The following is a 129793-nucleotide window of genomic DNA, read 5'->3' as shown; positions in this document are numbered from 1 at the left end:
TTATTCTTTTTTCACTATATAGTATGGGAAATGTTAACAAGCACTTAAAGTATAAAAAATATTTAAATAAAAAATGTCAAAAAAAAGTCAAAAAGACATCAAACGGTACTTATAAAGTTGAAAAAATTGAAATAAAGCTGTTAAAAAAAAAACTGTCAAAAAAATTTCAAAAAAGCTATTGTTAACAGGCACTTTTCGGTACCAATTAACACAACCCATATAATATGTATACTGCACTTATTTATTTGCATGTTCTGGTACCTTGTTTAACACAAATGCCATATATTAAAAAAAAAAAAAAAAAAGTACATCATAATGCATTTTTTGATAAGCTACCTCATAATGTATTGGTATAGAGAATTTTCATTCTAATAGGCAAATCATACAAATTTATATATACAACTTTTTTCATAATAAATTTCATAATTGTTAGATAATTTCGGTAGTCACAATTATCACTTTTACACCTACTACTTTTTTCCACTACTCACAATCAATTACTTTAACAATGATTAAAAAAATTGGGTATGTATGATTTTTAGATTATTTATTTAAATAAATAAATAAGTGTTTATATATATATATATAGGGCTTGAAACTCAATCGTTTGACACACGGCCCATTACCATGAACCTATCCAGAAGGCCCAAACCTTTTTCTTCACGGCCCAAAAAAAGCCCAAAAAATTAAAGAAAAAGGAAAAGAAAGAAGCAAGCTGCCTCTTTATTCTATTTCTTTGGGAAGAAGTATAGAGAAAGCTGTGAAAGGAAAGTGAAACCCTTAATTCTCCATCTCTCTCTCTCTCTCTCTCTGAGTCTCTGTGAAAAAGATAGAAAAAATAGTTCCAATGGCAACAGCGATGGCTGAAGATTCGAGCTTCGAGGACGATCAGCTCGCCGCCATGTCCACTGACGACGTCGTTCGTGCCTCTCGTCTCCTCGACACCGAGATCCGCATCCTCAAGGTTCTCTCTCTCTCTCTCTCTCTGGCTAGGTTTTCTTCAGCAATACCATGAAAACTAAATTAAGCTTCTAGATCCGTTTGTTTGCTTAATCGTTTATTTATTTTATACTTATGAAAAACGAAGTTCCAGTTTTTATATTTGTTTTGATTTCAATGTAAAGCTCGCTTTTTTAATTAAAAAAATTGTGAATTTTATTTATTTATTATAGTTCTGGACTGTGTTATTAATTGATTAGTATTATTTTTGATTGGAAAGCTATGGGGTTTCTGTGAATTTGTGATTTAAAACTATTTGTGTGTGTGTGTGTGTGGTTGAAGGATGAGTTGCAAAGAACGAATTTGGATTTGGATTCGTACAAGGAGAAGATAAAGGAGAATCAGGAGAAGATAAAGCTTAATAAGCAGTTGCCTTACTTGGTTGGCAACATTGTTGAGGTAAATTTATTTAATTTTCTGACAACTTCGGTATCTTTATGTTAAGTGCTATGTGTGAGTGAGTGTGTGAAGAATTTATTTGATTGATTGATTACATTTGGAAATACTAGTTTTGATACCATAGGGTTGTGTAGTTGGGGTTTTTATTGTGTTGGGGATGTCAAATAGGGGATATATGCTTCAACACCCACATTTGGGATCTGGGTTTTTTTATTTTTTTTGGGGGGTGTTAAATGTTAGACTGAGGTAGAGTCAATGAGTTGTAGCTCAAACGGAGCATTCGATCACGGGTTCAAGACATATGTAGTGTGTGTGTAACTTGTCAATGAAAAAAAAAAAAAAAAATGAAAGACCGTGGTAGATAACTCAATGGTCACAGCCTGGCCCATCTTCCTACCATGATAATACCTAGTGTGGGCAGCATCAATTGTTTTTGGACAATGAAGCTTACCATCCTTCATGGCAGGGGAATCTCCTAATATAAGTGCAATGCACATGAAAATAAATGATAAAAGGCATTGCTTTTTTTTAATCTAACAAGCTCAAGATTGAAAATATTTCTCATTTTTCTTATCCAAATATGCCTCCAAATCTTGTAATTTTTTTTTTTTTTTAAATAAATTGATAGCCAAATGCCCAAATCCTGTAATTGGTGGAGCTTTTCTCTGTGCATGAAAATTTGTCTGTGGTGTCTGTCTTCCGTAGTACTAGCCAAATCAAGGAAACCCAGAAGCAATGTATGATTTCGTTATTCACCTTGCTATAAATGAATTAGTGTGTTTCAATGTCTTTAGGAAGTATTTTAGTAAGTTATCCTTCACTGGAAACCATCTCTTACTTCACTGTAAGTTGGCTTATGCTTTATGGTGTGAAGTTTTTCATGTGTTTGGAGTCCATCGGGTAATGCTGAAGATGGTTAAATCTCTTCTTTTTGCTTGGGAGAATTGGTTTGGGAAGCCGTAGTCAACTATCTGGAATATGATACCAGGTTGTCTACTGTGGTTAGTTTGGCAGGAACGAAATAACCATATCTTTGAAGATAATGAGAGATCTTTAGATCTTTTAAAACATCTTCTTTTTGGTACTTTATTCAGTGGGCTTGTATTTGGGGTCTTACACAATGTATTTCAATTTCTGCTTTTTACAATTTGTTAGCTGGCTCTTGAGCCTTTTGTATTTTCTTCATGTCCAGAGTGTTCATCATCATGAACACGATGTTCATTTTGTCAATAAAAGTTCTATTACCTATCCAAAAAAAGAAGAAGTTATCCTCCTCTTCCTTGCATTCATGTATCTCTTCTGTACCCACAACCACCATTTGGACACCCAAATCCTTTAAGGTAATATGTCAAATGTATGTTGATCTGGTTACGAAGTGTTTCTTTTTTGTGATAGGGTGTACTTACATCTCCTGAAAGTAGAGGTTAATCTAACCATGCCATTTTTTAATTGTCTGGAAGAGAAATTTTTATGTGCTTGTGCTTTGAGCCTGTTTTATGATTTAATGTGGTTATCCCGTGCTTAATCTGCAAGGGACACGGTTGAATTAGGTTTTTTGGGGGTTTTTACTTCGTTATCATAGTTGATTTTCTGGTAAAATTGGACTCTAATTGCAAGTTTGTATACTTGTAGATTTTGGAAATGAACCCAGAAGATGAGGCCGAGGAGGATGGTGCAAACATTGATCTTGACTCACAAAGGAAGGGAAAATGTGTTGTGTTGAAAACATCTACTCGTCAGGTAAGACAGCATACATATTATTGTACACTCATTCTTCTATTTTACTGACAAATTCAATCAAAATTCAGAATGTTGTTTAATTTGAATTGAACTATTAATTCCCTTTTTCCCTCTGTTATACTGTGCTAAATTCCCTTTTTTATGATTTATTGTGGTTATCCCATGCTTAATCTGTGAGGGACACTGTCGAATTAGGTTTCTTTGGGGTTTTTACTTGGTTATCATACAATATGTATGTCCAGTTCATGGAGGTTGCATGAATATCTGGAACAAATAGTTCTCTTAACAAGTGCTAAGACTCTTTTTCGTTGTTCCAAACCTTGGTGCTATTCTACTTGTTGCGCCTATGCCTTATAATCACCTTGGCTGCACCTGTGAAAAGATGATAATTTTTTTACTTTGACTGCAGACTATCTTTCTTCCTGTTGTTGGGCTTGTTGATCCTGATAAGCTAAAGCCCGGTGATCTGGTTGGAGTGAACAAAGATAGTTACTTGATCTTGGATACACTGCCATCTGAGTATGATTCTCGAGTGAAGGCCATGGAGGTTGATGAAAAACCAACTGAAGATTACAATGACATTGGAGGGCTGGAGAAACAGGCAATTTTCTGACTCTCTGTTCTCTTTAGGAGAATTCTTCCTTGGTTACTTTTATTTATCAAATTTTGGTACCTTAAACTCTAATTATTTTTTTTTTCCCACAGATCCAAGAATTAGTTGAGGCCATTGTTTTACCAATGACACATAAGGAGCGATTTCAGAAATTAGGTATTCGTCCACCCAAGGGAGTGCTCTTGTATGGACCTCCTGGGACGGGGAAAACTTTAATGGCACGTGCTTGTGCAGCACAAACAAATGCCACTTTTCTGAAGCTAGCAGGCCCACAACTTGTCCAGGTATGACATACTTTGTTATGGTTGATTCTTAATGGTTAATAATATTGGAAATTTCTTAAAATTACTAACCAATCCAACAAAATAATCTTGAAAATTCCTGTAAATTTTTTCCTTTTACGGCTTTTGACTTGCGTTATAAATCTGATTTACATATGCTGACATCTGACACTTAGACTACAGACTACTTGAGATTATCTCATTTTTAGCCTTAAGGTATTGCATCCTTGACTGTAATTATGGAATTCCTTTGTCTTACCCATTATAGCTTGTTGAACTTTTGTTCCTTATTGGAAAGTACATGACCTATAGAGCTATCTCAGAGAAGCATTATTGACTCTGGTATAACCATTTCTGAGGAATAGGAATCGAGAAAATGAAGGATAGAAACCAAGCATGTACAGGAAAATTAAAATTGCATACTGCAATATTGCACAAGGCCCAAAAAGTATTTGTTTGACTGCAAGCATAAGCTATAGGCATTGCCTCTAATGCTTATATTCCCTCGTAATCAATCTCATCAAGTTATGGATTGTTAAACTTGTGTTCATTGTCAGAAAGTGATACAAGTGATGGTTATATGCTGGATGTGTTCATCCTTGTTAATACTATATCTGATTTTATAAAGCAGTAGGTTAGATGATGTTTGTAATTTGTATGTACTTAATAACTGGGTCCATGTGAAGTAATCGAACTTGGTTTTGTGTAGATGTTCATTGGAGATGGAGCAAAACTTGTTCGTGATGCCTTTCAGCTTGCAAAAGAGAAGTCACCCTGCATCATTTTCATAGATGAGATTGATGCAATTGGCACAAAGCGATTTGATAGGTATGCTATACCTTATTTCAGGATATGTCAGTTTTATAGATGTACATCTACATGGTATTGTTGACAAACCTTTAGTGTTCTTGGTTTGGGGTTGGAAGAAGTTAATTCATTAATAGCTTTTCTGATTTAAATCCTTTCCAATTGACTACAGTGAAGTGAGTGGAGATAGGGAGGTGCAGCGGACTATGTTGGAATTGCTCAATCAGCTTGATGGTTTTAGTAGTGATGACCGGATTAAGGTTAGAGAAGCATTTTAAAGTTGTTGGATTCTGTTTTAGGCTAGTTTTTTCGTTCATTAATTTTCTGGCATGAAGATTGTAGCTTAAACTTAATCCTCTTTGTGGGAGTCAATCTTGGACTGTCATGTTCTTATTTTGGTGCCATAAATGAGAATTAAGAGGAATGTGGCACTGCATGTAATGATAATTGTATCTATTCTGGACCATATAAGTGACCACCTTCAATTCTTTGGAAAATCATAGGTGATAGCAGCAACTAATCGTGCTGACATCCTGGACCCTGCTCTTATGCGTTCTGGTCGATTGGATCGTAAAATTGAGTTTCCACATCCTAGTGAAGAAGCAAGAGCTCGCATCTTGCAGGTTAGTCCTTTGGGGGAGTACTTTCTTTGATGACTGCTTTTATCTTTGTTATGTGCCAGACTCTTATTGAAACCTTTTCCTTGATATATTAGATCCACTCAAGGAAGATGAATGTTCACCCAGATGTAAATTTTGAAGAATTGGCCCGTTCCACTGATGATTTCAATGGGGCACAACTAAAAGCTGTTTGTGTGGAAGCAGGCATGCTAGCCCTTCGCCGCGATGCTACTGAGGTGTGCATTCTCCAGGATTTCTGCAACTTGTCACAAATCTGACAAATATTTTAATTTGGGCTTTGCATGAGAACAAAGTACTGATCAGTGTTGGTTTTGTCAATTTCAGGTGAACCATGAGGACTTTAATGAAGGTATCATTCAGGTACAGGCAAAGAAGAAATCAAGCTTGAATTATTATGCCTAGATTCTGTTCAATTTCACGGTTCAGAGATCATGCAAAGGCTGGACTTCTGAAATGGTATTATGTGCCCTAAATTTCGATGAAGTCAAGCTGAGCTTACGACTTGATCACAGAAGTAAAACCTCTGTATTGTGTAATCTTGCGTACTAAACCATAAATCATTAATTTAGTCAAGCTTAGTTTCTTTTGATCTTTCCTACATACGGATTGCAGATGCGAAGACTGTACATTCTTGTCTCGTGTTTTGGGTCAAAGATTATTCCCCTTTTAAGATTCAACCCCTAAGAATTTATAGCTTATATTATCAAAAGAATTAGGACGGCAATTGGCTCATGCCTTGACATTGACAACCATTGAATCTCTCCTACGCCAAAAAAAAAAAAAAATTCCATTGGCTAGTGTCAGGCACCACAAGAGATGGTATCCATCAAATCGGGCAACGGATATTCATCTTTTGTTCTTTCAGGGGAGAACCTGAACCTCTATGCCTTTCAAAGCCTGTTTGGAACGGGATTGCAAACAACAGATTTTAGTATTTAAACATTAAAAATGTGGTTCTAAAAAGAAACAACCCTTTTGGTAAGGGTGTGTTTTTAGTAGTGTTTAAATTACGTTGTTCATTTTAGGGTATTTAAATATTGAATTTAGAAAACTTCTCTTATCAGTTTTTAGATTTCAAACAATGTTGCTTAATGACATTTTCGTAAATATTTTGAAAAATATGGGGCTCACTTGATCATACAACACATAATAAAGCTTGCTTTTTCAATTCCAACAAAGGGTCCACTTGTCAGCTTTGTAAAAAAAAAAAAAAAACCACACACTAATACCAAACATACAATTATATATTTTCACATATTAAAACATGTTATTTGAAACATGATACCAAATAAATTTTTTATTTTATGAATACTATAAAAACATGTTTTCACAATACTTTTTAAATTATAGTTTTCATATTATAAAAATCTCCAACCTAAATTCTCTCTAGTACACCAGTGGGAATTTCTGTGTTCCATTATAGGCACAACCACTTTAAATTTTAACTGCCAACATATTTCAAGTTCCAAAGTAACACGTTTTTTTCAAGGATGAGCCGGGAAGATCAGATTGAGCCGCCGCCCAGTTAAAAGATTGGGTTATCACCTATCAGACCAGCAGCCAGGGAAAAAGTCAGCTAAATCCTGAAGATTGATTAGCCCGAATGTTATCCTAAACTGAAGGACCAAATGCTTGCTTAGTTTAGGCAGAAAGTGTATTATACATTAGACATATATAGTATGCCTCTTACAGCATTTCAGTCCCAAACAGCCATGGCCCATGACATCTACGTACTGTGAGAGGCAAGTTGCATCAGTGCACCCTCTATATATATCCGATGCATTATACATATCTATTATAATTATTGTAGTTTGTCGGTGAAAGCACTTTATATACGTGGGTTGAAAAAGAAGAAGAGAGAGAGATCTTGGTTATGCTATCTGTTCTTATCGTTGATTCTTTGGGCAAATGTATAATTTCCGAATATCCACAAACGTGTTCACCTTATCAAAGTGCGCACTCAAAAGCTCATGTATAATTCAGATACATAGCATCAGATTCGTTTATTGGGGTTATGACTTATACGTAAGGACACCAAAGTTGATTTGGTCGACAAAGCCAGAGGTTCACAATTTGATGCTGAAGGACCTATTGCAATGTGTGCTTATGCAATATTACCTCTGGACCAAGAATGGCAATGCATGATCCAAACCCATTATTTCGCTCAAACCAGACCACCATAAGTACTACTCTTAACCTACCTCTGGACTAGGAATGGCAATTCATTCACCCCAAAAGTATGCTCCACAAAAAGATGAGACGCCGATGGAGGTATGCGATCTCCAAATCCAAGATGGGGGATTTAGAACATGGATTACGGGGATATTTGCAAATTAACGTTGTGAAGGGACAGAATATAGTAAGTTAATACGAGTTTGAAAGAAAAATGCAAACTAGCATCTTGAGTTTTAGAAACTCGAGTTCCATATCAATCTCGAGCCTCGAAAACTCGCTTTCCACTTGCTGAGTTTGCTGAGTTGGACATGTATATGCCACATAGATCTCGAGTTTTTAACAATCGAGTTCAAAAAAACATATATCTCGAGTTTTTTACACTCGATTTCAAACAAATAAAAAAAAACGTACAAACCCCAGAAAAGAAAGATTTCAAACAGATAACAAAAAACGTACAAACCCAAAAAAAAAAAAAAAAAAAAAAAACCGAGAAGAAAGAAGGAAACCCAGGAGAAAGAAAGAAGAAGAAGATCCATAGCAAAGGGTCTTGTTTTTGTTGTCTTCCGTTGTGGGCATTGCTTGCTTTTTGTTGCCTTGGTTTGTATTGAAAAGGGTCTTGTTGCTTTTTGGGTTTTGAAAGGTTGAACATTTGCTCGAGATTGGTGAGTACTGGGTTGGTTCTTGATTGGAGCTTTTCTTTCTAAAGTCAAGTACCTTTGTGGGGTTGTATTCCGTAGGTACGCATCGGAACTCGTGTCTTAGAGACTCGAGTTCCACATGGATTTTACGTGGAATTTTTATGCACATCAACTGTCTCAGAACTCTAAAACTCGAGTTTTTAAAACTAGATTTGCTATTGATCTCGAGTTTTTAAAATTCGAGATGCTAGTTTCACACATACTTTCAAAATCGGACAACTAACGAAATTGTTAAAAACCCTTTGTTTTTTGGAAAGAGTGTTCATGGATTACCTTAAACCATTGGCATTGGGAAGTGTATATAAGTTGGTGGTTCAATAAATATTTCCACGTATTATTTTTTTAGTTTATTCTTTTTGAATAATAACATGCACCGACTATCTTTTATCTCAATAAACTATTCCATTGATCAGAAGGTTAATGGGCAAATTCAGTGTATCAAGGAGGAAGAGTAGGCCACCTTTTTTTTAAATGATTACCTGATGGACAATATTTCTTGGTGGACAATCCGCTACTATTGCTAACTTACACCCTATGTAACCCTATGTGTTGATTCACGAAAAATGCTAAGATTATTGAAAATGGTACAATTTTGTGTCACAATTTGTCACGTGGTAAGTTGTAATTAGTGAAGATGTGTCCCCACATGACCCACAAATACTCATTCACCAATAACAACTTACCATGTAGTGAGTTGTGGAACAAAATTGTACCATTTTTTATGGTCCTAGCACAACTCGTTGATTTAGGAGTGATGATTGCTTATATTTATTTATTTATTTAAATTTAATAGTTGGAAGAGAGGGGGTTTAAATTTCAGATGTCTCCATTAAAAATATCAGTAGCACTCGGCAAGAGTGAAGATTGCCCTTGATTATTCACAATTCAAGTCACAAATGGGGCAAGTCCCACAATCAGATCCCCTTGGGCCTGCCAACCGCAAGAAGACGTCTTTAATCTTTAGATAGATCACATCCTAATCTAGGTTTCACCCGAGCATGATCAGTGATTGTATAAAATGTATTAGATTTTCTTATTTTTCCAAATATCTCAAAACAGACAATCGCTTGTGAGCCTGCAAGATAGAGGAATCAATCTGGACAAGTTTGTTTCTTGTTTTAATAATGGCAATGCTTGCGCAAATTTATCAGCAACATGAAAAAAGGAAACACATGCATGGACATGGTCACAGTCTGAACTTCATACTCATCTTACTTTTTATGGGAAATCTCTAATAGACAAGTCCGTAGTGTTTTTCTCTACGACAACCTAAGAGAAGAATAGCGGTCTTGTGGTCTGGTCTATATAATCAAGAAGGCAGCTGCCCAATATGGATATGCTTTTATTGGTCTTCCTCCTTCCCCTGACCAAACCACCACAACCATCTAATAGAGAGTGTATACGGGCAATCTATATGATAGTCAGACTCAGATCATGCCCCTCTCAAGCAAACCACAAATGGGAAACATGATTCGTCTGTACGTACGTGCATGCGAGCATGTGTGAAGAGAGAAGGAGAGGGGTAGAATGAACGGCTTAAGGAATAGAATAAATCAGTGGGCACAAAAGGCACCCCACATGCACAAAGGCATCTTGAACAAAACACACATTTTATATTTTTATTCCTCAACTGAGATATGTATATAAATCCTCTAACATCACCACGACCAGAAGAACATGCAGTATTAGAACAAAACTCAAAAACCAATACTCTTAGATCGAACTATACCCTTATCTTCCACAGGTTCCAAAGGAAAGAGGAAAATATAAATACTGATAAATAACTTAGAACTAAAACTAAAGGAAGATCACCATGTAAATGTTTAACACTTGATTTCCTTCAGTCCATATGCAAAGTAGATAAAGGTTGGATCAGTTGCGCCTTCCTTGTAGTGCGCAAACACTAAACCACCATCATCATGCATGCTTTCCCCCACAAAACTGCCACAAGAGAAACTCAACTAATCAATATGGTTTACCAGAAAAACGAAAGAGCCATTAGTACAAATATGAATGCTATCAATGATAGAGAACAAAAGCAAGCACATACAATTGGAGGTCACTGAGCTTTGAGAGGAGGAACTTGGTTGCTCCCTCAATGTGCTTCTTAAACAACTCTTGCTTGTCTGCCTCCAATTTGGGTGTCAGATTCTTGATGTACCTCTTCATGAATGTGACAAACTGCTTCTTGTCAAAAGCAGGTTGTTCCTGAAAATAATATGAAACCACTTGTTTTAAATCCTAAGTGAGAAGATTGGTAAGATAATAGCTTCTAAAAGCAGTGAGTTTTCTCACCTGAAGCCTAAAGGTGTCAACAATGTCGACAACCTTGACAGCTTGGTCATCAACACCTTCATCCTCACCTCCACCTTCTGCAGAAGGGTTAGCCCCAATGTCTACATCGACTGCTCCTTGAACAACCCACTGCCAGATAGCAAATGATATATGAAAGTTAGATCATTTTATTGCAGTGCATATAATTGTTTTCTTTTTCAGAACCACAGGCACAAAACACAAACTAATAGTAGGAGAAGTTCAAGCTCTCAATCTCCTCAGAAGCACAAACACTAATACAATACCAACAATTATGGACAACAACAATCATAGAAGCAACAGATAAGAAAGCTCCAACCTTTCCTTCCACTTCCCACAGCATCCCATTTTCAATTTCCTTGTATGGGAATGAGTCCGAGAGAAGCTCATCACCTGAAATTACATCAACAAAAGTTTATTGGCACAAAATTTTGATAGTTCAAAAATAAATTCCCCCCACAATACAAAGGCCCAAATATTTACAACAATATTATTAAAGTCTAATAGTATTGCCGCAAATATCTTAAGAAACCAAAACCACATTAATATTAATTACATAGGAAAGTTAGCAGCCACATAAAAGAAACTAGAACCATATAATCCACAATCCAAATATAAGCCATATAACTTAGCTCACACTCCTGCAATCTTTATAAAGCAAGAAGCGTAAAGCTTGACTTTGAGAAAAAGCAGCCCATACTCGCTGTAGTTTTCAGGAACTTCTACCTAGTAAAGTAGCTTGAAACAAACAGTGAATAACCATTATAGATACTCAACAAACTCTAGTACACCACCTATTATCCGAGACTCTGAAAAGCCTTATTTAAAGCAAACTCCCAACATCCACATAGGTTACAAAATCCGGTGCTGAGTAAATTCTAAAAGGAAGAACACAAGCCAAATAATTTTGAACCCAATATGTTGTGTCTCAATTTTATAAAATTAGAAGCTCAACCCAGTTAATCTGATACATCACATATGTATAAAGCCCCAACTAACAAGGAAAAGAAATCAAAATTGCAATTTGCTTCTAGAGAAAACCACTTTAGCCCCCAAATTTTTAACACACTATAAAAAAAAATAAAAAAAAATAAAAATCTGATTAAAAAAATCTAAATCTATTAGTAGATCTGATTGGTTGAATTTCCCAAACCTTAAAACAAACCCAAAAAAAAAAATCTATTTCTATTTTCCGTTTTATTTTCACGTAAAATTCGTTAGTTCCGTTAAATTAGCTCAACAAATTTATATATAAACTAATTGAAGAAGATATTTAAAAAAAAAAAAAAAAAAAAAAAAAAAAAACAAAAATCCAGGAAACAAATAAAATAAAATAAAAATATGACAGGAAATTGTTTTACTAAAAATATCCTAGAAACCATAAAATAAAATAAAATAAAAAATAAAAGACTATAATAGAAGAAATAAATTTTTTATTAAAAAAAAAAAACCGCAAATTTCACGTCCAAGCAATCAACAGAGAAAATTTCAATCTTTTTCCGATAAACAACAACACAGAACAGATTATAATCGTAGATATCAAAATTAACACACAAACACAAACGCGCACACACACACAGAATTCCACGTCGAAACAAGCAAAACATAAAATTCGAATATTTCTACAAAATAAAGAAACTTTAGCTGAAACAAATATAGCCAAAACAAACCCTAGGAACCATCAGAAACAGAAAGATTATAAATTTATAATTGAAAAACAAAAACCAAAAAAAAATAAAATCAAATTTTAGAGAGAGAGAGAGAGAGAGAGAGAGATTTACCAGTGAGAAGATCCTGATAAACTAGCATGGTTGTGGTTTTTTGAGCTTAGAGGAATTGAAATTTGAATGAGAATTGAAGAAAAAAGAGAGAGGTTTTTGAATTCACAGAGAATTTGAGATCGTGAGAGCGTGAGAGAGTTTCGGAGCTGAGAGGTGGTGCGAGTACTTGCCTATTTATATAGAGTAACATGGGCGAAATTACCAGATTAGGTCCAACTTTTTCATTTAATTCCAGTGGTATCCTCTATAACTACGGAGATTGAGTAGGAGTAGACCTCAAACACTTCTTGAGACTTCCGTATTTGGAAGAGAAAATATTGTATTTTTAGTTTTTTACTTTCTTTTCAAGAAAAATAAAAATAAAAATCGTATTTTTAGTGTTATTTTTTTTTTTTGAGAATATTTTTTAGTGTTATTTTAGTTTTTAATTTTTTTTAAAAAAAATTTGATGTTATTTCTTCACAATATTTTTTATAACAAATTTTATGTGGCAAGTTGTTACAAAAAAAGTGATTCTAATAATGAATTCAAATTAGAATTAATAACAACTTATCATATAGATTAAATTACCAAATTAAATCCAACTTGAGATGAGTGTTAGAGAAAATAACTACACTTGGATCCTCCAATAGTTTCTTCTAAAAAAAAATGTATTTTTACTTTCAATGTGTTGATTTAGTCTTTACTTTTATTTAAATTAATACTTTTAATTTTATTACAGCCAAGTTTTATTAGCGGTATTGATTATCAGTTATAACACTAAGGCTATTGCATCTTCACAATACACATACTGCCATGTGGACTGAAATCATATTTTGAAAATACAATTTCAATTGAAATTGTGAAATTATGTTTACGGAATGTATAATAAAAAAATATGTAACAAGATTTAGCATCTACATGGCTTGTAAACACAAAGTTATGAGGTACTTAATTCGTAATTAACTCAAAATAAATAAGTCCATATTATGTGTCATGATAAGTTGATTCATTTTGACATAACTCTTTTAATCCATATAATAAATAATAAATATAATTCTTATTTAACATAAATTTAAATGTAATGCATATAATTATTTGTAACTTGAAATCAAACAAAAATTATAAGATCACAAAAAACACAACTTTTGCCATGAGGCTCACAACTTTTCACGTGATTGAATGGTGAAAAAAAAGTGATGAGTTTATGTGAAAGTAATAGTCAATGAGTCATACTCTGCCACATAATGTAGTTGTGATAGTATTTTATATGGTATTAGAATTACACTAAAACTAAAATTTTAAGGGGTATATAAAACACATTTTAATTTAATTTTTTCACCAAAATTTATGGGACCGCAATTCGAGTGGGTGGTAAAATACCAAAATAGTTTTTCCTTTTTTAGTTTTTAGTTCCGTAAAAAATAAATAGATATTGCCGTATTGGTTTTGTTGATTTCTTTTGAAATCCTATTCCTCTGTAATGATTAGAGAGTCCGAGTTAAATTTGACCGAGAGATCTGATCAGTAAAAACCGCCAGTAAATCTATCATCTACGTAAATTTGGGCAATTCAGGAAATCTAGATTATTATAGATACAGTGGACAGTACTGCAGATATTATTACGTGTGGATGGCTATGTTTTCTTTCTATTCCTGGTAAAAGATACAGAGATGGCAAATGGGGTCACCTAGAATGAGAAATAATTGGTTTTTTTTTTTTTTTTAATTGAAATGATAATAATGTTATCCCTTTTGTGAAGGTGGGTGGGTGCATGCAGGTGAAGACTTTTTTGGCACATGCTTATGATTTATGAACTTATTACATGTGAAGAGACGCTTCAAGCTTGAGTTATCCTATTAAGAATTATCTCCAGCATCATCAATGTTTGTGTATGTCACTATATTATATAAGATGTTTTACAATATTAAAATAAATAAATAAATAAATAAAGTCTTAGAATATTTTATGTGGTGTGGATCTCACTAATTATTCAATACATATATTTAAGCATAAGATCCCTTCTTTCTTTTTCTTTTTTTTCTTTTTTTTTTTTCAGTTAGATAATTGTGATTGTATCATTTTCATTTTGCCAAAAGTTTTATTGGCACCTCTTGAGGTTTCAAACAAAAACATCCAACATTCAATTTTTTTCACCCCTATTATCGATGTATCAACAAAATTTATTAAAGTTTCTAAGAATTATTAAGAACAAAAATCATGAATTATAAGATTGAGTTGAGTTGGAATTGGGAATAATGGATTACTATCAAGAGACTCTTTCAATCAGTTCTGACAGACTAATTATTGAATAATGCAAATTTTATAATTGCTCTAGTGATGAATGCATTTTTTAATGCATTTAAAAAAAATCGATAGTTTAAGGTGAAAGAATTTAAATGTTAGCTTAATATATTTTCACCATTTTTTCTTTTTTTTTTTTTTAAACCTAACAATAGTGTTTAAGCTTTTATAATTTCCCACATACTAACTTACCAAGAATGAATAATGTCCAAAGAGGAGATTTTGGTCTTGTGTATAACAGATTAATTCTCTATTTGTATTTTCATATATGCATACTAATTGATGATCCTCCTTTTCATATGCTAGATTTTCACTTTTGTATGATTGCATTTGCAGGAAAACTCTTCAGCAGGGTTGACTGACAGGTCGAGGAGAACCAAATCCACCAAGTGTACCAAGAAAGTAGATACTTGTGGAGATGTGTTGACAGTGCAGAGTGGTGGTGATATGGTGGGAAGGACTAAGAATATATTTTTGTCTTTCGGTTTGTATTCCTACAGTCTGTGTTGAATTCCATTCATGTACTTTTTTTTCTAGATACATCCTCATGTACTTTTACTAGGTAATTAACAAAAAAAAAAAAATTCCCATTTAATCTTTTTTATTTATACACAATTGAGAGAATAATTAGGTGATCAAAGAGTTCTAAACACCCACCCTAACAATATCCGAGTTTTGACATAAAAATTTAATACTATGGGTGTGTTTGAATACTGCTTATTTTGCTAAAAACTGAAAAACTGTAACAAAATAATTTTTAAATGTGTGAATAGTATTGTGGAACCTAGTCTTAAAGTTTTTTTTTTTTTTGAATAAAGTATTTGTGGGTCCTGTAAACAGTGCGCGGGACCCACTGAAAAAGTAAAAAAACGCTCTTCTCTTCCTACACGGGACCCACAGTGCACGTTCTCAAAAAAAAAGAAAACGCCAAAATGCAAACGTTGCCTTTATCATTAGTATCCAAACGGATACTAATTAAATCTAACCGACAGCTTATACATCTTAAAAATAACACAACTCTTGTCACAACTATCTATGTGATAGACTATGGATGATAGAGAAAGAGTGATATGTCTATGTAAAAGTAATTTGCAGTTAATCATAATCTATCACCACAATTTATCACGTAGAATAATTATGTTAAAAATTATGACTTTTTATGTATTATTAGAATTACTCTAAAAATAAGCCTAGCATGTTCTGTACTCTAGAATTACCCCTTGATAACTTCCTAGATTCGAATAATAAGTTGGATTTTGCTAATGTGTGCCTTAAGGGCACACAATAACTAACCGTTTTTGAAAAAAAAAAAATTTCGAAAATTGAAAAAGTATTGACAATTTTTTCAATTTTCGAGAAAATATTTTAAAAAATAAATGGCTTAATATATACCCTAAGAGTACACATTAACCGGACCCTAATAAGTTATATTCCTATTGCAAAAAGATGAGAGACTCGAAGCCGCTGTAGGGCATGCATGCGTGCAATAATTGATAATTCAACCAAAAGTAGATGAGGGTGAAATACAAAATGGAAAATTCATAACAAGTTGTGCTGAGGCTGAGCATAATAAAATGTTAAATTTTAATCGTAGTACTAGTGGCTGGCTGCAAGTGGAATATCCATTTCAAGTGGATATATTCCTTGTTGAAAGCTCAGTGGGGTAAGAATAGAGGTGATACAACTTTGACCTCTGTGTTGTGACTACCATTATTGACCATCCAATTTAGCCTATATATGCCTATTGATACCCAAGCCAAAGAATGTGACCATCTTCTTCTTTCCCTTTCAATAAAATTTATTATTCAAAAAAAAAAAAAAAAAAAAAACTAGAAAGTTTAAAAAAAAACTCAAGACACTAATCAATTTTTGGTGTAGACGGGAAGTAAATCTCAAATATTTTATTCAACTATTAGAGACTTTATTATTATTATTTTTTTTTGTTTGAAAAATGAGACTTTACCAGTTAAGCTAACTGAAACTTATAAAAAAATTTAAAAAGAAAAGAAAAAGGAATGGGTGAGTTCAGTGCAAGGCACAACCAAAATTTGTCATTTGTCACATTTCTTTAATAGGAGTAGTTTTGACATTAAAAAAAAGAAGGTAAAATACACTTACTCTCTTGAATTTTGAGATGGTTGTACTTAGATTCTTAATTTTATTTTAACAATTAAATAACTAAACTTCAACTTTATGCAAATGGCCACTTCCCCCAAACTATCGAAGAATAATAATAATTAAAAGTACCCATGGAAGATAAAATTGTAAGAATAAATTATATATTGCAAACTACTCAAATAAAAATATTTAAACTTAACAAAAATTAAGGAAGATCAATCACAAACTCACAATATGAAATCAATGTATCACTCATAAATTAAAAGTTTTATAACTCAACTAATATTTTTTAGTATTTCCAAAGAAAATATTCAGAGTTCAAATCTTTATTAATTCATTGTAACTATCGAATAATAATAATAATAATAATAATAATAATAATAATAATAATAATAATAATACCCTTGAAAGATAAGGGCCTGGAAATAACACTAAAAAATTTTGGATAGTGGACTGACTTCTTCCTTTCAATTGGGGCAAAGATATATAAATTTAGGCCTTGAATTTTGCACACCCATATAAGCCCATAAACCTCACTTCCCGACCCGACCCATAAATGTTGGCTACACCAAACATGACCCACCCGTGACCCGTTCTAACCAAACATACCAAACCCAACGAGAAAATAAATAAATAAAACAAAATCTTAGCTCAGAGTCTCAGACCAACAAATTCTATAATTTAAAATATATATATATATATATATATATTTAGTCTTAAGGCAAACCACAACGTCAAGTTCGTCAACTAAAATCCAACCGTACAAAACTCCCCAAAACTCAATCCTAGCCGTCCATCTTAGTATCTTACCACGATTTACAGCGGTTATTACAACCTCTCTAACCATAATCCAACCCACTCCTTCCTAATCCAACGGTCCAACTTCTCTCTCTCTCTCTCTCTCTTACACACAGAAAACACAAAAACAAACAGCGAGAGAGAAAAAGCAAAGAAAACATACAGAAAACACAAAGCGAAGAGAGAGAGAGAGAGAGAGATTGAGTTTTTTTTTTTACAAATCAAATCCCGAACCATTCTCAGCTTTCGTCTTATATTTATCGAAGATTTCATACGACGTCGTTTTTTTCTTCTTTCGGACAAAAAAGGTGGTTTGGGTTCTAAAACGGTGGCGTTTTGTTTGTTTTTGATTTTAGGGTTCTGAAACAAAAAGGATTTGCGTGTGGATTTGTTTGCGTTTTTTTTTTTTTTTTTTTTTCCTTAGTTGTTATATATAATTTATGGGACTAGGAAACGACGACGTTTCGGTGGTCGACGACGAAGGTGGTACTGATAGTAGTGTTGGTGGAAATGGAAGCAAAAAAGGTTTCGGTGGCTTCGTCTCGTGCTCGATTTGCCTCGAGGTCGTTGCCGATAATGGCGACAGATCTTGGGCCAAGCTTCAATGTGGGCATCAATTCCATCTCGGTGAGTCACGAATTCTTTATACAGCTTTTTTTTTTCTTTTTTTTTTTTCGATAATTTCGATTTCGATTTCGAATTTTTGTTGATTGTGTTTTTTTTTTTGTGAGATCTGGGTGTGATTTGGGGTTTGGGAAAGAATTGAACTTGAATTTGTGCCTTTTGAGCTGAGATCAGTTGGGGGTGTTTAGCTTTTTTTGGGTGTTTTTTGATTGAGCTAAAGTTGGGGTTATGTAAGTGGGTTTAGTAGGAAGCTATTGGTTGAGTTATATATGTAGTGGTTAGATCTTTAATTTGAGAAGTATGTGGTTAATTTTGAGAATTTTGATCTATTCTAGTTTCATTTGAGGGATTAGAATTTTTTTTTTTTTACTATTTGGCATGAAGAGGGATCATTTTTTATAGTGAAGATTTAGGTGCCAATGAGCTGTAGTTGATTTTTGAAACTTTGATCTATTCTAGTTTTTATTGCGGGATTCGGATTTTCTCTATTTGTTATGGAGAGGGTTCGATTTTGGAGTGAAGATTTAGGTACCAATGACTAAGGTGGAAGGTGAGGTTGTGGATTGAATACTAATCGGCTCATTGGGTATGTGTGTAACCTACCAATGAAAAAACCATTTGCAGCTTTAGATTTATGAGAGCATAAATTTTCAATATGAAATGGACCCTCTCAATGAAAAAAGTTTATTTCTTCAACTCATTACATGGCAATTGATAAAACCATTCTTGCTGTCCATTATTCGCATGATCTATTTAATGAGCTATGTGAATTGTTTAAATAATCCATGTGGATGGTTTTTTGAGTTGCCATGTAATGGGTTGGAAGGGATTCCTTCAAACTGGTTTGGAGGAAAACCGTGTCCTATGTAGTGATTAGATCTCTAATTGGTGAAGTGTGTAGTTGATTTTCAAGAATTTGATCTATTCTAGTTCTATTGAAGGATTAGGATTTTCTCCATTTGTAATGAGGAGGGATCATTTTATAGTGGAGATTTTTCCATGAATTTAAAGGTATATAGAGAGTGTTGTTATTCAAAATCAGGTGGTATTCTTATTCAGTGGAAATGAGATTTTATATGACATCACACCATGTACAAATTTAGATGACAATAGTTGTAGCTCAAATGGTACCTCCTCCCCTTCTAAAGAGTAAGGTGGAAGGTGAGGTTGTGGGTTGAAAAAATGTGTGTCTTACCTATAAAAAAGCATATACACATTTAGATCGTGAAGTGGTGGATGGGTAATCATTTTGTAATGGATTTTGCATTGTTTAAAATTTGAAGTTTTTGTTTAGGTAATGTTATGTATGTAGTGGTTAGATCTTTAATTGGGGAAAAAAATAAAATAAGAAGAAGATGATGGGTGGATTACTGTTCTGGGGAGAAAAGAACCAAGAAATAAAGAAAACAAAAAATAAAAAATAAAAAAGGAAAAAAGAAGTAGAAGAAGAAGAATTAGGGGGTTGTGGGGTTCAGGACATGTTACAGCCACACAATAAAGAGAGAAGAAGTGGGGTGTTGGTTCTTACAAGAGAAGAAAGGGATGGGTGTTATTGGTTTCCAGGTTGCACATTAAAATATTGAGAGAGAGAGAGAGAGAAGAAGATGTAAAATATTTATTAAAAAAAAAAAAAAAAAAAAGAGTTCCAAAGGAAGTAGATAAAGGAGAGGGGAGAGGGGAGAGGAGAGAGAGAAATAGGCCTGGTAAAGGCAAAAAGAAGAGATTTGTCTTTGTTGCTTGGTGAAAACATGAGAGCTGTGTTGGACTGTGGAATGATTGCAGTCCCAAATTGGTCTCATAGAATTTGTAAAGTTGGATGGATTGGGTTTAAGTGTATACTGTATAGCAACATACCATAACACTGAATTCTATATATTCAATGGTTTATAACTTTATATCAATAATGTTAAGATCTTATGGCTACAGTTTAGTTTTTTTTTCCCCGAAAAATATATTTAAAAAAAAAAAGCGCATTTTGAGCTAGCACTTTAGAGGTGAAAAACGCTAGAGCCTTGACACTTCGCACTTTAAATGTTCCTTTACCAACAGTGTAAGAGTGAGGTGGAAGGTGAGGTTTTTTGGGTTCAAGACCCATCTAGGATGCATGGACGCGGCAAAATGCCCGCCGTACCTGCGTCCGATGCGGCGACGCGCAAGGGATGCCTCTGCCTGCGCGTCGGTGCCGCGTCCAGCTTTTTTTCTTTTCTTTTTTTCGTTTCATGACGCGGGCTGACTCGCGCCGACGCAGGCCGATGCGCGCTGAATCGGGCTGATTCGCGCCGACTCGGGCTGTATCAATTTGTATCGGCCGAAGCGGCCGAAATTCCAAAAAAAAAAAAGGTGCAAAATCTTCTTCTCTTTCTCTCCCTGTCTTGTTTTCGTGCCTCTACTCAGTCTAGATGTTGCGTAAACTGGTTTAAGAAAACTAAAGAAAGGTAAAAAGAAAAGAAAAGGTATGAATTGGTAAGTTGGAGTGACGGAAGAAACGAAGGTTAAGAAGAGGAAAGAAGAAAAAATATGTAGAAGTAAAAGGCTGACTTGGTGTAGAGATTTTTTTAAAAGGTGTGGTGTAGATTAAGCTTTGGGAAACGGAAGCCTTGGGGAAATAAAATTTAAAAAAAAAAAAAAAAAAGGTAAAGTTGATATTCTGTTGAGACCAAATGTGATGTGTTGTTGACTTGTTGGCACTGGAGTGCAGGTGAATGGAGAGAATAAAAAGAAAAAGATTTTAAACTTGTGGGTTGTATTTAATTTATGAACATTATATTTTAATTATTATTTACTATTGTTCTTAAATTTGGTATTTGTTTATATGAAAAAGTATATTTAGCAATATATTAAAAATATAAATAAAAATATTTTTAATAATTTTTTAATCGCCGCACCCACACCCACCTTTTTCAAAAATTGCCGAGTCCCGCACCCACACCCGAGTTCCGAAATGCACCCGTGCTTCATAGAGACCCATCAAGCATGTGTGTTTAACTTATCAAAAAAAAAAAAAAAAAACATGTACACCTAGATATATGAGAAAGTAAATTTTCATTGATTTGGACCTTCTCCATCTCAAGGAAAATGGAGTATTCTGATTCCTTGTTTTAGGTGGTAGATGGGTTGTCATTTGGTAGTGGATTTTTCTTTTAAACTTTTTTTCTTCCATTTTTTTTGTGTGGTAACTTTTGGGTTTCTATTAAATTATTGGTTTTTGAGGATCAGGAGAAGAAGATAGATAGAAGATAAGTAATTTTGTGCTTTAAGTTAAGACCATATGAGGGTTCTGATTCCTTGTCTTACATGGTAGATGGGTTGTCATTTCGTAGTGAATTTTTCATTTTAACTTTCTTTTCTTCCATTTTTTTTTTTTTTTTTTTTGTGGTAACTTTTGGGTTTCTATTAAATTATTGGTTTTTGAGGATCAGGAAAAGAAGATAGATAGATAGAAGATAAGTAATTTTGTGGTTTAAGTTAAGACCATATGAGGGTGTTGTTGGATTTGTAATTATTAGTATGATTTGACTTTTTTTTTATAAGTAGTTATGATTTGACATTGGAAATTGACTGTTGTGACATGGTGGGTTTGTTGCAAATGATTTGGTATTGGAGGTTAGAAGAATAAGCTCTCTATGTGTTAGAAGTTTGCAAAAATATTATTCTTATGCTAAGTGCTAAGACAAAAATAACCCCCTCCCCCCCCCCCCCCCCCAAAAAAAAAAGGAGAAAGTATATATATATATATATATATTAATATTATAGGGCGATCCATCAAAGCTCTCCACTTTTGAAGAATTTACATGCACTTGAAAAAAGTTCTTTCTCCAAATTTTAAATAAACTACAAAAATATTGTACAAAGCCAGCTACCTTGTTTTCAAAACAAGGTTATGATTTTCAAATTTTATTTAATCAACAACACTCTGAATATTACTAACTTCTGGAGCAGGGGCATGCTATATCTCTGTTTTCTTCCAGGAAGGGTAGCCTCAGTTACTTATTAAAAAAAAAGAAAAGAAAAAGGAAGGGTAGCCTCAGTTTATCTATATGAGGGAGTATATAAATCTTATATTGTCAATCTTTTTCTTTTTTTATTTTTATTTTTATTTTTACATTGGGATGGTGATAGTGCGGGCTCCTCTTCTTACAATAGTTGTTGCAATGTGTTGTTGCATCTATGCACCATTACGTGCGGAATACTTAGAATCAATTTCAGCACACTTCGTATATTTATTTATTAAAAAGTAAAATTTTATGTGTGGTGCACTGGCACATCTTGTGCAGTGCACCTTGCTTGGTTTAAAACGTATGATGGCTCTTCTTAAACCATGCTAACTGGCCATTTAGAACATGGAGTATTTTCTTTATTGGTGCATTTCCCCATCTAGAAAATGCTTGCAACTTCCAATTTCTCTTCTTTATATTATAAATTAATTGATGCACACTTATTTTGCATTTTCTTTCTTGATGCTCTTCTCAATCTAGCACTTGCTTTCAATTTCCAAATCCCTCCTTTATATTATAAATTAATCAAACACACTTCTTTGAAGGATCTCAATATAGTGATACTTTAATTACATATCGGTATTACTTGTGTTTTGTTTTGTTTGATAATTGCCTTTTGTTGACTGCAAATTTCTAATAAGCGGTAATCACCTGTATGTTTCCCTTGTCTTATGCTAATGACTATTTTGTGATGATTCTTTTTTCAGATTGCATCGGTTCAGCATTTAATATAAAAGGTGCGATGCAGTGCCCTAATTGTCGGAAGATTGAGAAAGGCCAATGGCTTTATGCTAATGGCTGTCGTACTTTTCCGGAATTAAATATGGATGACTGGACCACCCACGATGAAGATCTTTATGATCTTAGCTACTCAGAAATGGTAAAGAGAACAAATTTCCATTACACATCATCCTGCAGCATATAATTCTGATCCTTTTTTTAATACTAATGTTTTTGTTGTCACCATTTCTTATAAATGATTATGCCTCTATCTGCAGTTCACTTATGCATGTCCATTGTGTGTCATTGACTTTTCAATTCTTTTTAGCACCCTTTTTATGTGGAATTTTTTATTTTAAAAATTAACTAACAATATTGGAACTTGGAAGAGGTAAAACTTAGGTACAATTACTTAGATGCAGTATAAGGTACGGTATATTAGGTTCTCCAATTAAATTCGAACACACAAATGTATTGAATTTAATTGTCCTTAAAAAAGAAAACATTGTTTGTGTTTCATTGATCAATACAACCATGTATTTAAATTTAATTGGTGAACATAATGTAGTGCACCTAAGGAATTGTACCTAAGTTTTGCCGTATTAGAAGAGTGCAAAAAAGGGTGTGCCACATTGTTTGTGAAGGTTTTTAGAAGAAAAGGAACTAATATCCTTAGGGCAAGCCTAACTGGAATTTTCTTGTCAAAACTTTAGCATGAGAGGAAGTGAGCCTTTTCACAATGAAGCAGCAGATGTTCAATCTTTTCATTTGTTTCAAACACAATGAGGAAACATGAAAAGAACTAGTGGTGCTAGTCATTGTATTAGCTTTCTATGGGTCACATTTCAAACTAATGGTTTAATGTTAGTTGGGACATTTAACAAGTATATCGAAGATCAAATCACTTGTTAAATATCCATAGCTGACCCCAAAAAATTTGAGACTAAGTATATCTTCGATATACTTGTTAAATCTCTGTTACCACAAAGCCTTAGTCTCAAATTTTTTGGGGTCAGCTATGGATCCTCAATAGATTTGTTGGTGTTGGCCACATGTATTATTTTCCTTTATTGTATCTTATTTGAAGTCATAGTCTCTATTACTTTATTAACTGTCATGTCCTTTTTAACTATTTCTACTAATGTTATTTTGGTCTTCCTCTACCTTTATTAACTGTCATGTCCTTTCTTACCGGTGCATTAATTGCTCTCCTCTAAACGTAACCCCTTGAAGAAATGAAGACAAAAAGAACTTAATTGTTTAAAGATCAGGAATTTTTGAAGAAAGAACAAGATGTTTCTTGGGTGACTATTTTTTTTCTGATTTATATAATCTTATTACTTATAAAAAAAAAACATGAAAATTTAGCATGATAGAATTACCACAATGGAGACAGAGACAATTCTTTCATTGGTCAAGGAGGAAAACACAAAATATAATTATCAAGAAGGTGAACAGATGAAGCAAATGCAGTCTTAAATCCTTAAGGTGCATCGGAAGTTAGGAGGGAAATAAAATAAAATCATTAGCAGAAAGCTGTAGTTTGTAAATTTGGAAATCAGTTGTGCTTAAATTTAATTTAGATTCTACACTTTATATCTCCGCTGAAATGGTAGCAATGAAGATTTGATTTTTTTTTTTTTTCCTTTTTAATATATAATTCTAGCTTGCATTTTTTAGATGTTAATTTTGTATTCCTTTATTTTCTCTTTCCTTGTGGGTGTTCCTATGCAGAGGAGAGTGATTAATGTACCAGTAACGAAAAAGTTTGTTGATTCAAGTCAAGGAAACGAAAAAAGGTAGAGGAAGACCTAAAATAACATTAGTATAAGTGGTTGAAAATTACATGTAAATTAAGGAGGTAACAGAGAGTATGCTTTTAGATAGGATAGATTAGCAAAAAAGAAATACATATAGCCAACCTTGATCTATTTGTTAAGGATTCATAGCTGACCTAAAACTTTTGGGCCTACAGCTTGGTTGTTCTTGTTGTGGTTGTTCCTGTGTCTTCTGCCTGTGTACCATGGCTGCACCCTTTATGCTCTTTTAATTGAATTACAACTATCTATCATTATTTATTATACAAGTGTAATAATTTATTCAAGAGAGGAGATGGTTCAAAATTGACTACAAAATAATTACAAATCTCATGCTCATAATATCTTAAAAATCTAAAAAAGATGAGAGCATGCTGCCCAAAACAGTCATCCATTCGTTGGGACTGCAACATCAACTGGTTAATTACATGATTAGACTGTTAATACCATAAAAAGTTCTAAGATTTCTCTCTACAAGTCATCCACACCACAGATGAGGGAGTAGCCTTCCAAACCTTAATTTTCTATGGAGATGGAATTTTCCTTGCCAGCATTCATACAACTGAATCTGAACACTATTTTTGTTGTGACCCAAAAACCCCAAAGAGAGTAAACACATTTGACCACATCCCTTGCCACTGAACAATGTAGAAGTAGTTGATCTCCAAACTCCTTGTTACTCTTGCATTTGCAATACCAGTATGACTTTATGAGTCAACATTGCAGTCCATAGACTCCTGGAAAATTAGCTTCTATAGATCCTCTGATATAGAATATCATAGTACAAGTGGACTTCAATATTTTCTCCTTTTTATTTTTATTTTTTTATGAGAGAACATTTTCACTCTTAGTGGAAGTATTTTTGGAACATTTCAAGGAGAACTATGATGCAAAAATTTTTTGGCATCCCAATCTTTAAAGTGAGCTTTATGAATGCTGATGATACTAGATGTTGATTTAAGCTTCCAGGAGAGTTGACAAATCCTTCATGTCCCAATTTTTAAAATGCTGATGCATGGTCCTTTACAAGTCTTGATGGAGGATGCAACTGAGCAGTCAAGTAAATGAGCCTTTCTCTTGTCCTTCAAACAGGACTCATGATTCATGAAAGTCAGTTTAGCATCCTTTATACGGTATTCGTAATTCTTAGGCTAATTCATGCATAATTCTTCTTCTGTGAAGTTGGACACTTAGAAAATGTTTTTCCATTAGCAGGTTCAAAAGCTGTTTAGAATCTGCAATGTCCTCCAGGAGGTAGTTATTTATTCCAAAAAAAAAATATATATATATATATATATATATATATTCCTCCAGGAGTTAGTTGAAAGTATTCAAGAGACTGCTAATGATGCAACCATGGCCAGATTGGAAATTAAAATCAACATCTTAGATAATGTTGTTTGATGGATTATATTTTAAAGCACGCTAGCTGTTGATGTCTTTTAGATAACTTTGGATATATTTCAACATGCGACTTTTTCTTGATTTCATTGTTAGCACCATGACATTTTTGACCGGTCATTAATGAAGTAAAGCTCTTCTGTATGGGGAAATTGATGTAGAGATAGATGTACCAGAAGTATTGTTTCATTCTATTATGCTATTCAATTTTGTTTCATTTGGTTTTCTAAATGCTTTTTGCAGTCGTTCGGGATTCACTGGTGTCCATTTGGTAGCTTAACGCGTCTTCCTTCATCATTTGAGTAAGCATGATCCCATAATTAGATCTTCAATATTTCTTCAATATATATGCTGAAATTTTGATTGTCTCCACCTGCTCCCATTAGAATGTCTGCTTGTTTCGCATGAATATGACTGCTTTTACAATTGAAAACTCCTCAGAGAAAGATAAAGGTGCAAAGCATATGAGGAAATAGTTTCACAATCTGGTGGAGTACCAATAAAAATAAAAATAAAAATCTGGTGTAAGGATAAAGGACGAGGAAGAGTTGCAATCACTATCAATACGTTATGATAAAAGGGAGTTTGTCTATCGGCAAATATTCCTCAACTGTCCCTTTTGCCTGTGTTTTGATAGTGTTTTCACCTCTTCCTCTTTGTTTTGAAAATTTTTAAATGTAAAGTTTATTTATTGATTGTTTATCAAGAAAAAAAAGTTTTGAAATTGTTTAAATGTAAAGTCTTGAGCTGAAGAATTGCTACATTTTTTATTTATCAAGAAAAGCTGTTTGTTGTGTGCTTTCTTATAGATTCTGTTGAATTAGTTTTTTTTTTCCCTGACTCGGTTTCTCTTCTTGTATTTGATGGCATTTCTTCTTTTCTTATTGTTAATTCTCCTCTTCTTTTTTTCATTTTTTTTATTTTTACCATTTGTTTCAGGGAAGGGGAATTTTCGTCAAGTGCATGTAAGATTTTGACCCCCTTTACCGCAGTTATGTTTAACGTTTATGTCTAGAAGAGCATTTTGACTGAATGATGATGTCATCATGTAGATCATGATCTACTGGGGCAACATGCTATCTTTGCCGAACAGACAGCTGTATCATCTACTCATCCATGCCCATATATTGCTTACTTTGGACCAATCCATCCCTCATCCTCAAATTCCAATGGTAATGTTCCAGAGGCTGCTAGCTTAAATAATCCCTGGGGCCCATCAGTACCTAGTGAGATGCCCACTTCCTATGCTTTTCCTGCCATGGATCCTCATTATCACAGTTGGGAGCACCATTCCTCTCCCTTCCCTACGTCCAGCAGCCGTATTGCTGCACCTGATCGGCCTTCTGTTCTGCCTGGCACTCAAAGGTCGGCAAGGACCAGCTCTGATATACCAAGATCAGGATCTTTTATGCATCCATCATTCCTTGTTGGTCACAGGTATGCATCAATCAATTTGGCAAATGCTGTTGATAGCATACCTTCTTCAGTAATTACCTGTTACGTGTCATAGTGTCAACTTATCAAATGTCACTTATCCAAAAAAAAAAAAAAAAAAAAAATATTAAATGTGGCATGTTTGTTACAGCTCATTTACTATGGTAAGTGAATTAAATATATATATATATATATATATTTTCTTTCCTTCTGGTCAAAAGTTGTTTAGAAACTTAATGAATGGCATCAATGATGGATTGCCTGAGATTCTTAGGCTTAGCAATCATCAGTCAAATAGCATATTTGGTTGAAAACAGTAAAGAAATTAAAATAATTACTTCATTGACAGTGGAGACACTTCTTTTCTGCAGTTCTGGTGGTAGACCAGGGAGTTCAGTGGGTTCTTCAATGATTCCTCCTTACCCTGGCAGTAATGCTCGAGCCCGTGATAGAGTCCAAGCTCTTCAGGCATACTATCAGCAACAGCAGCCAAGCAATTCAACATCCATGCGCACACCCATCATTTCTGGAAGCCGAAGATCCAGCAATCATAGAGGCATGGCTCAAGTGGGACCAGTGGCCTCATCATCTGACCAAACTGGTGCCTTTTATATTGTCCCACCAGGTTCATCAGGTCGTAACTATCAAGAAGCAGAAAATCCTCTGTCAAGTCAGTTCCATTCGTGGGAAAGAGATCAAAGAGATCACTTGCCGTCATTCTCATTGAACCAGGTTGACAGAGAGTCAGGTTGGGGGTCATATCACCAAGCTGCTAGTGGGTCAGATTCCAGTATCAGATCCAGCAGCTTCCGTCAAAGGCATGGATCCGAGAGGACATCTGCACAAAATCGGTCATAAATTTCATTCCTTGTCCTTTTCCGGTGAAGCAAACTACCACTACTATGCTGAAACCAAAATTTATGTATGCTTGAGAAAAATGATATATCATGCTTGGAGTTTGTCAGATCTTGGCAGATTCAAAAAAAAAAAAAAAAAACTGTGGAGTGGCCCTCCAAAAGGTGCTTTTTGGCCGGCCACATGGTGGTGTGATGGACTTTGGCTTCCTCTAGTTTCTTTGCCTTTTGAGGATATAAAATAAGATCACATGCTAGGTGGAAACAATAGGATTTGGGCAGTAGTCCTGCCATTTTCATATCAACTTGAGTGACCCACAATCTTAGACTCTTGAGAAGCCCCATGGTATATTGGACCAACTGCTTTTCAGGGTTACTGTTTAGTGGGTCTGTCTATTTATGTCCAAAAACATTCCCTTCTCTCCTTTGCAAACACTTGTGGATTTTTATGAGCAAAGGAAACGTGTATAAAAATCAGTTTGTGCTCAAACAATATATGGGATATCCATTAATTGGCCCAACTTTGTATTGGTGTTGGTCTTATAAAATGAGCTTTTACATTAGTATGCTAAAGAGTAGAATGTTATGGGCACATCTACCACCTGCTTATTGTTCCCGGATTTTTAAGACCCCTTATTTGGGCTTGTCTACAAAAAAAGAATTGGAATTTTGTCACAGATTCTGCCCACAAAGTTGTGCGAGGACTGAAATTTTTTTTTTTTTTTTCTTCAACAGAGTAGGGGGAGCCCTCCCTGCCAATTTTTACTGGTTTTTGTTATTGAATTTTATACCCAGAGAATTAGGGGATTTATCATATTGGTCTTTGGGCTTAATGCATGGGATTTGTCAGACTTGTGCTTGTGATTTAAAAACTGGCTTTGACAAATTCATAGAATGGCATGTGTCCCATACTTGATTCATGACAATTGCCTCAATTATTCATGACCAAAACCTAATAGTGTGATATCAATCACATCTTAAAGCAATGGGTCTAAAGAGTTAAGGGTGTGCATTCAAGTCACAAAGACACAAATCTGACCTAGCTCTACCTGACTTGACACTTCGGATTGATTTTTCATGGAGTGATGAGTTTGGTTGACTCTAAAATTTTTTATGAAGGTCTGGGTAGGTAGATTGAGTTTGGATTGGTAAATTTTTAATCCAAATAACCTGAACCCACCTATGTTATTAATAATTTGAATATATATATATATATTTTTTTTTGAGAAACCAAAAAGGGTGGCTCACGTGTGATATCACAGCCGACCACACCCCACAGATACATCGCCTGTGAGTACCACCAGCACATAATGGTGCCCGCGACTTGGACTCCACCCATGCACTTTGTTTTTTTTTAGAAACCAAAGTCCAAACCCCACACCTATGGGGTATGAGGACTCGAACCCGTGCCTGGCACAGCCATCAAGAAGGGGGCAACCACTAAGCCACACTAGCTGGTGGTAATAATTTGAATATATATATTTGCTGGAAATGTATAAATTTGTTTGTTTGATATGTTTTGTTATTTTAAATTTTAGTTTTAATAAAGTTGGAAAATCATTCACAAATGTTTAAATTGTAATCAATTATCGAATAATGAATTTGAAAAGTTGAATGATTAAACCTCATAAAATGGCCACAACTCGATAGTCCGACCCAAATCCATCCTTTGGGTTGAGTTGCTTTTTAGAGCCATCACAGGGTTGGGTAGGATTTGGGTATTGTGGGTTTTCATACTTAATATATTTGTTAATATAGTCAAATATACTCGTTCGGCCTTGCTTATGATAGCCCAACATATTTCTTCACATTTCTTTGTATATGCCTCTTGGTTTAAATTACCTACACATGGGATAATCTTTTTCTCGTTTATTTGATCTTTATAAACTTGTTGCGCATCTTCTTATGACATTGCTCGCCATATCATTATCATAAATTTAATGTTGAGTATATTAACTTGGATATTGGCAAATTTATTTTCATTTAATCTTGATAAATATGTTTGTTTAGCCTTGCTAAAACATATTTCTTTATCTCACTTTCATATACCTTATAGCCTAATACATCTTCTTTCACTTATTTCATAGCTTTATATTATTTATACATGAGAAAATTATTATTTTCATTAGTTCATTATTTTTATCACTCATTATATTATGTTTTTTCTTAGGAGAAAATGAAACGGTAATAACCAACAAATCCATTGGCGTGAGTACTGGACTTTGACTACCAAAAAAAAAGAACTCGAGCCTAACACCTTCTAATTTATCAAAACGCAACGCATGTCACAAACACAAAATAACCCATGTTTTCCTTTAGCTAAATCTACATCAAAATTTTTTTTTTTCTTTGTTATTGTTCTAGATTAACTTAATTAGATACCCACTCCTAAGGCCATGCTTCTAAAAAATTGCTTTCAAGTGTGTCTTGCATGACCCACGCTTTCAGGCATTAGTTAAAGTTTGATTTTTGAATGATATCAGGTGATATGGTACTTAAAAAATAAAATTAAAAAATTTAAGAAGGCATACTCTAAACTAAAGTGAAATCAATATGATAATTTAACAAATTATGCTTTATCAACAACATGACACAAAAATGAATGAAGTAGGTCTAATGTTAAAAAATACATTTCTTTTTGTAATTTCCACGAAGTACTTTATGAGAAGACATAATTAACTCATTACCACTCATGTTGGGCGAAGTGGTACCTCTCCTTACCATGAGGGCTTGGGGTATTCATAGGCTCACTAGTTTGAGACCGCGGGGTAAGTTTGGGATTGAGTTTAGGTATTAGGATTTAAATAATCGTATCAATCACATTCACTGTTTGCATTACCTACTATGTTATCAAATGGGTGCCACAGCAACCCACTATATAAACACCATAGGTCCATATAACTTCTCCTATATAAACCCACATATGCCTTTGAATCCTAAGGTTGATCAGTGCAGCTTCTACAGAAGTTTCAGTAGTTTGTTTATGACTGCTATCCCCTACAAGTTCAACCACTTTTTGACTCGATTCATCAACACATCCCACTAGAGCTTCCCCAGGTTCAACAACTTCAACTTCAGCAATTGCAGCTTCACTTCCAATGTCCTACCAACCTTCTTTTTTTTTTTCTTTTTTTTTCTTTTTTTTAGAGAGAGAGAGAGAGAGAGAGAGAGAGAGAGAGAATGTCATGATTCATTAAAAAAATGGAAAAGCTAACACATTAATTTATAATAGAAAATTAAAGGGAAAAAAATGTAGGATGCAAGATGCAAAGATTGTCAATTGGAAATATAATTGACAGGGAGGTTAAAAGTAAGTGGAAGCCAGAGGAGGTTTTTCCAACTCTATCAGAAACAGTGTGTTGTGTAGCTTGACTGGGGCTTTTCATATTCTGTGCTGAATTCTTCTTGAATTAGTTGTAATGCTGGGTAATTTGCCGTGTTGTAGAGGTTGAGCTGTTTTTTGCTAGCTCCACATAACTCATAACTGTGTTTTGCTATTCATTGTACATGTTTTTTTGTTTGAAATAAAATATGCTCATTCATCTTAAACAATAAATTACTTGTTATAAAGTTAATGTGTAATATTTGCATGATTTTTCTTGGTAGATAAATTCCTATCGGGTCCGGTTAATGGATGCCCTTAGGGTATTTATTAAAGGATTATTTCAAAAAAAATTTAATACCATTTTCATGGGAATATAATAAGCTGTTAAAAACATCAATTTTTTTTTTCTTTTTCATAAAAAGTTTCTAAAAAATGTTTCTTAAAGTAATGCCTTTAGAGCATACGTTAACTTTTCTCATTCATACTTTCTACTATATAGAACTTCTTGGGGATTACAAAAAAGGTAAGATGATTTCACATTTTGTAACAATCTTTTTTATTTATTTATACCTTGATTATTGTTTATCATCAAACCAAAACACCAGTTAGTGTTTAGGCAAAAATGCAAAACTGACCCTCTAACTTTCACCGTTTTTCATTTCAGTCCTCTAACTTTCAGTTTTGTCAATTCAGTCCTCTAACTTTTAATTTTTGTCAATACAGGATTCCGTTACAACTCAATTAGTGGCTGCCGTTAGAACTCCTAAAACGACGCCGTATTGCATTTTTTTTTTTATAAATTCAGAATTAAAAGAAAATAAGAAAAATCTGAAGAAAAAAAAAATTAAGGGGAACGTCATTCCCCTGAATCAAAACAAAACAAAGAAACATTTCCAGGCTCCTCAATCCACCGCACCAACTCCTACAAATCCCTCTGCTCTTCAATCGACAAAGCCGCCAAAAAAATCGAGACCATGAAAACCAAAACCCCAAATTCCTCGTCCTCCTCTTCCGTCGCAAAAGTCAAAATCAGCAACAAGAAATCCAAGAACAAGAAGATCGATCGCATCAAGACGAGTCTCAAGGAATCTAGCCGCGACCTTTCTCTCATCAAGTTCAAGTCCAGTGCGGTGGTTGCACTTGTTCTCTTCATCGTTTTTGGGCTCCTCAACTCCTTGTTTGACGGCAAGGTTATGGCCAAATTATCGTTCAAGCCCTTCGGGATTGTCATGAAGATGAGCGATAGAGGATTACACGGTGACGATGTCACCGATTGTTCGATGCCATTTTTGTTTCAGGGGGAGGGGAACGACGACGTCGTTCCCCCTTAAGATTTTTTTTTTTTTTTTTTTTTTTTCAGATTTTTCTTATTTTCTTTTAATTCCGAATTAAAAAAAATATATACAAAATGGCATCGTTTTAGGAGTTCTAACGGAAGCAACTAACTGAGATGTAACAAAGCCCTGTATTGACAAAAATTGAAAGTTAGAGGACTGAATTGACAAAACTGAAAGTTAGAGGACTGAAATGAAAAACGGTGAAAGTTAGAGGGTCAGTTTTGCATTTTTGCCTAGTTTTTATGTAAGTGGGATTGGAACTTAGGTCCTTCATTCAAAAACAATAAACTTTACTAATCAATATCAATATATATATAAAAGCAAAGACCTCATATTAGAGAGTATGAGATTGTGTCATGTTGCGCATTCTTTGAAGTTTTCTTTATTTAGGGGTTCTAAATCAACAAAGTTTGCATTTATATCAATGTATTAGTTCATTAAATTAGCAAATAGAGTAAATACATATATTAATTATCTATAGTTGTGCATTAATTATTTATATCAAATGAATTTATATGATTATTTTTATAAAACTCTATATAAGAAATAATTTTTAATTGGAATGATAATAATAAATTTAGAATATAACATTCTTACTTATATTTAGTTGCTTTGACAACAATTGACACAAAAACCATAAAAAATTAAATATTTGTGAATTCACTACAATAAATCTTTGTCCTTCAAACTATATATGTATTGGGTCCCAAATAATATTATCAGCAATATTAATACTCCAAAATAACAATCACACACAAGAATTTTGGATTATTTTGGATTATATTATTTTGGATTATTAATAATCCAAAATAACAATAATATTATCAGCAATAATTCACTATTATCAAATCAATTACAATAATTTTTGTGTATATCTCACGGCTAAAGAAAAAAATCTCTCTTACTTTTCTTTACTCTCACACACACAAATTATCTTTCTCAAAGGCGACAACACTTTGGTCTCTCCTCTTTGGCTATCTTCTTGAAGGCGGCAACCCTTTGCTCTCTCCCCCTTGGCTATCTTCTTGAAAGCGGCAATACCTTGTTGGGCTTTGTGGAGCTTAGTTTTGTTTGAACCGATTTGATGACCCGACCCGATTCAAATAATGTTGCGTGGTTTTTGATGGGAGATTTTTTGAGGCTTAATCCATGGAGCAAAAGCTTGGGTCGATAGGCCCAAGCCGAGGTGCTCATGGACAAGCCTTTTGGGGGTCCGGGGCTGTTGCCCCCGGGAAAAAAAATTTTGGCCCGTTTTGTGTATAAAATGCAATTGTGTGATTAGGGTTTGTTGTTGTCGTGTTTCTTGAGTGAAAGAAAAATTGTAACTGCACTTTGTACTTTTCCCTGATAATAGTGAAATCCCTACACCTCCGTGGACGTAGGCAAATTGCCGAACCACGTAAATATTGTCTTGTGCATGTGATTGTTTTCTTTGGCGTGTGTTTTCTCTATTTTTTTTGTTTCTCACAGGTTGGGAATTCGGGTCAATTCCCTACAACTGGTATCAGAACCTAGGGTTAGGTTTGAGTGGGAGCAATGGTAGACTTCGCGTATTGGAAGATGCAGATTGAAGATTATCTCTATGGGAGGAAATTGCATCTGCCTTTTTTGGGGACAAAATCTGAGACTATGAAGGCTAAGGAATGGGTGCTTCTTGACAGACAGGTTCTGGGAGTTATTAGATTAACTCTGTCTAGGTCTGTTGCACACAATGTTGTAAAGGAAAAGACCACAGCAGATCTGACGAAGGCTTTGTCCGGTATGTATGAAAAGCCGTCAGCAAACAACAAGGTGCATCTGATGAAGAAACTGTTTAATTTGAAGATGGCAGAGAATGCATCAGTAGCACAACATCTGAACGAATTTAACACTATCACAAATCAATTGTCGTCTGTAGAAATTGATTTTGATGATGAGATCCGTGCATTGATCGTTTTGACTTCTTTGCCAAACAGTTGGAAGGCAATGAGGATGGTAGTAAGCAATTCTACAAGAAAGAAAAAGCTCGAGTACAATGATATATGAGATTTAATTCTAGCTGAGGAGATTCGCAAAAGAGATGCAGATGAAACCTCAGGATTTGGTTCTGCCCTAAACCTTGAGACAAGAGGCAGAGGTAATGACAGAAATTCAAATCGAGGCAGATCAAAATTCAGAAATTCTAATTTGAACAAAAGTAAATCTAGATCAGGCCAACAAGTACAATGCTGGAACTGTGGGAAAACAGGTCACTTTAGGAGGCAATGCAAAAGTCCTAAGAAGAAGAATGAAGATGACTCTGCTAATGCTGTAATAAAAGAGGTACAGGATGCATTACTTCTCGTAGTAGACAGTCCACTTGATGATTGGGTTTTGGACTCAGGAGCTTCGTTTCATACCACTCCACACCGAGAAATCATACAGAATTATGTTGCAGGTGATTTTGATAAGGTGTATTTGGCTGATGGTTCAGCCTTGGATATTGTAAGTATGTGAGACGTTCGGATATTGTTACCCAATAGATCTGTTTGGTTACTGGAGAAGGTTTGACATATTCCTGACTTGAGAAGGAATCTGATTTCTGTTGGACAACTTGATGATGAAGGGCATGCAATACTATTTGTTGGTGGTACTTGGAAGGTTACAAAAGGAGCCAGAGTATTGGCTCGTGGAAAGAAGACCAGTACTCTATATATGACCTCAAGTCCAAGAGACAAAATTGCAGTTGCTGATGCTAGTACTAACACAAGCCTATGGCACCGCAAACTTTGTCACATGAGTGAGAAAGGGATGAAGATGCTATTGTCAAAAGGAAAACTACCAGAATTGAAGTCTATTGATTTTGACATGTGTGAAAGTTGCATCTTAGGAAAGCAGAAAAATGTGAGCTTCTTGAAAACTGGCAAGACACCGAAGGCTGAAAAATTGGAATTAGTACACACTGATTTGTGGGGGCCTTCTCCAGTTGCATCCCTTGGAAGTTCAAGGTACTACATCACTTTTATTGATGACTCAAGCAGAAAAGTATGAGTTTATTTTTTAAAAAATAAATCTGATATATTTGAAACTTTTAAGAAGTGAAAGGCCATGATTGAGACAGAAACAGGTTGAAAGTAAAATGTTTGAGATCAGATAATGGAAGAGAGTACACAGATAGAGGGTTCAGTGAGTATTGTGCTACACAGAGAATTAGGATGGAGAAAACCATTCCTAGGACACCACAGCAGAATGGTGTGGCTGAGCGCATAAACAAAATTCTCAATGAGCGTGCTAGGAGTATGAGATTGCATGCTGGACTACCAAAAACTTTCTGGGCTGATGCTGTTAGCACTGCAGCTTACCTAATAAATCGAGGACCATCAGTTCCCATGGAGTTCAGACTTCCTGAGGAGGTTTGGAGCAGTAAAGAGGTAAAGTTTTCACATTAAAAAGTTTTTGGTTGTATTTCTTATGTTCATATTGATTCTGATACTCGTAGTAAACTTGATGCAAAGTCTAAAATATATTTTTTCATTGGCTATGGTGATAAGAAATTTGGCTATAGGTTTTGGGATGAACAAAACAAGAAAATCATTAGAAGTAGAAATGTGATATTTAATGAATAAGTTATGTATAAGGATAGGTCAACTGTAGTGTCAGATATTACAAAGATAGATCAAAAGAAATCTGAATTTGTCAACTTAGATGAATTGACTGAAAGTACTGTCTAGAAAAGGGGTAAAGAAGATAAGAAGAATATAAATTCACAGGTAGATCTGAGTACACCTGTAGCTGAAGTCCGCAGATCTTCTAGGAACATTAGACCTCCACAGCGTTATTCACCCACTCTAAATTATCTCATGTTGACTAATGGTGGTGAGTCAGAGTGTAATGATGAAGCCTTGCAAGATGAGAATTCAAGCAAGTGGGAGTTAACCATGAAGGATGAGATGGATTCCTTGTTGGGGAATCAGACATGAGAACTAACTGAATTGCCAGTAGGAAAGAAAGCTTTGCACAACAAGTGGGTATACAGAATAAAGAATGAGCATGATGATAGCAAACGTTACAAGACCAGATTAGTTGTTAAAGGGATCCAGCAGAAGGAAGGCATTGACTACACAGAGATATTTTCTCCAGTTGTGAAGATGTAAACAATCAGACTGGTACTGGGAATGGTAGTTGCGGAAAACTTACATCTTGAGCAGTTAGATGTGAAGACAGCATTCCTTCATGGTGACTTGGAGGAAGACCTTTACATGATTCAACCAGAAGGGTTTATTATTCAAAGACAAGAGAATCTAGTCTACAAACTGAGAAAGAGCTTGTATGGCCTAAAACAAGCTCCTAGACAGTGGTACAAGAAATTTGACAGTTTTATGCATAGAATTGGGTTCAAGAGATGTGAAGCTGATCACTATTGCTATGTTAAGTCTTTTGACAATTTTTACATCATATTACTATTGTATGTGGATGATATGCTTATTGCATGGTCTAGCATTGAAGAGATTAATACTTTGAAGAAATAATTGTCCAAACAGTTTGCAATGAAGGATTTGGGAGCTACAAAGCAAATCCTTGGTATGAGAATCATTAGAAACAAGGCTAATGGTACATTGAAACTTTCACAGTCAGAGTATGTGAAAAAAGTTCTCAACAGGTTCAACATGAATGAAATTAAACCAGTCAGCACACCCTTGAGTAGTCATTTCAAACTAAGCAAAGAACAGTCACCGAAGACAGAAGAAGAAAGGAACTGATGATTCTCCCTTTATCAGTGGGTTGATAGGACTCGAACGTTGATCTTTAGGCTATTTCCTGTAATACAAAGGACACAGAATCAGAGGGGACCGGTGGGGGACCGGCCAAAAATCCTCCGATGATCAAGTTAGTTACTTTGAACTCTCTGTAACGAAGAAATGTTCTCTCAAAAGTAAAAGTGTCTGACCCCCCTTACCTTTCATCGAAGAAGCCTTATATAGTGTGTGTGTGTGGAACGGTTTATCTGTTTAGGAACCGTTCCCAATGTCGAGGAGTCCGGCGAATTAGGAGTAACTTCCATAACCGCTGTGGAAGTTACCTAGGTCGGACGCTGATGAACTCGTCCATCCATAGTCAGGATGGACGACACCTCAAGGATGATCTCGTCCATCTTCAGTGGAAGATAACGAGATCATCTTGGAAGGCTTGACGTTCATAACTGATAAATAGATCTCACGAGGTATTGCTCGTCCATGTATGGACGAGGTTCGCCAGTACGCTTGTAATTTTCATCGCCTATTGTAGCTTCTTTTGTTGGACGAGACATATGGACGAGTTATGGACTTGGGGATTTATTTATGACACCATCAGTTGCCCCCTCGTCCATGTGAGTCGTCCAAATGGTTGAACGTCTTTGGACTGGTAATTGGTTATTAATTATTCGCACCACGTGTCATTTTTTTATTGGTGGCTAATTTCGTCGATTTATATTTCCGAGGTAGATGCCACGTGTCGCTTTCGTATTGGCTGGGTCGTTTCGATTACCTAGGTCAGCATCCTATAAATAGTGGAATGCCTCCCTTAACCCTTTTCATTCCAGAGATTTTCTTCCTTGACATCCGTCGTCTAGAGCCTCGTCTAGGAGTTTCTCTGCGTCTAGAGTCTTCTTCCGTCTAGAGCCAGGTACTCTTCTTCTCCTCGTCTTTAGGTTTTAAGTTTCTTGTTAGAGATGTCCGCTGCCTCCTCGTCTACTGATAGCCTTAATAAGGCCATAGACGAGTACTGTGAGGATACTAGTGAGAGGTCTAACTCTAGCAGTGCTAGTGATGAGAGTGGAGGAAGCACGGACGAGAACTACTCTTCTGGGGCCCCTGGGCTCCCTATTGAGGTCGTCCAAGAACAGCTTAGGAGAGCTTCTGGCTCTCAAGCTGGTTCTCCGTCCAATCCTACGGACGAGGTAGAAACCGTCTTCAGCTGCGCTGTAGGCGTCCATTCTAAGACGGACGAACAGAGGTTAAATAGCCTTAAATCCTGGTATCAAATCCCAGACGAGTTTAACCCTAGGCTGCCCGTCCGTGGAGAGTGGTGTTGTGAGCCCCGTTTTGGTATAGGCGTCTATGAATCTTACTTTTTAGGTGGCCTTAGGTTTCCTTTAAATGCCTTCGATAGAGAGTTATTAGTTAAGTTAGGTTTAGGTGTTTGTCAATTCAATCCTAACGCATGGAGACTAATTATCTCCATGCAAATTTTGTGGAGGGAAGTTTTTGGTGGGGACCGTCCTCTTACAGTGGACGAGTTCCTTTATTGTTATAAACCTTCTGCCATAAGTCAATCTGAAGGTTTTTATCAGTTTACTGCTAGAGGGAATGATTGTAGGTTGATCAAGTCCCTAGCTTCGTCTGATAGGAAATGGAAGACGGAGTTCATTTTCGTTTCAGGCTTCTGGGCAGGGAACCCTGTGGACGTTGGCAGGGATCCCTTTCCCCCTTACACTGGGGAACTAGGGAACCTTCGTCCAGAAGGTACGTCCCTTCCCCTTGTTTATTTTTATTCTTACTTCTATTTGATATATTTACAATTTCTAACCTTTGTTTGTTCATTGTGTTGTAGCTGCCAAACGTCCGTCCCTGAGTAAATTCCATCGTGACCGCGTCCATAGAGCTCGTCTACATACAGACAGGAGCTTTCGTTCTCTTGTCACGCTAAGACGCTTAGCCAAGTGGGGTTTAGGTCCTGAGCCTTCAGACGAAGCTATCGCCCACGAAGTTACTGTGCGAAAAAGTAAGTTCTTAGCTAAACCTCCTTTTCTTTTTCTTTTTTATGTGTACCTTCCTAACTCGTTCATCTCGTCTTAGGAATGTCAACAATGAAAGAGAATAGAGGGAAGGAGATTGCAGGAGAGGGGAAACGTCCTGAGGGTCAAGCCCAAGATCGTCCTGAGGGTCAGACTCGTCCAACGGTTGGGGACAAAAGGAAGTTCTTGCCAAAAAATATTGACTTGGAAGGGCTCCCCAGTCGTAGGGACAAAAGGGTCAAGTCAGGCTCGTCCAAGGTGGTCAAGTCCAAACCTCCCCAGTCCCAGCCTGCCGTCCAGATAGTTGATGTGGACTCGTCCACTCCAGTGGAGTCCACGCCGTCCAAGACTCCACCCAGAACTCCTTTGGCCAAGTCTACCACGCCTGGCTCGTCCCAGCATTCCACGAACATTATTGAGAACGAAGACCTGGCTTGGAAACGTTTCCAGATGGCTGTCAAGGACGAAGATATAAACGTGCTACAACATGGGTTTAAAGGAATTTGAACATTCAGGCGTCCATGACCTCTTCAAGGTATGTCAGTATCTCTCATCCTTATTTGGGTAGCCACTTTTCCTCATTTAATCACTCTATGTTGCTTTGTCTATTCATAGGCCATGTCCAAGTTTATAGCAGCGTCTAGACAGGCAACAGAGCTGGACAAGACGAGAGTCTTGTTGGAGACGAGGATTCAGCAGGTGAATGCTGAGTGTAAAAAATGGGCTGGGGTTGCTGAAAAAGCTAAGGACGAGGTCAAGGAACGTAACAAGCTGATTGAGGAGCTAAGGACGGATGCAGTGGAGAAGGATACGCGCATTGATCATTTGCAGAAGATGAATGATGAATTGAATGCTCGTCTCTCCAAGGCAAAAGAGGACGCTGTGGCTGAGTTCAAGTCGTCCAAAGAATATACAGACACTTTGGATCGCAATTATGCAGCTGGTTTTGAAGATTTCAGAATGGACGCTATTGAGAACTTCCCTGAAGTTGATTTTAATGCAATCAAGCTTAACCTTGCTGCTGCCACAAGCTCTCTTCTCCAGACTGGCTCTGATGACGTCAACGTGGAAGACGATGCTAGTACCCAGCCTCAGGACGCACCAGTTGTGAATGCTCCCCCTTCTTAGGACGAGACTTTTAACCTTAGTGGTTTTTCTCTTTTTTTTTATTTGGTCCTTTGTTTTTGGACCTTCCTTTATGTAACAAGAATACATTATACTCGTCCATGGTTTTAGGACGGGTTTTTAAGTAGTTTCTGCTTTCCAAACTAATCAGGGTTTTTTGGACGTAGGAAGTCTACCCTTTGAATGAATTTTTATTATCTTTGCATGGACGAGTGATTTCATTTTCATGGACGAATGTTGCCAAGCTATTTTAACTCCAACTTTAGCTCGTCCATATCGAGATTACATATTTTTCATGTAGTCTAACTCGTCTTAGTAGGTAGTATTTTTAATTAGCTTGATTCGTCTTAGGACTTGCAAACTAATTTTACTTACCATCTTACTTATTTTGCCAACTTTTTCTCTCGTCCAGATTTCGGATTGTTTCAGTTGGCTCCGTCTCGTCCATGAGTTGGACGAGTGTGGATGTGGTTTTTTCCTTAGAAAATTTAGACGTTACATCTCTGCGTCCAGAGATTTTGTTCGTCTTGGATCTTTCAACCCTCTTGAGGATTGACTTGGACGATAATATCATGGAGAAATTTCACACAACATTTAGCACATAACATAAATATTGTTTACAGACAAGGCATATGCACACTGATGCCTTTTTATTTAATAAATACATACTTCATGACTTCGTCCATAACCATAACACAACTATAATAAGTAATAAGATCATAGTTTCAAACTCCACACATAAGCAACACCAAATATAATAGTATCAAACACAAACAGCATCATACGTAGTAGTAGGGTAATTAGACTTATAAGACCCAGTCTCGTCCATAGGTTCACTCTTACTGGTAGTACCTCCTCAGGTGCTCCACATTCCAAGGATGTTCCAGCTTTCTCCCGTCCAGGGCCTCCAGGTAGTAGGATCCTTGCCTTTTACAGTTGATAACTTTATAGGGTCCTTCCCAGTTTGGGCCCAATTTCCCATGTGCCGGGTTCTTGGTCGACAAAGAGACCTTTCTCAGGACGAGATCTCCAATGTTGAAACGCCTAGGCTTCACCACCGCGTCGTACTGCATAGCCATGAGATTCTTATACTTTGCTGCCCGGTGTTCTGCATTTGTCCTTACCTCGTCTATTAAATCGAGGTTCAGACGAAGCTGATCTTCATTATCCTTGTCTTGATACATCATCACCCTATGATTAGCCATATGTACTTCTGCAGGTATGACTGCATCACTTCCATAGGCTAGTTTGAAAGGAGTCTCTCCTGTAGGTGTCCTCACTGTGGTCCTATACGCCCATAAAACTCCTGGTAATTCATCTGGCCACACTCCCTTTGTCCCCTCAAGCCGAGTCTTGATGATTTTCAACAAGGATCGGTTTGCAACTTCAGCCTGGCCGTTGGCTTGGGGGTGTGCAGGCGAGGAGTAATGGTTCTGAATTCCAAAATGTGAGCAGAAGTCCTTGAAGAGTGCATTGTCGAATTGTCGTCCGTTATCAGACACCAATACCTTCGGCACTCCAAATCTGCATACGATGTTCTTCCACACGAAGTTTTTCACATTCTGTTGCGTGATATTTGCCAACGGTTCTGCCTCCACCCATTTGGTGAAGTAATCGATGCCCACCACTAGAAACTTCATCTGCCTTACTCCCAAAGGGAAGGGACCCAAAATGTCCAGTCCCCATTGTGCGAAGGGCCACGGTGCCACCATTGGGGTGAGGTATTCCGATGGTTGCCTGGGGACGTTGCTGAATCGCTGGCACTGGTCGCAGACCTTAACGTATGCTTTAGCATCAGCTTGCATGTTCGGCCAGTAGTACCCTGCACGGACGACCTTGTGGACAAGTGATCTTGCTCCCGAATGATTGCCACATGCCCCTTCATGAACTTCTCTCAGCACGTAGTTTGCTTCGTCCGGAGCTAAACATCTAAGGTAAGGTTGAGAGAAACCTCTCTTGTATAGAACTCCATTCATAAGGACGTATCTAGCTGACCTCACCCTCACCTTTCTGGCCTCGTCCTTTTCTTCTGGTAGTTGTCCGTCTTTCAAATAGGATATAATGGGAGTCATCCAATTTTCTTTGTTATCAACCTGCTGTACTTCCTGGGCATCTATACTTGGCACATATTGAACTTCGTCTGACTTCTCTAATGATTCGTCTGCTGAGGCCTCCTTAGCTATAGTATCAGCTTCCACGTTCTCCTCCCTTGGGATTTGAACGAAGTCAGCTTTTTCAAACCTTTTCACAAGGCGCATCACCCTACCAAGATACTTCTTCATTCGTTCTTCCTTCGCCTCATACGTCCCATTCACTTGCCCCATGATCAGTTGGGAATCCCCCATGACACATATGGACTTTGCTTCCACGGACTTTGCCAATTCTAGCCCTTTGAGGAGGGCTTCATATTCGACTTCATTGTTTGTCGCTTGGTACTGTAGACGGACTTTATGTTTCAGTTTATCTCCCTCTGGGGACTGCAGGACCACACCAATTCCTCCTGCATGCCGTGTGGACGAACCATCCACATGAACGATCCATCTCTTACTGTCCTCTGTTTCGTTATGACTTGGGGTAAACTCCGCAATAAAATCTGCTAGGGCTTGAGCTTTAATGGCATGCCTTGGTAGATACCTGATATCGAACTCACTTAGCTCCACAGCCCACTGGATTAATCGTCCTGCAGCTTCCGGCCTATTCATTGCCTTTTTAAGAGGATGATCTGTCATAACATTAATGACATGTGCTTGGAAATAATGCCTCAGCTTCCGTGATGCTGTGATTAGTGCGAAGGCCAACTTCTCCATTTGCGGATACCGTCCTTCCGCTCCTTTCAATGCCTTGCTTGTATAGTACACAGGTCTTTGCACTTTATCCTCCTCTCTTATCAATGCCGAGCTCACGGCGTGCGGGGTTACTGCTAGGTACAAATATAGTTCCTCTCCTTCCACTGATGGACTCAGCAGCGGTGCCATGGTAAGGTATACTTTCAAATCTTCAAAAGCTCTCTGACACTCGTCGGTCCATTCGAATGCTTTTTTGAGAACCTTAAAAAATGGCAAACATTTATCAGTAGCTTTAGAGACAAACCTGTTAAGCGCAGCGACTCGTCCAGTGAGGGATTGGATTTCCTTGGTATTTTGCGGTGGCTTCATGTCCAATATTGCTTGAATTTTATCTGGATTCGCTTCAATTCCCCTGTGGGATACCATAAAGCCAAGGAATTTCCCTGATGATACTCCAAAGACACATTTGCTAGGATTTAGCTTCATGTGATACTGCCTTAATGTCTCGAATGTCTCCTGCAGGTCGTCTAGATGTCTTCCTTCGTCTTGACTTTTCACCAGCATGTCATCTACGTAGACTTCTACATTCCGCCCAATCTGTGGACGAAACATGTGGTTGACCAACCTCTGATATGTTGCCCCTGCATTCTTCAAGCCAAACGGCATCACCTTATAGCAGAATAAGCCTTGACTGGTTACAAAAGATGTCTTCTCTTGGTCAGCCTCGTCCATTCTTATCTGATTGTATCCTGAAAAGGCATCCATGAAGTTAAGCAATTTGTGTCCTGCAGTTGAGTCTACTAACTGGTCAATGCGCGGTAGCGGGTAGCTATCCTTGGGGCAAGCCTTGTTCAGATCAGTGAAGTCCACGCACATTCTCCACTTGCCATTCGCTTTTTTGACCATTACTACATTGGCCAACCAATCCGGGTAATACACTTCCCGAATGAACTTTGCTACCATCAGCTTCTGGACCTCGTCCTTGATTGCACTATCTCTCTCAGGGGCAAACACCCTCTTCTTTTGCCGCACAGGCTTAGAGGAAGGACATACATTCAAACGGTGGGTAATGACACTAGGGTCTATACCCGGCATATCCTCGTGACTCCACGCGAACACATCGATGTTTTTCTTCAAAAATTGGACGAGGTCCTTTTTAATCTTCTCTTCTAAATCTGCTCCAACCCTGGTACACCTCTCAGGGTTAACTTCATCCAAGGAAATATCTTCCAATGCTTCAGTAGGCTCTGCTACAACCTTCTTTTCTTCAATATTCATTGCTTGAACTTGTTCATCCATGGCCAGCATGGCCAAGTAACATTCTCTTGCTGCCAGTTGGTCACCTTGTACCTGTCCTACCCCATATTCCGTTGGAAACTTGACTGATAAATGGTAAGTGGAGGTAACAGCTTTCCAGCTATTCAAAGTTGGTCTTCCAATGATGGCATTGTAGGAGGATGGACAATCTACCACAAGGAAGTTGACGTCCTTGGTAAGTTGTTGTGGATATGCCCCCACTACCACGGATAAGGAAATGGTACCCACTGGTTGCACCTTCATCCCACCAAAACCTACTAGGGGGGAGTTCACTGGACGGAGCTGGTCTCGTCCTAATCTCATTTGCTGAAAAGCTGGATAGTATAAAATGTCTGCTGAGCTTCCATTGTCCACAAGCACTCTTCTGGTTGTGTAGTTTGCAATTAGTAGGGAGATGACGAGGGCATCATCATGAGGGTGATGAATTCTGTCAGCATCCTCGTCCGTGAAAGTGATTGCCTGCTCGTCCATAGACATTGCTCTCGGTGATCGTCCGGTAAGCTGGACGTTCTGTACTACCTTCAAGTATGCTTTCTTGGACTTGGACGACCGGCCAGTTGAACTTCCCCCAATGATGACTCTTATCTCCCCGAGTGGTGGTCGCGATGAATCTTCCATCTTTCCCTTCTGTTTCTCGTCCATCTGGTCTCGTCCAAGGAAACCCCTCAACTTCCCTTGCCTTATGAGATTTTCAATTTGTTGCTTCAAGTCAAAACACTCGTCCGTGTTATGACCATGATCCCTATGAAAGCGACAGTACTTGTTCCTGTTGCGCTTGTTGGGATCACCCTTCAATTTCTCCGGCCACTTCAGTGAGGGATCATCCTTGATTTGCATAAGGACTTGCTCAAGTGGGGCGTTTAAAGGGGTATACTGCTGGTTCCGTACTGGAGGGCCTGGCTTCTTACTTTCTCGATCTCTCCTTTCCTCCGTCCGTCCCTTCTTTGGACGAGTTCCTTGCTCGTGATGACGACTGGGATTTGCATCCATTCTCTCGGACCTCTTCCTCTTCTTAGCGATGATTGCATCTTCTGCATTCATAAAATTCTGAGCCGAATGGACGAGTTCGGCCATGGACTGGGGCTCTTTTTCATAGAGCTTGTGTATAAACAGATCCGAATTCACCCCGTTGTGGAAGGCTGCCAGTAGAAGCTTATCATCTGCTTCGTCCACACTGAGAGCTTCTCTGTTAAAACGGGTGATAAACGACCGAAGGCTCTCGTTCTCTCCCTGCTCTATCGTCAACAAACTGGACGAGGAACGCTTGTGCCTTTGTCCTCCAATGAAATTGTTAACAAATAACTTACTCAACTCTTCAAAAGAACTCACCGAATTTGGAGGTATTTTGCTAAACCAAACTCGTGCTGAACCCTTAAGGGTGGTAGGGAAGGCTCTACACATTATCTCATCAGGCACCCCTTGAAGATGCATGGTGGTCTTGAAAGTGGCTATGTGATCAAACGGGTCACGTGTTCCATCATATGAATCCAGAGAAGGCAACTTGAACTTTGATGGGAGGGGGTGACCGTTGATGGAAGCCGTGAAGGGAGAGTCAGTCCTGTGAACCAAATCTTCTATCGGATTCGCCCTTTTCATATTTTCCTTCATTTCCTCCATAACTCTCTTCATTTGATCCATTTCTTCCTTCAGGTGTGGTACCGTTCGCGAAGTGGTGCCTCTAAACTGACTTCCAACTTCGGTATTCTCTCTTCCGCCATGACTTTGTGTTTGTCCACCTTCACGCTCTTCATGCGTTTGCCTCCTCATATTGATCTCCATTCGTAATTCTTGGTTTTGGCGAGTCAACTCCGCCATAGCGTCTGCCATAGATTGTGCATGTTGGGCAGATGACTGCATGACCGGGGCAGACTGGCGATCACGATGCGGGTTGCTGCTTCCCTGATGGCCTGGGCTAGTAGCCCTTGATCTAGTCCGAACCATCGACCCTTTGTCACGGAGAAGTAAACTGTGAAACAATTTCTTCCCACAGACGGCGCCAACTGATGATTCTCCCTTTATCAGTGGGTTGATAGGACTCGAACGTTGATCTTTAGGCTATTTCCTGTAATACAAAGGACACAGAATCAGAGGGGACCGGTGGGGGACCGGCCAAAAATCCTCCGATGATCAAGTTAGTTACTTTGAACTCTCTGTAACGAAGAAATGTTCTCTCAAAAGTAAAAGTGTCTGACCCCCCTTACCTTTCATCGAAGAAGCCTTATATAGTGTGTGTGTGGAACGGTTTATCTGTTTAGGAACCGTTCCCAATGTCGAGGAGTCCGGCGAATTAGGAGTAACTTCCATAACCGCTGTGGAAGTTACCTAGGTCGGACGCTGATGAACTCGTCCATCCATAGTCAGGATGGACGACACCTCAAGGATGATCTCGTCCATCTTCAGTGGAAGATAACGAGATCATCTTGGAAGGCTTGACGTTCATAACTGATAAATAGATCTCACGAGGTATTGCTCGTCCATGTATGGACGAGGTTCGCCAGTACGCTTGTAATTTTCATCGCCTATTGTAGCTTCTTTTGTTGGACGAGACATATGGACGAGTTATGGACTTGGGGATTTATTTATGACACCATCAGGAACCATATGAGCAAGGTGCCCTATGCCTCAACTATTGGCAGCTTGATGTATGCTATGGTGTGTACCAGGCCAGACATTGCGCATGCAGTGGGAGTTGTGAGCAGATTTATGAGTAGGCCTAGAAAGCAGCATTGGGAGGCAATTATGTAGATGCTGATTTTGCTGGTGATATTGATAGTAGAAAGAGTACTACTGGGTTTGTTTTTACTTTGGGTGGTATAGCTATATCATGGGCTTCAAATTTACAGAAAATTGTTACTTTATCTACTACAGAAGCTGAGTATGTTGCAACAATTGAATCTGAAAAAGAGATGATTTGGTTACATGGTTTCTTAGATGAACTGGGTAAGAAGCAGGAGATGGGCATTCTACACAGTGACAGTTAGAGTGCAATCTTTCTTGCAAAAAATTCGGCTTTTTATTTAAAGTCGAAGCATATACAGACAAAATACCACTTTTATTTATTACTTTGTTGAAGATAAGCTGGTAATACTTGAGAAGATTTGTGGATCTAAGAACCCAGCAAACATGTTGACTAAGGGTGTCACTATTGAGAAGCTGAAGCTACGTGCAGTTTCAGTTGGTCTTCTAGCTTGAGGATAGGAGGATGAGTTACAGGGATGAGGGATTGTTTTTGGAGGATTGCGGTTTGATGTTGGTGATTGAACTAGTCTCCAAGTGGGAGATTTGTTGGGCTTTGTGGAGCCTAATTTTATTTGAATCGGTTTGACGATCTGACCCGACCCAAATAATGTTGCGTGATTTTTAATGGAAGATTTTCTAAGATTTAGTCCATGGAGCAGAGGCTTGGGCTGATAAGCCCAAGCTGGAGCGCTTATGGACAAGCCTCCTGGGGGTCCGGGGGCTTTGCCCTCAAAAAAATTTTTTTGGCCCGTTTTGTGTATTAAATGCAATTGTGTGCTTAGGGTTTGTTGTTGTCGTGTTTCTTGAGTGAAAGAAAAATTGTAGCCGCACTTTGTACTTTTCCCTAATAATAGTGAAATCCCTACAACTCCGTGAACGTAGGCAAATTGCCGAACCACGTAAATATTGTCTTGTGCATGTGATTGTTTTCTTTGGCGTGTGTTTTCTCTATTTTTTTTTTTCTCACAGGTTGGAAATTCGAGTTAATTCCCTACATACCTTACTCTCTCCTTCCTCTTATGTTCCTCCTTTTATTTTCCCTCTCCCCATAGGGAGGACTCTTGGGCCAAAGTCATCAAATTCTTTGTAACATTGTCTATTTATAAGACCATTTTGCTATTTCCTCTTGGACTAGGAATACATTACCTCTTTAACAAAGAGTCTATTTCCTCTTGGAATAAAAATACATTACCTCTTTAACAAGGAATAGACTTCCTTCCACACCAAGGAATATCCTTTCCTTCTATAACAAGGTAACCCAAATTAATATTTTTGTCTTCAACTAGGAAACCTAATTGACTTTCCAAATCACAATTGGAATTTAAGGCAGTTTCCCAACAATATGTGTGTGTGTGTGTGTAATAGAATAAATATATTTATTTTTTTATAACATAGCAAAATTTTAATATAATTTTTCTAAGATTTATACGAGAAACAATTTTTTTTTTAATGTGAGAAACAATTGAAACACTATATCATGCAACAATTGAAGCAATGTCCAACAAAAAGGGGAAAAAATTAATAACACACCACTAAGAATGTAAAAAATAATAATTGAAGGATATATGCATTTTTTTATTAGGCATGAAACATGTTTATCTATATTAACCACTATATCATGCAATTTTCAATTTGTGAACACACACACACACACACACACACACACACACACATATATATATATATATTGTGATTTCTATTTTGTCTACAAAATAACTAAAGGTTACAATTTCTTACCAAAAAATTTAATCAATTTTTTTTTTTTTTAAACATCAATAAGTGGGGGATCTAAATTATAAATGTCTCTATTGGAAATTAAGATACCAACCAATTAAGTTACAAGATTCTTGATAAACTTATTGAAATATTTGAGAAAACTAATAATAAATTGTATCGCACATTGTGCGAGAATTGAGCTAGTTGAGCCAACTAAAGCCATGAATATTGTATCAATTGACCTTTAAATCATGACTTTATTCTTACATATCTCAAAATAAAACAAAAGAGCAAGCACCAACTCAAGCCATGAATATTGTCATCGATTTGATGACTTGTCACACCTCATTGGAGGAAGAAAAAAAAAAAACTGCAGTCACTTTTTCTTTTTTCTTCGTTCTCTATTTTGCTCAATTTATAAAACAATGCAAAATCGTTAAAGCCAATAATTGACTGGTAATTAAATTCTTCCTAAAATGGAGTGGTTCATGATAAGTAATTTGCCTTTTTTTTTTTTTTTTTTTTGGTATCGATACAATAAGATTTGAATCTATAATAATTGCTCTTTATCAATATGTGAAAACATGAGCTAATTTTTAGTATAATGAAAATCTATAGGATGTACTCCATAATAATTGCTCTTTATCACTATTTTTTGTATAGTCTTTTGCTCTTTATCACTAAGTTTTAGTATAGTCTTTTTAGTATAGTCATTATTCGATTCAGGTCTCTTATTCTTACTCAAAATCAGGCTTGCCCTATAAAATAATTTTTTGTAACATCTTATTCAAAAGTAGCCTCTGCACTCTGACTTCAGTGACTAAAGAACTAAGAGCACTCAAGCATGCATCAATATGTTATTATAGATGATTATATAGTTATAGTATTTGCAAGTCTTTTTTGTAAAATTTGCTTTATATGAAGATGATTAACTACAGATTTATCATTACTCTTCAATGAATCGTATTTATGCAAGGGTTACAAACTAATCCTAATTATAAAGCTCATAAACTGAAGTTAAATAATCAAAATATTTATTTAAATGTTAATAACATGATAAAATAGAATCCATTCATTAAGAACTCTATAGTAGAACCACCCAAAAACTTTATCAAGGCATTCTGTGGATCAAGCTTTTTTTGGTGGGTTTAGCAGCCGGGTGATGACTCACTAATAACACCAAATAGACCACTCGTGCATGCAATTCGAATTGCAGCCTAAAATGAGGAGTGCTTAGAGCCTGAGAACCCAACCCGACCCACTCGGCCAACCACATTCAAATGGTGGGTCGTGCAAATCTCAGGTAAAAAATTTTAAAATTACGGATTTCAATTTGGATGTCTCGTGTGACAAAATCTCAGGATGAATGGGTTAACAACCAGTAACATCAAACCACAACGCAACAAAATAAGAAATTGATCCAGCAGTACCATTAGATTTTGGTAGAAAATGTTTGTTCTTAGTTGTGTTGATTATTCACTTAAGAAACATAACATGCACTACAAGACTACAAGACCGTCCAATAATATCCAGATCCAAATGTTATGTAGCTAACTACATATACTTATATAGTTAGGTGTCCTAATGTCCCCGACATGAACATGCTGAATGTAGAACTACTAAAAATTTGCGCTCAATCACGATCCCTGGAGTCAATAGATCGGCTTCGATCAGATCTCACCTGTGAACCAAAGTCATAAAACCAATAAAAACTCTAGTGAAAACAGGGCAGAAAGGGAAAATGAAAGACAAGTAACCAATGCAAGGGCAAGGTCTAAACTTAGGTGCTATTCCCTAGTGGTATTGTTCCTAAGTTTCAATTAAATTCAGACACATGGCTTCAATAAACAATACAGTGCAATGATGTTAACTTTCCTTCTCTTATTTTTCTTTTTTTGGATGACATAGAAGAACTTCACTCAGATTAGTTGCACGTCGCAAAGCATACTGTACAACAATCCTTACTGTTAATCAAACTCCTACAAGCAACTAACCCCACACGCCAGAATCAGTTACCGGGTAATCAAGGGGCTTTTCACCCCTAATGGGCTAAGCAGTTTATACTCATTACCAGGTAATCCAGAGGCTTTTCACCCCTGATGTTAACTTTCCTAAGGACAATAAAATTCAATCATGTGACTTATTAGCCAATGAAAACATGATCAAATTTAATTTGGGGAACTTAATGTACACCTAAGGAATTTGTATCTAAGTTTTACCCTTGGTACAAAATAATATTAGCTACTTTTTTTGTTTTTGAGTAGAAAAAAATATTAGCAAATAGCAAAACTAAGGAGAAAAATCATACAGAAGCCGAACGGGATCGTGATATACTTCTAACGCTCCTGCTGGGACTGCGACTTTCACGACGACGATGCTGCATCGTGGCAAATCAGTGAAAAAAAAAAAAAAACCCAGGAGTGAATAATGGCATCAATTCATGTTTGTTTTCTCTTCTTAAAAACTAAAGATAAAAGCCTTAAGATGTTACTTACAGAAGTAACTGGAGATCTGGATCTTGATCGAGATCTGCACAAAAGTTCACAAACCACCCAATTTAATATCAACAACAATTTTGCAAAACCTTGATCCCAGAGCCTCAATCCCGGTTCCATTTAGGTTTACCATAATCAAAGGATGAAATAGAAGAGATGGAATATACCACAAATCTTTAGCAGCAACTAATATTAAAAGAACTCAACCCAATTTTCTCATGATCAAATCCTCTTAGTAAATCATCTTTATCCAGCAGCACATGAGAACTTAAATGGACCAATAAAAGAAAGAAAAAACAAATACAGCACCATCATGGAAACCCTAGTTGGAAGGAGAACGATATCCACCCCAGAATCCTGACCGCAAGTTATAATAACGTTGAGGAGGTTTTGAATTGTCTACACCACAGAATTGTTGAGTGTACCAATAGCACTCAGTTCACAGGTAATCCAGCTTTTAAAGCGCAACCAATTTGTCAACAATGATCCAGTCTAGCACCCATTGGCAGACCATGCATATAATATATCAGTATTATTATTTTAGCATTGAGGTTTTTCCAGAGGTGCTCATCAACAAAACGGTATTACCTCAGCAACCAAAAGAGTTGCAGGCGTTGAGTACCACATGCCATCAACATCAAGTTCCTAACATGCAGTCCCCAGGTCGCCGCAAAGATCCAGATCTAGCAAACACACAAGGCAACCCTCATAAACAAAGTATGACGACTGACCAATTTTGTAAACCTCTTTTTAAGAAACCACTTCCTCTTTGAAAAATAAAAAAGAATTTGTGTAGAAAAAGTTCATGGAATCTCTGAAGGTTGTTACATTGTCTCGGGAAGAAAGCTTTTACAAAAACGTTGAAAAGAAAGTCAAAAATATCATCAAAATTTGAATGACCCATGAAAGATATTACTGACTCTGATTTTGTGATACCAAAAAAAGATTGCCAGTATGATGCTCATATTCTTGTTCTATGTTCACTAAATGAAAAATAAAAACTTAAGGAGGAAGGACCCTTGCTGCATAAAGAAAAAGTAGCAAGGAGAAAAAAAATTAAAGGGGGGGGGGGGAGTGCAAGGGGAACTAGAAAAGAGCTTGCTAACTGTAGAACCACTCTATGAAGAACACAAATTCCCCAAAGATTGAGCAATTCACCAATGCTTATTGTTATCCATTACCACATAAGCCTTTGCTTTTAGATCAGCTAGATGAACATTCATTGGTAAATAACTATGGATGTCTGAAAAATCATCCAACTCAAATCCCAGAGAGAGTTACGAGTTTTACAGAGGAATTACGACCAAAATTTGAAGGAAAAAGGATGAGCCTGCCTAAGAAATATATCTAGCCAACCCCAATCAGTTTCACTAAAACCTATATGAGTCGAGATTAAGAAGTAACCCCACACGAAAACCAGAAAACATCACATTAATTATTAATTTTTAGAAGCAATAAGGACTTAAATTGAATTCCTGTGCATAAGCCTTAGGCATGTAAATCAAGAATCATTTTATTAGACAAATTGAAATTGGAGTGCAACCGAAAGAAAGCCCTGATGGGGAAGACAGAGAAACAAAACAGACCTTGAACCAGAGACTGATGGAGATCGACGTGAATATTTTCTCTTTGGAGATATGCTGCAAACAACATATAAAATCTCATTTCAAATCTTACTTCACAAAAACTATTTTACTAAAAAACCTATTTTACTTAACAAACCAAAAGTTAAAAGCTAACCTCCCACTCCTGCCACTATAGCTACGGCTGCGACTAGGGCTTCTCGACATGTAAGGACTTCTAGAGTAGCTCCGTCTTGAATCACGGCTGCGACTTCTAGAGTAACTCCGCCTCGAATCATACTCTCTCACCTAGACAAAGCAAGTAGATAAGTAAAAGCAAAATGAATAAAGAAACCCAGAATTCAGCACATCAAGACATTGTGACATACCCGTACGTAAGACCGAGAAAAAGCATTCCGAAATTCAGAATCATCAAGTTTTTTGATCTACAAGGCAAGAGAAGAAGAGAACTCACAAAGGGAATAATGAGGTTTTCCTTTAAAAGGATTCTCAACTCAAATCCAGTTCCAGTTGAAAAAGAAAAGTAGTGTATTTTAATAAAAAAAAGGTTCCTATACAATTAATAATAGTTTAGTAACTTACAGCATACTTCATGTCATCATAGTGTGCATAATCCACAATTCCTGTCATGCCTGCAAAGAGGAGAAAAAATAATTGAAAATGAGAACTTTTCCAATGCAATGGAAGAACTCTTTATCCAAATGAAAACATATGATGAGATGAAGGCAATAAAATCTCTTTTTTCATCAATATGCCAGATAATTTCCAATTTCCAAGTTAGTGCTGTGCTCACGTCTAATCACCCATTATGTATTAATCAGAATGATTATGCTCCAGATGAAATATCAGATCTCTTTATTCAACTAGAACCTCTAATTCTTCGCTATGCTGAGAATAAACCAATCACAAATTGCTAATAGCATAAAATGGTTCTTTGACCACCCAGTTTTTGTATCTTTGTTCATACTCTTGTATAATAAAGAAAAGAAAGGGGCAAAACAGTTAATCAAACTTACCACCACGGTCTCGGAATACTTGAGAGAAAAGGACATCACCAGCTTGCCGCATGTGATCCTAATTATTGAATATACAGAAACATTACACATTTAGCAAACCCGCTTGCTGAATGTTTAGAAATTTACATTGGAAACATACATAATTAAATAGGTGCATGCTTACCTTTAGGTCTTGCCATGAAGCAGAAGGAGGTAATCCAGTGACCAGAACTGCATGATGGAGCCACATAAAATCATTACAACACAACTTTGTATAACTGAAAAGAGATGTATTGAAGGCAACACATACCACGATAGTCAGAATGCTTGGGAGCAGCACGGCTACTGCCACTACCACCATAACTGCCATGATAATCTGCTGATGACGAATTTCCTCGCCCACCATGTGCAAGTTCAACCTTTAAATGCAAATAAAAAAAATTCATGAGAAAATATTGAAAAAACAACAAAGATAAATAGATAAATGCAAATACTCAGAAGTAGAAGTAAAGGTAAACAGGCTCTGTGTCACTAACTCGTAAGCGATAACCATCAAAGTTGTACCCATCCCGGTAATAAATTGCATCTTCAGCATCACGAGAATCTTCATACTGCAAAATGACAGTTTTAATGAACTATATAAGCCAAAATAAAAAAGTCCATTCAAAATAAATTAAAATAGACGTCCATAATTGAACATTGATGCAGCTTTGTAAATACCAGAAGTTTGTACGATTAGAACTGACCTCAATAAAAGCATAGCCTGGGGGTCTTGGTGGGAGCTTCAGATCAATGTCAACAATAGGCCCATACTGCATTTGGACATCAAAGACAAAAATACAGAATCAGCAGCAAAAAACTCAATATAGCTTCAATATTCATAAGCCCTTCCTTTGCTTATCGTTGTAGATTGGATCCCAGTTCTAAACAAATAATCATATAATATAGTTTGAGATAATCTATTGCATTTCTGAGAAGTATCAGATTCCTACCTTCCCCCTCCCCCAAATTCTGGTTAGATTCTTAAGAAGTATCACATATTTATTGGGTTATCCAAGAAATATTGGAATCTGATACAAAGATGACTCTGTTATAAAAGTACACATTCTACCAAGCAAATAACAGCAAATCGTTGCCTATTAACAGTAAATAAAAAATTCATGCTAACAGTAACCCAATGTCAATGTGACTTCCACCACCAAACTCTTCTCCCTCTAATGAATAAATAACTCTACACTTACATACCTCCGCTACTTAATGCAACCAACTCGATCATATTTACAAACATGCACCCACAACCAATATATATATTATGTATTAACACTAAGAATATCCTCAAAATAACTCATTGACTAAGGCAAACTCCTCAAAACTCAGTCTGCTTTTCTTTATATGTAAAAATTCTTAACGAGAAAAGAAAAGTATATAAATAAGAAACTATCAAAACCAAAGATTTTAACACCTACAAAATGCTGAAAACACGGCCAAAAAAAAAAGCACCTTAATGCAATTAACTGAATCATTCAACAAAGGTGCACCCACAACCAGCAGGTATTTGTGTTAACAATATGCTTTTTCTAATTTGTAAGTTTACATGAACAACATGCACACACAATAGGTTTTAACCCAAAGACCTAATCCTCCAGCCTTTTTTATGGAGTGAGGAGAGGCTGTATGAGCTAGAACTCACTGGCTTTGTACCAAGAGGCAAGCATTGTAGTTCAACTGGCACTTCCTGATGTTTCTAATGGAGACATCCAGGATTCAAATCCCCCCACCCCATCAAAACTATTAAATTATCTAAAACAATATGCTCAAAGCAACACATTGACTATGAAAAATTCCACAAAAAAATCAATCATTCTTCCGTTATAAGTAACAGATTTTACTGCAAAAAAGAAAAGGGTATGAAAATAAAAATTCAAATTTTCACCCAAAAAAAAAATCTCTTTGAATGTGCCAAATACTACCAACAAATTTATCTTTCTTCCACTTAATTAAACGAACAAGGTAAACAGAATTTCAAACTTTCACCAAAACGAAAACCTTTTTCAAGTCCTACCAAGCACCAAAAATTGTGGCTGGACACAAAAACAAACTAATGCAATCAACTGAGTCAATCTACAAAGGTACACCCATGCCAATTATATTTCAAATTTGGCGTAGCAATTCTTTAACTACACCAAATTCCACAGAAAAAATTTTCTTTTTTACTTTTCTATTTAACAAATTTTACCCAAAAAAAAAATCAACTTTTCACTAAACACAATCTAATCTATCAAACTAAACCACATCATATTGAACACCAAAAATGTGCTACCCCCACCAAAAAAATAAAATAAAAATTAAAGCACCAACTATATTTGTAAAAGAAAATAGTACCTTACAAAAGAGATCTTCTACTTCTCTCAAACGAGTATCACCTGGGAGATTACCAACATAGATGGTACGGCTCGAACTGCTACTCATTTTTTTCCCTAAAAAAAAAAAAAAACAATTTCAAATTGATTCAAATCATCAAAAAAAAAAAAAAGACTTCACTAATACGAAAATCACTATAAAAAGTTGTAATTCGAAAAAAACAAAAATTACCCATTTAAGAAAAAGATGCAAGATTTAATCTTTTCCAGGAAAAAAAAAAAAAACAATTACCCATTTAAGAAAAAGATGCAAACTTGAATCTTTTCCAGGAAAAAAAACAAAGACCCATTTGAAAGCTTAATTTATATATTTGATCCAAACACATGCATATATTGTGGATCACTGAGTAAATTTTATTTTAAAGAAACTATGAATTATTAAAGAAATTAATCGAAATAATTACCAAACAAATTAAAACATGGGCTTAGAAAATTAAACTTAAAAAAATAATAATAATAGTAACAATAATAAAAAAGGATTATATATAATTTACCTTGAAAGATAGAGAAGTGAGTCTGGTTTTGGAAGATAATGGGAGCTTCTGAAAAAGTGTTTTTTTTTTTTGGCTGAATGCTTCTGGAAGAGTCTTTGGGATAATAAGCTACGAAGGCAGATATGTATATATGGTGATAACCGTAAAAATATTAAAAATTAGTATATAATATATGTTAAGATTTACCGTGCGAATGTACCGAATTGCCCTTACGTTGCGTGTTAAAACCGACACCCTTTTCCCTCTTGCCACATGGTGGCAAGGTATACAGAGAGGAACGCGTAAAGTTTTTAAAAAAAATTTAATTAGTGTCATAGGTTGAAATTATTTCTAAATTTTTTATTTTAAAAAACAAGACACTTTTTATTCAAGCTGGGCTAAAATTGCCAAACAAGTTAGGTGGGTCGATTGGGTTCAAGTCAAAAACAAGTCTTTTAAATGAGATGCAAGGAGTAGTGTAGATTGGGTTATAGGTTGACCCATAATTTTTTCACATATTAAAAAATAACAAATAACAAAATATAAAAAAATAACATAATATTCAAAAATAAAAGTTAAATAATACATTGATTCTTAAGTTTACACAATTCAAATTCTGCTAATGTATTATCACACTAAATGTCGTGAACCAAGTCAAATTATCTATCTTCTCAATTGCTTATATTGTTGTTGCATGTAAAATAATAATAAAATTATATTACCTAGAAGGATAACTAAATTAAAAAAGAGTAATAATAATATATTAAGTAAAGAAGAAGTGTAAATATTTAATATGGAGCGCACCTCAATCTACTCAATGTTAGTAATAGATCTAGCTATGAAAATCTTCATACTTGAAAATTGCTATATGCTGTATAAATTTTCCCACACCATTTACACTTAGCCTTACATAACCCATTATCCTAAGAATATTAATAAATAAAACATGTCAAGTCACGAGTCATACAAGTTAACTTGCCCGACTCGGTAAAATAAATCAAGTCATGGGTCAACTCATTTTTACTCTAGATCAAAAATCTCGGGTTTAGGTTGAATTACCAATTTGAGTCAAATTTTGCCAAGTTTAGTATACATCATGAATGTTCAGTGGAATTGACCCCATCTAGGCTCAGTGGCTAACAATGGATAAGAGATTCTAGCTCTCCTTGCTAAAGCGTGCGTTAAACCATTGCCTTGCTTGTAAATGTATAAGAAAGAGACTTGCTTCAAATGTGGCACCATCAAAATTGACTTTGTAGAAGCCACATGTTAGGGGATCCCTTTGGATTTACTCTTGGTGGGGGCATCTGATTTGAAAAAAACTCAAATGCACTAAAACTCTCTTAGCTTCTCATGAACTACCTTATAGATCATATGTAGTGGCAATACCTCCTCACCAACCCTGACTTTGTTTATGAGATACCACAAGGAAGGGACAATCTCAGTAAATAAATATAGTATTTGATTCTCACGGATTATCACTTCAATGATGTCAATGAACCCTGTAATAAGGAGGGTAACTGGGTGAGGGGTTTTCCTGAGCAATTGGTTAAAGTTTTGAGTGTGGTGGATGGAGCTTGAGGTGTTAGGAATTGCCTCATTTTAATTAGGGAGATTCGGATCCGTAATCTAATTTTGGAATTAGATGCCAAGGAAATCATATTAGCTATTAGATAATGAGTATTGTCCTAATATTCTCTTATCTAGATTATGAATGACTGATGGAGTTTAGTATAAGTTTTTCCATAGGTGTGAAGCAATACACTACAATCTGGAGGCAACAAGTGCACCAATGCCCTAACCAAGAGAGTGTACTCCTTATTTTCAGATTCTATATTATTTGAAGATCCCCCTTTTGATGTACTCCTTTTATTAGAGTTTGATAACTCTGTGGCTCGTTCAAACCGTTTTGTAAGATCTTAATTTACTTATGAATGCTGTATTTACAACCAAAAAAAAAGACCATCCTTAGATATTTTTGAACAAGTCACATAGGGCATGTAAATTTGTTTCATCGTTGCTTCTGCATCGCAGGCATAATGGATTAGAGAGGATCTTCCTTTTCACTAGATTAAGAGATTTTTCTTTCGGTTTGGAATCGTATCATTTTAAACACCAAACAAAATCATAGTTCAAAAATTAATTTATTATGTTATTGTTGTGATAGAAATCACATTAAAATCGTATCATTTTAAACACCAAACAAAATCATAGTTCAAAAATTGATTTATTATGTTATTGTCGTGATAGAAATTACATTAATCGTTACATCACAAAACAAAATCATAGTTCAAAAATTGATTTATTATGTTATTGTCGTTTACATCAACTTATAAACCTCTTGAACTAATATTGAATAGATTTTTAACATATTATATCAGTCAATAACTCCTCACCCTATTGATTTCTATCAGCACTTTGTACACTACACATTTTGACACTACTGATTTCTATCAGCACTTTGTACACTACACATTTTCAATGAGATGCCGGAAGTGCAACACCAAACAACATATTGAGGCTATGTTTTGCATTTGACATGACAATTGCGGCAAAAAAAGTCTTAAAAGTTAAAATACTTCTCCACAAACAAAGGTCTTAAAATAAATCTAACAATATCTATGGAGCTTGTGCTTTCTCCAAGCCTTTAAAAAAATTATATTAGTAATAAAGCGAAAAAATGAAAAGGTACTGGACAAGTTAACAAATTGAAACGGCAAAATACACAATAAGCCAATACTCAAAAGGGTCTTAAATATTGCTAACTAGATCCAACTTCAATTCTGTTAAAATATAAGGATAACCACATCTTTATCCTTCACATAGACATAGTTCAAAAAGGGTTCTCAAACAAAGTTCTTGATATGCCTACTGAGAAGGAGGAGGAGGCCTGGGGATCTGTTGTCCCATGCTAGGAGGTGGCGGCAATGGACGAATTCCTTGGCCCTGCATCTGTTGGTTTGGAAAACCTTGTGGGGGAGGCATTGGAGGCCTAGTACCAGGAGTGAAATTTGCCATTGTGCCACTACCAACCGGGGGTGGGGGAGGGACAGGTGGAGTTCCACCAGGGGGCATAGGCCTAGGGCCATTTGCTGTAGGAGGTGGCGGAGGTGGGAACGATGCAGGTATTGAAGGTGGAGGGGCTCTAGGAGGATTTCCAATAGGTCCACCAGGTGGCACTCCTTGGGTTGGAGGAGGCGGCGGTGGTGGAGCTTGGGGTGGTGGTGGCAAAGGCCTTGATGGGACACCAGGAGCTGTTGTGCCATTGGATGCAGGGGCAGGTTGAGGCTTGCTTGCCTCTGGCGGCTTGGTTTTAAAATATAACTGCAACTGCAAGTTAATACACAACAAATAACCAGGTCAGCTAAAAGTCACCATTGACACAAACAAGAAATTCATTAAAAAAAAACCAGAGTAATTTAACGAAACCAGTGAGACTGGAAGATGGTCCAACCAATTCAGTTGATATATTAGCTTTGGTCTACTTGGTGGCATCAGTTGGTGCCAAAGTAAATTTAGAGAAAGAGAACTATAATTGGAATTATGAACAAGAGCTGATCCACCGGGTGACTTAGATGAGTTCTCTAGGGTGCACAAATTTTACTATTTTAGTCCACTAACTTATAAGCAACCAAGACTAGGTTGAAAGCACACCAGGAATGGACCAGGTAGAATGTTCAAACAGTTGGTCTTTGTGCTAGAGCACATCCGAAAACATATGAAGCAATAGAGAAAAGTATTAAGCAAACTAACCGTGAACATTTTTGAGTCTGGATCCCAATGTGTGAAGAACTTGGGAGGGGTTTTGTCAATCTCTGTGCTAGGAACCTGAAATGAAAATACACAAGCACAACCACTAAGATTTACAGAAACTAACTATTAAGACGCATATCAAAAGCTTTTACAATTATGTGCTTGATTTACCTTGAAAGCAATGATCTCATATGGTTCAGCAGCAAACAGAAGATACTGGTATCTTTTATCAAATGGTTGGACCCTCTGCATCCATTGAGATGTGATAAAAAAATTGTTAGAACATTAGCTCATCTTTGAAAAAACAAAAGTGTAAATTCAGCTACAATCATTTTAAGTGCAGTGACTGTATAGAAAATAAATCAACAGCAGCATGTGAAAATGCTTATGAAAGAAACTAGTTAAGAAAGGTCACCTGCTCATAAGATGACATAAACCTATGCCTAGGTTTTGAGAGGTCTTCAATCTCAGGATATTCAATCTACTTGAAACAACAACATTGCCAGAAAAAGATAGTTAATATAATGTCTCACTGTCACAGCTCAACATATCCATAAACAAAAATCACCATTACCAGCAACAAAGAGATTTGTATTATACAACCAAAATATATTGGAGAAAGAGAGAAAAATAACTAACAATCACCTGGAAGAGAAGAGACCTCTGTTTTGTCTCTGAATCAAACTGCTTTGTTACCCGATACCCAGGTCTTCCAATTTTCACTGCAAGGACACCAAATGGAGAAATAATTATGGATTAAGAAAAATAAGATCGTTAAAATTAACAATGGAATACTTCAATGATTCAAAACATTTAGGATATCATCAGTAAAACCAGTAAAATCTACTTATCACAACAAATAAAAAAGATACCAGTGTTTTTTTGATAGGTAGATAGTGAGGGAGGGGGAGGTATGGTTTGAACAACCGACATTGGACACAAGATGTCATTACCACTAAGCTATTCAAACCACTAAAATCCACAACAGGAAACCCATAGAGACTATCATCTATACTCGTTAACACTTCTCCAACACTCAAATAAATTTTTAGGGCCTGTTTGGTATTCTATCTCAAACTCACATTTTCACATTTTAAACAACATTACACACATTTCCACACACTTTTTCACCCACACGTATTTCAAAAAACTACATACAACATTACTCAAACTACTCTACCAAACACCCCCAGTTTCTGGGAAGGACCCATAAATTTATAAATCAATGTTAACTCTAATCCTAATAAGTCATTCAAATAGTACTTGCTGAAGCTCCTTTCCTACAAATCCTCTTCATTTGAGCTATTTGTAAGACTAAACACTAATATTCTTAACACACCACCTCCTCTTGCCAAAAGTGAAGCCAAGACAAGACATATATCCCTTTCTCCTTATGGCTTTTAGTAAAACCAATTAGTCACATAAAAATCCTTTTTTTTTTTTTTTATAGCTTTTATTTTTCAATTGTAACATTTTTAAGTCCTTCACTTATCAAAATAAATACAACAAGAACTCCAAAATGCTATTCCTAATCAAGCTAAAACCCTCAGGTATGTCATGTCATGTAAATCCTACTCCTTCAGGAATCAAAATGGTACATCATGCATAATGATCAAATTACTTACCATTTAAAATAAAATAAGAAAACCCAAACAAATAAACAATCTTCATTTTCATGAACTGCAAAAAGTTAGCTTATCCCAATACCGCCCACCCAAGATCAAGGACTACGTCCTTTTAAGTTGCCATCTCAATCTAATTACGAAAGGCAGTCAAACGGGGTCTCACAGTCACAGAATAACTTTGACAACTATAAAACTTAGTTAAAGTACCTTAGGTGCACTACATTAGGCTCCCCAATTGAATTCAAACACCTGGTTGTTTTGAATTTAATTTTCCTTGAAAAAGATAACACTATTTGTGTTTTATTGCACCTAAGTTTTACCCTTTAGACAAAATCACCTACAAACACACAAAAGATGTGATCTTATTCACACTATCAACCAATATTAACACAATTCACACTAGCACACTAAGTGTTCGACAAAATGACTCAGAGACAGGAACAAGATTATAGTGAAAAAATATGGGGGAAAAAGGGTTTGCTTGCTTGCCTGTTTTGCGAACGGAGACTTTGCGCTTGTGGGGTTGAGGCTGAGCGGGAGCTTCCTTGGCTTCACGAGCAGCTCTCTTGGCCAAATTAGTTTGATGCCGTTTTCCTTGCGTGTGAGCCAAGTAATTCCCCTCATTGTTGTGGAGTGTCAAGCAAAGTTTACATTCATAACTACAAAAAACGAAAAACCCAGAAATCAAAATCAAAAACCAAAATCAGAAACACAACAAACAAAGAGAGAGTCTGAGAGAGTGTGTGTGCCTGCCAAGATGGTTGCGCATAAAATAAGGGTCTTTTGCGAGATCGATGGTCTCAAGGGCGAGCCTTCGGAGGCGCTCACGGCGGTCGATAGCTTCGTTCTGTGCGGAGGCGGCGCCTCCGCTACCTGGCTTGGATCCCCACTCCCTGTCCATTGTGATGTCCTCGACAAGACTCTTCTTCTTCTTTGCTCACTTGTACCCCAATTTGGAAAAGGAAAATTAGTTATTACAAACCCAAAACCAAAATCATATGCTACAAATACTTACTATACTCTCTCTCTCTCTCTCAAGTCGCAGCACACAGTCTCTGTTTCTCTCTTTTTGCAGATCAGTTTTTCGTTAGGGATTTTAGGATTTTTTTTTTTTTTAATTTGGGATTTTAGATTTTAATGGTTTGGGTTGAAAAAATAAAAAAATAAAAAAACTTTTGGACTCAAATTGTAGGCCCACTTATAGACCCGAAATAGTGTCCGCTTAACATGATTAAGCATACATTTACGCGTAAAATTATTTTGTATTTATGTTTTTGGTGGGCTCTCACGCCACTGTTTATGACCCAGTCAAAAACGTGCATAATCATCCATTTTTAGGTTTTATGGTAATACTTTTATCTTTAAAAATTATTTTACTACAGTGTTTTCAGTAATAAATTTTTAGTTTTTAGCAAATAAGTGATACCTAGATAGACCCTAATTTTGCCAACTTATTTTACTATTTAACTTATTTTTGTTACAATTCATGAGTCCTACTGCACTTTTTGATATTATTTATGAGTCTTACTGTACTATTTCAACTAATTTTTACCTTTATTTATAGCACTTTTAACAAAAAAATTTCAGTTTCAACAAAATAAGCAAAACTCAAACAGACCCTATAGTGTATTCTTTTGGAAAAAATGCTAAGAGACTCTTGAGGTAATGGTTATTACACCCCCTTAACTTTAATTTTAGCCAATACATTTCCTAAACTTCACACATTAGCCAAATTGAGGCATCTATTAGTCTACTGTTAAAAGTGACTAACGCCACTCACATGACTGTCACATGCACATAAATTACCAAGGCTAAACCGTAGATAAAAAAAATTTAAAAATAAATAAATAAAAAATAAAAAGCACAAACAAACAAACTAGCCTTCAAACGGTCAGAAAGTAACTGAGAGAGAGGCCATCGTTTGCTACCGATCTTGCCATCTGTACTGTGGGTTCCATTCCACCGCTATTTGTGGAATTCAAGAAAGTGTACATGTTGAAAGGCTTTGAGCCTTTGACACACATATTCTTTGTTTCTTCGTCAAAATGTGAAGGAAGTTTATGGGTTTCCCCAGATTCAATTTTTGTATTTTGTGTTAACAGAGGATTACTTAATAAATGAAAAAAGAAAAAGAAAAGTAAGCAACAGAGGCCTTGAGGTCATCAAGAAAGCAATTGAAAAGATTGGCTGAGACTTGAAGAGCACATGCTAGTCAGTCAACGTTAGTCTCTTTTAACCGTAGTAGTCTACGGATGCTTCAATTTAGCAAATGTGTGGAGTTTATAGAGCAAATTGGCCAAAAATAAAGTTCCAGTGGTGTAATACCTCAAAGTTTAGGGGGTTTCTTAGTATTTTTTTTCTTTTTCTTTTTTGACAAAATTTAGTTATAGAATTAGTCGTAGCCTAAGATTATCTTACTTAATAAAATAAATATTATTACATATATTGAAAATCTAACTGTTGAATTGCATGTTTTTTACCTTCTTAATATATATGTTAAATTTTGTGTCAATCATATATTATTTACAATATGATCTATAAGCTTATATTTTATGCATAATTTTAAATTACAAAAACTTACAATTTGAACAATTTATTGATGATATAGCTATTGATATTTAATTTCCTAAAAATTTTGCAAATATGGAGGATATAAGAAGAATAAATAATCCAATGATAAATTTGTCAAGATTTACCTTCAATAAAAAGATATTAAGTAAGGTTGTAGCCTAAAACTACAACCAATTTTGTAACTAAACTTTGTCCTTTTTTTTTTTTTTTTTTTTGTGATTTGTCTTTGTGTAAGGTAAAAATAAACCTCAAGTTCTCAGGTTCTTTATTTGACGACAAGGGAGTTTATTAGTTGATTAACTAGAAATATGGAATCCATTAAGATTGCTATTATTCAAAATTAGTAATTCGATTACTCCTAGTAATACAAGAGAATAAAAGGATATCATAGAAAATCAAATAATATCACAAAATGATAAGGTTTTTGACATGAAAGATAGGTGTTTAAGTTGATAGAGCATTTCCACCAATCTAGTTTAAACAACATTTAGTTAGAAAAATAGCTAAATTCACCCAAGACCTCTATAGATCAGCCTTAATATTTTTGTTCTAAAAACTTAACAATGAATAGTGTGCTCAATCAGGAGTGTGCAACCAACTTGCTAATTCGCCAAAATCGGCTTGATCTAACTCTAGCCTTCGGGTTGGGCTGGTTTTTAAGGGATGTTGGGTTGGGTTGGGTTGGATTGTCTTTTTTTAAAATGGTGGGTTGAGGACCTAACCCACCTGCATTTATTATATATTTAAAATATATATTATATAATTTTATTATTTATTCTTTTGTTTATTAACCGAGTAAACATAAAACTATTTGATATCTTACTAACTAAATGAAATGTCATTTTGTTTGATAATTTATATATAGTGGTGCTATTACTTAGAATTTTCATATGATAGACGCATCAAATAAAACTATTTGTGTTGGTTTGGACTTTAAATCACTAATAAAACAATTTGTGTTGGATTGGTGCTATGCTTGGGTTTATTATATTATAAATTTACTCTTATTTTTGTGTTGGTAATGTTCCAATACTCAATTAAAAATAGAAAAAAAATCATATCCATGGTCCAACCCAATCCAAGTGGGTTGGGTTATGTTGGATTAGACCCCTATGATGGTTTAATTTTTTCCAACCCAACCATGATGGGTCATATTGAAAAAACCTCTCGACCCGTGTATACCCCTATGCTCAAAACATCTATTGAGCACTATTCACTCAACACACCAAATTAAAAACTTATTTTATTCACACCTTACGCCTCTCTCTCTCTCTCTCTGAACTCAACTCTCCTTCTCTCTCTAGCCTCAATCTAATTGTGTCTCTCTCACCACTTGTCTTTGCCTCTTTCTCTCAACTAGTCCATATAGATTGGTGTGGTGGTCTAGTGGTGGAGCTTCCATATGGTTTGTAGTTCTCACACTTTCTCTTTATGGTTTGATATGGGTTACTCATGATGGTTTTCAGTTTATTCAAAGTGGAGATATAGGCGGAGCTTGTGATGGCCACAACTTGGAGCTTACATATTGAATTTGATTTGATTTGGATTTGGGTTTATCGGATTTGATATTTTTTGATTTGGTCAAATTTGGTTGGGTTGTTTTTTTATTTTATTATGGTTGTGTTTAGGTGATTATGGATATTCGGTGGTGGTGGTGATTTAAGAGAAAATGTGAGAGGGTCATGCTAACGAGTGCTTTTAAGGTATTGGTTAACAATCAATTTTATGAAAGTTTTGACATTACTTTTATGAGAAATGAAAAAAAGCTGTCAAAACATTAAGGGAGTGTTTGGTAGAGTAGTTTGAGAATTGTTATTTGTAGTTTTTTGAAATACGTATAAGTGAAAAAGTTTATAATGTTGTTTAAAATATGAAAATGTGAGTTTGAACTCACTCACCAAACAGACCCTAATTGTTGTTGTTGTTGTTGTTGTTTTTTTTTTTTTTTTCTTCATAAAACCAAAAGAAGAAGAAGAAGAATGATTAATCAATGCATTAAGGGTATTCCTTAGCATTTTCTATAATGGTTTATGGATTGTAAATTAGTTCAACCAATAAAAGTAAGTTTCTAAAACTAAATTTAGCTAAAACCCACCGAGGTTGACATAAATGCTCTCAGTGTGCGTTTGACTCTAAATTAAAAAGTCAGTTTATTTTACTATTCAGTTTATTTTTATTATTATTCATGGGTCTTATTACATTTATTGGTACTATTCATGAGTTCCATTATTATTTCAGCTAATTTTTACATTTTTTTACAATACGTCCAGTAAAAAAATTTTAATTTTAGCAAAATAAGCAAATTTAAAATAAACCATTAGACTCTTCGTTGTTTACAAGGTTGACCTTGCAAGCTTTTCAAAAAAAGAGAAGGTTGACGTTCAACGAGGACGAGGAGTCGTTCAATTGCGCTAACCCCAACCCCGACCCTAAAAATTGGGCCAGGGCCGAATCTCAACCGGCTATTCAAAAACCCTTTGATACGATTGCGACCTTTCACGTGGACAAACAAAACGCAACACAGCCTGCTGAGTTTGACTTTGGACCCACACACCTAGCCACCATGAAAACTCCAATGCCCACAAAGAGAAAATTTACCAACCATTAATTTTTTAAAAAATTCTATTCCTTTTAAATCAAAAATAAAAATAATTTCGAAAAATAGTATTTTGATGTAATCCTATTTCAATATCACTTTTAAATATTTTTAATTCAATTTTCTTATGTAATAATAAGTCTCAACGTATCCTATTTTATTTTCATTTTAGACAAAAAATAATGTTTTTTATTGAGTAGTAAGATTGGATGTAAAAACAAAAAAGTATCATATTCATTTCATTTTTTATATACTTTTTCATATATACAATAAAATTTTAACCTATCGTAAATTTGTGATAATGAATGTTTTTTATCATCAGGTAAATATATTAATTAGTTTTTGATGTAAATAGATTTTGAATATCAAATATATTATTAAATCAAGAAAGACTAATAAAAAATATTATATTTTCATAAAAAATTATCTAAAAAAGGTTCTTGTAAACATATTTAACAATGCAATTTTCAATATTTCCATTAATTTATATTCTATTAGAAAACCAAATCAACCTAGAGTTTTTTTTTCCTCATATTTTTTTGTTAAGTATCAAATAAGTTGAATCCTAGAGTTCAAAGTCTAGGAACATAACAAAATGTCACAATATTTTCATAACATTCTTATTTTTAGTTGTGGAGGCTTCTAATATAATATTCTGTTATGTTATTTAATATTATTTTGACCTATAATTGATTGACACTTCAATTATTGTAAAAATATTGCTATACAACAACTTCTTTTCAACTTATACATTTTAGGTGTTTCTTCCTTGTACTCCACACAATTTTTTTTTTTTTTTTTTTTGCATTTCCTTAGCTCCTACCTACTTACTTTAAATATGAATCACATGCCAAACATACGAGATTAGCTATTTAGGATGCTACTTCTCCAAAAATTTGAACTTTATGACAAATTTGCCCTATAATTTTTTCTCCAAACAAAAAAAAAAAAAAAAATTGCCCTATAAACTTTATAACATGAATATGAATAAGATTGAAACAAATTGGGAAAACTGCATTTTAAATTTATAATTAATGTGAGGCAACAAACTAAACAAAGTAGTTTAAAAATAATTGATTTAAACCTTATAATTTCAAAAAAAAAAATCTATAAAAATTTTAAAAGTAACAAAACAATTTCTAATAATTTAAAAGCACTAACAAATTAACCTTTGAAATTTTAAATGAGATTTAATAATTCATGACCTATTTTAACTGTCAAGATATAATTTGTTACTTTTAAAATTAAAAAAAATATATTTATTACATAATTTACATTTTAAAATACGAGGTTTATTTTTAAAATGTAGTTTTCTTAAAATAAATTAATGAAAATATTTAAATATTCAGGTTGATGAAGTGGAGGTGTAGTCAAGCTTTCTGTCATTCTAGGTGTCATGAAGTGATTGGTTGATATAAAATAGGCCAGAATCTAGCACATGGTATTTATATTACCACAATTTCAACACCGCTTTGTTAACAATTTCGCTTTTTCCTCTCTCTTTCTCTCACGTATAAATTGGAAATTGCTGGAAAACCAGACCATTGCTTTTCTCTCTCTCTCTGAATTCAAGTTTCAATCTTTCTCTGTGCAATGGCAGAATCCAAGACCAAGCTTGAATCTTTAAGGGAATGGGTTGTGGACCACAAGCTTCGAACTGTTGGTAAATTTTCTTCATGTTTTAACTGCTTTATAAATTTATTTGCATGTTTTCTCATCTGGGTTTTTGTTTAAGATTCATATCTCTTCGATCCTGAAGCATAATTTTTTTTTTTTTTTTTTTTTTTTTGGGGTTCTGGGTTTTATTATTGGATGTGTTTGATACTGGAAAAAAAAAAGGGGTTCTTTGGCTTTAGTTTGTTGAAAATTTTCTGGGTGTTTGATTGCTTTTCTTATATGTCTATATTGGAAAAAAGGTTGTCTATGGCTTAGTGGAATTACGGGTTCGATTGCCTACAATTGGTCTCAACCTACAATGAAAACCAGTGTCAAGATCATTCACGCTAGGTAAGTTTTTGTTGCTCATTTATATATCAGATTCTTTGATTTTTCTGACATAGTTGTTTGTAGTTTTATGTTTGATTATATATATATATATATATATATATTTTGTAACTAGGATATGTCTAGCTTGGTTGAATTTGTGATTTGATTATAGAAAAAAGTAACTTATCAAAAAAAAATTATAGAAAAAAGTTCTTTTTGCTTGGCTGATGAGGAAGTTTGAGGAATAAATTGAAGCTTTTTACTTTTTCTATTGTGTACTCTTTAGGGAAAAGATAAATTACCTTGGAGAAATAATTGTAGAATACTTGGTTGGGTTGAAAACAATTGAAAAGTACTGGGTTTTAAATCTATATATTCTTTTACTTTCCTCTGGATTTCTCAACAGGAATAATGAGAAACTTGTGAAATTTGATTTATAGAGAGACTTGTGAAGTTTAGGTTTACAGTATTGCCTGTGAATTTGTTTCTGGATGTGAGAGACACTTTGTGAAATTTAGGTTGCATTTGTTTATGGATGTTTTCCAATACAGTGATGAGGCTTGAAGGAAAGACCAGGTGAATTTAAGTGTTGTGTGTTTGCAGCTGTTGTTTCAATTGAAAACAGGCCTACTTTAATCATGTGTAGTTGATTCAAGTCCTGTTATGGTATTCAATACAGTTGAGGCCATTTCTTAGAGCCTCTTGCTTTTGTGCCGTATTTGATGCTGTAAACCAATCCCTAATGTGTATTTGGTAAGAGGGATTGAATCAAACTAGCGCAACCTTTTTTCTTCAACAAATAAATCAAATCAAATTAGTTGTTGAGGATCCATAGCCAACCTCAAAATTTTGGGACTAAGGGTTGGTTGTTGTTGTTGTAATTCAAATCAAATTAGTGACAGTTAGGGTAAAACCAATATGGTTTGGATGCAAAATTTTTGGAAAGCTTTTGGTTCAAAATGCGATAATCTGAAATGAAAAGCCTCTTGGATAGTCTAGATTTTAGATTGTAATGATGAAGGGAACCATCTGTCAATGTCCTGTATACTTAAGTGTTCTCTTTCTTTTTCTTCTCTTAATAATATTATTTCTTAAAAAAAAAAAAATCATTTAGCTGGCCACTACTATGTTCTTTAAATTCAACCATTAATGTGATGGAACATTTCAATCATTTGGCTTACCATTCATATTGAGGCCATATGCTGTGAAGCAAATGTTAATTTTTTAATTGGATTTTAAATTGAATGGAAAGAACTATTTTACCATATATTTATTTTGGTAATTACATAGTAAACTCCAGAGTTTGATATTGGTTTCATCTTTAAAAAATTGGCCATGAAGTTTAATTACATCAATGCCTACTCCATAATTTTATATTTTGAATCCTTAGAAATACTATGTTTACTGAAAGTAACAAAAAACCACATAAAGTACACATGAGACCTATCTAGGCACTAGAAATCCCTCCATTTGAATTATAAGTGGTATTTTAACATTATAAGCTTACACGTGTAAAATACCATAATAGATAAATACAATTTAATGAAAATATCATCCTTTTAATGTTTTCTTTCATTAATATATCATCTGGCTTTCACTTGAAACTGTGAAAGAGCTTTGTAATGCCAAGATAGGTCTCAAATGTAGCTCATACAAGTTAGTGTTACTAGTAGTTTTATAAACTTACTAAGTTTTGATTTTGTAATGAAATCTACACTCTTTTGTCTCTCATGTTCCTTATGTTAAAGAATCTCTTGCTGTGATTTTTTAGGTATTGAACCATCGAATGCCCATTGCCAGACCTACTGAATTCAAATGTGCATTTAAAATGCTTTTAAATATTTGTTTTTCTTCCATGTCATATATCTTGGATTTTCTAGAATAATTTGTTTTTTACCTAGTTCTATTCTCCTCTTCATATGTTCCAATGCAGGCCTTTTGGCTGACTTTTCTTCTCTTCTCAATTTAATTTCAGGTTGCATGCTCAGGCGCTTACGCTGGCTGCATTAGCTGGTGCTGCAGTAGTTGAATTCTATGATCGCAAGGCAAAGGCGGGTGCGGGAGGGGAACCGAAGGATGATCGATACTCTAAGTTCCTTCCAATTGATACTTACGCACACAAGGATTAAGCGAAGTTTCCAGCTAACTGGATTGAGTACAATCTGCTAGGAATATACAGATGGAGGATAAATAAAAATATTTGTATGGGAAACACTGTGTTATGTCTCCTTCCCAGGATATTGTTTTTGGCAATTGTATGAGGTGTTTCGTACCAGTGTTCTAATATGCAATTATGGTAGTCTGCAGTAATCTCACAGAGAGGTAAATTTGGCATCAAATTCAAACAATCAAAAAAAAAAATTCAATTCTTTATACACAGTTCATAATGTGTTGTATTTGCTAGAATCTGATGTTCATTTGTACTGGATTCAGAAATGACTGTTAAATCTTTTTTTGTTATGTTACCTTGTCCACCCATTTTATCAAGGATCATTATCAACTGCCAATCTTAATTGGGAATTTTGGAGAGAGTGCTCGGATATGGTCCTACCTAGAATCTAACATATTCTGCTTTAAGTTTTACTTGGATTCTGGGGTTTATTCAATTGGAAGCTAAAAGAAATTTTGAATTTTGGTCAGCTCAATAACACAGACAATAAAGGCCTAGAGGGTGACCAAAATATGTTCACCATATAATTGGTTTCATAAACCATAACTAATGTACATTCTCCCAAAAGAGAGGGGATGAAAAAGAGAATTATCATTCTATGGTGTTTATTTTCTCGGTAAGGAAAATTTTATGACAGGAGAAGATGAGATTCATAAGCATATATTTCAAATAAACCTCAAGAAGAGTACTTTAGTACATGTGGATCAAAATTAGTTGGAATAGAAGCACAATAGTTTCACAATTTAATAAGTCTCAATCTTGATAATGTAGTTTGAACTTTTTATTATTATTTTAATTTTAATTTTAAAAATCCAATTAATATGTTGGATCCATCATTCTGATCAACCAAAAGAAATTAAATGAACATAAATCCATTATTTTGCGACTTACATATTACCAATTTTAATAAATTTTCAATACTATTTTGGGTCTAACATAATATTTGTGCTTCCATAATTCCATTCCAACTAAAAATCATATAAATTTAACAATTATTGGTTCATATTTTAAATGTGATTGTGACATTATAACTTATTGGTACGTATCTCAAATTTATAATATCACAATCACATTTAGCACAGGTTAAGACTAATTTGATTATGTTATGAAAACACCTCCTTTTGTTTTTTTCCTCAAAAAAAAAAAAAAAAAAAAAAAAAAAACCTCCTTGTTTTTTAACACAGAAGTTTAAAGAATTATAGACAAAATTTTGATGTATTTTTCATAGCTTTACTTAAAATATATATATACATATATATATTTTTAACAAACATCAAAGATTCAAAATAGTATCTTGAAAATTTCAACGTTAAAAAAAAAAATTTTTGGTTGAAATACATTTTTCGTTGTTGAAATTCGATCAAGTCCAATTTTTATCCCTAACTTAAAAAAAAAAATTATAATTTCATTTTTGAAAAATTTAAAACAAAAACAGAAGAGAGGGAAGTGTAAGTTGAAAATAGAAGTAGAACCAAAATTTAAAGATAAAAAATATATTTCTATAATTTGTTTAAAAGACAAAAAACCCAATTAAGGGGGCTACATAAAAGTGGATCAATAAACCAAATTTTATGTCACAGTTACACATGCCTACTCCTATATGAGTGTCGATACATGTATAACAATGACAACAAATACTAGCCCAAAGCTAGAAATGACACAGGTCAAATTAGATATTTTTGTTTCATATTGGACCTCAATGGGTACAGGTTAATATGAACATGAATTAGAAATTGGTTAAGCCCATTTATATGTGAGTGTTGTTATATGGATAATAGTGATAGAGAAGCGGAAAATAATTCATCTCCAGCTCGTCCAAATGGCTCGTCCAGAGCCTACAGCGCAGATTGATTCAAGAGTTTATCCAGAAGAAGGAGAAACGTCCATGAATAATAGCACCACTCCATAAGTTAAGTCTCCCATGGACGACATGATCGTCCATTAGGTTCGTCCGTGAGCAATCGTTTGATATCCTTGGACGATTAAACCGTCCCACACCAGACGGACGAAAGCGCAACACTCAGACTTTCGAATAAACCCGCAACTATCTCAACAAACCCTTCGAAAGAGTTAACTTCCATTAGCGGTTACAGTTTTATATCCGTTGAGGTAGTTAACTCCGGAGTTGTTGGTTTCCACAAATCCTGGGGAGGTTATTGGACAAATAACCGTCCCAGGCTCCCTATATAAGGAACCGGTCTGAACCCGACAGAGGTAAGATTTTTCTCTCAGACAATTTTCCAAAATACTTGGAACTTCCTTCTCTATGAGACTAACTTCTCCATCGGAGGGGGTTCGACCGGTCTTCTCCGGTCTCCTCTTTGATCGCGTTTTCTTCCTTGCAGGCCATCAACCGTTTCTATAGCCCGCCGAAGCCAGGCCATTCACCTCACTGATTCGGAGCGATATCAAATAGTAACTCCAAATGTTAGCTCAAAGCTAAATACAAATCCACGTCTAAACCTGACGTGGGTCAAATTAGATGGATTCATTTCATATTGGACGGCATAAATAGTTACAAGTTAATATAGGTACAAATAAAAAATAAGTTAAGTCCATTTATATGTGAATGTCATTACATCGATAACAGTAATTCCAAATGTTAGCTCAAATCTAAACATAACACACAAATGAATCAAATCATATGATATTAGATTCAACCCAATTGGGTACAAGTTAAAACAGGTTTGAAATAGAAAGAGGTTAAGCCCATTCCCACGTGAGTGTCGTTACATGTGTAAAAGTGACACATATAAAGATACCAGCACAAAGCTAGACATGCTTGGATTGGATCTAACTGGATACTACAAATCAGAAACAGGTTTACAAGTTACAACGGCCAAGCCCAGCCCAACTCAAATAGAGAAAACTTGAGCCTATAGACCAAATCCTAAAGTCCACAAAACAAAACCCACATAGCAAACCAATCTTTAAATACCAAAACCCTAGCTTCCGCACCCTCTCTCGTATTCTATTCTCATCTCTCACGCCGCTTAGCTCCAAGCTCTGTAACTCGGTACCTCTCTCTCTCTCTCTCTCTGTTTGTGTCTGTGTTTGGTTGCTAAGAAAACGAGGGGAAGTGAAGGAAAATGAGTTTCTTAATGATATGATTTGGATTGTGGGGAAATGAAGAGGATATCATGAAACAACATGGGGTTTTATCGTTTTTTCTGTTTAGATTTCTGGGTTTCTGAATTTTTTTTTTTTTGATTGTTGTTTTAAAAGCTTCTGTTGTTTTTGGGTATTTTAGAAAGAGGCCCAAGTGGTTGTGACAATCTACGTTTTGTTTGAGATTTTCGGTGATTCATGTCGTAACTATTCGAAATACTAAGATTTTGTAACTGGGTTTGCTTTACTTTCCTAGGTTTTTATGTGTGTGTGACATTCTGTGTGTGTATGTATATATGGTAGTTTTGTATGTCAAATATTAACTCAATAGATTGTTTTGTTTAGATGGGATTTGCTGTATGATGTCTGTGGTTGCTGTATTGACCCGATAGTGTATTTGTTTATGTATGTATATATGGTCTGCTTTTAAATCTAAGGGACTCTTTTACATGGATTTAATAAGCAAAATGTACGTTTATGTATATGTGTGATTTGTGTATGTATTGAGAGTATGTCATTTGCATTCTAGATGCGTGTTTCAAAGGCATTTGGTATTCAATTGTGTGAATAGTCGAGCAGAGGGGAAAAAAATTATAGATGTATGTATGGGTGTAGGGATGGATAGATGTGTGTGCTTTTTTAAGGGGGAGAGTGGTGTTTGCCTTGGTGCATCTATTGATAAATTAATAACCATTATGCTTGCATTTTGAGGTATAATGCAAGTTCAGTTGAGGTAGTGTGTATGTTGTTTTGTTTATCAGTGATTCATATAAAGAAATTTGATAAGTTTGTTTTATTTTGTGTGGATTATAGAGGATAATCGAAGATGAGTCGAGGGAGTGCACCAGTTCCCAAGGGGAAGAAGAAGGGAGTCTCGTTTACTGTTGACTGTACGAAGCCAGTGGAGGACAAGATCATGGACATTGCATCCCTGGAGAAGTTTCTCCAGGAGAGGATCAAGGTTGGTGGCAAGGCTGGTGCTCTTGGTGACACTGTCACTGTAACCCGGGAGAAGAGCAAGATTACTGTTGCTTCTGACAGTAACTTCTCTAAGAGGTAATTTTGATTTGTATCCATATCTGATGTATGTGTAATCATATATGTTCCACTTGTGATTAGCTTTATTGATGTGTATGCAGCTAATGCTATGATGTTGTTTGGTATCTGAATATTGGACACTTGTTTGAGTTGGTATGAAATTCATGGATTGATGATTCTGAGTTACTTAGTGGATTGTTTATGTATAATTTAGATTGGCATTTGCATAAATTTGTTTCAAGGGCAATCTAAATGTGACCTTTTATAATGATGCGTGTTTGGGTGTTTCTTTGGTAAATTTTAGGCTTTTTACATTTTATACAGTTTCATTTTGGATTTAAATTGTGAAGAGTTGTGATTTGTGTGTATCAGACGATAATAGAGGAAGGAAATAAATCAATTTAGCTCGTCCGTAAGTGTACTGGAAGGCTTTCTTCAGTTTAGTTTTATTGTATTTTTGAGCTCAAGTGCAGTGCAAAAGGCCATAGACTGTCGATGGTTCATTGGTAATTCTGGGAATGGAAACAGGCTTATTTGTTTACCTTTACTTTGGTTAGAGGATTGGAATATTTTATCATATATATTTTTTATTTTATTTTTACTTCTTGGAGAATATCAACTTGCTCTGAGGATGATAAAACCACTTGTAATGTGACTACGTTTTCTTGATTCTGCATTTCATACTCTTGACTTGGTGATGTTATGTTGTTGAAATATGTTTGATTATTCATAATCTCGGAGGAAGGTTTGTATGATGGTTCTCATGGACTAGAGGCGTGTACTGTGTGTCCAACAAGCAAACAGGGCTTGGCATGGATATCCTTTTTTTTTTAGGGTTAAACCAAGTTTGACCTCAACTAAATCTCAATTCAATTTTTTCAACAAAGATGGTCCCCTGCATTTTAGATAAAACGTGTAGATAATTAAAATTTCATATGATTGTCAAATTGTTCTTTTGTTGAGGTACACAATAGAGCCTCCATGTGATATAGTGGGGTGTGTATCCAATCCACTGTTCTGGAGAGGACTGCATAAGATCTCTTGATTGTGTTAAGTTTTTTAATTAACTTTATTTTTCTTTTGGTTGAGCAAAAGCAGTAATTTTTTATTCCAAAAATAAAGGAAAAGGTAGGCTTCATGGATTCTGTCAGTAGTTTTTCTAAGAGACACCTGTAACTAAACTTGTCCTCTTTAAAATGAATTAGATTTAGTATTTTTAGCAGCTATAAATGGGCGAATACACGTGTCTAAATGTTTTTTTTAAAACATTCAGAAGCCTGCATGTGTATCATGGTTGGTTTTAGCTTGTGAAATTATCGCATTGGCTGAAGTAAGTGCAAGAAAGGTGTCCCTTTCCGATAAACTGAAGGAAAGGTTTATGTTAATTTTCTCCATCTAATTATTTCATACTTGTCAAGAGTTTTTCAGAGGGTTTAAAGTTTGTCTTAAGGATGCATGCATTGATGCCTCTGATCACGATTATATGTGAAGGGAAGATAGTTTTTGTGGCAGTTTATATGCATCCTTTGTTGACATGGTTTTGGTTCTTTGGGGTATTCTGGTAGTCTTCTGTTCATTTGTACTGTCAGGTTGCAGTTTTTATCAGGGTGTTGTTTTAATAAACAGTTGGACAATTTGATTGGGTACTTTCAAAGTAATTAGAGATTCTTCTATGTTGTCTCATGCATCATTGTATCTATTGGAGAAAAATTGTTTCAGTTGTTGTTAGCAATGCTGTTTAATCTTGGGTTTTTCTACTTCTGAACATCTGTTCTTTTTCCTTGGTTCAGGTATCTGAAGTACTTGACAAAAAAGTACCTGAAGAAACACAATGTGCGTGATTGGCTCCGCGTGATTTCTTCAAACAAAGATAGAAATGTGTATGAACTTAGGTACTTCAACATTGCTGAGAATGAAGGGGAGGAAGAAGATTGAAAATCTGAACTGGCTTAGTCATTTAAGACTTTTGCTTACCTTATATTCAGGGATCTTTCTTTCTGTTTTAGCGTTGCCTTTGGGATGCTGCTTTTTGTTGAAACTGTTTTAACAATTTTGTTGAGTAAATTAGAGATTTTACAATATTCCTATTGTTGGATTGGTAATATAGAAAGTCTGTCATTGTCGAATCCAGCTTTGTTGTTTTGATGCATTGTATTGGAGTTCCAAGCAACTTTTATGAGGTTACAAGTTGTGCTTGATTCATTCTTTTGCATTCTTCACCGTTTAATGCATTACTTTCTAGACCATACTTGTTATATCATAATTAAAAATTTCAAATTTGCTACTTAAGTTAAGGCATGCTTATTTGCTTATCTGCTTATTCAAAAAAAAAAAAAATTGCTTATTTGCTCTATGGTATTATTTGTCTAGTTCATTTGTTTTGAATCCAATGGATAGGATTTCCACAGGCTGCCTCTAATTTAGTTGTGGTAAATGTTGACAATGGGGGCAATTGTAAGCTAGCTCTACCTTCTTAATGGTCATGTTTGGATCGTTAAATGTAAAATATTAACAAGGGATTAGGATCCTGGGCTGGGCAAAAAAACCACTAGGCTTGCGAACCTTAAGCCTCGGTTGGGATATTTATAACTTTTTACAACCTAACTTAACTCGCATGTAAACTTTGTTATGTTGCAAAACTCACATGGGCACCTATTTGCTACATGAGTACTCTAAATCTAATATCAGATTTTGCAAAACTCAGTCACCTATTTGCTACATTAGTACCTACATGTCTAATACCAGATTTTGTGATGATTTTCTTTTTAGTGAAAAAATTTCAATCATTCTAATAAAAAAATAGGGTAAATTAGAAAGTTGGTTTTTATTTTTTACATAATATGTCAATTTGATCCCTAATCTTTTAATTGTGTTAATTTGATCTCTGAAATTTTCAGTGTTTATTGATTTAGAAATTTTTTTTTAGTCATTGATGTTATCCTTTTGGATAGAAAAAACTAATGTGTTAAACTAAACAATAAATAATAAATTTTTCATGCTACATCCGCAACCAATTGTACCGCTAAGTTAGATTACCAAAAAAAAAAAACCCAAAATTACTTGTTCACATGTGAGATTGGTCTCACTAAAATCCCCAACACCCTCACTCCCGTCAAATTCATCTCATTCTCTTCCCCTTCACCCTCACTCTCACTCTCATGTTTTGGCCAGAAATGTACCTGCAATCGTAGAGCTAAAGCCTGGGATCCTCCCTTCTTGAGCAGTAGTTTTAGTTTTATCCATGCTAACTCTGTTGTTGATGTAATTGTCGTAGAGGCTATGCCAGTTGACCATGTTGACCCCAGCTTGGTCCGGAAGGGCCTTACAGAGTTCACGCAGAAGCTAAGAACTAGACAGAATGCATTTTATAATCTATAATGTCTACTGCTGTTTTTTGAAAAAAAAAAAAAAAACTCATCTTATGGGCTTTTATAATGACACTTTCTAGGAATCTTATTAGATTCTCAATTAAACTAAACATAGGAATAATTATATTTCTAGGCATTCAGATTGCAAGACATCACATTCCTAATAATCTGGATACTAGGAGTAACGTGGATTCCCTCATATCAAACGTCACATTAATGTCTTCAGGAATCCAAGCTACTGCAAGAGAACAAACCCTCTCTTCAAAGTTTATGGATGCCCATAAAAACCAATAAAAGTGTCAAATGACACTTTCTTGATTTGCTAAGACATCAGTGTCATTTGGAGAAATTTTCATGGTGGAAGAGGGGGCTATAGAGCAACACCAGAGGTGGAATGAGATGCTAATAGTTTATCTTATGCTTATCCATACCTAGAATATTTTTCAAATTTTCTTCGATAATCTTCTACTTATCCACGTCTCCTAGCAGTTGTTGCATATGACTCAAACATTGGGACTTATCTTCCTTTGCCGTTGCTGTAACTTTTGTATTTGAAACAATTTTTTTAGATGAAGGGTTGGGCTTATTCGAATGAATTTGGATTTTGAATTTGGAGAAGGGATAAGGTTTTCAGATATTTTAGATTTGGGTGGAATAATATCCCACTAAAAAATGGAAACTTGTTAGGGATAAGAGGATTTCTAATTTTCCTGCTCAATATAATTTCTCGTGGGGCCATCTAGTAGATGCCTAACTGCCATCTCATTGGATTTTCCGGCCAATGAAGGAATTGTCAGTTGATGGTAGATTTGAGAGGACTCAGCTTCGCCTTTTTCATCTTTGGAAAACATGTATTTCATCATCGTCTTCCTCTCTTGGTTTGGATTGGCTAAAATTACTCTTCTTCTGACTAAATTTTGGAGCCATAGCACAAAGCCATGGACCAAATTGAAAATCATCATCATCCGATGAGAGAACCTTTTCTAATTTTTGGACATTCATGATCTTGATGAGTGAGTATACCACAACCACAACAAAAGCAAAAGATAGGACAACAATAACAAAAGATAGGTAGCCTTTCATATTTGAGAAAGACACACCCTACTTCTACATCTTCAATATGAATCATTTTTCCTCTTATCAAAGGTTTTGTGATATCAATATCCACCCAAATATGAATAAAGGGTCCTCAAACTAGACCACTTTTAGGGGCATCAACCATAAGATATACGAGTATTGATCTCATTAGGTATACGAGTACCAATAGTTTTGTTCATACTTTTAATAGGAGTGTTAAAAACTCGAATCCAGAAAGGAGAATGTTGGAAAGTGACATTACTAGAGCTGAGATCACCGCTGAAATGCTTCAATAAAATAAGTATTTTATCAAAAGACCAATGGCTTTTGTCTTGAACTTCAATCATGTTCTCCTCCTTGACAAAGATAGCCAGAAATGAATTATTCCCAACTTCTTAAATAGTTACAACATGTGAGCAGCGCCAAAGTTGTTGAAAAATAGATTTGAAAACCTCATTGTTTAAACCCTCATTGGTTTGTAGCTTGAATAAAAGATTAAATTGGGCTTGTTGTTTAGAGAGAGCCACTTCTTGAGAGCTAACAGCCAGAACCTCCTTTTCTTCTTCAAAGAGGTGAAACTTTTTCCATAACTCCTCCATTGAAGCATCCATGTTGGATTAAAAAAGTGGATAATAAGGAAAGGAAAGGAAAAGAAGGAATGAAGGTATGAAAACAAAATTATGAGATAAGAATGGATGATTGTGACAAGAGCTAGACATAAAAAAGAAAATCCTACTACAACCTAATACTCAAATTTGAGAGGTTCGAATTTTACATGAGAAAATGCAAGTTGGTTTCTTTTACTTTCCAAGATGGTAGCATTGTTTTAAAAATGGACCGGATCAGCTAGTTCAATTGGGAACCGGATACCAGTCTAGTCCGATAAAACTGGGTTGGACTGGGAACTGGGGCACAAACTGGTTCTTTGACCGTTTCGATTTTTTAAAACCATGGAATGTAGACAGTGAGAGAGAGAAAAGTTTAGAGTAAGAGCATATGTTAAAGTGTAATTAATGTTCTCTCAAATAATATTTTTATATATTTTTTTTCAAAAACCAAAATCAAACTATGCACAAATATTCAAAAAAAACACGCACTACCATAAAGAATTTATTCTTGCAAACCAATAATGAATTATTGACATGTGTATTTATTTCTTCCAAAAATGTGTTAGCTCATTGGTTTGTTGGTTAAAAGAATAACATGAGTTGTAACCACTTATAATTAAGCAGTTATTAATTACTATTATTATAGCTGATAATTACATATTTATTATTCTTTAACCTGCAAACTATTGAGCTTTATTATACACACTTTTTGAAGAAATAAATACATCTGTCAATAATTTATTCGTTGGAGGAATAAATTCATTTTGGTTATGTGTTTTTTTAATATTTGTGTGTATGTGTTTTTTTTTTTAAATATTTGTGCATAGTAAAGTATAACAATTCAGTTGTATCAAAAAAAAAAAAAGTATAACAATTCAATGTGGTTGTGTAATTTTTTTTTTTGATAAGAAGTGTGGTCGTGTAACTTGAACACACATATTACGCCCAGTGGCCCACAAATTCCAACATGGGGTCCGTTTGGATTGAACTTATTGTTGCTGAAACTGAAAACTGAAAACACTGCAGCAAAAATATTTTTAAATGTGTGAATAGTATCGTGGGACCCATTTTTAATATTTTTTAACCCGTGAGCAGTGCTAAACAGTGTATGAATAGTACTCAACAGTGTGTGAACAGTACTCTTGTCCCCCTAAAGCAGAAACGGTGCAGGAAAAAAAAAAAAAAAGAAGTAAAACGCAAAACGTGAACGCAAGTTTCAGCTGAAACCAAATGGGCACATGGTGTGATCCTGAATGGACAACTAGGCCATAGTTTTCGGAAATCTCTTAGAATATGGTCGCAGCAATGAATGTGAGATAAGTCCAATCTTGTTGTTTTTAAGGGGAAATTTTTTTTATACAAACTTTTGCATAGAAGGAAAGACTAATAATATTCTCAAAAAAAGAAAAAAGAAAAAAGAAGGAAAGATTAATAAAACAATGCTTCATCAAAATGGGGATTGGGGAGTCATTTTTTTTTTTTTTAATTTTTTTTTTATTATGTGTAATAATCATATTTTGTAGGCTTTTGTTAACAATGCCATAAACGCACATATTAAAGTGAAATTAATGCTCTATTAAATAATACTTTTATACTTTTTTGAAAGAAAAAAAAAAGTTAACAAATATTTTAAGGGTATTGATTTAGGTAATATTTTTAGAAATTTTTTATATGAAAAGAAAAAGGAACAAAACAATTGAAATAGCGTCCATTAACCGGATACTTTTTCAAAAACTAAAGTTAAATTGTGCACAAATATTCAAAAATACACACACAACTATACTAAATTTATTCCTGCAAACCAATATCATTGACATATGTATTTTTTTTTTCTAGTGAATTACAACTCATTGGTTTGCAAGTTAAAGAATAAGGGTTTGGTTTACCTCCAGTACTTTTTTAACTGGAAGTGTTCATTTGTTTTAAATACATAATAGAAAATGGTAGTGAATTTTAATCTCCGTCTTTTATTTGATTAGTGGGTGATGTGGCAATTTCTCATTAAAACAAAAGAAAATTCCAGTTAAAAAAGTATTGGAGGTAATCTAAACCCAAAGAATAATATATAAATGTTTAATTACGAGTTATAATAATTTATTATTACATCTCATAATTAGCTATTGTTATTACAACTCATAATTAAGTATTTATTATTCTTTAACCTGTATACTAATGAGCTATAATGCATATATTTTTAAGAAATAAGTACACGTGTCAATAATTCATTGGTTTGTAGAAATAAACTCATCATGATTGTGTGTGTTTTTTTTTATTTTTTTTGAATATTTGCGCATAGTTTCATTTTAGTTCTTGAAAATGGTATAAAAGTATTATTTAATAAAGAATTAATTGCACTTTAACCTATGCCTTTAGGGTATTTATTAACAAAAATATTATCAATTTATCATCATTCAAAAAAATAGCTTTAAAAGCTCTAATTTACAAATTAATATACATGATACATCCCTTAAAATGGAAACAAAATTAAAGCAGGATATGAGAAAGATTCTAGTCGGATATAAAACATGCAAGAGTTGCTTCTTTCTCTTGCAGCAAATTATGGCTACCACCAAATCAGTTTTCTCTTTGCTTCTCATCACAGTCATTGCTTTCTCTCTTCTTTTTGTTCCACATGATTGCATTGATGCTAAGTCCCTTAAGGTTTGCAAGTTTGATGGAATATATAACCTAGGAGACTCTATCTCTGACACAGGCAACTTGATTATTGTGAGCCCAGCTGTGTCTTCTGCTCGTTTTCCCTATGGCGAAACCTTCAAGAAAGCAACTGGAAGGTTCTCCGATGGGTTGCTAATGATTGATTATATTGGTAGGAATCATATTAAACTTGTTGATGTTCATGTTTTTCTTTTTTAGTTGATGTTGGTTTTTAAAAAAGTAACAAAGAAAATGCTTTTGCTTGAGATTTTTTTATAAGGCTGTTCTTGGGCTAAGCGTGATTTGAGAAATGACACTGTTATATGACTTCACTACTTGTTTTAAGAACTACCTTGTGAACCAAATACGATGGTTAAAATTAGATTATACTAATTTTTTTTTTGCTCTATAATTCCACAGCTCAATCAGCAGGAATTCCACTTCTTGATCCTTACTTGAATAAGAATGCATCATTTGTGCGTGGTGTTGGGGTGAATTTTGCAGTGGCTGGTGCCACTGCCTTGTCTGCAAGTGTCCTTAAAGATGAGAATATTACATCACCAGTTACTGACAGTTATTCTCTCAGTGTGCAATTGGATTGGATGTCCACCTTTTTCAGTAATATCTGTCTCAATCATGATGGTTAGCCTCTGATCATTTGAATTAAGCATGTAATACTAAGTTAAATGTAGGAGATAATATTAGATTGGTCCATAAAATTTAGTTCAGGTTCTAGTTTTTGAAATTTGAAAAATTAATTTTTAGTTTTTCAAAAATTTGTAAACATTTCAAGTTAGTCCTTTTGTATACTTGCCATTCCAACAAAGCGTCCTGAGGTTTTAGGAAATTTTGCCACAGAAGGCTATGGATCACAACCTGGACTAAACCTATATTTTTGCCTTAAATATTGTTATGATCCTAGTGTTCTATGTTTTTTAAGTGTAAGTTTAAATATGTGTTTATAAGTTTTTAAGTACCTTGCTCTTGCACCACCGCACAATCTTAGTGCGATGGTCAATCCACAAGTATAAGCGCTTGTGAGGTGTGGGGGGTAAGGGCTGGGGTTCAAGTTTCTAAGAGGAAGTTTCACATATATATATACTTAAATTAGACTAGAGTAGAATTCTATCTTTTATATAAAAAAAAAGGTACCTTGCCCCTTGCAAGCCGATTTTCAAGGGTGAGTTCTACCCATGGGTTTGTATCAAATATATAATATCTACAAATTATCTACATTTTTCTTTTCACTTTTTTAATATATAATTGTTTTTGATTTTTTTGATAGATTGTGTTGAGAAGCTTAAAACAGGCTTATTCATGGTGGGAGAAATTGGAGGCAATGATTATAACTATCCATTTTTTCAAGGCAAATCCTCTAATGTTGTCAGAGATTTGGTTCCAAAAGTTGTCAAAAAAATTAAGGACGCTGTCACTGTATGTTTTATTAGTAAACAAAAAAAATTCTTCTAAGTTTTCCTTGCAAAATTGCTTACCATGATTAATGAGTCCTTATTGTATGACATTGTTTGTAGAGGGTCATTGGTTTTGGAGCTGCAAGAGTGGTTGTCCCTGGAAACTTCCCAATCGGCTGTGTACCAGTTTATCTTACATTATTCCATTCCAACAAGTCAGCTGATTATGATGAATTTCACTGCCTAAAGGGATTGAATTCATTATCAATATATCACAATGATCTACTCAAAAAAGCCATTGGAGAACTGAAAAGAGAAAATCCAAATGTTGTTATCGTATATGGTGATTATTACAATGCTTTCCTGTCGGTTAACCAAAATGCTCCACATCTCGGTGAGTCTCTGTCTAATTCTAATAAATTACTAGAACAATATGTAACTGGATATGACAGAGATTCAGTAATGCAATTTTGACTGTTTCACAATGGACAGGATTTAATGCTGCTTCTTTACAAAAAGCTTGCTGTGGTGTTGGAGGTGCTTATGACTTTTCCTCGGATAAAATGTGTGGAGCTCCTGATGTACCAGTTTGTCCCAATCCAGATGAATTTTTAAGTTGGGATGGAATTCATATGACACAAAACGCATACAAGAATATGGCAAACTGGGTCATCAATGATATCTTACCTAAGCTTAATTGTAAAGCTTAAGTTGTTTTAGTGTGTCTGTTTGGCATTTGATTATAAGGTAGATTTTTGCTTATTTTATGTACTGGTTGCTACTTTTTGTTAAAGCTTTATTTCAAATAATTTAAGTTTCATTGCCATCCTTTGTTGTATTTATAACTGGTTTTTTGGTTCAGAGTCATATGATTTAATAAATAAAGTGGAATGTAATTGTGTTTGGCTTGTGTCTAGCCTTCCTTTGCACTGCACATGACAAGTGACAACAGTGCACAAGAGCACTAGACGGAATGCCTTTTGAAATCTATCATGCGATTCATGGCCACTGCTTTTTTTGTTTGTTGAAAACAATATGTCTTGCGTAAAAGGAAAGACAAATAAAGCAACTTCATCAAAATGGGGAGTCATTTTTTTATGTATAGCAATCATATCTCGTATAAAGGGCATGTGGATTTGCAATGAATAATACACATCTTTATAGAATTTAATCTCATATTGTACATAAAAAATAATATTTATTTTTCAAATAAAAAAAAAAAGCAAAAGAGGTATAGGAAATGAAATAGATGGTTATTATTTCCTTTGTTTGGGTGTTGTATCTCCTGGTTTAATTTCACAATCCTTTAAGGTTTATCGAAATGACACTAGTCACAAACAACCTTTATATAAATGACACTCTCCCTTTAGTTTTGTATTAATATAACTGTTAAAAGTATGTATCCTTGTAAATTGTGATTTCATTGGCTGAATATACCATTTTTTAAAAAGAGGTTCTTGCCTAAATTATGGATGAAATAAAACTCCCCTTCCTTGATGTTTGTGAATAAGTCACACTCCCTCAACTTGATGTAAGTACAATTAAAAATAAAATTTTCTTTTGAAATTGAAATATTATGTTTAATGAAAACTTAACTGTGAGGGGAGAGTGTCGTTTCATAAAACTTTTTGTTTTTGTTTTCTCCTCTGGGATACCCATTTTAGAAAATCTCAAGGGATGTGGGTCTAGTTTACCTTTTATATATTTATTTATTTTTATGCTCTTTATGCATTTTTCACAAATAAATGGGAAATTTTATCCAAGATAAAAATATCTAATATTACCAAAATTTCTTTCAAAAGTATGATTAAGAGGAAATTTCTTTTATGGTGGAGATTCATTTTATTTTTTTCTTGGTTCAATATAACTAGATTTATATTTTTTGGATATTATTTTAGTAAAAAGTGTTAACTTTTTTTCATAGATTTTTCTTTTTGGTATTTAAATTATCAAGATTCTAACGGTAAATCTATCTTTTATATTACTGTATATTATATATAAATATTATAAAAGTTGAATTCTTATATAAAATACTAACCCATGTCTCTTTGACAATACATATTATAATGGAACGTGTCACCTTTTAGGATAAAGTAAGCTTGTAACTCCATATGACAAACAATGATTTGTACAAATCATACATATTTGACACATTTTCCAAATATTGCTCATTTATAGGAGTATTATTTTAATTATAGAATAGTTAGTCTCCTTAAATACCCCTAAATAAATGAGTGTTTGAATGTGTAATTTAATGCATCACAATTAGGAAAGAAGCCCAAAAGTCACATTTCTCCCTTATAACCAATATAATTATATCTAATTATAATCTTTTCATTTTTAAGCATATTTTTACACATTAAATCCCTAAAAATGTGATATATACAAATACTATTAATATATAAATGGAATATAAGATATTTTCTTTTTTTGTTGCCATGTCGGTTTTAAAAAAAAAAAGAGAATACAAAACAAAACAATTAATTTTTCCCATAATTAAGTGTATCACAATATAGAAAGAAGGTAAAAATCAATTTTATTATTATAAATCTCCACTCTTTTTGTCGTCACTTGCTTTTAAAATTGTGTGTATATATACATTGTGGGGACAATTCGATCAATAGGCCCATTAAGGTCAGGATTGTTGGGCCTGTGGCCCATCCGAGGATGCGTATCCGTCCGAGGAGGCCAAGTCCCGTCATAAGGTAATTACTGAAGGGGGTGGTAATCAATATCACGAGGTTGAGGTGCTGTATTCGACCGAGGACGCCATACTCCTCGGCACTGTGCGTCCGAGGACGAACAGGGCGCGGCCTTGTGGCAGCCGGGCCTCAGAATCATGTCACCAATACAGATAGGATCACAGACCAAGGGTAAAAGGGAAAAGATAAACAAAATATCTGTAATCCCAGTTGCCTCCGCATTAATGACTTCTCAACCAATTCTCTGGCCGCATTAATGTGGAGGTGATACCTGAACAGTAAAGAGGCAGCCTTACAGCTGCCCATAGGAAGTTCTAGGAGGTGCTGGATGGGACAGAAAGAAATCTTCCGAACCCAACCTACACGTGTGCGGTGAGGATGGAAGGCAAAGGGTGGTATATAAACTGAAAGAAGAACATGCAAGAAGGAAGATCGGAACAGAAAAAGAAAAGAGAGAAAAACACAGACAAAAAGGAAGAGAGCAAAAGTAGAGAAAAAGAATTGTATTGATCACTAAAGAAAACGATCGTTTTACTAACTTTAGATCTTTAATATACGTGAGAGTGAATCTTTTTAAGAGACCACAGTTAACCGAGTTCTTTACACCCACGCTCTACAAATCATATTGTCTGGGCCTTTTTACGTGCGAACCCAACACTGTTAAGGTTCGTTGCAAATCGCGTCCTTACATACATATATATTGTTTTCTTTTCTTGATTCTCCACATTTCATCTTCCTATTTGATTTATGCTTTTAGAAATTTATTTACTTTGATATTTATTCTAATTAATATACAATGGTTATTCTTCCAAAAAAGAAAGAAAGAAGAAGCTATATTGTTATTGTAATGAGAGATGCTACGTCTACAATATTTTTACAATAAATCACGGGTGGTTAGTTGTTATTGGTTTAAATTTCAAACTAACGCTAAAATTTCAAATGAACCCAACACTGTTAAGGTTCGTTGCAAATCGCGTCCTTACATACATATATATTGTTTTCTTTTCTTGATTCTCCACATTTCATCTTCCTATTTGATTTATGCTTTTAGAAATTTATTTACTTTGATATTTATTCTAATTAATATACAATGGTTATTCTTCCAAAAAAGAAAGAAAGAAGAAGCTATATTGTTATTGTAATGAGAGATGCTACGTCTACAATATTTTTACAATAAATTACGGGTGGTTAGTTGTTATTGGTTTAAATCTCAAACTAACGCTAAGATTACTTTTTTGCCCCAACAATAATAACTAGTAACAAATTGCCACTTAGGATTTGTTGTAAAAATATTGTAGTCTTTATTGTAATCTTCTGAAATTTATAAATTGGAACTCTATAATCTATAGCATTCAAATTTTGGTTAATAACAATCAACTATAATGGAAACTATAGTTTACTATATTCTACACATTTTAGATTGAATTCAAAGTTGTAATTGGGTTGTTAAAATTTTTCCCTTTTCCCTTTAATTTCTATAAAATTTGATTTGATAAATTAAAACATATCATTAAGTTCATATATGCAAAACTGTATGAATAGTTATAATAAACCACCTGACCTGAAGAGGAATATATATATATATATATATATATATATATATATATATTTAATATTTAAATTTCTTGTTTTGACCCACCTAAAATATAAACTTGAACACCCAAACCAAAAAAAGAAAAGAAAAAAAAGAACTAACTTCAAGCAAAGACAAAGAAATGTAATCATGTCAAAAAGTTTCAGAAAAAAAAGGAACTAACTTAAAGAACTATCAAAAGTCAATATATATTACAAATTCTCTATAGTACTTTTTGTATTCCACTTTATACTGTACCAATCTAGCAATCATAATTTATTATGTATTCTTTTTTACTTTCCTTATAAAATAAATTAAGTTTAAAATGGAGGAAAAAATTCATACATATGATGGAATATAAAGCATAACACAAAAAGTGGTAGAGAGAATTTGTATTTATCAATATATATTACGAATTTTATTTCCATGGGATGAATAAATAGTTGCAATGGAGGGTGGGAGATTTGAACCCTAAACATCTTTGTTAGAAACATTAGGAGGTGTCAGTTAAGCTATAATTCTTTTAGCTGCTACTTTCAGTTTTAGAATGAATTTGTATCAAACGAAAATTTTTTAATCTATCTAGGAGAACTGTAATTAATTTGCTGCTAAATCATTTTTCGAAGGCTTCTTAAGATGACTTCTAGGAAATTGTGTGCAGGAGATGGGAAGAATGCTCATTTGAGTAACGCATCCACAAACTTGAGACTATTCAAGGCAGAATTACTGGATTATGACTTCATACGTTCAGCAGTTGAAGGGAGCATTGGAGTATTCCATCTTGCTAGTCCAGTTCCAGTTCCTTCGACCACAGTACCAAATCCTGAGGCAAGAATACCTATCTATGATTTCTTTTTCCCCAATTAATAAATAGTTTTGCATGAATTAGTACAAATCTACTAAGATGCCCTTAGTAATATAATTATATTACCTTCCTAAGCCATCATGTGTCTAAATATCACTATTTCATTAAGTTTGTTATACTAAATTTTATTCTTACTTTTTAGTATTCTCTGTTATATGGTAGTCTTTGGGATAAGTGATTACCATCTCTTATTTAGAGTGAAAAGGAACTCTACATGTTGGGTTCTATCTGTGGTGGTATTAGATGTTAAAGAAATTAACTTAGCAGCTTCTTCTCAAATTCATTTAAAAAACATTGTTGATTTTTTCTCTCTTTGGTCTAATAATTGTCACAAAGTCTCAGTTGGCAACTGCCCACAATCCTCCCAAATGAATTCCTAGTACCAACCCAATGATAGATTCGAACTCTAGCGTCCAAAGCAAGAATCATACGGCAATGGAGGTGAACTCTCTAGCTTTGCAAGATCTACTTCCCTTGGAGCATGCAGTATATACACTAGAAAAGTTTGACGGTTAAACAATTCTACTTCAAAACCAAGTTTCAATTCTGATCTAAACCTGGAAAATAGCCAGAATGCCTACCTCTTGCCCAACTCAGAGCATTGAGGCTCCAATACTTCGGCCCTTGGTCTTAAGTCTTAACTTAGTTCCGTACTTGATGATGACAAAATCCCTTGCCTCGGTCTGTTCAATGCAAAATTCTCTTATTACTAGTTGCAAAATCCAGAATAGAGAATTTAACTCTAAGAAAGCATTGTCAAATTCAATTTAATGAACTTATCTGGGACCAACAACGTGAGCCACTAGCAAAGCCTAAAACCTTTTTATTTTTATTATTTATTTATTTTTTTAATAGAGAAGAAAAGTTATAAACTTATCCAAGAAATTTTTAAATATTTTTTTCTTTAGCAATTTAGGGATTTTTAAAAATCATAGTTGTTTTTTTTTTTTTTTTTTTTGGGAAAACTTTTAAAACTATAGTTAGCTTTACCAGTACCATGGTATACAAATTGAAAAACCAATTCAACTAGTCAAGATTTGTGTTTTCCTAATTAGGCCCTGCTATCAATGGTGATCACTTGTCGATTTGGATTGTTGTGTCTATCAATACATCACCCGAATTGAATAGATGGTTGGAGGAAAAATGATCTCATGTTTAGGAATGGCAACAGGTCGGGTTCGGACCAGTTTTTTTCATACCCGAACCCGACCCGCAGGGCAAGACCCGTGGCCCGGACCCGGCCCGTTTAGGGTAACGGGTTTTTTCCCGGGGCCCGGACTCGCCCTAGCTGGGCCTCGCGGGCCCCACGGGCCCCGTTTAGGGATTGGGCCCAATTTGTGGCCCAACCAAAAAAAAAAAAATTAAGCCCAGATTTATTTTTTCTTACGTTTAAGCCCAGATTTATTTTTGCCGTTGAAGTCACGGACTCTGCTTGACTGACTGAGGGAGTGTCGGTCTTGTCGGAGTGTGGGAGTGAGGGACTGCGCTGAGGGAGACGGAGGGTCGGAGTGACTGAGCTGAGGGAGAGGGAGGGTCGGTCCTTTTTTTGAGGCGTGAGGCGTGAGGGACTGAGGGACTGTCGGAGTGAGGCGTGAGGGACTGTCAAAATTGAAAAACCTATGATGCGCTGAATTTGGGCCGTTGGATACTATAAATTCACCGACGTTTACGATTGTTCTTCGTCACCTTACTTGTCGCCTCCATCCATCCTTTTTATAAAACTCTTTTACATTCCAAACACCCCGTCACCAAAAAAAACTCCTCACTCTCTTCCTTCCCTTTAACTATTATGTACGGATACCCTTCTGGTTTCCGGCCCCCCGCTGCTACCGGCGTCGGCGTCGGCAGCTGGGGTTCTCAGCCGCTGCAGCAACAACCATAACAGCTGCCTCAACAACAACAGCAGCCTCTTCCTCCTTCTGCTGCTCCGGTAGCTCTTTTAAATAATCCCAGTTTCGCCCTCCAAAACCCGAACTATTTCCTCCAAAACCCCCAAGCTGCCTTAGTTTTCCTTCAACAACATCAACAACAACAACAACTTCTACAACAACAACAACTACAGCAACAGCAACAGCAACAACAACAACAACAACAACAACAACAACAACAACAATTCCTTCTCCAAAACCAAAACCCTAACACCTTCCCAATCCAAAACCCTCCTCCTCCGAATAACCCTAACCTCCATATCCCTCCTCCCCAGAATTTGAATTTGACTCAGAATCAGAATCAGCAGTTTTCCAATTCGAAACAAACCCACCCAATCGAAAAGGTCGACCGCCAAAACATCTCCCCTCCCCAGAATCCGAAGTTGCCCAATTCAAAGCAAACCCACTCAATAGACAAGGTCGACCGCGCCGTCACTGAGGGACTGTCGGAGGGAGGCGTGATCGGACTGAGGGACTGTCGGAGGGAGGCGTGATCGGACTGAGCTGATCGGACTGCAATTGCAAAGTGCAGAAATGAGGGAGAGGGACTGCGGATCGGACTGAGGTGAGGGAGGGAGGCAGCTGAAGATTGAAGAGTGAAGATTGAAGAAATGAGGAATTAGTTAGGGTTAGATTATAGGTGTGTATATATATATATATATATATATATATATATTAGGGTATTTTTGTAATTTTGGGTACAGGGTTTTTATACGGGTTGGGTCTCGGGTCGGGTTTGGGTTTTTAAATAAAACCCGGACCCAACCCGGACCTGTTTCGGGTTTTTTTTTTTTTAAACCCATACCCGACCTTATTTCTAATCGGACCGGGTAAAATCCGGCCCATTAAGGTTGGGCCGGACCGAGTATCCGTGGGTTGGGCAAAAATTGCCATCCCTACTCATGTTCTATTATATGTTGCAAGTTTCTCATAAGTCATGTTTTGAAAGGCTCATTGCATAAAATGGTGTGAGTGTCGTAAAAGTTTCGTTATACAATAGAAACAAGAAATATCTTCTTCAGTTGAGGGGTGAAATTTACTACCAACCGATAGATTTGGTGGAGTTGACTACACCACGCTTTCACGTGAAATGTTGGATCTTGATCGAGTCCTTAATTTGGTCTTTCAAGGTTATGAACTTTATTTTTTAACATAGTTGAGTTTGTTTTTGACAAAAATGTCAAAACTTTTGATCCACACAATGACACATTTTTCCACAATTTATATATTTGTCAATGTGTGAAAAGAGGATAATCACAACTTGCTGCATGTTTAAATTGCGTGGACAAGTTCATTTTGTGTTCTTAGACTTTTGACTACATTTTATTGTTTTTTATCAATCTTTTGTAGATAGGATTTTTATTAATTATTGTACACCTAGATAAGCCATTTTTAGGTCCATAAAAACAGTTTGGGCCGCCTCTTTCCCTGGTCAGGGTAGTAACTATGGACTATTCCTCATCTATCTCATCCAACACAGTTGGGTTAGGTTAGGGATGGGGACCTGGGGTGGGTCCTTTCGGCCTTTTTATAGTCCCTCGGTTCTTCCTTTCCGCCAATAAACACTTAAAAAACTAAAAACTTACATTGGGAAGCAAGAAAAGAGAGAGAGAGAGGAACAGTGCTGTTGCGTGTTGACTTGTTGAGGTGGGTGAGTGTTGGAAACTGGTTTTGGAAATGGCAGCTGAGAATGAGAAGGGAAGAGTTTGTGTAACAGGAGGAGGAGGGTTCGTTGCTTCATGGGTCATTAAGCTACTTCTCTCCAAGAACTATTTTGTCCACACAACTGTTAGACAACCCGGTAAATCATTTCCCTTGCCTTCTCTCTTTTTCTTTCTTTTCTTCTTTATGTATTTTTTTGATACTGTTAAAAGTTTGGGAAAGGAAAAGGTATTTTTGGCTCTTACTCAGTTTGCCTGACTTGATAACTGGTGGTATTACTCTTTCATCAATCTTGTCCTCGGATGGGCCACAGGCCCAATTAACTTGACTTTAATAACTTTATTGACTAGCCGGCCCCCACAGTTGTTATTGGTTTAAATTTCAAACTAGCGCTAAAATTACTTTTTTACCCCAACAATAACAACTAGTAACAATTTGCCACTTAGGATTTGTTGTAAAAATGTTGTAGTCTCTATTGTAATATTTTGAAATTTATAAATTGGAACTCTATAATCTATAGCATTCAAATTTTGGTTAATAACAATCAACTGTAATGGAAACTATAGTTTACTAAATTCTACACGTTTTAGATTGAATTCAAAGTTGTAATTGGGTTGTTAAAATTTTTCCCTTTTCCCTTTAATTTCTATAAAATTTGTTTTGATAAATTAAAACATATCATCAAGTTCATATATGCAAAACTGTATGAATAGTTATAATGAACCACCTGACCTGAAGAGGAAAAGAAAAAAAAAAAAAATATATATATATATATATATATATTTAATATTTAAATTTCTAGTTTTGACCCACCTAAAATATAAACTTGAACACCCAAACCAAAAAAAGAAAAGAAAAAAAAAAAGAACTAACTTAAAGCAAAGACAAAGAAATGTAATCATGTCAAAAGGTTTCAGAAAAAAAAAGGAACTAACTTAAAGAACTATCAAAAGTCAATATATATTTCAAATTCTCTATAGTACTTTTTGTATTCCACTTTGTATTGTACCAATCTAGCAATCATAATTTGTCATGTATTCTTTTTTACTTTCCTTATAAAATAAATTAAGTTTAAAATGGAGGAAAAAATTCACACATATGATGGAATATAAAGCAGAACACAAAAAGTGGTAGAGAGAATTTGTATTTGTCAATATATATTACGAATTTTATTTCCATGGGATGAATAAATAGTTACAATGGAGGGTGGGAGATTTGAACCCTAAACATCTTCATTAGAAACACTAGGAGGTGTCAATTAAGCTATAATTCTCTTAGCTGCTACTTTCAGTTTTAGAATGAATTTGTATCAAATGAAAATTTTTTAATCTATCTAGGAGAACTGTAATTAATTTGCTGCTAAATCATTTTTTGAAGGCTTCTTAAGATGACTTCTAGGAAATTGTGTGCAGGAGATGTGAAGAATGCTCATTTGAGTAACGCATCCACAAACTTGAGACTATTCAAGGCAGAATTACTGGATTATGACTTCATACATTCAGCAGTTGAAGGGAGCATTGGAGTATTCCATGTTGCTAGTCCAGTTCCAGTTCCTTCGACCACAGTACCAAACCCTGAGGCAAGAATACCTATCTATGATTTCTTTTTCCCCAATTAATAAATAGTTTTGCATGAATTAGTACAAATCTACTAAGATGCCCTTAGTAATATAATTATATTACCTTCCTAAGCCATCATGTGTCTGTGAGATTTTGAGCTCAGAAGTGTTTAACAATGGCGAAGAATCAATAACAGAAAAATGAACGAGAGAGAGAGAGAGAGGAAAATGTAAAGAGAATTTCTGGAAATGAATGAATTGATTATCTAAGCTCAGTAAGCAATACATAATACAGAGCTCTTATTTATAGAGCCTGAGAATACATACAAGGCTGAACCTTCTAGAACATCTATCCTAACTGTATTGTAACAACCCGAAATAACCATCTCCGATAATCAAGGAAGGCAGTTATGATCCAGTCTGGAGCTTCCCTCTACCTTCAGTTCTAGGAAGAACAAAACGAGTTCTTGAACTTGGAAGCTTGATTCTGTGAGGAAGATAGTGTCAAAACGGTGACGTTTGTGTTTACTTAAAACACACCGTTTTACTAACGCGTGTTTCCTTCTTTACTAGAACGCACCGTTTTACTAACACCATTAACCACACGACACCGTTTTGGGTCTGTTTAAGTTACCGTTGGAGAAGTAGCCATTAGACTTCATCTTCCTCTTTGTTCTCAGATTTGTGCTCTGTCTTCACCATTTGCACCTTATCTCTAACATCCCCCCTCAAAACCATGGGGTCAAGGGACACCATGATTTTGGACCTGAGATAAACAAATTGAGAGGTAGAGAGACTCTTAGTGAAAATGTCAGCGAGTTGATCGCCAGTAGCAATATATTTCACTTGAAGATCCCTGCGCAAAACCTTCTCACGAACAAAATGGTAATCAACCTCCAAATGTTTGGTGCGGGCGTGGAAGACAGGATTAGAAGCAATTGCCAAGGCAGAAACATTATCACACCAAAGCTTTGGAGCAGTAGGGAGAAAAATGCCCAGATCTTTGAACACCTGGCGAAGCCAACATAGTTCAGCAGCTGTAGAAGCCAAGGCACGGTACTCAGATTCAGTAGAAGAGCGGGATACTGTGTCTTGTTTCTTAGCACTCCAGGTAATAGGGTTGTACCCAAGGTAAGCAATGAAGCCAGTGGTAGATCGTCTATCAAAAGGATCACCTGCCCAGTCTGAATCAGAGAAGGCAGAAAGAGAGATAGGACCAGGTTGAAGGAGAATTCCAAAATGGAGAGTGCCAGTGATGTATCGAAGTATGCGTTTGGCAGCAGTCAGATGAACATCTGTAGGGAAGGACATAAACTAACATACTTGATGTACAGCAAAACTCAAATCTGGTCTGGTGAAAGTCAAATAATGGAGAGAACCAACTAGACTTCGATATTCATGTGGATTAGAAAGGAGAGAACCTTCATTGGGCACCAATCTGAGATGAGGAGCACAAGGAGAACGTGCAGGTTTGGAAGACTGCATTTGGAGTTTGAGGAGCAGGTCTTGAGCATATTTGGTTTGAGTCAGAAACAACCCCTTGGATGATCTGGTGATTTGAAGGCCAAGAAAATAATGAAGGGGACCCAAATCTTTAAGCTCAAAGGCTTGACTAAGCTGAGCTACCAGAGTGTCCAAGAACTTGGGATTGTTACCAGTGATGACAATGTCATCTACATAGACTAAGAGATAAACCACAAGAGTGCCATGATGAAGGATGAATAGGGAGGAATCAGCAAGAGAAGCCTGAAACCCCATGTGCAACAGTTGAGTGGAAAACCTCTCAAACCAGGCCCTGGGTGCCTGTTTAAGTCCATAGAGAGACTTCCAAAGTCTGCATACATGATTAGGACAAGAGGGGTCAACATACCTAGGAGGCTGCACCATATACACCTCTTCCCTCAAAAGACCATGCAGGAAAGCATTCCTAACATCCAATTGCCTTAAAGGCCAGTCAAATTGAACAGCAAGGGAAAGAATGATTCTAACTGTTGGAGGTTTAATGACAGGGCTGAAGGTTTCCTCAAAGTCCACACCATATTGTTGATGAAAGCCCTTAGCAACCAATCTAGCCTTATACCTATTGATGCTGCCATCACTGTTGAGTTTAAGCTTGAAGACCCACTTGCACCCAACAACATTCTGAGAAGTAGAAGGAGGGACTAAAGACCAAGTCCCTTGTCTTTGTAAGGCAGCAAACTCCTCATCCATGGCAGCACACCACTGAGGAAATTGGACTGCAACCTTATAAGAGGGAGGTTCAGTCAAGGTATAGTCAGGTTTGAGGGCCTTAGAAGAAGACTTGGAGAGCGTGGCAGACTTGACCACTGACAAAGGTTCATCAGTAATGGCCTGAGCAACAAGTGCCTTTGGCTTAAAAGTACCAACCTTAGACCTTGTAACCATAGAATGTGTGTTGGTAACAGCAGGAACCTGAAACATAGGAGTCACCTGTGGAGCAAGAGGGTAGACAGGAGGAATAGGTGTGGGAATGGATAGTGTCAAAACGGTGACGTTTGTGTTTACTTAAAACACACCGTTTTACTAACGCGTGTTTCCTTCTTTACTAGAACGCACCGTTTTACTAACACCATTAACCACACGACACCGTTTTGGGTCTGTTTAAGTTACCGTTGGAGAAGTAGCCGTTAGACTTCATCTTCCTCTTTGTTCTCAGATTTGTGCTCTGTCTTCACCATTTGCACCTTATCTCTAACATCTACATATCACTATTTCATTAAGTCTGTTATACCAAATTTTATTCTTACCTTTTAGTATTCTCTGTTATATGGTAGTCTTTGGGATAAGTGATTACTATCTCTTATTTAGAGTGAAAAGGAACTCTACATGTTGGGTTCTACCTGTGGTGGTATTAGATGTTAAAGAAATTAACTTAGCAGCTTCTTCTCAATTCATTTAAAAAACATTGTTGATTTTTTCTCTCTTTGGTCTAATAATTGTCACAAAGTCTCAGTTGGCAACTGCCCACAATCCTCCCAAATGAATTCCTAATACCAACCCAGTGATAGATTCGAACTCTTGCATCCAAAGCAAGAATCATACGGCAATGGAGGTGAACTCTCTAGCTTTGCAAGATCTACTTCCCTTGGAGCATGCAGTATATACACTATAGAAAAGTTTGACGGTTAAACAATTCTACTTCAAAACCAAGTTTCAATTCTGATCTAAACCTGGAAAATAGCCAGAATGCCTACCTCTTGCCCAACTCAGAGCATTGAGGCTCCAATACTTCGGCCCTTGGTCTTAAGTCTTAACTTAGTTCCGTACTTGATGATGACAAAATCTCTTGCCTCGGTCTGTTCAATGCAAAATTCTCTTATTACTAGTTGCAAAATCCAGAATAGAGAATTTAACTCTAAGAAAGCATTGTCAAATTCAATTTAATGAACTTATCTGGGACCAACAACGTGAGCCACTAGCACAGCCTAAAGCCTTTTTATTTTTTATTTATTTTTTTAATAGAGAAGAAAAGTTATAAACTTATCCAAGAAATTTTTAAATATTTTTTTCTTTAGCAATTTAGGGATTTTTAAAAATCATAGTTGTTTCTTTTTTTTTTTTGTTTTTTTTTGTTTTTTGGGAAAACTTTTAAAACTATAGTTAGCTTTACCAGTACCATGGTATACAAATTGAAAAACCAATTCAACTAGTCAAGATTTATGTTTTCCTAATTAGGCCCTGCTATCAATGGTGATCACTTGTCGATTTGGATTGATGTGTCTATCAATACATCACCCAAATTGAATAGATGGTTGGAGGAAAAAGGATCTCATGTTTCTATTATATGTTGCAAGTTTCTCATCAATCATGTTTTGAAAGAGTCATTGCATAAAATGGTGTGAGTGTCATAAAAGTTTCGTTATACAATAGAAACAAGAAATATCTTCTTCAGTTGGGGGGTGAAATTTACTACCAACCGAGAGATTTGGTGGAGTTGACTACACCACGCTTTCACGTGAAATGTTGGATCTTGATCGAGTCCTTAATTTGGTCTTTCAAGGTTATGAACTTTATTTTTTAACATAGTTGAGTTTGTTTTTGACAAAAATGTCAAAACTTTTGATCCACACAATGACACATTTTTCCACAATTTATATATTTGTCAATGTGTGAAAAGAGGATAATCACAACTTGCCGCATGTTTAAATTGCGTGGACAAGTTCATTTTGTGTTCTTAGACTTTTGACTACATTTTATTGTTTTTTATCAATCTTTTGTAGATAGGATTTTTATTAATTATTGTACACCTAGATAAGCCATTTTTAGGTCCATAAAAACAGTTTGGGCCGCCTCTTTCCCTGGTCAGGGTAGTAACTATGGACTATTCCTCATCTATCTCATCCAACACAGTTGGGTTAGGTTAGGGATGGGGACATGGGGTGGGTCCTTTCGGCCTTTTTATAGTCCCTCGGTTCTTCCTTTCCGCCAATAAACACTTAAAAAACTAAAAACTTACATTGGGAAGCAAAAAGAGAGAGAGAGAGAGAGAGAGAGAGAGAGAGAGGAACAGTGCTGTTGCGTGTTGACTTGTTGAGGTGGGTGAGTGTTGGAAACTGGTTTTGGAAATGGCAGCTGAGAATGAGAAGGGAAGAGTTTGTGTAACAGGAGGAGGAGGGTTCGTTGCTTCATGGGTCATTAAGCTACTTCTCTCCAAGAACTATTTTGTCCACACAACTGTTAGACAACCCGGTAAATCATTTCCCTTGCCTTCTCTCTTTTTCTTTCTTTTCTTCTTTATGTATTTTTTTGATACTGTTAAAAGTTTGGGAAAGGAAAAGGTATTTTTGGCTCTTACTCAGTTTGCCTGACTTGATAACTGGTGGTATTACTCTTTCATCAATCTTGCAATTGCCTATTATATTGTTTCAACTTTCATCTTATAATTAAGTGCTCGGAAAATAATTTCTACAGCTTGTGACATGATGTAATCTTTGTTTAGTATCCGGTCGGTTCTTAAGGGAAAAGAAAAACAAAATGAAACTGCTAATTCAAAATGAATTATAGATAAAAATAGAAACAGAATATATGCTAATGTACAATTTTATTTTTTATTTTTCCTTTCTAATATAAAATTTTGCTACTACTTTCACAGCAATAAACTTACTGGGCTGTTGATTTTTTTTTTTTTTTTGATTAGTAACAACTTACTGGGCTGTTGACTTAACCCACTTATGTGTGTGAAGGAATTTCATTTTAATCAGAAAAAAGAGAAACGGATATTTCTCATGTCTGTTGCAAATGGAATAGACTCAAGTTTTCTACATGTTCTATTTGTTTGAAATGAAATATAATCATGTTAAATACTTTTAAGAAACAACAGGACTGACTTTAAAGAACTATCAAAAGTCAATATATAGTAAGAATTTTATTTCCATGGGATGACCCATATAAACAATAAATGCCATTTTCCACTTTCAGTTCTAGTTTTAGAACAAATTTGTATCAAACAATTTTATTTTATTTTTTTAAAATCCCCTCTATCTAGGAGAACTATAATTAATTTGCTGCTAAATCATTTTTTGGATGCCCCTTAAGATGAACTTCTAGGAAATTGTGTGCAGGCGATGTGAAGTATGCTCACTTGAGTGAATTTGAGAACGCATCCACAAACTTGAAACTATTCAAGGCAGACCTACTGGATTACAACTCCATATGTTCTGCAGTTGAAGGGTGCATTGGAGTATTCCATGTTGCTAGTCCAGTCCCTTCTACCGCAGTCCCAAACCCTGAGGCAAGAATACCTAACTATGACTTCTTTTTCCCCATTAATAAATCGTTTTGCATCAATTAGTACAAATCTACTAAGACATCCTTAATAATATAATTATATTGCCATCATTATGCATAGAATTTTTTTTGCTTTCCCTTTCACATTCTTTTCATATATCTTTTGTTAAGGTAGAAGTGATTGAGCCTGCTGTAAAGGGCACACTTAATGTACTGAAAGCATGTGTTGAAGCAAAAGTTAAACGGGTTGTTGTTGTGTCCGCTCTTGCTGCTCTGATGATGAATCCAAGCTGGCCCAAGGATCAAGTGATTGATGAAACTTGTTGGTCTGACAAGGAATATTGTAGAACTACAAAGGTAACTGACCACAAAATACAATTGTATGTTGAGCTTGTAGCTCTATTTTGTACATCATGTGATTCCAATACAAATTTAGTAAAATTACTTGCATACCAATTCTGAAATATAGATTCTGATAAATTGTTTCTATATGTATACTGAATGACCTAATTCTAAATTTTTCTAGAACTGGTATTTTCTTTCTAAAACGGAGGCAGAAAGTGAGGCCTTTGAATTTGCAAAAGGAAGTGGGCTTGATGTTGTAACTGTATGTCCCTCCCTTATTTTAGGGCCGATTCTGCAGCCTACAGTGAATACAAGTAGCTTGGTTATCTTTCAACTTCTGAAAGGTACTTGCCTGAAGCATATTATCTCTATTGTAATCTTCCCGTGCTTTTAAATGTATGAATGCTAATAATAATAAATATGTATATAATACATGTCACCTTTTTTTTTTTTTAATTTTTTTTTAATGTTTAATAATTTTATATACTGGTGAAAATGTGTATCTCACCCTCTACATGTATTTATGAAACAGACTATTAACATCTCAAGTTAATGTTTCATGCTTGAATTTTTTTTTTTTTTAGACTCAGGACCATATTTCTAGGATTCCTGCTTCTTCTGATTTCCATCTCTCTAATTGTGCCTTGCTTTGCCACAAGTGGCACTAGTGATTCTGATTAATATATTAGAGAGTTTAGTTTTCCTCCTAAGTCATGGCTTCTCTAAATCTTTTACCACATTATTACCCTGCAGATGGGTGTGAGTCACTGGAAAACAAGCTTCGATATATTGTAGACGTACGTGATGTAGCTGAGGCACTACTCCTGGCCTATGAGAATCCTGAGGCTGAAGGAAGATACATATGCATGGCATACACAATCAAGGCAAAGGATGTGGTTGACTTGCTAAAGAGTATATACCCCAACTATAACTATCCAAAGAAGTAAGTTTCTCTATTGATGCTATTTATTACTAAGGTAATTTTTCAAAGTGGTATGTATTTATTGATCAACATGGTTATGTGGTCATGCAAAAGGGTGAACAACTACCGATCATCCCCTAAATTTTTCCTTTGCCAGTCGTTTATGTAACATATTTGCCTGTCTCAACTCATTGATTCTGGACTTTTTGCTTGTATTGGCAGCTATACCGAAGTGCCAGAAGAACTAAGGTTCAGTTCTGAGAAATTGCAAAAATTGGGTTGGAGTTTCCGGCCATTGAAGGAAACTCTAACTGATTCCGTTGAAAGCTTTCGCAAAGCTGGACACGTTGATTGAAAAGCAAACGACAGTTTGGCTTAATGCAATGATTGCAGATTGACCCCGAGTTTGGATAATAAGTGATTATCAGAATTAATTATGTTATATCAAGTTTTATTCTTAATGTTATTATGCTCTCCTTTGTGGCAACCTTTTGGGATAATAAGTGATTATCAGTTTGAATCCTATTTTCATTCTACCTCTTATTTAGAGTAAAAAGGAACTCTATGCGTTGGGTTCTTTCTCATTGTGGGTGTATTTAGGCTCACATGGAGGATGTGGATTGAGGTTGACACAATGTGGGTGTGGCGTTTTACACTTAAAACTTTTACAGCTTAGTCCGCTTAGTCGAACAGAGAGCGAGTGAATATATTTATACCTTGGTGGTATATATATATATATATATATATTTTTTTTTTTGAGGGATGGTGGTATATTTCTTCACCTCTCTAGCATTGCAACATCTACTTCCCTTGGAGCTTGTAGTGTACGGAAATGATTATTTTAAACAATCCTACTTCAAAACCAGTTTTGATTCTGATCTGAACATGGAAAATAGCCCAAATGCCAACCTCTTGCCCAACACAAAGCTTTTATAAATTATAAGATCACAACTAATTTTATACTTATTTTCATAATTATCCGATGTGACTGTTGTTAATAATGAAAAAAAAGAAAAGAAAGAAAGAAAAGAAGAGTTGTGAGTCCAGTCAAAGTTTGCCATAAAGGATTGTTACAAAAAATGGATGTAGGATTAGTTTTGGTCCTAGAATAACTCTTTAGAATATTTCAGTCCTTGGTTGAGTTCATTTGATCCAAGTGTTTTTTATTTTTATTTTTTTTGAGAGAAATTAAATCTAAGTGTAGAATGGGTTCTTGTGGCTTCTTTTAAAATTAAGCCGACCAATTCCCATGCATCTGAAGTCTACCATTTGTTCGAGTCTTTGTTATCAAGTGAAAAAGGCTTTGTCAATTGGATATATTGTACATTTAAAATTTTATTTCTTAAATCTAAAATTGTACATGATACCAACTAAAAAAAATTATAAAAAGAAAAAAATAATTTTATAATACTCCGTAAAATTTAATCCGATTTAGGAAAGAGACCAATTTTAAATGAAGAGACCTTCGTTTCGTTTTAATGTAGTTTTTTTTTTTAAGAAGAGTTCTGAATTTTAGTTAGGTTCAAACTTAAACGTTAAAATAAATACCAAGGAATCGTGACTTATTCATTGGGTTTTGATTATCTAATTTGATTGATTACTTTAATTTTTTTATTATGGCGTACTCAATTTTGTTTGGTTAAAACAAATATAAATGAATGAACTATGTCACATTTTAACCTTGTTAAGGAATCACAATTTGACTCCCTAAAACCGCTCTAAACACAGACCCACAGGGTGCAATGTCAAATCTCATAAAATATTTGAGTATGTCTCCCTCGTCAACAATTGATTTTGAGGTGGAGAATCTATTTATTTGATTTTAAGTATCTAATTTGGATGGTGACTATTTCATTTTTTTTCATATATATATAAATATATATATATATATATATCTAAAAGCTGAAGCGTGGCAATTATTGTTGTTACGCTCCTGTTGAGTCACCTCATCCGCCATATCATTAGTCTTTTTCATATTTATTTTTTAAATTTAATTTGTTTACAATATTAACTATATAAATATATTGACTTTACAAATTCATTTTAGGCGGTTTTAGCTTTACAAATTCATTTTAGGCGGTTTTAACTTTACATATTCATTTATTTCAATTTTGATGTTATAACTAAATAATAAATAAATGGAAAATCAAAACAAAAGTGTTGTCTACCTGTATTCCTTTTAGGCGGTTTTAAATTTAAATATCATTTTGCCCTTTTATCTTCCTTATTTTGGCTCTTCTTATTCTCATTATCTTATTATAAATTTACCACTCGATCTCTTCCATTATATGCATATATTTCCTATACAAAAAAGTCTCTCTCTCTCTCTCTCTCTCATTTTTTTTTTTTCATTTTTGGTTGAATTTTTTTTTATATTATTTTTCTTGCATTTCTACCTTAGATTGATGAATGTTTGTGTTTTTTAGAATTCTACTTTTGATTGCTTATAACTGAAAAATGAAATCAATGAAGAATAATTTTTTTTTTAAATTGTCTATAAAAAATGTATTCACAGGTCTTGCTTAATCATTGATGGTAGAAAAGATACAGCATGATAGTTGCCCATAGGAGGATCTCAAACTAGAGGTTTGTACTATCATTGTCCTGTTATTGACTAATTCATATGTGTTTCTTGATGCAAATATATATATATATATATATATATATTTTTTTTTTTATCATTTTATTTACAACATTGAATACTTTTAATGAATGATGTTTGTTGTTGATCTAATTTGGAAAAAAAATTCATATTATAATATGTTATTGTGGGGGCCGGTTAATCAATAAATTATTAAAATCGTGTTAATTGGGCCCGTGACCCATCCGAGGACGTAAAACTGTCCGAGGAGGCCCATATCAGGTTATAAGGGTAACCAAACGAAAGGAAGAGTAGATATCACGTGAGGTGAGTTCAATATTCGTCCGAGGACAAAATCCTTCTTGGCAATATTAGTCCGAGGACGACCTGAACGCCACATTATTATAAACGCACTTCGGAACTACGTTACCACTAAAAGTGGGACATGAGACCAAGGATAAGAAAGAAAAGGTAAACAAATATCTTTAACAACAGCTGTCTCTGCATTAATTGCTTCTCAACCAACTTTCTATCCGCATTAATGTGGAGGCGATGCTTGAACAATGATGAGGCAGCTTTACAGCTGCTGGTTGGAGGTTCCAGAAGGTCTTGGATGGGACAAGAAGGGATCCCCGAACCCAACCTACACGTGTGTGGTGAAGATGACACCAAGATGACAGTATATAACATGGAAGAATGCATTGAGAGAAGGGATCGAAACTTCTGAACAGAGAATACTTAGAAGAAAACCTTATGAACTAAAGAACTGAACTTGTTTCAAGGAGAAATTGATCGTTATATCAGTGCTAATCCACCTATAAACGTGAGGTTGAATCGTTTTTCTTTTAGAGTTAACCTAGTTCTTTGATATCCATGCTCTACAAATTTATTGTTTGGGCCTTTAACGTTCAAACCCAATACGAATTTGGGATTGTTACAAATTGAGTCCTTACAGTTATATTTTGTGTTGTTGTCAGGTTTTAGCTTATTTGGAAAACTACAAGATAGTTTGAACAAGCTGATGAAGAACAGTTAATTCAGTTGAAGACAATGGTCTTTGTGCAATTTCCTTTCACCATTTAAAAATATTTTGTTTAACAAAATTAGTAGTAAATTGTTATTTATTTTTCATATCATGTTCTTAAATGCTTGGGTAATTGTTTTAAGTATTTATGAATATTTTATATTATTCTTCATCTTCCTTATCTTATTTAGTGTATTCTTACAGTTATATTTTGTGTTGTTGTCAGGTTTTAGCTTATTTGGAAAACTACAAGATAGTTTGAACAAGCTGATGAAGAACAGTTAATTCAGTTGAAGACAATGGTCTTTGTGCAATTTCCTTTCACCATTTAAAAATATTTTGTTTAACAAAATTAGTAGTTAATTGTTATTTATTTTTCATATCATGTTCTTAAATGCTTGGTTAATTGTTTTAAGTATTTACGAATATTTTATATTATTCTTCATCTTCCTTATCTTATTTAGTGTATTCTTTGAGAATTTTAAGAAAACAAATTCAATTTTGTGTTTAAAATTATTTATTTATCTATTTATTTTTCACATATTGGATTTGAAGTTAGATTAGACCATGATAGATACTTCTTTTTCAAAAAAAATTTCTCCACTTTTTTCCCCTTTGGAATTGTATTCTTTGTTTTTTTTAAAGGAAAAATGGTTACAATCTTTTATTTTTCCCTTTCTTTTTATTTTAAATTGTAGTTTTGATAAGTTTTATTAATTTTTTTAGTTACATTTCTTGGTGTTTTTGATTGTATGGTAGAAAAATTGGGTTTGAGAAAGTTTATTTAAAACTAAAAGAATAATTTCCAAATTTTATATACTTTTTGATGATACACAAAATATTATAAAGAAATTTTATTAAAAAAATTAATATTTTCACTAACTTACTTTTTGAATTCTTGAGAAAAATTGTATTGTTTTGATTTTGGTGCAACAAAAATTATATATATTACATTTGTGATTGTCGAAATAATAAATGAAATTATGATTATGAATTACATTATTATTTAATAAATTAGTTCAAATTAAAAAATATATATATTAATGAGATCACTCTAAAAATATTATCATGCTCAATGCGCGGGGTTCGTGACTAGTTATATATAAAAGCTAAAGCATAGTATTTATTGTTGTTATGCTCTTGTTGAGCCACATCATCCACTCATTTTTAACATTCTCTCTTATTTTTAATTATTTTTCTATTATTAATTTCTAAACTTATTGTAACTTTTTTCATCTCTTTTACCTTTTCATCTCCCCACTACTATTTATCTTAATATCAATTTTTCTCCATCCCTTTATCTTTTTTTATTTTTTACTTTTCTTATTCCCCTCCTCTTACTATAAATTTATAATTCTCTTTTCCATTATATTCATTGTTAGTGGCAGCTCTAAAAATTATTTTTAAGGTGGTTATTAAAAACAATTATATTAAAAAAAATTAATAATAATAAAACTTGAATATATTAACATCACAAAATAAAAACATATGAAAATACATAAAGTTTTAAAATTTCCTTTCACAACTTTTCATATTTTGAAATCATTGTGTGATATGATAGTTTCACTATCAATGTTATCAGCTACATCTTTTTTAATGTACACAACCAAACAATTATTAAACTATTGATCTCACATTCAATTACTAACATATTGCCTAAATAAGTACTAATATAAACAAAATGCATTATCTTTTTGAAAAAATATATCACATAAATCCAATAAATTCGGCTAAAGACTAAAGCAAAAACTAACATATTAGCTATTTAAAAAGAGTGCATTTTTTTATATAAAAAAAATAGCGATTTTAAAATATACTATTTGAAAACACAATTTAAAAAATCACAATTAAACGTTTGATTTGGGTTTTAAGCTAAATTGTTTGTTTGGGAAATTTTTGAGAAGTGCTATGTTTACAATATTTTTTCAACATTTTCATAACAAAGTCTAGGTGATAAGCTTTTACTGGTTCTAATTTGAACTTACCACTTAAATTATTTTTTTGTTTACCAGTAACAACTTAAAATATTGCGAAAATATTGTGAACATTGCATTTCTTGCAATTTTTTTGTTCAACATTCAATGGACCAAAATGTTGGAGAGGTTGAATTTTATTTTTAATGGGCTCAATTTTTATTAAGGGTGTTTAAGTTTTTTTTAGGGTGATCAAGTTTCTTTTAGGGTGGTCCAAACATTTATATTAATTTAAAATTCAAAATTTTTTAAGGTATATTAAAAAAAAAATGATTTTTTTATTCTTTTTTGCAACTCTACTTTATATTAATGAATCATTGTGATTTTTAAAACTCTATTTTGGGTTCATATGTTTTGGTGTTGTATTTTTTAGTTCTCAATCACAAGTAGTCTCTCTCTCTCTCTCTCTCTCTCTCTCTCTCTCTCTCTCCAGTAAAATTTTGAGAATAAATTATAAATATTCAGTATAAGCTTGATATGAGTTTTGATTACCATGATAATCTCTTTTAAGATAATGAATAATTTGAATAATTTATTTAAATAAAAATTATACATACATATGTGTGTGTGTGTATATATTTGCTTAAATGTATAATCAACCTCATGCAATTCATTTAAAAGTAATGACTTTAAAACAAATTAGTCGCAAACTCGTGCGATGCACGGGATAGTTTTAAATCAAATGTTAACACGTTCAGATTTAAACATCTCTCTAATTTCAATTATTGAAAGCTAAATTGACTTTGATATAAGATGAAACATGTAATATTATGAAGTAATATTAAAAATGAGATAAATACAGATATTATGAAATAATATATTACAATGAATGGATGAGAATTCTACTCCGTCAAATGAATGGATGGGAATTCTACTCTGTATGGATGGGAATTCTCAAGTATGGATGGGAATTCTGCTCCGTCAAGAAACTCTTTGACTCTTTTGAAGAAATTGACAAAGCAATTTAGCTTGATAAAATGACAGAAGTACGTATTCTTTAGTTTAGCAAAATTACAAATATGATATTTCAGATGTATATGTTGTAATACATTCCTCAACCTGTTCTATTGCTACATTCAGTTTCCACACAAAAAAATTCAAATTGATTATCACCATTTTAATATCTATTTAAAATATTGAAGATGTAACTCACTTCAAAATATATTATCGTCAAAACACACTACTAAACTCAGTTACAAAGTTCCAAACCTGAGACTTATCTAAGCGTGTGCACAAACTCAATTACAAATACAAAATGAACACAGCTAAAACAACACATATTAAAATAATAAGCCAACAGTAAACTGTTGAAGTTACAGAAACCAACAACTGTCACATAAAAAGCTAAATAAATCCCTCTAGAATTACAAAACAGCTGACTTCACTATCTGCTGCAAATGCAATTCACAGAGTTCCATCTTTGGGGTAGCCTAAGACAACGAAGCACCACATTCTACTATTGGTTATAACGTATCACACCACTTAATTCCAAGATACATCTTTCAATTTATGATACAGAAAAGAAAATAAAGCTCAATACATAAAATTTTATCAACATATACTCAAAAACATTTTGCAAAAAATAGTAAATTGACCCAAAACCACCTACTCAAATCAATAATACATTCACAAAAGAAAATTCCCAAGTATATGTATAATGGTTTTTTTTTTTAAGGATTGAAAAGAAGTGGAGCAACTATTATGACAAAGAATTCCATTAGCGTAATCATATTTATAATGAAAGTGGCAGAACACAAAATGCTTTAGAAAATACCAGGTATTGACACATAGATGGCTAAGAAAGTGAGTCCACTTAGAAGCACTCTGCTTCATGGAATAGGATATTCTCCAATTACTAATTCTCATGGCCCTTCAAACCACCCATGGAGCAATGAATTTTAGACTCGAATTGGAAACATTAGAAGAAGTAAAGGGAAATCCATAAAGCTGGATTGTTGGGGTCATCTATAAATATATATATATATATATATATATATATATATTCCATTGAGAGTGAAAGAAGACCAGCTATTTCAAGCATAACCTAATCTTTAAAACGTGAACTAATTCAAAGTAAATTATTTTGAAGTAAACAAAAGTAGATCAGATCCCAAGTCATAATTCTGACATCAAATTGATTGAAAGCAAGCATAAATGCAGACCAACCATAGACTATCACTAAACAAATTCAAACCCATAGCTCAGTTTCCACACAAAAAAAAATCAAATTGATTATCGTCAAAACGTAGTACTAAACTCAGTTATAGAGTTCCAAACCCAAACTCAATCAATTACAGATACAAAGAGAAACGCAGCTAAAATTACAATTTAATCAACTCTAGAATACAAAACAAAAATCAATGAAGCTGGGGTAAAAAATCTCAGAAAGGCTAAGAATAAAAGCTAAACTAAAAGCTAAGAAATCCAAACTAAACGAATACCATACCTTTAACCCTAATAAAACCAAATCCAAATATCTAAATCTAAGATAACAAAAATTAAAATACCTGCATTGGTAGCGGCTTTGGCGGTATATGACGGTGGTGGGAGGTTGGCACTTTTTGCCACTGAAGGAGTGAGAGAGTGCCCATGGGATATGGTTTAGGGGTTTTGAGAATTGAGAGAGGCAGAGGCTAGAGAGAACGACATAAGAGAGAAACGGTGTAAAACCTAAAATAAAAAGGAAAAATAAAATAGTGGTAGAATTGGGTTCCGGTTTATAAAACCTAAATTAAAAAAGAAAAATAAAATAGTGGTAGAATTGGGTTCCGGTTTTAAAAATAAAATAGTGGTATTATTATTATTATTATTTTAATATTGTGCTGATGTGGAAAATTGTGGGAGCTTCAAAAGTTTCGGTTTTATATATATATATATATAGATTAATAATTGCCCTAAAAATTACATTTGAATATTCATAGCTTTTTTTGTTTAAAAAGACTTTCAATTAAATTTAGTCGTACTAGATTAAACTAAAATGCTATATTGATATGGCTCAACAAAAGCACAACAATAATAAATGATATGCTTGGCTTTTTAAGTATAGCGTTTTACACTTTTGCTTTTATAGCTTGGTCGAACAGAGAGCGAATGATTATATTTATACATTGTTGGGTATATTTCTTCACCTCTCTGGCTTTGCAACATCTACTTCCCTTGGAACTTGTAATGTACAGAAATGATTATGTTATACAATTCCTCGTCAAAACCAGGTTTTGATTATGATATGAACTTGGAAAATGGCCAGAATGCCAACCTATTTTATCCAACACAGCTTTCATGGGGCTCATAATAATAAAAAATTATAAGAGCACAACTAATTTCTCACCATTTTCATAACTATTTGTTGTGGTTGTCTATGGGTGCTTAAAAAAATAATAATAAAAAATGATAAATTTATGTGAAAGTGACGAAAGCATGTCATAGTCTGCCACCATTTGATCTAAAGTGCAAAATGGGTTCTTTTGGCCATTTAAAAAAAAAAAAAAAAATTAAGCCAACCAATTCTTGTGCATATGAAGTCTACTTTATTGGAACCCTCGTTATCAAGTGAAAAAGGCTTCAGAAAAGGCTACTGTAACAAACTTGTAAATTTACATAATTATACACTAACTAATATAGGTCATTTTTAGGTAAAATTGTGCAAATTTGACACATTTTTCTATTATACACCCACTGATATGAATGCTATAGCAAGGTCATTTTTAGGTAAAATTGTGCAAATTTGACACATTTTTCTATTATACACCCACTGATATGAATGCTATAGCACTACGTTTTTTTGCTCTCTCTCTCTCTCTCTCTCTCTCTCTCTCTCTCTCTCTCTCTCTCTCTCTCTCTCTCTCTCTCTCTCTCTCTCTCTGCTTGGGCTACCTCTTTCCCTAGTTAGGGTAGTGACTATGGACCATTCCTATCTCGAACAAAGTTTTTCTCCAAACTAGTTTAGAGAGAAATTCTTCAAACTTCTTATATATTTCTTTTTTGAGTGTGAAGTTTGAAAATCGAACCGTTGAATTTCATTTTTCTTATGCTCTTAACATGCATATCAAATTTTGTTCAAATCGGATGTAAATTTACTATTCGATTGATAAACTTATATTTTATATGCAATTTTAAATCATAAAAACTTGAAATTTTAATATTTGTTTAATAGCATAGCAATTGATATTTGACATTCTTCAAATTTTACAAGCATAAAGCCCAAATGATCCCTGACCACAACCCCTATCCCAACACTGCCAACACTGTTTGTGGATATAGCATTTTCCTTTTTTTTAATGGTACTATGGGTGTTCATGAAAAATTCCAATGTTTTTTGGATTAATTAATTTACCTAGATAATTGTTCTCAAAACTTCTTCTAGGTGTCCAAAATGGTGTTATTTTAGCATTTTATATATCTATGTGTGTTTATATATAATCTCTCTAAATATCAATATAGTGGGTTTTCTCATTAAAATACATTCTTTCTCTTTATCTCTTTTTTCATATCTAACTCTCTCTCTTCTTGATTTTCTTTTGTTCATATCAATTAATTGGCAAATACATCTTAATTATAGAAAAAACTAAGGTTTTGGATTAAACAATATTTTGGAGGATATCACCAAGTCAAGGAATTTTGTAACTAAAATGGTTCAACCATTTGCTCATCATACATATTAGGTTTGAATAATGTGCATATTCAATCAAAAGAAAAAAAAAGTGCATATATGTTTGTTTGTTGATTTATATAGAAATTGCATAAGCATACATTTGCTTATATATTTAAAAGTGTTCACTAACTATTTGGGTAAATAACAATGGAAAAAGAACTTTTAATTGATAGTAGACTCGCTAAAGAAAGAGAACGTTGAGTTAGTCATTATCTAATTTGGTTCAAATGTAAACTTCTATTAAGTAAAGAAATTCAATTCTTTGATAATACCATATGTCAGATTTTAGACCCCTTAAACAATTGATTAAACCTAGATAATTAGCCAAGTTGTTACTTAGTCCAATTAAACAAGTCTAGGTTATCACAATATAAAAGATCAAATCATGTAAAGTAGGGAAAAATAAATAACACAAGATATGATCACCTAGGAAACCAAACCGGTAAAAACTTGGGGAGGATTTGACCTAGCTATCCTCAAGGTAAACTTGAATCCACTATCTTGAAAGAATCGAAGTTCATACAATAAGACTTACAAGCCCCCACGCTCGACTTCTTATTGCTACCAACCAGTAGAACTTACTGACACGATCACGTGCAAGCTCCGAATCCACGGACTCCTTCTTTCTTGGATTCTTACCAGCTACAAGCACACCCGCTTGTGTATTCTTTAAACTTTAATGGCAGCAACTGAAATGATCATCAAGGTGTAGATAAATCTTCTCCTTGAAAACCCTAAGCTTGTGTAAAGGAAAGCTCCTCTAGATCTCACAAGAGATTTACACAAACCGCAAATATGAGCAACACTAAAACGTGGCTAGAGTTTGCCTTTTATATTTAGGACAAATAAGAAACCCTAAAAACGTTTTAAAACAAATAGGGCTGAGTTGGACAAATCTGCAGAAAAGCATTCTGCCCGAGCTTCGATCGGTCGAGCCTGTCGTTCGATCGATCGAACCAGGTCGAAAGGCACAATGCCTCCTGCTTTAACTCGATTCCAACTTTACATTGACACACAACTTTGAGCCAGCTTAAACACTTCTAAACACATTGTTTTGATCATGGTTTGCCAACAATATATATTAGAGTTCTAAATACATAAAATCCTAAACTTTAGAACCTAACACCATATTCTTATGAAATTTATGTAAAGAAAAAAAAATTATAATTTTCTAAAGACTACTATTTACACGTTTACAAATTAAAAAAAAAAAAAAAAATCCTTACAAAGCATGGGTTAACAAGTAGTTACCTTAAAACTTTAAAACTTTTTCTTTTTTGAGGGGGAACTTTAAAACTTTTTAATTTTTGATTAATTGCACATATCAGTTTTAAATATAATTATGGTATTAACTATTAAGCAATTAAGCTCCAAAGAGAACTAACAATAATAATAATTCTAAATTAACATGGTAATAGTCTTATAAAAAAAAAAAATGGTAATAGTAACTATTACCAGCAAAAAGAAAAGTTAAAAAGCCTTACCTTTGCTTTAGTTAGGATACTAGGAATTTGCTGTTAAAAAAAAACTTAGTTCTTTTTTCTTTTTCCCGTAGAACAAGTGGGAAAACGGGATTTAAAATCAAACATAAGAAGAGGCAAAAAGTATCATTAAATCATAAGATTTTTTTTTTTTAAATTTTTAAGTCCAGCCGCCAGTTGCACTGTTTATGGAACATGAACAGTCAATTAGTGAATCAGGTCAATGAACAGTAAATTCATTAATGAACAGTATCCAAAATATATTTTTTTATTGTTTTCAGTTTTCAGCAAAATAAGTGTGCCTTTGGATACAGCTGAAATGATTTTTCAGCTACGTCCAGCGTTTGTTAGTGTGTCCCATACATTGTTTACGGGATCCACAAACCTCTTTTTTCAGCAAAACTTTTATTAAAAATGGGTTTCACAACACTATTCACACTTTTAAAAATTATTTTGCTATAGTATTTTTAGTTTTCAATAATAAGCAGTATCCAAACAGACTCTACTGTTGTAGAAAGTAGAGTTTTAACTAAAAAGCTTTTTTTATTCTTTTTATTGTTTTGAGTGTTTGGAAAATTACACCAGTCATCAAAGTCTTTCCTAGGTTCATGATAAGGCATCAAGTGCTATACATGTACAAGTGTTTGAAATGTGCAAAGTGAGTGGGAGTTGCACTTGTTGTATCTATGCATATATACATTTAGGTCGTAATATGAGTAATCCAACTTTAATGGTTGTATAATGAAAAATGATTAAAACATTAAAAATTAAGTTTTAGCGGCTTGTTTGAGCGAGCTTAAGGTGTGCTCGAGTAAAGTTATTGTGCAATCACAATGCCAATTGAGAAACAAAAATCCTAGAATAACAAACAGATGGCCTAAATGGTATTTCAAATGAGCTCACTTGAGAGAGGCTCAAGTGAGTACATGTGGATTATATAGATGTATATATGTAAGCTTGAGTGAGGGCTTACTCAATGCTTGCTTGAGCGACATGGTTACATAATATGCAAATTCTACAAAAAAATAAAAAAGAAAAAAGAAAAGAAAAGATAAAAAGAGAGACTTTTCTTAGTCTTTAAAGGCGAGAGCTATAAAGAAGCCAAACTTTTTTAGTATTGAATGTTTGAACTTGTCAAATAGTCTAAAAGCTTGAGCTTTACTTTACTAAGCTTAAACTCGAGTTTAATATCATGATCTTGAGCTCAAAATCCAATGCAAGTACATTATCAAACCTATATTAAGCATATTATCAAGTTTATTTTAGTTAGATGGCTAGTCCCAACTCCCAAAAATTAAAACTTTATATGAGTTTATTTTGTAAACTCATATCAAGCCCATAAAAGAACTTAGGTTTGGCTTTTTTTATTTTATTTTATTTTATTTTTTTTATAATAATTATGTATTATTGTTTATAACCCTATTCATGAACATTTCCCCCTCTCCTCTTATTTTTGCTTAGACTTGACTCAGGTATTAAAGAAGCTTAAATTAATTATGGCTCAAGCTTATTTATCATTAAACAAATATGAACAAATTTTTTATCAAATCAAGCCTATGACATTTATGAATGATTTGGTTTCCCTATTAACAATTAGTAACAACCAAAACGTGTTTTAGAGTGTTTTATCAAATCAAGCCTTGTATCAATCAAAGTAACTTTTCAAAGACAAATTCTTCATTTTGTTTAACTAGTCATCCATATTCGTTTTTTGTTAATTTTTTTTAAAGCTTTTAGAAAGCTTTTATAGATTTTGCACACCATTAGAGAGAAATTTACAGGATTTTCCAAGATTGCTAGCGGTAGAATCCCGGGTTTGGTTGTATCCTAGAAGCCTCCACACCCTCTCTCGTATTCCATTCCCATCTCTCACGCCGCTTAGCTCCAAGCTCTGTAACTCGGTACCTCTCTCTCTCTCTCTTTGTGTCTGTGTTTGGTTGCTGAGAAAACAAGGTAAAGTGAAGGAAATTGAGTTTCTGAAGAGGATATGATATGAAACAACATGGGGTTTTGTCGTTTTTTATGTTTAGATTTTTGGGTTTATGAAAAGTTTTGTTTTTGTTTGTTGTTTTAACTTTTAATTGCGTTTGTTGTTTTTGGGTATTTTACACAGAGGCCAAAATGGTTGTAATAATCTACATTTTGTTTGAGACTTTCGTTGATTCATGACGTAACTATTCGAAATACTAAGATTCTGTAACTGGAATTGTCTTACTTTCCTAGGTTTTAATGTGTGTGTGACATTCTCTGTGTGCATGTATATATGGTAGTTTATATATCAAATATTAGCTCAATTGATGGTTATGTGTAGATGGGATTTGCTGGATGATGTTTATGGTTCCTGTATTGACCCAATAGTGTAGTACTTCACATTTATTTGTTTATATATGTATGTATATGTGGTTTGCTTTTAATTTTAAATGACTCTTTTACATGGATTTAATAAGCAAAATGTACATTTATGTATGTGTGATTTGTGTATGTATAGGGAGTATGTAATTTGCATTCTAGATGCGTATTTCAAAGGCATTTGGTATTCAATTGTGTGAATAGAAGAGGGGAAAAAAAATAGTAGATGCATGTGCATTTTTTAGGGGGAGGGGAGTGTTTGCTTTGGTGCCTCTATCAATAAATTGTTCTGAGGTATAATGCAAGTTGAGTTGAGGTAGTAAGTATGTTGTTTTGTTTATCAGTGATTCATACAAATAAATTTGATAAGTATGTTTTATTTTGTGTGGATTATAGAGGATAATCGAAGATGAGTCGAGGGAGTGCACCAGTTCCCAAGGGGAAGAAGAAGGGAGTCTCGTTTACTGTTGACTGTGCAAAGCCAGTGGAGGACAAGATCATGGACGTTGCATCCCTGGAGAAGTTTCTCCAGGAGAGGATCTAGGTTGGAGGCAAGGCTGGTGCTCTTGGCGACACTGTCACTGTAACCCGGGAGAAAGAGCAAGATCACTGTTACTTCTGACAGTAACTTCTCTAAGAGGTAATTTTGATTTGTTTCCATATCTGATGTATGTGTAAATATATATTTTCCACTTATGAATATCTTTATTGATGTGTATGAGGCTAATGCTCTAATGTTATTTGGCATCTGATTATTGGACACCTATTTGAGCTGGTATGAAATTCATGGATTCTGAGTTACTTAGTGGATTTTTTATGTATAATTTAGATTGGCATTTGCATAAATTTGCATCAAGCTCAATCTAAATGTGATCTTTTATAATGATGAGTGTTTGGGTGTTTCTTAGGCAAATTGTAGGCTTTTTACATACAGTTTCATTTGGATTTAAATTGTGATTTGTGTGTATCAGACTATAATAGAAGAAGGAAATAAATCAATTTAGCTCGTCCCTAAGTGTTCTGGGTTAAGGCTTTCTTCAGTTTCCTTTAATTATATTTTTGAGCTCAAGTGCAGTGCAAAAAGCCATAGAACAGGCTTATTTTTTTACCTTTTCTTTGGTTAGAGGATTTGAGTAATTTATCATTATTTTATTTTATTTTATTTTTACTTGAAGAATATCAAGTTGCTCTGAGGATGATAAAACCACTAGTAACTATACTTCTTTTTCTTGATTCTGCCTTTCATACTCTGAACTTAGTGATATTTTGTTGTTCAAATATGTTTGATTATTCATAATCTGAGAGGAAGGTTTGCATGATGGTTCTCATGGACTACTGAGGTGTGTACTGTGTGTCCAACAAGCAAACAGGGTTGTCATGGATATCCTTTAAAAAAAAAAACAAGTTTGACCTCTACTAAATCTCAATTCAACTTTTCCAATGAAGATGGTCCCTTGCATTTTAGATAAAGCGTGTAGTTAATTGAAATTTCATGTAATCTTCAAATTACTCTTTTGTTTAGGTACACAATAGAGCCTCCATGTGATCATAGGGTGTGTATCTAATGATCTAATCAAGTGTTCTGGAGAGGATTTCCTCTTGATCGTGTAGTTTTTTCATTCACTTTATTATTCTTCTGGCTGAGCAAATGCACTAATTTTTGTTTCATAAAATAAAGGAAAAGGTAGGCATTCTTGGATGCTGCCAGTAGTTTTCCAAAAAGACCTGTGTAGCTAAACTTGTTCTCTTTAAAATGAATGAGATTTAGTAATTTTTAGCAGCTGTAAATGGGCGAATACACACCTGTCAAAATGGTTGTTTAATGCATTCAGAAGCCTGCATGTGTATCATGGTTGGTTTTAGCTTGTGGAATGATCACATAGGCTGAAGTCAGAGTGCAAGAAAGGGGACCCTTTCAGTAAAACTGAAAGCAAAGCTTTATGTTAATTGTCTGTCTGTCTAATTATTTCATACTTATCAAGAGTTTAAGTCAACTCATGGACACAGGCATTCATGCCTCTGATCATGATTATATGCAAAGGGAAGATATCTTATGTGGCAGTTCATAAGCATCCTTAATCCTCCGTTGACATAGTTTGGGGTGTTTGGGTAGTCTTCTGTTCATTTGAACTGTCGTGTTGCATTTTTTATCAGGGTGTTGTTTGTATAAACAGTTGGGCAATTTCCTTGAGTACTTTTCAAAGTAATTGGAGATTCTTCTATGTTGTCTCATGTATTGTTGTGTCTATTAGAGAAAAATTGTTTCAGCTGTTGCTGTTGGCAATGCTGTTTAATCTTGGGTTTTTCTACTGCTAAACATCTGTTCTTTTTCCTTGTCTGGTTCAGGTATCTGAAGTATTTGACAAAAAAGTACCTGAAGAAACACAATGTGCGTGATTGGCTCCGTGTGATTTCTTCAAACAAAGATAGAAATGTGTATGAACTTAGGTACTTCAACATTGCTGAGAATGAAGGGGAGGAAGAAGATTGAACTTCTGAATTGGCTTAGTCATTTAAGACTCTCATTTACCTTAAAACTGCCATTCAGGGGTCTTTTGTTTTCTGCTTAGTGTTGCCTTTTGGGATGCTGCTTTTTGATGAAACTGATGTGGTTTAACAATTTTGCTGATTAAATTAGAGATTTTACAATATTCCTATTTTGTTGGATTGGTAATATAGAAAGTCTGTCATTGTTGAATCCAGCTTTGTTGTTTTGATGCATTGAATTGGAGTTCCAAGCAACTTGTTTGAGGTTACAAATTGTGCTTGATTCTTTCTTTTGCATACTTCTCCACCTTTAATGCATTACTTACGAAGCCTTGTTAGTACATAATTATAATTTTAAAATGTTGTACTTAAAAAGACATGCTTACTAGCTCTATGGTATTATTTATCTAGTTCCTTTGTTGTGAAACCAATGGATAGGACGTCAGCAGGCTGCCTTTAATTTAGTTGTGGTAAATGTTGACAATGGGTGCATTTATTAAAAGAGCTCAACCATCATTTTTTTTTTTTTGAGCAAAAGAGCTCAGCCATCTTAATGGTCATGTTTGGATCCTTAAATCTAAAATATATTAAAGAGGGATTAGGGTCCCATGTAGTTTTTTATTATTATATTTTTTGGTTTTAGTTTTAAAATAGACAGGATAGGATTTTGTTTAAAAAAATACTACTAGTTTTGTTTCTTCGCCTACCATTTTTTTACATGGAATTCATTCCCCTTCCAAATAAAGGCAAGGGATACGTATAACATCAAAGTATGAGAATAAAATATGGATCTCCAATTCTCTATCTTCAAATTTTAATTTTTAAGTAGAGATTCTTATTTGGTAGAACTGACACATTTGACTTTGCATGTTAGAAATTGGGTTTCACTTGCGTCTAGCCTTCCTAAGCCTTAGGGATGACACTAGGACACGAGCACCAGACAGAATGCCTTCAAACATCTAGAGAAAATTATATTTTACTATCATAAACTATACTCTAATTTACAATTTGCATCCTAAATTATTCAAATTCAAGTCTACGTTTTGCACCATAACCTATGATCCTTGTTACATTTTGCACCTTGACATTAAATTTACTTTATTCTTTAACCTACAAACTATATAATACACAATTTTAGACGAAATAAATACACATGTCAATGGGAAAAGCCCTTGGGGCCATGACTGAAAGGGTCCCGTTACCTACATCCCTAGCTGTGGTCGAGGCTTTGGCCTGTAGAAAAGCTTTGATTTTTGCAAAAGAATTGAGTATTTTTTAGTGCAGTTTTGAGAGGATGCAGAAATTATCATCACGGCCGTTCTAACTGGAGATTGTGGAAATCCTGAGTATGGTAATGTGATTAGTGATATCCCGTTTCTTTCTAATGGTTTTCGAAGTTGTAATTTCTCCCATATGAAACGCATAGGCAATTTAGTTGCCCATTTTCTGGCCAGGAAAGCTAATTCTGGTAGTGAGCTATAGCCTACAGGTTTGGATTGATTCCTGTCTTGATGATATAGCTCCTCTAGTGACTCTTGATGCTTTGTAATCTTTGTCCTTTTATGAAATAAACTAGACCTTTAGATTTGGATTCTAAAAAAAAATAAATAAATAAAAAATACACAGGTCAATAATTTATTCGTTTGTAGGAATATATATATATATATTTATATATTTTGTGATACAAGATAGAAATTATACTCTAACCTAATTTAAGTGTATATGTTATTGGGTTACACGTGTGAGTGAAGTCCTACAGTGAATAAAGATGAGAAGAATAAGTAGTTAATACTTAATATAACATAATTGAATACATACTCATTGGACTTAGGTCTTTTTGGGTTAAAGTGTGTCTCTATATATTATATTAATTATTCAAAAAAGTTCCCCAAGGTATTTATCTCCCTAACAAGCGCCGGTATCAGAGCCCATGTGATGTGGGCAAAGGTGGCAAGGTTATCGAGGTTCTTTTCATAGTTGGAGCAGGAACGGGGTGTGTTTATTTGAGGCAGAGACTCACACGTGAGGGGAAGATTGTTGAGTTACACGTGTGAGTGAAGTCCCACATTGGGCTTAGGCCTTTTTTATTTAAGTGTGTCTCTATATATTATATTAACTAGCTTGTAACACTATGCATATGTATGAATACACTTAAAGATATACAATAAGATGCATAATATAATTCCTATATATATATATAATTTAAATACTATTGATAGTCATTTTTATATTTTGTTAACTCTTTAAAAATTTTTGTAAGGATATTGTAGGGGTGATAGGCCTAATAGTATGTATCTATGTATATATTGAGCCGGGGGCCCAATCCGAGGACATTAAGTAGTCCGAGGACGGATAAAACACTATTATGGGAGTCCGCGTTAGTGAATGAAGATGTGAGGTTTGGTCATAAGAGTCCAAGAAGGTGGTCCGAGGATGAATGCCTCCTTGGCTAAGTAAAGCCGAGGTCTGACAGTATGGTCTGCCATCCAGGGTAACGTTCCAAGAAATTCTATTAATAAGGATAAGCATCCTAAAAGCATAGGACAAAGGGAAGCCATATAATATCTAAGAGAAAGCTGTTATCATCGTATTGAATGCTCTGTAACTAACTCTTTAGCCACATTAATGAGGAAGTGACATCTGAACAGTAATTTTCAGTCTTACAGCTACTCCCTAAAGACTTCAGGAAGGTGCTGATAGAACAAGGATCAACACCAACAATTTAATCTACACGTGGAGGGTAGAGATGAAAGAAGGAAGATAGTATATAATAGAAAGAAGACCTTAAGAGAAAGGGATCAGAGAATTAAGAGAAAAATACTGTAGCAACAAGAACTGTACTTGTAACCAAATTCAAGAAATATATACAAGAACTGATCTCCTCGGATTGTGCCAATGATGATTTTCTTTAGATAAAACCAGTCTATCTTTACTTTATTGTGATCTGGATTTATTATAAGTGTTACCCAATTCATTAGAGCTTAGTTTTCTAACTCACTCTCTACAAATTCATTGTATTGGGCTCTTTGGACTTAGATCCTTTTATCTTTTGGGCTTAGGAACCAAAACCTACCTTTACAAATATTATTAGGTATAAAATGTAAATTGTCCATTTTCTTTTAAAATTATTGTGATTTTTTTTTTTTACGATTAATTTATTCTAGATTCTTTGGTTTTTGTATTTAATAACTCACTTGAATGAATATTTATGATATGGTCCCACATTTGATTCTAAAATTAAGAAATAAAACTCTTTAAAAATAAATAATTTATGACACATACCGTAAAATTGGAACTTTAATTTAGAATTTTAATTTAAATTTCTCTCATTTTTATCTATTATTATATATATAAATATATAGATTACTCAAGGAAGGAATAAATTCATTATGATTGTGTGTTTTAAATATTTATGCATAATAAAGTATAAAAATATTTATTTTCAAAAAAAATAAAAGAGTATAAAAGTATTATTTAATAGATCATTAAGTGCACTTTAACCTGTGCTCTTAGAACATTTATTAATTAATATATTATTATTATTATTATTATTATTATTCTTGAAAAAAAGAGCTTTAAAAGCTCTAATTTACTAACATACCCTTAAAATGGAAACAAAATGAACACATTACCTGTGTATTTTGTTGTAATATTTATCAGCATTTTTCGAAAAAAATTAAGGCAGGATATGATCAACTAGTTGGAAATATAACACATGCACGACGTGCTTGCTTGCATTCCATAACTTCATATCATAACCAAAACCAAGCGCTTCTTTCTCTTGCAGCAAATCATGGCTACCAGCAAATCAGTTTTCTCTTTGCTTCTCACTCTCAATGCTTTCTCTCTTCTTTTTGTTCCACATGATTGCATTGATGCTAACTCCCTTAAGGTTTGCAAGTTTGATGGAATATATAACCTTGGGGACTCTTTCTCTGACACAGGCAACTTTATTATTGAGAACCCAGCTGTGCCTTCTGCTCATTTTCCCTATGGCAAAACCTTCAAGAAAGCAACTGGAAGGTGCTCCAATGGGTTGCTAATGATTGATTATATTGGTAAGAATCATATTAAACTTGTTGATGTTTTTGTTTTTTGTTTTTTATTTTTTAGTTGATGTTGGTTTATAAAAAAGTTAGAAAGAAACTGCTTTTTTGCTTGAGATTTTTGTAATGCTGTTCTTTTTGAAGGAATAAAGAGGCAACAACGTGACCAACTGGCAACTGACAACACTGTTTGCAAAAATTTTCAGGCTCCACTGATTTTAGATAGCTTTAAAAAAAAAAAAAGAAAACTTTACAGTTTCAGTTTGTTTGTGTGGGTCAGGGGGTAATTGGATGCTGTTTAACTTTTATAATTATGTTGTGCACTACTAGCTAGTAATAACAATAATGATAATGATGGTGTCGGTGGTAATTAATCAATGGTTATGGTTGTAACATAATTACAAGATAATATATTCTTCATACTTCCTCGTTTTTTTGGATTCCTTTCATTTTTATTTTTTATTTATTTTTAAAGCTAATTCGATAGTTGGGCTTAAGAGATTTGAACCGTTGATGTTTTTGTTAGAAACATCAGGAGGTGTTAACCAGTTGAATTATAAGACTTTTAACTTTTGGAATCCTTTGTCTTAATTAAGTTCTTTAGGTTTTGATTTCTCCCCTTTCAATTATTTATGTATCTTTCCTGCAACGCTACATCAAGAAACCAAAGTTGATTACTATAAAGTTCATATTACAAAAAAGTTACGGAATCTGGAAAAGTCACTTGGTTCTGTTTTTAGGCTAAGCATGATTTGTTTTGTTTGAATTTTACTTAGCCGAGGGAGCTATACAAAATTTATTGCTTTGTTTATTTATTATTCTGTGTCATACTAAATTTTTTTTTGGGTTCTATAATTTCACAGCTGAATCAGCCGGAATTCCATTTCTTTCTCCCTACTTGAACAAGGATGCATTATTTGTTCGTGGTCATGGGGTGAATTTTGCAGTGGCTGGTGCCACTGCCTTGCCTTTAAATGTCCCTAGAGAAAAGAATAATTCATCACCATTTGCTGACAGTTCTCTCAGTGTGCAATTGGATTGGATGTCCACCTTTTTCAGTAATATCTGTTTTGATCATGATGGTTAGCCTCTCATTTAAGTATGTAATACTAAGTTAAATGTAGTATATGATATTAGATTGGTCCCTAAAATTTGTCACGTTCTAGTTTTTGAAATTTGAAAAATTCTTCTTTTTAGTCTTCCAAGATTCAACCTGACTCAGATTTTGCCATAGAAGGCTATCGCAAACTGACTCAATTATTTGAGGACTAAACCTATATTTTTTTGCATATATAATTGTTTTGTTTTGTTTTTTGGTAGATTGTGTTGAGAAGCTTAAAACAGGCCTATTCATGGTGGGAGAAATCGGAGGGAATGATTATAACTATCCATTGATTCAAGGCAAAACCTTCGAGGAGGTCAGAAGTTTGGTTCCAAAAGTTGTCAAAGCAATTAAGGATGCTGTCACAGTATGTTTTCTTAGTAAACAAAACAAATTCTTTTAAATATTCCTTGACATGATTATTGAGTCCTTATTCTATGAAATTGTTTGTAGAGGGTCATTGGTTATGGTGCTGTAAGAGTGGTTGTCCCTGGAAACTTCCCAATTGGCTGTTTACCAATTTATCTTACAATATTGCACACCAACAATTCAGCTCATTATGATGAATTTCACTGCCTAAAGGGATTGAATACTTTGTCAACATATCACAATGATCAACTCAAACTAGCCATTGGAGATTTGATAAAAGAAAATCCTAATGCTGTTATAGTATATGGTGATTATTACAATGCTTTCCAATCGGTTTACCATAATGCTGCACATCTTGGTGAGTCTCTGTCTAATTCTAAAAAATTGCTAGAACAATATATAACTGTATATGACAGAGATTCAGTAATGTAATTTTGATTGTTTCACAATGGACAGGATTTGATGCTGCTTCTGTTCAAAAATCTTGCTGTGGTGTTGGAGGTGCTTATGACTTTACCTTGGAAAATATGTGTGGAGGTCCTGATGTAACAGTTTGTCCCAATCCAGATGAACGTATCAGTTGGGATGGAATTCATATGACACAAAAGGCATACCAGAAAATGGCATACTGGATCATCAATGACATCTTATCTAAGCTTAATTGTAAAGATTAAGTTGTTTTAGTGTATCTGTTTGGCATTTGATTATAAACTAATTTTTTGCTTATTTTATGTATTATTTGGGGGTTATACACAACTTTTTGTCTCAGCTTTATTTCAAATAATTTAAGTTTCAGTTTTTTGGAAATAAACTAGCTTTTAACTTTTTGTTTCACGTATGCATATAAGCTACCAAAACCAAAGCGATTTTATGAGGTGAAGTTCATATATTTATTAACAAAGTAAATTAATATTTAATTACTTTAAGAATAGGCCATCCTTGTTGTATTTACAATTGATATATTTGTGCTCTTAAGTTCACTGGTTCTTTGGGTCAGAGACTCAGAGTCATGATTTACTAAATAAATTGGAATGAAATTGACAGTGGTGTTGATTAAAGAGTAACTCTTAACCCCTTAAATTTCGGTGACAGTCAAGGCCTAAGAGCAGAATTCTACAGCTGAACATCTGTTCTTTTTGCCTGTCTGGTTCAGGTATCTGAAGTACTCGACAAAAAAGTATCAGAAAAGAAACACAATGTGTGTGATTGGCTCTGTGTGATTGCACTTCTTGTATATATATATATATATATACATCTAGGTTGTAATACGAGTAATCCAACTTTAATGGCTGTATAATGAAAAATGATTAAAACATTAAAGTGTGCTCGAGTGATCTTAAGGTGTGCTCGAATAAAGTCACTATGCAATCACAATGTCAATTGAGAAACAAAATTCCTAGAACGACAAACAAATGGCCTAAAACGGTACTTCATGTGAGCCCACTTGAAAGAGGCTCAAGTGGAGTACGTGTGGATACATAGACGTGTATATGTGAGCTTGAGTGAGGGTTTATTCAATGTTCGCTTAAGTGAGTCAGTTACTTAATATGCAAATTCTAGAAAAAAAATAAATAAATAAAATGAGACTTTTTTTAGTCTCTAATGGCTAGGGCTGTAAACAAGTTGAGTTTTTTTGAATATTGAATGTTTAAGTCCAAACAAAGACTATATACAATAGTCAAACTCGAGCTCATCTAATAATCCAAAGGCTTGAGCTCAGCTTGACTCAACTCGATTCGTTAATCAAGCTTGTGAACTCAAGATCCAATACAAATGTATTATCAAACTCATATTAAGCATATTATTAAGCCCATTTTGGTTGTATGAGTGGTTTCATCTCTCAATTAATTAAAGGTTTATATGAGTTTATTTTCTAAGCCCATATCAAGCTTATTACTAAGCCCATAAAAGAGCCAAGGTTTGGAATTAATTTTTTTTTTTTAATTGAGCCCATTGTCATGAGCCTATTCATGGACAAAATTTTCCCCTTTTTGCTTGGGCTTGACTCGTTGACTAAACAAGCTTAAACTAATTAAGGCTCAAACATAACTTGTTTATCAATAAACTAATATGAACAAGTTTTATATCAAGCCAAAATCAAGTTGTTTATAAATTATTTGGTTCCTTTATAACCCTATTAATGACTGGTAACAACTAAGACATATTTTAGAAGGATTGTATCAATTGAAGTAACTTTCAAAGACAACTCTTCACTATGTATAATTAGTCATCCATATTCCTTTTTAAATTGTTTTTTTTTTTTTTTAAATGCTTTTGGAAAGTTTTTATAGATTTTACACATTATTAGAGAGAAATTTATAGGATTTTCCAAGACTACTAGCGGTAGAATTCAAGTTTGGTTGTATCCTAGATGTGATTTGTCTTATAACTTGTTAGCAAATTCAATTGAATGGGAAAAATATCATCTTAACTCTTAGGGTATGTTTGGTTGGGTGGATTTTAGGGAGGATGGAAAAAAAGAGTGGAAAATAGGAGAGAAAATGAGTGGGAAGTGAGAAGGGTGTTTGGTTGAGAGGGGAAGTGGGAGAGAAAAGTGGTGGGCTCAGCTGTTTTCTCTCCAGTCCCACCAAAATTTAATCTCTCCAAAATGGGGAGAAAATGGGAGAGAAAAAGAGGAAGATGTGTGTTGGACATTTTTTTTTTGCCTGGATAAAATTTCTTCTTGTTTGCACAGCACGTTCACATTGGTTTGGTTTTTAATTTTTAATTTTTTTTATGTGGATAAAAATTTGCACAATACACTTTGGTTCTTTTTGTTTGTTTTTATCTGTTTTTTATTTTATTTTTATCCTTTTAGCATTTGCTTATTTTATAAAAAAAAATTTAATAAAAGTGTCCATACAATTTTTTTTTAAATAATAAATGTGTTACTTTTTGTTTATATATTTAGTAAGGACTTAATGGAAAATTTATATCAACTTTTTTTTCATCCTCTCATTTTTTATCTCAATCAAACAAAAAAGTTTTCCATCCTTACACTTTTCCACCTCTTCAACCAAACACAAATGAGGGAAAACTAAATTTTTTCTATCCTCCCACTTTTCCATCTTCCCACAATTTTTATCCTTCTACTTTTCCATCTTTCCAACCAAATGGACCCTTAGAAAAATTAGAGTTTTTAAAGCTCTTATTATTATTAAGAACTTTAAAAACTCTAATCTACAATAAAATGGAATGAGAAAATAAATTCTAGTTAGATATCTCAAGGAAACACGTTACAATAATATTTTACATTTTACAACAACAATAGTTTTGGTCGTAATTATGACTATTGAATAGAGTAATTTTAGGTACATAACAAAACGTTACAACAATTTCACAATAAATTAGTTGTTTAACCATCAAACCCATGAAGGATGCAGAATTCTGTATCAATTCAAAAGAATTTTATTTTGTTCCTATCTTTGTCAATATATACGGTTGCTCAACAAATTGACAGAGTAACCCAATACTAAGCAAATAAACTCCTAAAGTTTTCCTCAAAAAAAAAAAAAAAAAAATCCAAATTGAAATGGTAATAGTAACTAATGAGTAGTTTATTATCAACAGAAAGAAAAAAAGTAAAAAGCATTAGCTTTTGCCTTTTGATTGTTAGGAGTTTAGGATAGTACGTAGTTTGTGCTCCAAGAAAATCGAGTTTAACTTCTAGAACTAGTGACTACTATTCAAAGAAACCAAAATCCAACATATAGGAGAAAACAAACTTAAAACAGACTGAAAATTTTCCTTATTAGGTAACTCCTCGTTTATATATATAACACATGCACGATGCGCTTACTTGCACTAATTCCATAGTTTCATATCATAATTCATAGATAACCAAGTGCTTCTTTCTTCAGCAAATTATGGCTACCATCAAATCAGTTTTCTCTTTGCTTCTCATCACTGTCATTGCTTTCTCTCTTCATATTGTTCCACTTGATTGCACTGGTCCAGACGTCCTTAAGGTTTGTGAGTTTGATGCAATATATCAACTAGGGGACTCTATCTCTGACACAGGCAACTTGATTCTTCAGAACCCATCTCTGCCATTTTTCCAGTTTCCCTATGGCAAAACCTACTTCAAAAATGCAACTGGAAGGTGCTCCAATGGGTTGCTGATGATTGATTTTATTGGTAAGAATCATATCAAACTTAATATGTTGATGTTTATTTATCTATTTATTATTAAGTTGATGCTGGTTTGTCAAAAAGTAGCAAAGAAAATTACTTAATTTGTTGCTAGAAATTTTTATAAGGCTGGTCTTTTGAAGGATTAAAGAAGTAACAACATGACCAACTGGCAACTGACAACATTGGTTTGTCAAAATCTGACTCCCTATATCACACTTTCTCAAACTCTTGAATATTAGTACTGCATGATAAGAATGTTTGGAAAAGTGACTTGGCTCTGTTTTTAGGCTAAGCATAATATGTTATGTTTGAATTCTACTTGCCAAGGGAACTAAGGAAATTTTATTATTTAACTTATATGACTCCACCACACGTGTTAAGAACTACCTTATGAACCAATATGATAATCAAAATTAACTTATATTAATTTTTTTTTTTTTTTTTTGGTTCTATAATTTCACAGCTCAATCAGCCGGAATTCCACTTCTATCTCCCTACTTGAATAAGGACGCATTATTTGCTGGTGTTCATCTTGGGGCGAACGTTGCAGTGGCCGTCGGTGGGGGGGTGAATTTTGCAGTGGCTGATGCCACTGCCTTGCCTATAAATTTTTTTGGAGCTAATTTTCCATCATTAGTTACTTCAAGTTCTCTTAGTGTGCAACTGGATTGGATGTCCACCTATTTCCATCATACCTATCACAATCATCATGGTTAGCCTCTCATTTGAATTAAGCATGTAATACTGAGTTAAAATGTAGGAGATAATATTAGATTGATCCCTAAAATTTG

At 34.4% G+C, this 129793-nt stretch overlaps 14 protein-coding genes and 1 pseudogene across 20 annotated transcripts in view; 12 read left to right on the top strand and 3 right to left on the bottom strand.

Annotated features, from left to right (window-relative positions):
* The first annotated feature begins 716 nt into the window (after positions 1–716).
* LOC115981690 (26S proteasome regulatory subunit 6A homolog) lies at positions 717–6157 on the top strand. The gene is made up of 10 exons (XM_031103999.1): positions 717–964; positions 1282–1398; positions 3031–3138; positions 3548–3739; positions 3844–4035; positions 4742–4860; positions 5012–5099; positions 5343–5462; positions 5555–5695; positions 5805–6157. Exons 1-10 carry the CDS (start codon positions 848–850, stop codon positions 5880–5882), a joined length of 1272 nt encoding a protein of 423 aa, XP_030959859.1. The 5' UTR covers positions 717–847; the 3' UTR covers positions 5883–6157.
* Positions 6158–9946: 3789 nt separating this feature from the next.
* Positions 9947–12608, bottom strand: LOC115979043 (translationally-controlled tumor protein homolog). Its single transcript, XM_031100992.1, has 5 exons — positions 12448–12608; positions 10986–11059; positions 10649–10777; positions 10404–10561; positions 9947–10294 (listed from the first exon to the last, which is right to left on the bottom strand). The coding sequence occupies exons 1-5, from the start codon at positions 12473–12475 to the stop codon at positions 10177–10179; spliced, it is 507 nt and encodes a 168-aa protein (XP_030956852.1). The 5' UTR covers positions 12476–12608; the 3' UTR covers positions 9947–10176.
* Positions 12609–17592: 4984 nt separating this feature from the next.
* On the top strand, positions 17593–29064 carry LOC115979902 (E3 ubiquitin-protein ligase RFI2). Of its 2 annotated transcripts, none has more exons than XM_031101987.1 (6): positions 17593–18273; positions 22973–23145; positions 26447–26505; positions 27143–27168; positions 27256–27640; positions 28009–28605. In XM_031101987.1, the coding sequence occupies exons 1-6, from the start codon at positions 18087–18089 to the stop codon at positions 28493–28495; spliced, it is 1317 nt and encodes a 438-aa protein (XP_030957847.1). In that variant the 5' UTR covers positions 17593–18086; the 3' UTR covers positions 28496–28605. The 2 variants fall into 2 exon arrangements, with proteins under 2 accessions (XP_030957847.1, XP_030957848.1); XM_031101988.1 differs by lacking the exons at positions 17593–18273; positions 22973–23145 and adding exons at positions 24823–25935; positions 26018–26056 and having other exon boundaries at positions 28009–29064.
* A 3726-nt stretch (positions 29065–32790) lies between these two features.
* Positions 32791–33147, top strand: LOC115980521 (calcium load-activated calcium channel homolog). Its single transcript, XM_031102754.1, has one exon. It carries the CDS (start codon positions 32791–32793, stop codon positions 33145–33147), a length of 357 nt encoding a protein of 118 aa, XP_030958614.1.
* A 5006-nt stretch (positions 33148–38153) lies between these two features.
* LOC115980520 lies at positions 38154–40361 on the top strand. The gene is made up of 4 exons (XM_031102753.1): positions 38154–39614; positions 39703–39873; positions 39948–40284; positions 40337–40361. The coding sequence occupies exons 1-4, from the start codon at positions 38822–38824 to the stop codon at positions 40359–40361; spliced, it is 1326 nt and encodes a 441-aa protein (XP_030958613.1). The 5' UTR covers positions 38154–38821.
* A 1-nt stretch (position 40362) lies between these two features.
* Positions 40363–41014, top strand: LOC115980518. Its single transcript, XM_031102752.1, has 2 exons — positions 40363–40421; positions 40502–41014. The coding sequence occupies exons 1-2, from the start codon at positions 40374–40376 to the stop codon at positions 41012–41014; spliced, it is 561 nt and encodes a 186-aa protein (XP_030958612.1). The 5' UTR covers positions 40363–40373.
* A 9960-nt stretch (positions 41015–50974) lies between these two features.
* On the bottom strand, positions 50975–57676 carry LOC115979898 (serine/arginine-rich splicing factor SR30-like). 4 transcript variants are annotated; one of them, XR_004089225.1, is made up of 15 exons: positions 57557–57639; positions 57025–57119; positions 55389–55454; positions 55179–55253; positions 54953–55061; positions 54827–54873; positions 54664–54721; positions 54230–54279; positions 54016–54072; positions 53805–53935; positions 53651–53704; positions 52653–52747; positions 52065–52556; positions 51878–51946; positions 50975–51250 (listed from the first exon to the last, which is right to left on the bottom strand). XR_004089225.1 is itself a non-coding variant. In XM_031101981.1 (14 exons), the coding sequence occupies exons 2-14, from the start codon at positions 57109–57111 to the stop codon at positions 51203–51205; spliced, it is 885 nt and encodes a 294-aa protein (XP_030957841.1). In that variant the 5' UTR covers positions 57112–57119; positions 57557–57675; the 3' UTR covers positions 50975–51202. The 4 variants fall into 4 exon arrangements, 1 of the variants encoding a protein (XP_030957841.1); XR_004089226.1 differs by having other exon boundaries at positions 51196–51250; positions 52065–52098; XR_004089227.1 differs by having other exon boundaries at positions 52065–52747; positions 57557–57676.
* A 2551-nt stretch (positions 57677–60227) lies between these two features.
* On the bottom strand, positions 60228–75276 carry LOC115979894 (splicing factor 3A subunit 2). Of its 2 annotated transcripts, XM_031101978.1 has the most exons (8): positions 75257–75276; positions 63663–63946; positions 63403–63572; positions 61934–62010; positions 61704–61769; positions 61460–61534; positions 61289–61363; positions 60228–60865 (listed from the first exon to the last, which is right to left on the bottom strand). In XM_031101978.1, exons 2-8 carry the CDS (start codon positions 63812–63814, stop codon positions 60404–60406), a joined length of 1077 nt encoding a protein of 358 aa, XP_030957838.1. In that variant the 5' UTR covers positions 63815–63946; positions 75257–75276; the 3' UTR covers positions 60228–60403. The 2 variants fall into 2 exon arrangements, with proteins under 2 accessions (XP_030957838.1, XP_030957837.1); XM_031101977.1 differs by lacking the exon at positions 75257–75276 and having other exon boundaries at positions 63663–64028.
* Positions 69552–72553, top strand: LOC115979896. The gene is made up of 3 exons (XM_031101980.1): positions 69552–69743; positions 69997–70087; positions 72042–72553. The coding sequence occupies exons 1-3, from the start codon at positions 69674–69676 to the stop codon at positions 72193–72195; spliced, it is 315 nt and encodes a 104-aa protein (XP_030957840.1). The 5' UTR covers positions 69552–69673; the 3' UTR covers positions 72196–72553.
* On the top strand, positions 75137–78594 carry LOC115979895 (60S ribosomal protein L22-2). Its single transcript, XM_031101979.1, has 3 exons — positions 75137–75252; positions 76158–76400; positions 78173–78594. Exons 2-3 carry the CDS (start codon positions 76171–76173, stop codon positions 78315–78317), a joined length of 375 nt encoding a protein of 124 aa, XP_030957839.1. The 5' UTR covers positions 75137–75252; positions 76158–76170; the 3' UTR covers positions 78318–78594.
* Positions 78595–83907: 5313 nt separating this feature from the next.
* LOC115979936 (acetylajmalan esterase-like) lies at positions 83908–86441 on the top strand. The gene is made up of 5 exons (XM_031102054.1): positions 83908–84262; positions 84511–84732; positions 85376–85524; positions 85623–85896; positions 85995–86441. The coding sequence occupies exons 1-5, from the start codon at positions 83908–83910 to the stop codon at positions 86210–86212; spliced, it is 1218 nt and encodes a 405-aa protein (XP_030957914.1). The 3' UTR covers positions 86213–86441.
* Positions 86442–100198: 13757 nt separating this feature from the next.
* LOC115979938 (cinnamoyl-CoA reductase 2-like) lies at positions 100199–103365 on the top strand. The gene is made up of 6 exons (XM_031102057.1): positions 100199–100500; positions 101373–101542; positions 101710–101895; positions 102065–102227; positions 102637–102826; positions 103028–103365. The coding sequence occupies exons 1-6, from the start codon at positions 100377–100379 to the stop codon at positions 103158–103160; spliced, it is 966 nt and encodes a 321-aa protein (XP_030957917.1). The 5' UTR covers positions 100199–100376; the 3' UTR covers positions 103161–103365.
* Positions 103366–116229: 12864 nt separating this feature from the next.
* Positions 116230–119356, top strand: LOC115979939 (annotated as a pseudogene).
* Positions 119357–123037: 3681 nt separating this feature from the next.
* On the top strand, positions 123038–125632 carry LOC115979937 (acetylajmalan esterase-like). 2 transcript variants are annotated; one of them, XM_031102055.1, is made up of 5 exons: positions 123038–123409; positions 124261–124479; positions 124718–124866; positions 124953–125226; positions 125325–125632. In XM_031102055.1, the coding sequence occupies exons 1-5, from the start codon at positions 123145–123147 to the stop codon at positions 125540–125542; spliced, it is 1125 nt and encodes a 374-aa protein (XP_030957915.1). In that variant the 5' UTR covers positions 123038–123144; the 3' UTR covers positions 125543–125632. The 2 variants fall into 2 exon arrangements, with proteins under 2 accessions (XP_030957915.1, XP_030957916.1); XM_031102056.1 differs by lacking the exon at positions 124261–124479.
* A 3102-nt stretch (positions 125633–128734) lies between these two features.
* Positions 128735–129793, top strand: part of LOC115980517 (acetylajmalan esterase-like) — a 2048-nt gene continuing 989 nt past the window's right edge. The window contains exons 1-2 of the mRNA XM_031102751.1: positions 128735–129005; positions 129466–129714. Of these exons, the coding sequence (XP_030958611.1) occupies positions 128735–129005; positions 129466–129714 (520 nt within the window). The remainder of the gene's footprint in view (positions 129006–129465; positions 129715–129793) is intronic.

This window comes from Quercus lobata, chromosome 3 (assembly GCF_001633185.2).
Source record: "Quercus lobata isolate SW786 chromosome 3, ValleyOak3.0 Primary Assembly, whole genome shotgun sequence".
NCBI lineage: Eukaryota > Viridiplantae > Streptophyta > Magnoliopsida > Fagales > Fagaceae > Quercus > Quercus lobata.
The sequence above is the reverse complement of the archived record's forward strand: the minus strand, read 5'-3'. Positions and strand labels throughout refer to the sequence as shown.

What these genes read in the sequence shown, in the direction of transcription:
- LOC115981690 (XM_031103999.1), top strand. Translation starts at nt 848, where the DNA reads ATGGCAACAGCGATGGCTGAAGATTCGAGCTTCGAGGACGATCAGCTC. An exon ending in CCGAGATCCGCATCCTCAAG is followed by an intron (nt 965 to 1,281) that starts GTTCTCTCTCTC and finishes GTGTGGTTGAAG; the next exon opens with GATGAGTTGCAAAGAACGAA. An exon ending in GTAGTGATGACCGGATTAAG is followed by an intron (nt 5,100 to 5,342) that starts GTTAGAGAAGCA and finishes GGAAAATCATAG; the next exon opens with GTGATAGCAGCAACTAATCG.
- LOC115979043 (XM_031100992.1), bottom strand. Translation starts at nt 12,475, where the DNA reads ATGCTAGTTTATCAGGATCTTCTCACTG. An exon ending in TGTGGGAAGTGGAAGGAAAG is followed by an intron (nt 10,778 to 10,985) that starts GTTGGAGCTTTC and finishes GCTATCTGGCAG; the next exon opens with TGGGTTGTTCAAGGAGCAGT. An exon ending in AAGCTCAGTGACCTCCAATT is followed by an intron (nt 10,295 to 10,403) that starts GTATGTGCTTGC and finishes CTCTTGTGGCAG; the next exon opens with TTTTGTGGGGGAAAGCATGC.
- LOC115979902 (XM_031101987.1), top strand. Translation starts at nt 18,087, where the DNA reads ATGGGACTAGGAAACGACGACGTTTCGGTGGTCGACGACGAAGGTGGT. An exon ending in TGGGCATCAATTCCATCTCG is followed by an intron (nt 18,274 to 22,972) that starts GTGAGTCACGAA and finishes TTCTTTTTTCAG; the next exon opens with ATTGCATCGGTTCAGCATTT. An exon ending in GGAATTTTCGTCAAGTGCAT is followed by an intron (nt 27,169 to 27,255) that starts GTAAGATTTTGA and finishes GTCATCATGTAG; the next exon opens with ATCATGATCTACTGGGGCAA.
- LOC115980521 (XM_031102754.1), top strand. Translation starts at nt 32,791, where the DNA reads ATGAAAACCAAAACCCCAAATTCCTCGTCCTCCTCTTCCGTCGCAAAA.
- LOC115980520 (XM_031102753.1), top strand. Translation starts at nt 38,822, where the DNA reads ATGTCCGCTGCCTCCTCGTCTACTGATAGCCTTAATAAGGCCATAGAC. An exon ending in AGGGAACCTTCGTCCAGAAG is followed by an intron (nt 39,615 to 39,702) that starts GTACGTCCCTTC and finishes ATTGTGTTGTAG; the next exon opens with CTGCCAAACGTCCGTCCCTG. An exon ending in CGAAGTTACTGTGCGAAAAA is followed by an intron (nt 39,874 to 39,947) that starts GTAAGTTCTTAG and finishes ATCTCGTCTTAG; the next exon opens with GAATGTCAACAATGAAAGAG.
- LOC115980518 (XM_031102752.1), top strand. Translation starts at nt 40,374, where the DNA reads ATGGGTTTAAAGGAATTTGAACATTCAGGCGTCCATGACCTCTTCAAG. An exon ending in GCGTCCATGACCTCTTCAAG is followed by an intron (nt 40,422 to 40,501) that starts GTATGTCAGTAT and finishes GTCTATTCATAG; the next exon opens with GCCATGTCCAAGTTTATAGC.
- LOC115979898 (XM_031101981.1), bottom strand. Translation starts at nt 57,111, where the DNA reads ATGAGTAGCAGTTCGAGCCGTACCATCTATGTTGGTAATCTCCCAGGT. An exon ending in CTTCATGGCAAGACCTAAAG is followed by an intron (nt 54,722 to 54,826) that starts GTAAGCATGCAC and finishes TTCAATAATTAG; the next exon opens with GATCACATGCGGCAAGCTGG. An exon ending in AGTATTCCGAGACCGTGGTG is followed by an intron (nt 54,280 to 54,663) that starts GTAAGTTTGATT and finishes TCCTCTTTGCAG; the next exon opens with GCATGACAGGAATTGTGGAT.
- LOC115979894 (XM_031101978.1), bottom strand. Translation starts at nt 63,814, where the DNA reads ATGGACAGGGAGTGGGGATCCAAGCCAGGTAGCGGAGGCGCCGCCTCC. An exon ending in ATGCGCAACCATCTTGGCAG is followed by an intron (nt 63,573 to 63,662) that starts GCACACACACTC and finishes CGTTTTTTGTAG; the next exon opens with TTATGAATGTAAACTTTGCT. An exon ending in TTATGTCATCTTATGAGCAG is followed by an intron (nt 61,535 to 61,703) that starts GTGACCTTTCTT and finishes CAATGGATGCAG; the next exon opens with AGGGTCCAACCATTTGATAA.
- LOC115979896 (XM_031101980.1), top strand. Translation starts at nt 69,674, where the DNA reads ATGGCAGAATCCAAGACCAAGCTTGAATCTTTAAGGGAATGGGTTGTG. An exon ending in CCACAAGCTTCGAACTGTTG is followed by an intron (nt 69,744 to 69,996) that starts GTAAATTTTCTT and finishes ATTGGAAAAAAG; the next exon opens with GTTGTCTATGGCTTAGTGGA. An exon ending in GTCAAGATCATTCACGCTAG is followed by an intron (nt 70,088 to 72,041) that starts GTAAGTTTTTGT and finishes ATTTAATTTCAG; the next exon opens with GTTGCATGCTCAGGCGCTTA.
- LOC115979895 (XM_031101979.1), top strand. Translation starts at nt 76,171, where the DNA reads ATGAGTCGAGGGAGTGCACCAGTTCCCAAGGGGAAGAAGAAGGGAGTC. An exon ending in GACAGTAACTTCTCTAAGAG is followed by an intron (nt 76,401 to 78,172) that starts GTAATTTTGATT and finishes TCCTTGGTTCAG; the next exon opens with GTATCTGAAGTACTTGACAA.
- LOC115979936 (XM_031102054.1), top strand. Translation starts at nt 83,908, where the DNA reads ATGGAAACAAAATTAAAGCAGGATATGAGAAAGATTCTAGTCGGATAT. An exon ending in TATCTGTCTCAATCATGATG is followed by an intron (nt 84,733 to 85,375) that starts GTTAGCCTCTGA and finishes TTTTTTTGATAG; the next exon opens with ATTGTGTTGAGAAGCTTAAA. An exon ending in CCAAAATGCTCCACATCTCG is followed by an intron (nt 85,897 to 85,994) that starts GTGAGTCTCTGT and finishes CACAATGGACAG; the next exon opens with GATTTAATGCTGCTTCTTTA.
- LOC115979938 (XM_031102057.1), top strand. Translation starts at nt 100,377, where the DNA reads ATGGCAGCTGAGAATGAGAAGGGAAGAGTTTGTGTAACAGGAGGAGGA. An exon ending in CCGCAGTCCCAAACCCTGAG is followed by an intron (nt 101,543 to 101,709) that starts GCAAGAATACCT and finishes TCTTTTGTTAAG; the next exon opens with GTAGAAGTGATTGAGCCTGC. An exon ending in TATCTTTCAACTTCTGAAAG is followed by an intron (nt 102,228 to 102,636) that starts GTACTTGCCTGA and finishes ATTACCCTGCAG; the next exon opens with ATGGGTGTGAGTCACTGGAA.
- LOC115979937 (XM_031102055.1), top strand. Translation starts at nt 123,145, where the DNA reads ATGGCTACCAGCAAATCAGTTTTCTCTTTGCTTCTCACTCTCAATGCT. An exon ending in GCTAATGATTGATTATATTG is followed by an intron (nt 123,410 to 124,260) that starts GTAAGAATCATA and finishes ATAATTTCACAG; the next exon opens with CTGAATCAGCCGGAATTCCA. An exon ending in CAATTAAGGATGCTGTCACA is followed by an intron (nt 124,867 to 124,952) that starts GTATGTTTTCTT and finishes AATTGTTTGTAG; the next exon opens with AGGGTCATTGGTTATGGTGC.